Source organism: Elephas maximus, chromosome 7, assembly GCF_024166365.1.
Source record: "Elephas maximus indicus isolate mEleMax1 chromosome 7, mEleMax1 primary haplotype, whole genome shotgun sequence".
Taxonomy (NCBI): Eukaryota; Metazoa; Chordata; class Mammalia; order Proboscidea; family Elephantidae; genus Elephas; species Elephas maximus.
In genome coordinates, this window is record NC_064825.1 from 116,548,498 (window position 1) to 116,678,433 (window position 129,936).

Genomic DNA, 129,936 nt, shown 5'->3' on the forward strand with positions numbered 1-129,936 from the left:
CCTAGCATTTATTTGTGAATTTATTCTCAGCTTATAATTTTATTTTTAAAAAAGCAACAGTTTTTTTGGATTTTAAGTAGGCTTTCATTGATTCTATAGATACATTTGGAGATTTCGTAGCTATGACACCAAAAACGAAATTCATAAAAAGTTTGACAACAGGAAATATTAAACTTCTGCTCTTCAAAAGACACTTTATAAAAATAAGTCATATTCTGGGAGATTATATTTTCAAATAGTGTATCTCATAAATGGTCTGTGTCCATAATATATATGTCCCTCCCCTCACCCAACCACCCCCCCATTGCTATGGAGTAGATTCTGACTCATAACAACCCTATAGGAAAGATTAGAACTGTCTCACATGGTTTTTAAGGATTGGGTGGTAGATTCGAAGTGCCAAACTTTTGGTTAGCCATCCAGCTCTTTAACCACTGTTCCACCAGGGCTCCATAATATATACAGAGAAAGGCCTCAAAACTCAACAATAATAATAATAAAAGAAAAAGAAAAGAAACAGTCCATAAAAACTCATAAAAAAATGAACATTCACTTATTTTTAAGACATATTCAGCTGGCAAATAAACACGTTAAAAATGTTCAGTTCATTATCCACCAGTGAATTTCAGGTTAAAACCTGGTGAGATAACTATACATCTGTTGTTATCTCACCAGGGTTTAAGCTGAAATTCACTGATGACTCGACGGCACTGGGGTGGGTTATTAGAATATCAGGTGTCTGGTAAGTTTGCGGGGGAAACAGAACATTCATAAACTGTTAGTGGAAAATTAAATTGATAAAAATACTTAAAAAAATAATTTGTTTTAAGTACCAGGGTCTTAAAAAGCTGAACATTGTTTTACCCTAAATTTTAACCAATTTACTCATATCTGCCCAAGTGAAATGAGAGCATTTATCCTTATAAATACATGTACAGAAATGTCTATAACAAGTTTGTTTGTAATACTCAAAAACTGGAATCAACCCAAATGTTCATCTAGTTGAGAATGGATGAATAAATTGTGGTATTTCCAAGCAAGTTAACACCATGCAGTAATAAAAACTACTGAATTATTGGTACATGCAAATACATGGATGAAAAATACAAATTGATACATCAGGCTTTGTCAAAATTGAAACAACCCACACGGAGACATTTATCCCACACATGTGAAAACTTATGTTCATACAAAAATCCTTACGTGAATGTTCAAAGAAACACTTTTTATAATAGCTAAAAACTAGTAACAACCCATAATGTCCTTCTATGGGTAATGGGTAATCAAACTGTACTAAATCCATACCTAAAGTCATACTCAGCAGTAAAAAAGAACGAAGTATTGATACACACAACATCGTGGATGGACCTCAATAGAATCATGTGAAGTGAAAACAGTCAATCACAAGAGGTTGTTGTTGTTGTTACCTGTCACTGAGTTACCTTAACTCAGGGCAACGTTATGTAAAACAGCACAGAACATTGCCTGGGCCTGTCCTATCCTCGTAATCATCAGTATGTTAAAGTTCATTGTTGGAGCCACTGTGTCAATTCATCTCATGGAGAGGTTCCTTCATTCTTACTGGCCCTCTACTTCGCCAAACATGATGTCCTCACCCAGAAACTGGTCTTTCCTGATAACATGCCTGAAGCAAGAAAGTCAGACAACGTTCTGTTGGAGGCAAAAAGATAGGTACCATTCAAGACTTTTTTGTTTTGTTAGGTGTCATTCAGTCAATTGAAAATCATAGTGATGCACAGGACAGAGTAGAAACGTCCCATAGGGTTGCTTAGGCTGTAATCTTTATGGGTGCAGATGGCTAGGTCTTTTCTCCCCAGGAAGGTTAGTAGGTTCACACAGCTAACTTTTCACTTAGCAGTGAGTTTTATGTATATGTATACAAATATATAACCAAAATCCAATGATGTCGAGTTGATTTTGACTCATAATGATCCTATAGGACAAAGTAGAACTGCCCACAGGGTTTCCAAGGAACACTTGGTGGGCTTGAATTGCCGATCTTTTGGTTAACAGCTGGACTCTTAACCACTATGCCACATAAAATAAATTTTTTTTTTAAATTTTTACGCCACATACATACCATTATATAGGAGAAATAATAAGAAAAAAAAGGTCACAAAGGGATATATTGGAAATATTTACAACCACAAATGCAGCAAAAATATTTACAGCACTGTAAATATATATTCATAATGAAACATTCCACACAATATCGCACTTTATGAGGGTGTGTTGATATGGTAGAACATTATATCAAGCATAACAGAACATTTATTAAGCTGAGAAATAAGTTCTGGAATGAGGATTGGACAAAATGAAAAAACATAAAATACTGAAATATACTGATGGAAAATAAAACAAACAAGCAAAAAACATAAACACATGATGGCAATTGACTATGAAATGAGAAACAAGGGTAACATTTCTGTTCCTGAGGTCAAAAAGGAAAACAAAAAAAAAGAAACCTTGAAAACAGCAATAACAGCAACAAAAATAACAGTAAACTAGGAAGTGATATCTCACATATGCACAATGCATTACTTTTATTCCATTTAACTCTTTGAAATAATGCAGTAGGAAAGTGTTTAAGCACAGCTTCATTTTGTCATCCATTAGTAGGGGCCACTGTAGAAATGGGAATATCGATAGTTCTGTTTTACAGATACAATATTTTAATCCAGATCCCCGTGCGGTAAAAATGGAATGCTAACAAAGTAAAATGCAAGACTATATGAAATAGATAAACACAGACATGCATACATACTATATCAATAAAATTTTGGTCACTGGTGAATACGAAATGTCCTGGACAATTAAATAACAACCCCCAGGTATTTTGTTAATGCTTTCAAATGCTTCAGGAACAATCAACAAATTGCTTGGCATGTCCTCAGGGAGAATCTCCAAGGGCGAAAAAAAAAATCCATAAATTCTTCTCACTCTGCCATGTTAAGAAACACTTGGGGAAGTCAAGACAGATGATTCATTGCAGGTAAAAAGACTGTTTCCATATTTTACCAATAAGAGAAATGTTTCAGTGACACTTGCAAGGTCCCACCTTTATTCAATGGCAAAGTCATTGCAAAATAGTAAGATTTCTGAGGCAGCTCTGTGTGCATTCCACTTTTCAGTAGTGCCTGAGACTAGGATCTCTGTGCCTTTTTTTTCACATTATTAATTTTTTTTGAATATTCACACTTTGTTTCAGAGGCTAAATTCTCATAAGTATCTTTGAAACATTATGACTAAATAATATTTTTACTTTATATAAGTAATTATGTGAATAAAAAACTAAAAAAAAAAAAAAGTCCAGGAGTCTATTTTGCCTCAATCCTACTCCGTGTGTGTCAGAAAACTGTGGTCCATAGTTTTTCAATGGCTGTGAACTTTCAGTAGATCTTTCTTTCTTCCAAGGTGCCTCTGAGTAGATTCGATCCCCCAAACTTTCAGTTTGTAGCTGAGTGTTTAACTGTTTGTGCCACCCAGTTGGCCTAATTATGTGAATAATAGAGCTCAAATATGAAAGTAAAGGAAGCATATGCAGTATTAAAAATACTGTAGCAGAAAAATGAAGCTACAGTATTCAGTCTCCAATGTTGATGCCCTTTCAAATCCTTAGTTATAAGCTGGTTCTAGGCTCTTTCTATGTCCCTCTTAAGTGTAATTTTAATATATAATGTATATTTAAATAATGTATAAATGTAGATTTTTGCCAATCTCTTGATGAGAAACATCAGCCAAGCTCTTAACCACTGCTCCACCAGGAATCCCATCTGTGTACATGTATGTGTATCTGTATATGACTACGTATTGTGTATATGTTCATGTGTATGTACATATATGTACGTCTACCTATACATGTTCATCTACACTTACAACTAACTATGTCCTGTGTCTATCTCTATCTCTATGCTTATATCAGGGTTTCTCAACTTCTGCCATAGTGACAGTTTGGACTGGAAATTTTCTTATTGTGTGGAGTTACCCGGCATATAGTAGAATGTTTAGTAACATCCCTGGCTTCCATTAGGTACGAGTAGTACCCTTCTCCTAGTTGTGACATCCAAAATGTCCCAGGCATTGACAAATGTTCCTTGGGGAGCAAATTTTACCCAACTGATAACAAGTTAGATTTCTCTTTCTTTCCCTCTTTCCTTCTCTCTCTATATTCATGTGCCTATACTTTATTTGTGGGAGGTGGGATTCATTTCAAATAACTGTATTGGAGGGTTTGGATTTATCTTATTCATTTAGCATATTGCCTTTGTATACTAAAGATCTATCAGATGATGCTACATAAACCCTATTGACTATGCTGATGTCTCTATCCACAATAGGTTTCCTGATAGACCTAGATGGACAAACACAATCTAACAGGGCTGAATGAATTCATTCTGTTGAGAATCACAGACCGCCCAGAGCTGCAGGCGCCATTGTTCGGGCTGTTCCTCATCATCTACATGATCTCAGTGGTGGGCAACTTGGGCATCATCATCCTCACCAAGATGGAATCCAAGCTACAAACTCCCATGTACTTTTTTCTCAGACACCTGGCTATCACTGATCTTGGTTATTCAACAGCTGTGGGACCAAAAATGTTGGCAAATTTTGTTGTGGATGAAAATACTATCTCCTGTTCTTTTTGTGCTACACAGTTAGTTTTTGTTAACATGTTCATAATTAGTGAATTTTTTATTCTGTCAGCCATGTCCTACGACCGCTATGTGGCTATCTGTAACCCTTTGTGCTACACAGTCATCATGTCACAAAGGACGTGTTTGGTGCTGGTTGCAATCCCCTATCTCTACAGCACATTTGTTTCTCTCCTGGTCACCATAAAGATTTTTAATTTATCCTTCTGTGGCCACAGTGTCATCCGGCATTTCTATTGTGATATTCTCCCCTTGGTATCTTTGCTCTGCTCGGACACACAGGAAATCAAATTGGTCATTCTCATCTTATCTGTTTTTGATTTGATTTCATCCCTCCTAATAGTTCTCGTTTCTTACTTAGTCATAATTGCATCCATTCTCAGGCTGAACTCAGCTGAGGGCAGGCACAAGGCCTTCTCCACCTGTGGATGCCACCTGACTGTGGTAGTAGTGTTCTATGGGAGTTTAATCTTCATGTATCTGCAGCCCAAGTCCAGTCAGTCCTTTGACACTGATAAAGTGGCTTCCATATTTTACACCCTGGTGATCCCCATGTTGAATCCCCTGATCTACAGTTTGAGGAATAAAAATGTAAAATATGCCTTACATAGAGCTTTAGAACAATTATGCAATACATTTTCTCGACATTCACTATAACTTATGATTTATATGAATTACATTTTGTGCTTTAAACTTTTTTTCTGTGTGCCTCCAGAGGGGATAGGAAGCACAAAATCACAGATAACATGTATTTCTGTTTCTGCCTTCTACCAGTCACTCTACTAAGGCTGTAAGTAGACTAATAAATGAAACAGTACAAGCGTTGCCTTCCTTGAGCAGGAGCAATGCCTTATAAGCATAATAATTAAGAAAGTTGATAGTATATTAGAATGTCTGGAGGGTGTTACTTTTTTTTTTTTTTAATAAGAACATTGAATATGTTGAGTGAGATAGTGAAACTAATAGATCCCGGAACATTTCCAAATACCTGGTGTTTTCCTGATCTAGTAGAAAAAAATATATATAGAATGTGTGTGTGTGTGTGTGTGTGTGTGTGTGTGTGTGTGTGTGTGTGTGTGTGTGTATGCATGCTCACATACACCTCCTATTTTATTTCTTACACTCTGCCCTGGGTGGTTAATTCTGATTAAAACAAGGCTCACTGGGGTGGGTTGGTTCGAGTACTCAGTTATATGAATTTGCTCAAATGTCCACTTTCTAAACCTTGAAATCACTGTCTTTCATCATCAGTGCCTCTACTTTCGTATTTGAGCCCTTAGAGTCCATATACTTTATTTATTTTTATTATTACTATATTGTAATATTAGTATAAACAAAATAAAATTATATTCCACAGGGTCAGCTGAGTATCTGGTTTTGTCCAAATTAGCCAATTTTGCCTGTATCAGTGGGTATATAAGTTAAGACAGATTTATTGAGGTCGGCCACAGAAGTTTCCAGGTTTTTTCATTTTGTCTCTTCAGGACAGATATTGCTTCCTAAATCTGTGCTTTTGTCTCATAGATTGTTATCCTTATCTCTCTCGAAAACAATAATTACTCTTGTTTAGAAGTGATTTTCTAATTGTTTCTGTACCCTTGCATAAGAAGTCTATCATATGCTGAGTTATGTTTGTTGCCATGGCTTTGTTTGGCTGGATTTTCTTAAATTTGAATAATATGAGTGTGTATTTTGATCAGTATCTATTGTCTGAATTCATGATTTTGATTATCCTGCTTGGAAGAAGCATAAGAAGATAACCCATGCTTAGGACTATGCTGTGTTTCTAGTGAGTGAGGTGTGATATGTAGCATTTTCTATATTTGCCATGATTTCTGGACATAGTTGCTCCATATTCCCTCCTAATTTTCATTTTTTTCCTTATTCTTTTAATATTCAAAAAATTTGTAATGAGAAATAATTAAATTTTAGATACACTAAGGTTGTTTTTATAAAAGACTGCAATCTGGGTTTTAGGATAGGACCCTGCAAGGTGGGTTATGATATTTTTGCAAATATGTAGAGACTAGAAAACATGTGAGAAAAATACCATTTATAAAGAGAATATCAAAATGGAAATTTAAAACACACCCCATTCTCATTATTCCAAGTGGCTTGATTCAGAAATTTTATTAAGTATTTAGGGAAAAAGAATTAGCCAAGTCTACACAAGCTCTTTTACGGAACTGAAGAGAAGGGTATATTTACATTTCCTTTATGAGGATAGGTTAAACCGATATCAAAGGCAGACAAAGACATTAAAAGAAAAGAAAACAACAGAGCACATGTGTGAAAATCTAAAGAAAAATTTAAGAAATTGAGTCTGGCAATATGTAAAGACAATAGTACACTTAATTTGGTGTGCCCCAGGAAAGCATGGATAGTTTCCCATTAAAAAAAAATCAATTAATGACATTTATCATAATAACAAATAAAATGGCAAACAATGCCATATACATAGATGTAGAGAAATGTTTTAAAAGTCTCAATAAATGTGACAAAACTTAGACCAAATTAGTATTAAAATAGAGCTTTCTCAAACTGAAAGAGGACATCCATGAACAGCCCGCAGTTACCATCACACATAGCGTGAAAGATTAAATACATTCAGTAAGAGCAGGAAAAAAAAAAACAAGTAAATCCCCTCTTACCAAATTTATTCCACATTTTCGGGGATGTTTGAGCCACCCCGATCTTTAATAACTTTTCCACCAGATCTCCATAATATATACAGAGATAGGACTCAAAACTCAAAAATAATAATATCAATAATAAAATAAAGTAAAAAGAAAACAGCCCAGAAAAATGAGCATAAAAATGAACATTCATTCATTCATAGGTCATATTCTGGTGGCAAATAAGCACATTAAAAATGTTCAGTTCATCACTCATCAATGAACTTCAAGTTAAAACATTGATGACATAACTCTACATCTGTTAGAATATCAGGTGTTTAGTAATTTTGTTAGAGAAATGGAACATTCATAAACTGCTAGTGGAAAATTAAAATCATGAAAATACTTACAAAAAGAATTTCTTTTAAGCATCAGGGTCTTAAAAAGCTGAACATAGTTTTACCCTAAAATTTAACCAATTTACTCATATCTACCCAAGTGAAATGACAGCATTTAGCCGTATAAATACATGTACACGAATGTCCAGAACAAGTTGATCTGTAATACTCAAAAACTAAAATCAACCCAAATGTTCATCTGCTTGACAACGGATGAATAAATTGTGGTATTTCCAACAAGTTAATACCACTCTGTCATAAAAACTACTAAATTATTGGTACGTGCAAATACATGGATGAAAAATACAAATGAATACATGGGACTTTGTCAGAATGAAAACAACCCACACTTACACATTTATCCTACAGAAATGAAAACTTATGTTCGTACAAAAATCCTTACACAAATGTGAAAAGAAACATTACTTATAATAGATAAAGCCAGTAACAACCCAAAACGTCCTTCTATGGGTGAATGGGTAATTAAACTGTACTAAATCCATTTTTTTTTTAGTCCATATATGAAGTAATGCGCAGCAGTAAAAAAAGAACAAATTATTGATGCACTCAACAGCGTGAATGGACCTCACTAGAATCGTGTGAAGTGAAAAGTCAGTCACCAAAGGTGGTTGTTGTTGTTACCTGCCATTGAGTGACTCCAACTCATGGCCACGTTCTGTAAAACAGAAGAAAACATTGCCTGGCCCTGTCCTAGCCTCACAGTCATCAGTATGTCCGAGTACCTTGGTGCAGCCACTGTGTCAATTCAGCTTATGGAGGGCTTCCCCCATTCTCGCTGGCCCTCTCGTTCCCCAAATGTGATGTCCTCCTCCAGAAACTTGTTTACCTGAAGCAGTAAAGTCAGACAATGTTCTGTGGGAGGCAACAAAATATGTACCATTCAAGAATTTTTGTTTTGTTAGATGTCTTCCAGTCGGTTGAAAATCATAGCAATGTATAGGACAGAGTAGAAACGTCCCATAGGGTTGCTTAGGCTGTAATCTTCATGGGTGCAGATGGCCAGGTCTTTTCTCCCTGGAAAGGCTAGTGGGTTCAAACAGCCAACATTTCAGATAGCAATGATTTTTATAAATAAATATATGTATATATATAAGTGGGTTGTTTTTTGGGTACATAAAACCAAACAAAATCCAAAGCTGTTCAGTCGCATCTGACTCGTAATGACCCTATAGGACAAAGTAGAACTGCCCCACAGGGTTTCCAAGAAGCACCTGGTGGATCTGAACTGCCGATTTCTTTTGGCTAAAAGCCAGACTCTTAACCACTACGCCACATACATATCATAATATAGGAGAAATTAGCAAAAAAAAAAAGTCACAAACGGATACATTATAGATATTTACAATGACAAAATGCAGCAAAAATATTTATTGCACAGCAAGTATATATTCATAATGAAACACTAGGCAGACTATCACACTTTACGACAGTGTATTGATATGGTAGAACGTTATATCAATCACAGCAGAACATGCATTAAGGTGAGAAAAAAGTTTTTGAATGAGGATTGGACAGAATGAAAAAACATAAAATATAGAAATGTAATGATGGAAAATAAAACAAAGAAGCAAAAAACATAAACACGTGATGGCAATTGACTAGGAAATGAGAAGCAAGGGTAACGTTTCTGTTTATGAGATCAAAAAGGAAAAAAAAAACCTTGAAAATAGCAGTAACAGCAACAATAACAAAAATAACAGGAAATGAGGAAGTGATACCTCACGCATGCACAATGCATTGCTTTTATTTCATTTAAATCTTTTAAATAATGCAGTAAGAATAATGCAGTAAGAAAGTGTTTAAGCACAACTTCATTTTGTCATCCATTTGAAGAGACCACGGTAAAAATGGGGAATATTGACAGTTCTGTTTTACAGATAGAGAATATTAATGCAGATCCCCATGTGGTACAAATAAACGTTAACAAAGAGTAAAATGCAAGACCATGTGAAATAGATAAACATAGACATACGTACACACTATATGAATAAAAATTTGGTCACTGGTGAATACACAATATCCTGGACAGTTAACCAACCACCCAGAAGTATTTTGTTAAGCTTTCATATGCTTCAGGAACAGTCCCCAAATTGTCTGTCATCTCCTCAGGGAGAATCTCCAAGGGTAAAAAAAAATCCATAAATTCTTCTTACTCTGCCATGTTAAGAAACACTTGGGGGAGTCAAGACAGAGGCTTCATTACAGGTAAAAAGACAGACTTTTTCCATTTTTTACCAATACCTGAAATGTTTCAGTGACACTTGCAGGGTTCCACCTTTATTCAACAGCAAAATCACTGCAAAATATTAGGATTTCTGAGTCAGTTCTGTGTGCATTCTACTTTTCAAGAGTGCCTGAGACTAGGATCTCTCTCCTTTTTTTTTTTTTTTTTTTGATATCATTATTATTTTTTTCAAACAGTCACTCTCTGTTTCAGTGGCTAAATGCTCATAAACATATTTGAAGCCTCATCATTATGTCTAAATTATATTTTTACTTTATATAAGTAACTATATGAATAAAAAAGTAACAGGAAAAAAAAAAAAGTCCTGGAGCCAATTTGGCCTCAAAGCTACCCCGTGTGCATCAGAGAACTGTGGTCCATAGTTTTTCAATGGCTGTGAACTTTCAGAAGTAGATCTTTCTTTTTTCCAAGGCGCCTCTGACTGGATTCGATCTCCCAACCTTTCAGTTTGTAGCTGAGTGTTTAACTGTTTGCGCCACCCACGTGTCCTAATTACGTGAATAACAGACCTAATATATGAAAGTAAAGGAAGCATATGCAGTATTAAAAATACTGTAGCAGAATTATGAAGCTACACTATTCAGTCTCCAATGTTGATGTCCTTTCAAATCCTTAGTTATAAGCTGGCTCTACTCTCTTCGTATGTCCCTCTTAAGTGTAATTTAATATATAATTCATATTTTAATACCTGTATAAATGTATATTTTTGCTAACCTCTTGATGAGAAAATAAATTTCCATCTCACAACTCATGTTGAGATGTGAAAAGCAATTTTTAAGAGTTTGCAAAACTTTTAAGTACCCAGTTTTATGATGATTCAATTATATATACCACATTCTTCAATTCCCAGTAGAATCTGGCAGAAATAATATATAATTTTCTCAAGGAATATAGCTTTATAAAAGGAGAATGAGATACTCAACAAAGATAGTAAACTGTGGAAAATAACTTGGTGCTCTCCATGGAACTCCAAAGCTATTGAGAGGAAGTCCTCTTCTCTTCCCTTACCGTACACGAAAAGCAGGACTTAGAAATACAAGTACTTTTTTTCTTCAGCCTTGCATCATTGCAACTAAACAAGATTTACTTTGCTTTTATTGCATTCATTGATGATACTTGATCTCCTAATTGTAATATCTACTGATACCCAATTCCGAACTTGTTTAAAAAAAAAAATATTGTGTTCTAGGCGAAAGTTTACATAGCAAATTAATTTTCCAATAAAAACTTCTTACACAAAATGTGTCAACACTCTCCTTGTTTCGTTCCTGGCTTCTCTGTGTCCATTAGTAAGGTTCCCTGTCCCTCCCCGCCTTCTTGCCCTCTTGGTCTCCTATAGTTGGTAGTTGTAAGGGGCACATTCTTCACAGATTTTATTGTTTAATTTAATAGCCCTGTCTGTTATTGTGCTCAGAGGTGGCCACGGGCAGTGTCTATAGTTTCACATTAGAAAATTATCTTAGGACACTTGTCTCAGGGGTTTCTCCAGCCTTTTTTTTTCTTTCAAACCAGTAAATCTGGTCTTTTTTTTTTTTTTGAATTTTGTGGTACATTTTTTTCCCATTCCGCCCCAGACCTTGTATTGTGATCCTTGTCAGAGTGGTCTGTAGTCATAGCCAGACACCATCTAGTTCTTCTGGTCTCAGGTTAGAGGAAGCTGTGGTTCATGTGGGCCATATGTCCTTTGGAATATTTGCTTCCTTAAGTCTTTTTTTTTTTTTTTTTTCTTCATTTTCCTTTGTTCTAAGAGGAAAGAGGCCAATAGTTTCTTTTCTGACATAAGCAGTGTGTGTGTTTAGGATCACAACCATCTAAGTAATGTTTTATATGAGATAGTGTATTTCTCCTGTTACCATTTTATTATTTAATATGATATGATTGTATTTTTCTATTGCTTGATTATTTCTAACTCAGAGGCTGCTGGTCCTGCTATTTACATTGTAATATCATTTCAAACCATTAATTCTTTTACCTTAAACTGCCATCCTCATCGTTCTCGGGCATTTTTTTAAAAATCTCTCATGTATTAGGGACATATATTATTCATTTTAATTTAAATATGTTTGTATGAATTATGTACTATATAATAGTTTAAGCCAGAAGATGTCTTTATCCAAATGGAATTTTTTAAAGAAATTTCATTATATGAAATCAATGACATGGACCTCCCTTTCTCCCAATTTGTTCAAGTTTCCTCTCACTATCTTAGATACTTTGATGACAAACAACTTAGTATATGTTAGTTATAAAGAAGCTGCTCCTAGGGAAGGATGTATTTTAAGTAAATTTATATTCAAAGGCACGGCTGCTAAGGTGATCCTGACTCAACAGTGACCCCAAAGTGTTTCCAAGGCTGTAAATAACTATGGAAGCAGACTGCCACATCTTTCTCCCAGGGAGCCACTGGTGGTTTTGAACTACAGAGCTTTAGGTAAGCAGTCCATCAGCTTATATTAAAATGTATTAAGTAAAGTAGAAGATGTATAATTCAGGAGCTTGGCAACCTGATGGTCCAATTTTAGTCACCGAGTTGAAGATGGGGGAGAGAACAGCTTGGGTCAGTTACATGGATAACACACTACTCAACCTACTCATCATCATAACCCTGACATAGAAGCTAGGTCAACTAGAACGATTCCTGTATACATATGTAAAGAAAAGTCCTTTCACGTAAAATATTGTCATCATTTTAAAAACAACAACACTATATCCTTGATTTTTGAGACTTATATCGCGATACCTTAAATGCATTGAAACATTTAATCCTCATTTACTTTTCCAACAGTCCTCAAGGAAAGTGTTCATTTTGCAGATGTGAATAAAGAAATTAAGGTATCTTATTCTATAACCCACAAATGGAGATATAACAGGGACTATATCTGCATGGGCCTTCCACCTGGAATATTTCCCCGTATAAAGACAGATAACGCCCAGCATGATCGATTAGATTTTCCTTGTTAATCTTGTGTTCAATACCTGCCAAGTGTATTGTTTCAGTCTTTACCACCTGTGGCACAAGGACTTTTAGAGGACTCTGTTTTGAAGTAAGGCATATTAAATGTTTCCATGTATTTTGAGAATTTGCAGTTTAAAATTTTTATAATGAAATTGGCATTTGTAGTACAAGTTCACAAATGTCATCCTGTAAATGAAAAAAAGGGAAAGTTTAGTAATCACCCATATACCTACCACTTAAAATTTTTAACTTTTTTTATTTTTGCTTCATATATTTATAAGCATTCAAAAACAAAACAAAACAAAACAAAACAAACTCTGTTGCCATCAAGTTGATTCTGACACACGGAGACACTAGAGGACAGAAGAGAACTGCCCCATAGGTTTTTCAAGGAGAGGTTGGTAGATTTAAAGAGCTGATTTTTGGCTTATCAGCCAACCTGTTATCCGCTGCTCCACCAGGAATCCCATCTATGTACATGTATATGTATGTATATTTATATATGTATTGTGTATATGTATATGTGCATGTATACGTATGTGTGTATGTATTGTGTATATGTACATGTATATGTGCATGTATATATATACATATGTACATCTACATGTGCATGTACACATACACGTACGTCTTTATCTTTGTCTGTCTCTATCTCTATGTTTACTACAGGGTTTCTCAACTTCTGCCATAGTGACATTTTGGAATGGAAATTTTCTTATTGTGTGGCGTTACCCTGTATATAGTAGAATTTTTTTTTTTTTAGTAATACCCCAGGCTTCCATTAGTTAGGAGTAGTACACTTCTCCTAGATGTGACATCCAAAATGTCCCAGACATTGACAAATGTTCTTTGGGGAGCAAATTCTACCCAACTGATAACAAGTTAGATTTCTGTTTCTTTCCCTCTTTCCTTCTCTCTCTATCTTCATGTATCTATGCTTTACTTGTGGGGCGTAGGTTTAATTTCAAATAACTGTATTGGAAAGTTTGGATTTATCTTATTCACTTAGCATGTTGCCTTTGTATACTAAAAATCTACCAGATGGTGCTACATAAAACCTATTGACTACACTGTTGTCTCTATCCAGAATAGGTTTCCTGACAGACCAAGATGGACAAACACAATCTAACAGTGCTGAATGAGTTCATTCTGACGGGAATCACAGACCGCCCAGAGCTGCAGGCTCCATTGTTCGGGCTGTTCCTCATCATCTACATGACCTCAGTGGTGGGCAACTTGGGCATCATCGTCCTCACCAAGATGGACTCCAAGCTACAAACACCCATGTACTTTTTTCTCAGACACCTGGCTATCACTGATCTTGGTTATTCAACAGCTGTGGGACCCAAAATGCTAGTCAATTTTGTTGTAGATGAAAATAAAATCTCCTATTATTTTTGTGCTACACAGCTAGCTTTCATTATTTTGTTCGTAAATGGTGAACTTTTCATTCTGTCTGCAATGTCCTATGACCGTTATGTAGCCATCTGTAACCCTCTGCTCTACTCTGTCATCATCTCACAAAGGGTGTGCCATGTGCTGGTGGCAATCCTCTATCTTTATTGTGCATTTGTTTCTCTTATTATCACCACAATGGTTTTTAATTTATCCTTCTGTGGCTGCAATGTCATCAGTAATTTCTACTGTGACACTAATCCCTTGTTATCTTTGCTCTGCTCAGACACACATGAAATTCAATTGATCATTCTCATCTTAGCATCTATTGATTTGATTACATCCATTTTAATAGTTCTTGTTTCTTACCTGCTCATTTTTGTGGCCATTCTCAGGATGCACTCAGGTGTGAGCAGGCACAAGTCCTTCTCCACCTGTGGATCCCACATGACAGTAGTGATAGTGTTCTATGGGACTTTAGTCTTTATGTACATGCAGCCCAACTCCAGTCATTCTTTTGATGCTGATAAAGTGGCTTCCATATTTTACAGCCTGGTTATCCCCATGTTGAATCCCTTGATTTATAGCTTGAGGAACAAAGATGTAAAATATGCCCTACATAGAACATGGAAAAAAATATGCAACGTCTTTTCTATAGTTTGATTCATTGTATGGTTCCTATGAAATATATGATGGGTTGAAAACCTTGTCTGTGTGCTTCCGTAGGGTTTAGCAAGCACAAATATATTCCACATATATTTATAAATATCTTATGTGTCAGTCACTCTTCTAAATGCATTGATGAACAAAACAGTGTAAACCTTTGCCTTCCTTGAAGTTAAGAGGTGGGTTACAAATATAATAATTAGGTGAATTTTATCATAGAGAAAAATGTGTTGGGGCCCTGGTGGTGCAGTGATTAAAGTGTTGGCTGCCGAGTGAAAGGTCAGTTCAAACCCAGCAGTCAATCCCTGAGAGAAATAATCAGCTTTTACAAAGATTTACAGCCTTGGAAACCCTATGGGGCAGTACTAGTACTACTCTGTCCTAAATGGTCACTATGATTCAGAATCTCCTGAACAACAGTGCATTTGGGTTTTTTAAGAATGTGCTAAAAAACAAAATCCTTTGCCATTGAGTTGATTCTGACTGATAGCAACCCTACAGGACAGAGTAGAACTGCTTCATAGATTTTCCAAGGAGAGGCTGGTGGAATTGAACTGCTGACCTTTTGGTTAGCAGCCAAGCTCTGGCCTAGTGCACTACCATGGCTTCAGGAGAATGTGTTGGGAACCATGAAATCAGCAAAGAGTGAATAAGCTGAGTGGTAGTGGGAAAAGGTGCTAGGTACAAGAGTGCAGTTAGTGATTCTGGTGTTTATTTCAACTATTAGAATAAACTTTGCAGTGTCAGTACTTGTGTTTGTGTATGTGTGTTTGTGTAAGCCCTTGCCTTCTGTTTTGGCCTTCGTGGTTTCTAAGGGGGAGGGGTATTAGATTTGGCCAGGTTGCAATGAGTCCCAGGGTAGTGTAATGATTTGGATTACTCACTACAGACCAATATCCCTCAAGAACATAGTTGCAAAACTCTTCAACTAAATTCTAGCCAATAGAATTCAACAACATATCAAAAAATTATTCACCATGACAAAGTGGGATTCGTATTAGGTATGCAGGGATGGTTCAACCTTAGAAAAACAATCAATGTAATCCAACACATAAAGAACACAAACAGTAAGAACCAAATGACCTTATCAATTGATGCAGAAAATACATTTGAATAAGTCCTACATCCATTCATGATAAAAGCTCTCAGCAAAATAGGAACAGAAGGGAAATTCTTCAAAATAATAAAGGACATTTATGCAAAAAAAAAAAAAAATTTATATGCAAAGCCAACAACCAACATCATCCTAAATGAAGAGAGTCTGAAACCATTCTCTTTGAAAACAGGAACCAGACAAGGATGCATTTTATCACCATGCTTATTCAACATTGTTCTGGAGGTACTAGCCAGAGCAATTAGGCAAGAAAAAGAAATAGAGGCCATCCAAACTGGTAAGGATGAATTAAAAGTAACTCGATTTGTAGCTGATATGATTTTATACACAGAAAAAAACCCAAGAATCCACAAGAATACTACTGGAACTAATAGAGGATTTCAGCAAGGCATCAAGATATGAGATAAACATACAAAAATCAGTTAGATTCCTGACACCAACAAAGAGGACTTTTTGGAGAGGAAGTCACCAAATCAATACCATTTACAATAGCCTGCAAGAAGATAAAATATTTTAGGAATAAATCTAACCATAGATGTAAAAGACCTATACAAAGAAAACTACAAGACACTATTGTAAGAAACAAGAAGAGATACACATATGTGCAAAAACATACTTTGGTCACAGATAGGAAGACTCGACATTGTGAAATTATCAAGTCTACCCAAAGTGATCTACAGATAAAATGTAATCCCAATTCAAATTCCAAAGCATTTTTTTAAAGAGATGGAGAAACAAATGACCTAATTCATATGGAAAAGGAAGAGGTCCCAAATAAGTAAAGCACTACTGGAGAAGAAGAGTGAAGTGGGAGGACTTATGCTAAGTGGTATTAAAACCTGTTATACCGCCACTATAGTCAAAACAGCTTAGGATTGGTACAACAGATACATAGACCAGTGGAACAGAATTGAGAAACAAGATGTAAGTTTATTTACCTATGAGTAGCCAATATTTCACAAAGGCCCAAAGTCCAATAAATGGGGAAAAGACAGTCTCTTTAAAAAATGGTGCTGGCATAACTGAATATCCATCTGCAAAAAAATAAAACAAGATCAATACCTCACACCATGCACAAAAACTAACTTGAAATGAACCAAAGACCTAAATATAAAATATAAATTGTTAAAGATTATGGAAGAAAAAATAGGGACAATGATAGCGGTCCTAATGCATGATATAAACAGTATAAAAAACATTACTATAAAAGCACAAAACCAGAAGAGAAATTAGAAAGCTGGGAGAACCTAAAAATGAAACACTTATGTTCAACCAAAGGCTTCATTAAAAGAGTAAAAAGATTACCTACAGACTGGGAAAGAAATTTTGGAGTATGACATATATGAACAGGGTCTAAACTGTAAAACCTAGAAGATACTGCAAAACTTCAACTACAAAAAAACAAAAAACCCAATTTAAAAAAAGGGCAAAAGATATGAACAGGCATTTCACCAAAGAAAATATTCAGGTGGCTAACAGATAGAGGAGAAAATGCTCACAAGGATTAGAAATGACATAAATGCAAATCAACACTACAATGAGATACCTTCTCACCTCAACAACGCTAGTATTAAAAAAAAAAAATCAATGTTGGAGAGCTTGTGGAGAAACTGGAACATTACACACAGCTGGTGAGAATGTAAAATGGTAGAACCACTTTGGAAATCGATTTGGCACTTCCTTAAAAATCTAGAAATAGAAGTACCATACAATCCAGGATTTCAACTCTTTAAAATATATCCTGGAAAAATAAGAGCCGACGGAAAAATAGATAGGTTCACTGTAGCACTGTTCACTTTAGAAAAACATGGAAACAATCTATGTGCTCCTCAAAGTATGAATGGATAAACAAATTATTTTATATTCACACAATGAAATGCTACACAACAATAAAGAACAATTATGAATCTTCAAAACATCAAATAACATGGATGAATCTGGAAGGCATTATGCTGAGTGAAACTAGTTAGTAGTAAAAGTACAAATATTGTACGAGACCACTTTTATAAAACTCAAGAAATGGTTTAAATACAGAAGAAAACATTCTTAGGTGCTTACAAGGGTGGGGAAGGAAGGACAGGTAAATTCACTAACTAAATAGTAGACAAGAATTATCTTAGGTGAAGGAAGGGACAACACACAATACAGGAGAAGTCAGCACAAATGGACTAAACCAAAAGCTAAGATGTTTCCTGAACACAACCAAACACATCAAGGGACAGAATAGCAGGAGTGGCAGTCTGAGGACCATGGTTTCAGGGGACATCTAAGTCAACTGGCATAACAAAGATTATTAAGAAAATGTTCTAAATCCCACTTTGGTAAGTGGCATCTGGCATCTTAAAAACTTGCAAGCAGCCATCTAAGATGTATCAATTGGTCCCAATCCACCTGGAACAAAGGAGAATGAAGACACCAATGACACAAGGAAAGTATTAGCACAGGAGATAAAATGGGCCACATAAACCACAGACTCCATGAGCCTGAGACCAGAGGAACTAGATGGAGCCCACCTACCACCAATGACTGCCCAGACATGGAACACAGAAGAGAGTTCCTGATGGAACAGGAGAAAAATGAGGTGTAGAACTCAAATTCATGAAAAAAGACTAGACTTAATGGCCTGACTGAGAATAGAGGAGCCTCAGAAGACATGGCCCCCAGACTCTCTGTTAACCTGGAACTAAAACTATTCCTGAAGCCAACTCTTCAGACAAAGATTAGACTGGGCTATAAACATAAAATAATACTTGTGAAAAATGTGTTTCTCAATTCTTGTAGATACCTGAGACTAAATGGGCAACTCCTGTTGAAGGTAAGATGAGGAGGCAGAAAGGGATAAGAGCTGGTGGAATGGACACAGGAAATCCAGGGTGGAAAAAGGGAGTGTGCATTCACATTATATTTATAGCAACTAGGGTCACATAGCAATAAGTGTAAAAGTTTTGTATGAGGAAATAACTTTACCTTAATCTTTCACCTAAAGCTTAATAAAAAAAAAAAAAGTGAAAATATAGAAAAAACAAAGAAACGGTATATCAGAGTATAAAATTTACAAATTTTATTCTGTATGACAACGTTATGGAAATGGGGGCATATTGAGTGGTCTGTCCTAAAGGTAAAGTATTTTAATCCAGACTCCTGGGTGGGACAGACTGAAAGCTAACTGAGACTAAATGAATGGATGAATCTAAAAGAAACAATCACTGGTGAATACAAATTGGTTAGACAATTGACAGACACACTAGATATGTTCTTAAGTTTTCAAGGGCTTCAGACAGAATTAACACATAGCTTGGTATCTCCTCAGGGAGAGCCGTAAACGGTGAGAGAAAGCTGTAAGTTGCTCCCACTATGCCATGCTAAGAATCACATGGGGTGTAAAACAGATTCAATACAGGTAAAAGGTAAAAATTTATATGCAATACCATGTTTTACCAATTTCAAGAGTGTTTTAATGGTTTTTTCAAGGCCCCATTTTTTTATTCAATTCTGTCTACTTTCCACCATTATTCCTAGTATGTTCTATATGAGACAAATGTGGATTTCATGTATTCACTTTTATCATTAATGCTATGAAATTTAATTTCTGCATTCATTTGCTAATAGTTGACACAGAGACTGCTCCACTCATAGTGTTCAGGAATAGATATATGCCAGATAGATAGATAGATGATAGATAGATGATAGATGGATAGATAGATAGACAGACAGACATACAGATAGACAGATAGATAGATAGACAGGTAGGTAGATAGACAGATGATAGATAGATAGATAGATAGATAGATAGATAGATAGATAGATAGATAGATAGATAGATGATAGATATAGATAGATGATAGATGATAGAGAGAGAGAGAGATGATAGGTAGGTAGGTAGATAGACAGACAGACAGACAGACAGACAGATAGATAGATAGATAGATAGATATACACATATACATACACAGGAAGCAGTGATCACAAAGATTTAAACCAACAATTCTATTATCTTAACCTGTAGACCTATTGTATTTTTAAAATATCTGTGGTATACTCAGACGCCGTTTTTTAAAACTATACTTAAATTGATATGTGTTATCTCCTGGCACATAGGAGTTTCATTGTTTAACGGAAAATGCATCATGCTGAGGCAGATTTTAATAACTTCCATTAATTTATTTATATGTCATCATCACTATGTTTTGCTCTTCTCCTATGCTATGGTGTCATACAGTGATATTTTAAATTTTTGGTATTTCATAAAAAGTAGAGGATTTTTTTTTTTTTTTTTTTTACAGTGGAGTGTTTATGAGATCAAGGTTTCACCATTGTTCAGATTTCCTCATACATCTTGGGTTTCTCTACAAGAAAAAAATATGTATCTGATTGTTACAAAAAACTTAGCTGCGTCAGTTATAATACAAATGTCCAATTAGAGGAGAAAATATTTTAAGTAGACCAACAAAGTAATCTAAAGAATGGCACTTTTGGGCACTTTAGTCACAGAACTGATGTTACAGAATGTGGGGCTGGAGTCAGTTACAAGGATATTGTTATAATGAACCTATTCATCACAAAAATGGTGACAAAGAACTTAAGTCCCATTCTAGAAGAATTTACCTATAAATATCTTGAAGATCAAAACAATTAACAAGAACAAAAAAAAATCATTTTAAGTAACTACTGTCAATACCCAGAAAAAGATGATGATGATAGACAAATACATGATAGATAGATAAATGCACAGATAGAAGATAGATAGATAGATAGTAGACAGATAGATGATAGACAGACAGACAGACAGACAGGTAGGTAAGTAGGTACATAGACAAATAACACCAAGGAAATACTACCATTATTTTCATGCATCATAGACACATTCAAGCATTTAATTCTCATTTATGCTTCCTAACAATGCTGCCATAAAGTGTTGGAAATATGATTTTTCAGGTGGGGATAAACAGATTCATATAACATATGTTATTTCCCCAAAGTACCATTTTGTATACACTACGAATGGAGGTATAGCAGAGGCTATTTTTTTTTATATCTATATAAAAATAGCTCTAGGGGTGTTTTCATATATAAAGACAAATAAACCTCCTTGTGATCAATTATTTGCCTTTCTATCTATACATATGGATATATATATGAAATTATATATCTGTCTTGGTCATCTAGTACTGCTATAACAGAAATACCACAGATGAATGGCTTTAACGAAGTTTATTCTCTCACAGTCCTATAGGCTAGAAATCCTTATTCAGGGTGCCGGCTCCAGGGCAAGTCTTTCTCTCTCTGTCAGATCTGGAGCAAGGTCCTTGTTGTCAGCCTTCCCTTGGTCTGGGAGCATCTCAGCTCAGGAACCTCAGGTCCAAAGATGCACTCTGCTCCTGGGGCTGCTTTCGTGTTGGTATGAGGTACCCATATCTCTCTGCTTGATTCTCTCTTCTATATATTAAAAGAGATTGGCTTAGACACTGTCTAATCTTACAGATCTCATCAATATAACTGTTGCTAATCAATTTTATTATTTTTTTCTTTAATCCAACTTATTACATCATAGTGACAAGGTTTACAACACAGGGAAATCACATCAGATGATAAAACACTAGACAATCATACAATACTGGGAATCATGACCTAGCCAAGTTGACAGATATATTTAGGGGACACCATTCAATTCATGACAATATCTATCCAAAATCTATCTAGTATGTTGACTGTTCCATCAATATGGCTGGGGAAGAGCTGATTCCTCAAAGCAGAGTCAACCTTAAGCACATGGATGGAATCAAGCTATTGAGACCTTTATTTGCTGATGCGGCATGGCTGAAAAAGAGAAGAAACAGCTGCAAACGTCCATTAATAATACCCGGAAAACCCAGTGCCGTCGAGTCGATTCCGACTCAGGAACCTGGAATTTACAAAGTATGAACCTAGGAAAATTGAAAATCATCAAAAATGAAATGGAATGCATAAACATTGATATCCTAGGCATTAGTGAGCTGAACTGTACTGGTACTGGTCATTTTGAACCAGACCAATATGGTCTACTATGCTGGGAATGACAACTTGAAGAGGAATGGCACTGCATTCATCTCCAAACAGAACATTTCCAGATCTCTCCTGCAGTACAAAACTGTCAGTGAGAGGATACTATCCATCCGCCTTCAAGAAAGACCAGTTATATGACTATTATTCAGATTTTCAAAGCAACCACTGAGGTCACAGCTGAAGAAATTGAAGATTTTTACCAACTTCTGCAGTCTGAAACTGAGGGAACACGCAGTTAGGGTGCAATGATAATTCCTGGTGATTGGAATGCAAAAGTTGAAAATAAAGAAGGAACAATATTTGGAAGTATGGCCTTGGTGATAGAAACGATGCCAGAGATTACATGATAGAATTTTGCAAGACCAATGACTTCTTCATTGCAAATAACTTTTTGCACCAACACAAGCAGCAATTATACACATGGACCTCACCAGATGGAATATACAGGAACCAAATCTACTATGTCTGAGGAAAGAGATGATGGAAAAGCTCAATATCATCAGTCAAGACAAGGCCAAAGTATGAGCTTGAGTAGATCCCACCTGAATTTGGAGACCACTGCAAGAATAGATTTGACACCTTGAACACTAATAACCAAAGGCCAGATGAGTTATGGAATGACACCAATGGCATCACACAATAAAAAAAAACAAAAGGTCATGAAAGAAGACAGAAGAGAAAGAAAAGACATAAAGTATGTCAGATGAGACTCTGAAATTTGCTCTTGAATGTTGAGTAGCTGAAGCAAAAAGAAGGAATATGAAGAAAAAGCTGAAAAGAAGACTTCTTAGGGCAGCTCAAGAAGACAAAGTATTTTGATAAGATGTGCAAAAACCGGAGATAGAAATCCAAAAGGAAAGAACACGCTCAGCGTTTCTCAGGCTGAAAGAACTGAAGAAAAAATACAATCCTTGAGTTGCAATTCTGAAGGATTCTAAGGGAAATATATGAAATGACCAAGAAGCATGAAAGGAGCACACACAGTTAGTACACCAAAATAATTGGCTGTTGTTCAACCATTTCAGGAGGTAACGTATGATCAGGAACTGATGGTACTGAAGGAAGGAGTCCAAGCTACACTGAAGGCACTGGCTAAAACAAGGCTCTGGGAATTAACAAAATACGAATTCAGATGTTTCAACAAACAGGTGCAGGACTGGAAGTGCTCACTCATCTATGCCAGGAAATTTGGAAGACAGCTACTTGTCCAAACAACTGGAAGAGATCATTATTTATGACTCTTCCCAAGAAAGGTGATCAAATCAAAAGTGGAAATTATTGAACAATATCATTAATATCACATGCAAGTAAAATTTTACTGACAATCATTCAAAAGCGGTTGCAGCAGTGTATTTACAGGGAACTGCCAGAAATTCAAGCCAGATTTAGAAGAGGACATGGAACCAGGGCTATCATGGCTGATGTCAGGTGGATTCTGGCTGAAAGCAGAGAATACCACAAAGATGTTTACCTGTGTTTTATTGTCTGTGCTAGAGCATTTGACTGTGTGGATCCTACCAAATTATGGATAACATTGTGGAGAACGGGAATTCCAGAATGTTTAGTTGTGCTCATGAGGAATCTGTGCATGGATCAAGAGGCACTAATTTGAACAGAACAATGGAATACTGCATGGTTTAATGTCAGGAAAGGTGTGTCAGAGGTATATCATTTCACCATACCTATTCGATCTGTATGTTGAACAAATAATCTGAGAAGTTGGACTATATGAAAAAGAATAGGGCATCAGGATTGGAGGAAGACTCACTAACATCCTGTGTTATGCACATAACAAAACCTTTCTTCCTGAAAGGAAGAGGACTTGAAGCACTTACTAATGAAGATAAAAGACCACACCCTTCAGTACAGATTACACCTCGACATAAAGAAAACAAAAATCCTCACAACTGAACCAATAAGCAACATTTTGACAAATGGAGAAAAGATTGAGATTATCAAGGATTTCATTTTACTTGGATCCACAATCAACAGCCATGGAAACAACAGACAAGAAATCAAAAGATGCATTGCACTGGGCAAAATGACTGCAAAACGCCTCTTTAAAGTGTTGAAAAGCATGGCTGTCACCTTGAGGACTAATGTCTGTCTGACCCAAGTCATAGTGTTTTCAACTGTCCATGTGAGCACTGGGGAATGAATAAGGAAGATTGAAGAAGAATTGATGCCTTGGTATTATGGTTTTGGAGAAGGATATTGAATATGTCATGGACTGCCAGAAAAATGAGCAAATCTGTCTTGGAAGAAGAAAAACGAGAATGCTCCTTAGAAGCAAGAATAGAGACACTATGCCTCACATACTTTGGACATGTTATCAGGAGGGATCAGTCCCTGAAAGAGGGCATCAAACTTGTTAAAGCACAGGGTCAGTGGAAAAGAAGAAGCGAATCAACGTGACGGATTGGCAAGGTGGCTGCAACAATGGGCTCAAGTATAACAACGATTGTAATGATGCCGCAGGACTGGGCAGTGTTTTGTTCTTTAAAACAAAGGGTCACTGTGAGTAGGAACCAACTCGATGGCTCCTAACAAACACAACAAGAGAGTAGGGGGTCGGCGAATAAAATGAAGATCATCAATGAGATGGACGGACACAGTGGCTCCAAGGATGGGCTCAATGACAACAAGGATTGTGAGAATAGTGCAGGACCGGGCAGTGTTTCATTCTGTTGTACAAAGGCTCACTCTGAATCGGAACTGACACAATGGGCACCTAACCACCACTAAGAACTATATAAACACGGAAATTTCTCAGACTTGTAGAGGGCACTCATGATCAACATACAGCTACCATCACGCATGCTATGAACCATTGAATACATTCTCAGGAAGATCAGGAACACAACATGTAAATCTACCCTTCCCAAATCTATCAGACATTTTAGTGGATGTTCTAGAAAACAGGATAAGGCAATAAAAAATAAATCAATAGAAAGCATTCAGATTGGAAAAGAAGAGGTGAAACTTTTTATTGATAGATGACATGATTTTTTTACTATAAAATCTAATAGAGTCTACAATAGAGTTATAGTATTAAAAAGTTAACTTAGCATTTCTTGGTGAATTTGCTTTCAGATTAGTGGCCGATCTAAAAAAAAAAAAAAAAGGCAGTCTGAATTTAAAGTGGGTTTGCATTTACTATATAGATACATTTGGGGATTTCATAGATATAACACTGGTAATGGATTGAATTGTGTCCCCCCAAAATATGTTTCGACTTGGCTAGGCCAGGATTCCCAGTAGAGTGTCCTTGTCCAACATTTTGTGATCTGATGTGATTTTTCTATGTGTTGTAAATCCTAACCTCTATGATGTTAACGAGACAGGATTAGAGCTAGCTATGCTAATGAGAAAGACTCAATCAACAGGATTAGGATGTATTTTGAGTGAATCTCTTTAGACATACAAAAAAGTGAAAGGAGCAGAAAGGAGCAGGATCTCATGCCACTGAGAAGGAATCTCTGCTAATGAAGCACATCCTTTGGACCCGGGGTCCAGGAGCTGAGAAGTTCTTAGATCAGGGGAAAGTCGATGACAAGGACGTTCCTCCAGAGCCATCAGAGAAAGAAAAACTTCCCCTGGAGCTGGCATCCTGAATTCGAGTTTCTAGCTTCCTAAACTGTGAGATGACTCAGAATCCACTTGAAGCCAAAGGGTAAATGGTGAGAGAATAAACTTCTGTTTGTTAAAGCCATCCACTTGTGGCATTTCTGTTATACCAGCACAGACATCTAAGACAAACACGAAAAGCAAAATCCATAAAAAGCTTGTCCACATCCTATTTTAAAACTTCTGCTTCTAAAAGATACTTGTGTAAAAACAAGTTATATTTTGGGAGAAAATATTTTCTAATTATATATCTAATAAATGAGTTATTTCTATAATATATACCCACACCCAAAACCCAGTGCCATCAAGTCAATTTGCTTCCTTTTCTTTTTTTTTTTTTTTTTCATTTTTGAGAACTCTATATACAGAGTTCTCAAAACTGAAAAAGAAGGAAATGGTCTACAAAAATGGTCATAAAAATAAACAATAACTTATCCAAAGAAAATACGCAGCTTTCAATTTTAAGCATGTAAAAATGCTCAGCGTCATTCTTAATTAATAAATTTCAAGTTAAAACAATAATGATGTACCTCTTTACATCTATTAGACTATCAGGTAGTTGATAAATATGTGGAGGAACTGGAACATTCATGAACTGCTACTGAACAATTAAAATGGCATAAATACTTTAAAAAATAATTTAAACATTAGGGTCCACAAAGCCTAATCATAGTTTTGAAATGAAATTTAGCCATTCTATTCATATCTATCTAACCAAGGGACACGACACCACTTTTCCTTATAAAGACATGGGTACAAAAGTCCCTAGCAACTTTATTTGTAATAGTCAAAAAGTAGAATCAATCCAATTGTTCATCTACTTGAGAATGAATAAACAAATTGTGGTCTATCCAAGAAAATGAATGCCACTCAACCGTAAAATCTACTGAATTATTGTTACATGCAAATATACCCATGAAAAGTACAAACCAATACATTGGACTTTGTCAAAATGAAAACTACTCACCCTTAGACATTTATCCCAGAGAAATTTAGCCTATGGTCGTACAATAACCCTTACACAAATTAGTAGACAAGTGGTAACTTTGGTGAAGTGAAAGACAGTACACAAACAAGCAAAAATCCTAAGCAGACTGATGATGGCACTTGACCATGAAATGAGAAGCAAGGGTAACATTTCTGTTCCTGTGGTCAAAAACAAAACTAGCAAACAAACAAACAAAAAACCCTGAACAATAACAAAAACAGCAACAATAGCAACAGCAAATTGGAAATGATACCTCACATATGCGCAATGCATTGCTTTCATTCTATTTAAGACTGTTAAATAATACAATAAGAAAGTGCATAAGCACTTCTGCATTTTGTCATCCATTTGAAAAGGCCACTGTAGAAACGGGGAATACTGACAGTTTGTTTTATAGATACAATATTTTAACCCAGATCCCTGTGTGGTAAAAATGGAAAGTTAGCAAAGAGTAAAGTGTAAGAGCGTATGAAATAGATAAATACAGACATGTATACACACTATATAATTGAAAACTTGCTCACTGGTAAATACAAATTGTCCTGGACAATTAAAGACAACACCTAGATATTTTGTTAAGCTTTTAAGTGGTTCAGGAACAATCAACAAATTGCTTGGCATCTCCTCAGGGAGAATCTCCATGGGTGAAAAAAAATTCCATAAATTCGTCTCACTCTCCATGTTAAGAAACAATCAGGGAGTCAAGGGAAAGACTTCATTACAGGTAAAAAGAAAGACTATTTCTATATTTTAGTAATATCCAGAATGCTTCAGTGATACCTACAGGGTTCCACCTTTATGCAATGGCAAAGTCATTGTGAAATTTTAGGATTTCGGAGTCAGTTCTGTGTGCATTCTACATTTTAATTGTGCCTGAGACTAGGATCTCTCTCCCTTTTTCTGTCTTTTTTTTTTCAAATATTCACACTTTGTTTCAGAAATTAAATGCTCAAAAGCATCTATGAAACATTCTCATTATATGGCTAAATAACATTACTTTATATAAATAATTATATGAATAAAAAAGAAACAAAGAGAGGAAAAAAAAAAAAAGTCCTGTATTCAATTTTGCCTCCTAGCTACCCCATGTGTGTCAGAGAGCTGTGGTCCATTGGTTTTTCAGTGGCTGTGACTTTTTAGAAGTAGATCTTTCTTTCTTCCAAGGTGCATCTGAGTGGACTCGATTCCCCAAACTTTCAGTTTGTAGCTGAGTGCTTAACTGTTTGCGCCACCCAGGTAGGCTAACTATGTGAATAAAAGAGCTCAAATATGAAAGCGTAGGAAGCATACATAGTATTAAAAAAGTACTGCAGCAGAATCATGAAGCTGTTCAGGTGTTCAGCCTCCAATGTCGATGTCTTTCAAAATCCTTAGTCATTTTTTTTTATAGTGGCTCTAGGCTGTTCTTATGTCCCTCTCAAGTGCAATTTAAATATTTAATGCATATTTAAATAACTGTATAAATGTGCATTTTTGCTAAACTCTCGATGAGGAAACAAATAAATCCCCATCCCCCACCCCTTGTTGAGATAGGAAAAGCAACTTCTGGAGTTTAGGAAACTTTTAAGTAGCCGGATTGATGATGATAGTATAATTTATACCAAAAATACATAGCTTTATGAAATGAGGATGAGATATCCAACAAAGACAGTATACTATGGAAAATAGCTTGGCGCCCTCCATGGAACTCCAGAGCTGTGAGAGGAAGTCCGCTTTCTTTTCCTAGCCTTCTATGAAAAACAGTACTTACTAGTATAAGTCCTTTTTTTCTTCAGCCTTTCATCATTGCAACCAAACAAGATTTACATTGCTTTTATTGTATTAATTGAAGATAGTTGATTTCCCTACTGATACCCAACTCAGTACTTCTTAAAAAAAAAAAAAAAATTGTTTTAAGTGAAAGTTTGCATCCAAATTAATTTTTCAATCAAAGATTCTTAAAAAAATGTGTCAGCACTCTTCTCATTTCCTTCCTGGCTTCCCTTTTTCCATTAGTCAGGTTTTCCTGTCCTCCTTGTCTTCTTGTTCTTGCTCTTTTGGCGACAGTATTTGATTGTTTTAAGAGGCACATTCTTCACAGATTTTATTGTTTAATTTAACAGTCCCGACTGTTATTGGGCTGAAAGGTGGCCACTCAAACCAAAACCAAACCCACTGCCGTCGAATCGATTCCGACTCATAGCTAGCCTATAGGTCAGAGTAGAACTGCCCCACAGAGTTTCCAAGGAGTGCCTGGAGGATTTGAACTGTCGACCTCTTGGTTGGCAGCTGTAGCACTTAACCACTACGCCACTAGGGTATCCTGGTGGCCACTGGGAGCGTGTATAGTTTCACATAGAATATTGTCTTAAGACAATTGTCTCAGGGGTTTCTCCAGCCTCTTTCAAACCAGTAAATTTGTTTTTTTTTTTGAATTTGGATTTTTTTTGGTATATATATTTTTTTCTCATTCTGCCCCAGACTTTCTATTGTGATCCTGGTCAGGTTTGTCTGTAGTCGTAGGCAGGCACCATCTAGTTCTTCTGGTCTCAGGTTAGAAAAGGCTGTGGTTTGTGTGGACCATACCTCCTTTGGATTAGTTGATTCCTTATGTCTTTGATTGTCTTCATTCTCCTTTGTTCTAGGTGGGAAGAGGCTAATAGTTTCTTTTCTGATATAAGCAATGTGTGTTTATAGGGTCACAACCTTTTAAGCAATGTTTTATATGAGATAGTGTATTTCCCCAGTACCCATTTTATTATTTAATATGATGCTATTGTTTTTTTCTGCTGCTTGATTATTCCTGACTCAGAAGCTGCTGGAACTGTTATTTTCATGTAAGTAGTATGTGCAAACCATTCATTATTTTACCTTAAAGTGCCATCTTCATTCTTCTCTGGCTTTTTTTTTTTTTGATCTGTGGTTTATTATGGATACATATATACATTTTAATATAAATATAGTTATATGCATTTTGTACTATATAATAGTTTAAACTGCAGAATTTCTTTATCCAAATGGAAATTTTTAACGAAATTTTTTAAAAATAATATCAATGACATGGACCTCACTTTCTCCCAATTTGTTCAAATTTCCTCGCACTATCTTAGATTCTTCCATGAGCAAATATATCTGATTTATTACAAACAACTTTGTATATTAGTTATAATGAAAATACTCCTAGGTTAGGGCATATTTTAAGTAAACTTATATTAAAACACACTGCTGTTAAAGTGATCCTGACTGAACAGTGACCCCCTAGGTTTTCCAAGGCTGTAAATAACATGGAAGCAGACTGCCACATCTTTCTCCCATGGAGCCACTGATGGTTAACTGCTGACCTTTAGGTTGGCAGTTCATCAACTTATATTAAAGTGTATTAAATAACCCTAGAGGATGTATAATCCAGAATATTGGCACACTGATGATCCCATTTTAGTCATGAAGTTGTGGATGGGAGAGGGAAGGCCAAGACTCAGTTACATGGATAAATAGCTACTCATCATCATAACCCTGACGTAGAAGCTAGGTCACACTAGAAGAATTTAGTATACATAAGTCCTTTCATGTAACTTACTGTCATCATTTTAAAAATAAGAACAACACTATATACTTGCTTTTGAGACTTATGTCCCGATACCTTAAATGCATTGAAATATTTAATCCTTGTTTATTTTTCCAACAACCCTGAAGGGAAGTGGTCATTTTGCATTTGTGAATAAAGAAATTCAGGTATCTTATTCTATAATCCACAAAACCAGAACCAAACCCATTGCCATCAAGTCGATTCCAACTCCTAGCGACCATATAAAATAAATAAATAAATAAACCCATAGCTGTCGAGTTGATTCTGATTCATAGCAACCATATAGGACAGAGTAAAACTGCTCCACAGAGTTTCCAAGAAGTACCTGGTAGATTTGAGCTGCCGAGCTTTTGGTTAGCAGTCCTAGCACTTAACCACTGAGCGCCAGGGCTTCTATAACCCAGAAGTGGAGGTATAACAGAGACTATTTTTTTTATATCTACATGGGTTTTGCACCTGGAATATATATCCCCATATAAAGACAGGTAATCCCCACCATGATCGATTAGATTTTCCTTGTTAATCATGTGTTCAATACCTGTCAAGTGTGTTGTTTCAGTCTGTACCACCCGTGGCACAAGGGCTTTTATAGGACTCTGTTTTAAAGTAAGGCATATTAAATGTTTCCCACATTTCGTGCATTTGAACTTTCAAGTTTTTAAATGAAATTAACATATTTATTAAAATTTTGTAAATGTCATGATGTAATTGTCATTACATAAATGAAAAAAGAAAGTTTAGTAATCATTCATATACCTATCACTTAAATTTTCTAACTTATTTTTATTTTTCTTCATATATCCATATGCATAAAAATCAATAAATGAATAAAACAACACCCATTGCCATCAAGTGGATTCCAACTCATAGAGACACTATAGGACAGGATAGAAGTGCCCCACATGTTTTGTAAGGAGAGGCTGGTAGATTCAAAAAGCCAATTTTTTGGCTATCAGCCAAGCTCTTAACCACTGCTCCACCAGGAACCCCATCTATGTACATGTATATGTGTGTGTGTAAGTATTGTGTATATGTGCATGTATGTGTATCTGTACATTTGCATCTACATGTGCATGTACATCTAGACCTACATCTTTATCTGTGTCTGTTTCTACCTCTGTATCAGGGTTTCTCATCTTCCGCCTTAGTGATATTTTAGACTGGAAATTTTTTCATTGTGGGGAGTTACTCTGTATTTTTTTTTTTAGTAACATCCCAGGCTTCCATTAGATACCAGTAGTGCCCTTCTCCTAGTTGTGACATCCAAAATGTCTCAGGCATTCACGAGTGTTCTTTGGGAAGCAAATTTTCCCTAACTGATAACAAAATAGATTTTTCTCTCTTTCTCTCTTTCCCTCTGTGCTTTTCTCAGTCTTCATGTACCTATGTTTTATTTGTGGGAGGTGGGTTTAATTTCAAATAACTATATTGGGTAATTTGGATTTATCTTAGTCATTTAGCATATTACCTTAGTATGCTGAAAACCTACCAGATGATGCTACATAAAACTTGTTCACTATGCTGATGTCTCTATCCACAACAGGTTTCCTGACAGACCTAGATGGGCAAACACAATCTAACAGCGCTTAATGAATTTGTTCTGTTGGGAATCACAGACCACCCAGAGCTGCAGGCTCCGTTGTTCGGGCTATTCCTCATCATCTACATGATCTCAGTGGTGGGCAACTTGGGCATCATCATCCTCACCATGATGGACTCCAGGCTACAAACTCCCATGTACTTTTTTCTCAGACACCTGGCTATCACTGATCTTGGTTACTCAACAACTGTGGGACCAAAAATGCTGGCAAATTTTGTTGTGGATGAAAATACAATCTCCTATTACTTTTGTGCTACACAACTAGCATTCTTTATTTTGTTCATAAATGTTGAACTTTTCATTTTGTCAGCAATGTCCTACGACCGCTATGTGGCCATCTGTAACCCTCTGCTCTACATAGTCACCGTGTCACGAAGGGTGTGTTCAGTGCTGGTGGCAATCCTCTATCTTTATTGTGCATTTGTTTCTCTTCTTATCACCATAAAGATTTTTAGTTTATCCTTCTGTGGCTACAATGTCATCAGGCATTTCTACTGTGACCCGAACCCTTTGTTATCTTTGCTCTGCTCAAACACACATGAAATTCAATTGATCATTCCCATCTTAGCATCTATTGATGTGATTACATCCCTTTTCATAGTGCTTATTTCCTACCTGCTTGTTTTTGTAGCCATTTTCAGGATGAACTCAGCTGTGGGCAGGCACAAGGCCTTCTCCACCTGTGGATCCCACCTGACAGCAGTGATAGTGTTCTATGGGACTTTAATCTTTATGTACATGCAGCCCAAGTCCAGTCATTCCTTTGATGGTGATAAAGTAGCTTCCATATTTTATACCCTGGTTATCCCCATGTTGAATCCCTTGATTTGTAGCTTGAGGAACAAAGACGTAAAATATGCCCTACATAAGACACGGAAAAAAATATGGAGCATCTTTTCTACAGTTTGATGTGTCATACGGTTCCTATAAATTACATGATGGGCTTCAGACCTTGTCTGTTTGCCTCCATAGGGTATAGCATGCACAAATATATTCCACATATATTTATAAATATCTTATGTGCCAGTCACTCTTCTAAATGCATTGATCAACAAAAGAGTAAAAACCTTTGCCTTCCTTGAACTGAAGGGATGGACCACAAATATAACAATTAAGTAAATTTTATAGTAAAGAAGAATGTGCTGGGGCCCTGGTGGCACAGTGATTAATGTGCTTGGCTGCTAACTGAAAGGTCAGTGGTTCAAACCCACCAGCCAATACCTGGGAGAAATATGTGGCAGTTGGTATCCATAGATTTACAGCCTTGGAAACCCTATGGGGCAATTCTAATCTGTCCTATAGAGTCACTATGAGTCAGGATCTCCTGAACAACAGTGCATCTGGGTTTTTTGAGAATGTGATAAAAAATAAAATCCTTTGCCATTGAGTTGATTCTGACTGATAGCGACCCTATAAGACAGAGTAGAACTGGTCCATAGATTTTCCAAGGAGTGGCTGGTGGACTTGGACTGCTGACCTTTTGGTTAGCAGCTAAGCTCTAACCCAATGAACCACAATGGCTCCAGGAGAGTATGTTGGGAACCATGAAATCAGGCAAGGAGTATGGATATGCTGAGTGGGAGTGGGAAAAAGTACCAGGTACAAAACTGGAGTTAGAGTGTCTCTGCTTTTCCCAACTATTAAAATAAAGTTTACAGTGTCAGTATTTGTGTTTGTGTATGTGTGTATCATAGTTTCTGTGGGGATATTAGATTCTGCCAGGTTTTAATGATTCTCAGTGTATTGTGATGATTTGAGTTACTCAGTGATGTCAATTTGCTCAAATGTCTCTATTCCAGACTTTAGGGTTACGTTCTTTTCTTATTAAGGCCTTTACTTTCCCATGTTAATCTGTTAACTTAGCTTACTCTTCAGCACTTCAAAGATTCGGCTCCACATCTGACTTTATTTTAATCAGTGCATTTTTGCTGAGATAAGTACACACACCAATTAAGAAACGTTTCTTGAGGTCACCTATATTTGTTCCCAGGTTTGGAATCCTTTCCCCACTTGTCGTTCTTATTTAATAATTTCCTTTTATTGTTTCAAAAATTGTTATCTTTTATTATGTGTATGAAAAGCTCTTAAAAAACATTTGTTCGATTATTTCTTTGTGTATTTCCTTGAGTAACAGGATATGCTATGATGAGTTAAATTTGTTGCCTGTCTTTCATTGTTTTGGCTTTCCTAACATTTGCTCAGTATTTATCATGCACTATATTTCCATTAACTTTTTTTCCCTACTTGTGAGAGGCAAAATGTGATAATCCTATTATTTGCACCAAGATGTATTTCTAGTTGGTGTGAGGTATGTTATGTGGCAAGGATGCAGTTTTCTTGCCTTATGGACATAGTTGCTCCATGTTATTCCTCAAGTTTTACCAGGTATTTTTCTTTATTATTATTTTTTCTTTGTAAAATTTCTAGGAGTTTACTGAAGCTACGAGAGTCTAAATTGTTGTCATGGCTCACTATCATGAAATAAAATCCCTCATGTAGCCAATGAAATTCAAATAAAAATAGTCCATTGGGATATAAGAGAAGGTGCATGTTATATTGTCATATGAGCATCAATATTTTTGAAAGGTTGAAGCAGCTAGAAGGAGAAGATGACAATGATAAGACAGAGTTCCCCAGGCTGGGGAAAATTCTACTGCCTGGAGCAGCTTGCTTGGCACCCCTCCCCCCCCACCCCCTTAGCTTTACATTAGAATTCTGGTTTCTTTTCTTGATATTTCCCATAGCTTTACATTAAAATCTTGGTTTCCCTCTTTTCAATTGCTGCCCAAACTAGAGACAATTGGCAGATCTGGTTTAGATGCCATATTAACATGCAGAGTAACTTTTTAAGCATCATACATAGTAAATTCCCCATCTCTGGGTGGAGTTTAACCACCATATTCTAAAGACACTTTACACGAAGTTTATTTAAACCACATTGCACCGAAGTAGTTTGATTAATAATGTTGCTTTTGTAACTTGTAAGAGCTTCCTACTTACAAAACCCTTAAAAGTAACCTTTTGCCTCACTCTCACTGAGCAGTCTTGGCAACATCAGCCCCAACAGTTTCTTCCCTTGAACAATGAAATAAAGTTGTCTTTCTATTCTCCCACTTGAGTCTCTGGTTTATTGGATGAGACAAGTCAGTCCAAGTGGAACCAGGGATTTCCACAGCAACAATGAGCACAACCAGGCAATAATACCTTATACTTGTTGACTGGTTGTGTCATTGCCATTCTTCAATGTTTAGTTAATTTAGTTTTCACAACAGCTCTGTGAGGCAGATTCTATTAATATTTATGTAATTCAGATGAAAAAATGAAGGTACAAAGGGGGTAAATAAATTACCCAAGTTCAACTCACAAAGATTAAATAAATAAATAGTCCAAGTTCCCAGTAGTCTTAAGCATTAGAATCAAGTTCCAGGCATGGTCTAGCTCCAGGTTCCAGGTTCCAGGTTCATAGCAGCTAGCCTAAAATATTTCTTTATGCAAAGTTTCTGCTTTAATGATGTCATCCCTGAGATGACAGAGAATATCCGATTAAAAGAAGAGAAATAGCAGTGGGGTTCATAAAATAGTGAATACCTAGGACAATGTCTGGAAGATAAAATAAGTTCAACACAGACAATGAATTAATATATTGACACAGCAATCTAATTGATTCATTTGAATGCATTATTTGTTCAAACTAATGGAAAACCATCACAATGTGGATGCAGGACATAGTCTGGGCAGGCTTATAATAAATGTTCAGAGGGGGATATAAGGAATTATCGTAATGTATTAAGATACAGGAGCCTTGGTGACACAGTGGTTAGAGCTCAGGTGCTAAATAAAGGTCAGCAGTTCAAACTCACCAGCACCCCTTTTGAAACCCTAGGGGACAGTTCTAGTCTGTCCTGTGCAGGTAGGAGTTGGAATTGACTGCGTGGCATACGTTTAGTTTTTTGGTTTAGAAAGGAAGATGTTAAAAATCAATAAACAAGGAAGTTCCCATTTTAAGAAATGATTTTTGGACTTTTGCCTTGAGAAGTTCAGCCACTTTTTAAAAACAAAGATACTATTGATGTTACTTCTTTAAAAAAGGAGGTCCGTGAGAAGATTTATTCCCCATCATCTTCTTCTTCCTGGACTTTGTTGCTGTGTGAACTTCAACTTTGGGGGAAATTAATTTAAGAACAATGGATTACCAAATATATTAACTTTGATTTTGCTGAGCTACCGAACCAATGAGAGACTTCAGGCCCCATTACTGGACACTTTTTTTTCTTTTTCTTTTCCGGTTCCTTTTTTAAACTAAATTAAAACCTACTATTTGAGTGATTCATTTATTTATTGAGTGTTTCATTACATGTTGGGAAAAAGAATTTCTAGATGATACAATGAAGAGAGATAGAAGCACTACATGCAATTGTGAAGGTTGGGCACCGTGGAGTTCCATGTATAATTTGTCATTTATATACTCTAAGACTTGAAAGAACCATCCTTAAATGTGCAACATATTGGGTATTGCCATGATTAATGTAAACTTCCAAGAGCTTCCCACCACAGTAATCATACCTACCAAAAGGAAAACACACAACTCATTGATACCCATCAACTCAAAGAAAATATATTTGTTTAATCCACTCAAACAATTTTTCATTGAAGGAGCTCCTGAAAATAAGAGAAACAGAGAAAGAGGGAGAGACAGTGAATGATAAGAAAATACTAAGGAGCTTGATATACACATAAATATTATTACAGTTATAATAAGAAATAATCTATGATTCATTAAAATATTTAATAATTCCCAATAATCTTAATGCTTGTTGTTTTACAGTGCCAGGAGTTGATACTGATCACAGAAACCCCATGAAAAACAGAACAAATGTGGGCCTGGTTCTGCTCTACCTCACAATCATTGCTATGTTTGAGCCCATTGTTGCAGACACTGTGTCAATCCATCTCACTGAGCTTCTTTCTATTTTTAACTGACCCTCTACTATACCAACCATGATGTCCTTCTCCCAGGACTGAACCCACACACCAAGTGTTAAATAGTACCTGCATATGATTTCTCTTTTAGAAAAAGTTACCCCCAAGCAGATGGGGCTGAGGGAATTGACAAATTGGAACTACATATATTGCTGGATTCCCTAGAGAAAGATAAACTGGTGGAGAGGTGAACACAAATGTTGAGGTAGGGAAGCCTCAGAAGTCAAGTTACAGGAAGAGTGATATTTTAATTTCCAGTATATGTGAATGGCATATTCTAGAACTGTGAAGGGCATGCCCTTTACTACAACATGAAATGTTTCTTCCAGTTTCCATTGTGTCATATTCTAGCAGAAGTTTTTCTTAAAATTATAGCCAGTCTTACCTATATACAATGGCAACTAACAACGATAACAAACCTGTATAGTCTCCTTGATGAGAAGAATAAAAATATTTAGTATGCAATTACATTAGTTAAATACCACCAAACATGCACAATACATGAAATAACAGTGAAGTACAAGATCAGATGTACCTGTCTATTTACATAATTATTAGCTCAAAATATTAGTTTACTACTTGGACCAACAGAAATTAGTCATCCCTAGAGTAGGCAAAATAAATATTCAACATTTATTCTGTCACAGAAAATGTTTTCATTTTTAAAACTCACTTTTTCATGGAACTTACCTATGGACATCACAACCCATTGATTCTATGGAATTTGTGAACTTATATACAATAATTGATACAGAAATAAAATATAAGAACTTTTTACAAGGCTTTATTTTCTAAAAAAAAATCATTAAATTTTCATGATCTTTCTAACCATAGAGACATTTAATACTTACCTGCTCAGGTAAGCATGGGTTCTACATCTTTTAAAGTGCTTCATACATGGATATAGCTTTTATTTCACATCTAGAAAGTCAGACAAATTGACTTTATTTCTTGTTACTTTTATTTTTTAAATCCTTTTTTTGAGATATAAATAACACAGCATAAAATTTTCTCATGTGTCTTGAATTTTTTTCTTCCATTCTTTCAGCTTGAGAAATGTCGAACATGTCATTCCTTTTTAGTTTGTAACTCTAGGTCTTAGCACATTTCATTATAATACTTTAAATTATCTTCTTGAGCCTCCCTTTGAAATCTTCTGTTCACCTCTTTGACTGTATTATTTCTTTTGTTTGCTTTAGCTACTGTACCTTCAAGAACAAATGTCAGAGTATCTTCTGACATGCATTTGGTTTTGTCTTTCTTGTCTTTCAACGATCTTTTGATTTCTTCAGGTGTGATGTATTTGATGACATCTAAACTTGACTAATCTGCAGCCATTAGTGTTCAATGTGTCAAATCAATTCTTGGGTTGATCTCTAAATTTTTGGTAGGATATATTTAAGGTCATATTTTGTTTTTCGTGGACTTGCTCTAGATCTCTTCAGCTTCAACTTGTACTTGCATATGAGCAATTGACTGTCAGTTCTGTGGTTGGCCCCTGATTTGTTCTAACTGATGATATTGAGCCTCTCCTCCATTGCGAAAATAGATTTGATGCCTTGAACACTAATTACCAAAGTCCAAACGAGTTGTGGAATGACACCAAGGACATCATAAATAAAGCAAGGGGTCACTAAAAAGACAGGAGAGAAAGAAAAGATGAAAATGCATGTCAGTTGAGACTCTGAGACTTCCTCTTGAAAGTCAAACAGCTAAAGTGAAAGGAATAAATGATGAAGCAAAAGAGCTGACCAGAAGACTTCCAAGGGCAACTAAGAAGACAAAATAAATTATTATTATGACAAGTGCAAAAACCTGAGCTAGAAGTACAAAAGGGAAGGACACGCTCAGCATTTCTCAAGCTGAAAGAAGTGAAGAAGAAATACAAGCCTTGAGTTGCAATACTGAAGGATTCTACAGGGAAAATATTAAATGACTAGAAAGCATCAAAAGAAGATGAAAGGAACACACAGAGTCAGCATACCAAAAGATCTGGCCGATGTTCAACTATTTTGGGAGGTAACACATAATCAGGAGCCAAAGGCACTGAAGGAATAAGTCCAAGCTGCACTGCAGGCACAGGCAAAAAACAAGGCTCTGGGAATTGAAAAAATACCAATGGAGATATTTCAACAAATGGATGCAGCACTGGAGGTGCTCACTCTTCTAGTCCAAGAAGTTTGAAAAACAGTTACCTGGCAAGCCAATTGGAAAAAAAAAAAAGAGAGAGAGATCCTTATTTATGCCTATTCCTAAGAAACGTGATCCAACCAAAAGCAGATATTATCGCACGATATCATTAATATCACATGCAAGTAAAAGTTTGCTAAAGATAATTCAAAAACAGCCACAGCAGGGTATCAACAGGGAACTGCCAGAAATTCTAGTCAGGTTTAGAAGAGGATGCGGAACCAGGGATATTGCTGATGTCAGATGGATCCTGGCTGAAAACAGAGAATACCAGAAAAATGTTTACCTGGGTTTTATTGACTACGCTAGAGCATTTGACTGTGTGGAGTATACCAAAATATGGATAACACTGTGGAGAACAGGAATTCTAGAGCACCTAATTGTGCTCATGAGGAATCTATGCATGGACCAAGAGGCAGTAGTTCGAACAGAACAATGGAATACTGCATGGTTTAAAATCAGGAAAGGTGTGTCAGGGTTATATCCCTTCACCATATCTATTCAATCTGTATGCTGAACAAATAATTCAAGAAGCTGAACTGTATGAAAAAGAACAGGGCAACAGGATTAGAGAAAGAGTCATTAACAACCTGCAATATGTAGATGACAAAACCTTGCTTGCTGAAAGTGAGGAGGCCTTGAAGCACTTACTGATGAAGGTCAAAGACCACAGCCTTCAGTATAGATTACATCTCAACATAAAGAAAACAAAAATCCTCACAACTGGGCCAATAAACAAAATCATGATAAATGGAGAAAAGACTAAAATTATTAAGGATTTAACTTTACTTGGATCCACAATTAACAGCCATGGAAAGAGCAGTCAAGAAATCAAAAGATGCATTGTGCTGGGCAAATTGGCTGCAAAGACCTTGTAAAAGTGTTGAAAAGCAAGGATGTCACCTTGAGGATTAAGGTCTATTTGATGCAAGTCATCTTGTTTTCAATTGCCTCATAAGCATGGGAAAGCTGGACAATGAATAAGGGAGATCAAAGAATTGATGCCTTTGCATTGTAGTTTTGAAAAAAAATATTGACTATATCATGGACTGCCAAAAGAACGAACAAATCTGTCTTGGAAGAAGTATAACCAGAATGCTCTTCCAAAGCAAGGATGGAGACACTATGTCTCACATACTTTGGACTTGTTATCAGAAGCATTCAGTCCCTGGAGAAGATATCATGCTTGGTAAAGTACGGGGTCAATGGAAAAGAGCAAGACCCTCATGAGATGTATTGACACAGTGGCTGCACCAATGGGCTCAGTATAATAACAATTGTAAGGATGGCTCAGGACAGGGCAGTTTTTTGCTCTGTGGTACACAGGGTTGCTATGAGTCAAACCAAGTCGAAGGCACAAAACAACAACAAGAAGAAAGTAGGGGGTCAGCAAATAAAATGAAGACCATCAACAAGATGGACTGACACAGTGGCTCCAAGGATGGGCTCAAGCATAACAACGATTGTGAGAATAGTACAGGCCCAGGCAGTGTTTCATTTTGTTGTACATAGGGCCACTGTAAATTGGAACCGACTCCGTGGGCACCTCACCACAGCTAACAGCAATATTAACATGGAAATTCCTCAGACTAATAGAGGGCCCTCATGGTCAACCTACAGCTACCATCACACATGGTATGAAACATTGAATAAATTCTCAGGAAGATCAGGAACACAATATGTAAATCTACCCTTCCCAAATCTCTATCAGATGTTTTAGTGGATGTTCTAGAAAACAGGATAAGGCAATAAAAAATGAATAAATAGGAAACATTCAGATTGGAAAGGGGGACGTAAAATTCTTTTTATTGATTAAAAAAATAATAAATAAATAGAAGCATTCAGATTGGAAAGGAAGAGGTAAAATTCTTTTTATTGATAGATGGCATGGTTTTTTATGTATAAAATTTAATAGAGCCTACAATAGAGTTATAGTATTAAAAAGTTAACTTAGCATTTCTTTTTGAATTTGGTTTCAGGTTAGTGGTGAATTAAAAAAAAAAAAAAAAGCCTGTCTGAATTTAAAGTGAGTTTACCTTTGCTATATCGATACATTTGGGGATTTCATAGATATAACACTGGTAATAGATTGAATTGTGTTCCCCCAAAATATGTTTCAACTTGGCTAGGCCAGGATTCCCAGTATAGGTTTCTTGTCCAACATTTTTTAATCTGATGTGATTATTCCATGTGTTTTAAATCTTAGCCTCTCTGATGTTAATGAGGCAGGATTAGAAGCAGTTATGTTAATGAGAAAGGACTCATTCTACAGGATTAGAATGTATTTGGAGTGAATCTCTTTGAGATAGAAGAGTGAAAGGAGAAGAAATGAGTAGGATCTCATGCCACCAAGAAAGAATCACCAGTAATGGAGCACTTCCTTTGGGCCTGGGGTCCAGGAGCTGAGAAGTTCCTAGATCAGGAGAAAGTTGATGACAAGGACCTTCCCCCAGAGCCAACAGAGAAAGAAAACCTTCCCCTGGATCTGGCACCCTGAATTTGAATTTCTAGCTTTCTAAAGTGTGAGATGACTCAGAATCTACTCTACGCCAAAGTGTAAATAATGAGAGAATAAACTTCTGTTTCTTAAAGGAATCTACTTGTGATATTTCTGCTACACCAGCACAGACATCTAAGACACATGTGCAAAGCAAATTGCAGAAAAAGTTTGACCACAGCAAATGTTAAAACTTCTGCTTCTCAAAAGACACTTGTATAAAAACAAGTCATATTTTGGGAGAAAACATTTTCCAATAATATATCTAATAAATGAGTAGTTTCCGTAACATGCACAAAGTTCACCAAACTGAAAAAAAGAAAAAAAAGGAAAGAAACAGTCTACAAAAAAAGGTCAAAAAAATAAACAATAATTTATCCAAAGAAAATATGCAGCTGGCAAATAAGCATATAAAAAAGCTCAACATCATTCTTAATTAAGGAACTTAAGTGAAAAAATTAATGAGTGACCTCTTTACAGCTATTAAAATATCAGGTAGTTGGAGAAACCAGAACATTCATAAACTGCTAGTGGAAAATGAAAAGGGTATAAATACTTGAAAAAAATAATTTGTTTTAAAGATTAGGTCTCAGAAGGCTAACCACAGGTTTGCCATGAAATTTAGCAATTCTATTCATGTATATCTAACCAGAGACATGATAGTATTGTTTCCTTATAAAGACATGTGTACAAATTTTGATAGCAAATTATCTGTAATAACCAAAAACTAGAATCAAACCAACAGTTCATCTACTTGATAATGAATAGATAAATTGTGGTCTATCCAAGAAAATGAATACCACTCAACAATAAAATCTACTGAATTACCATTACATGCAAATACATTGATGAAAAGTACAAATCAATAAATTGGACTTCGTCAAAATTAAAACTACTCACACTTAGACGTTTATCCCCGAGAAATGAAAGCTAGGGCCATACAAGAACACTTACACAAATTAGTAGACATGTGGTAACTTTGGTGAAGTGTAAGACAGTATACAATACTGGGGATGTTCTCGCCATTTGACCTGGGCAAAGTCATAGAAGCTCCACAGACATCCATATGCCCTGAGAGACTGAACTACTATGCTGAGGGCAGGAAACCATGATCTCAGGGGACATCCAGCTCAATTGGTGTAACAGTCTATAAAAAGAATGTTCTACATTCAACTGTGGTGAGTAGAGACTAGGGTCTTAAAAGCATTTGTGGTCGTCTAAGATACTTTTACTGAATCCATCCTGACTGGAGCAAAAGGAGAATGAAGAAGACCAAAGACACAAAGAAAAGATTAGTCCAAGGGACTAATGGACCACAGTTAATACAAACTCCACCAGACTGAGCTGAGAAATACTAGAAAGTGCCCGGTTCATACCACCAACTACTCTGACAGGCATCACAGTAGAGGGTCTCAGAGAGAGTGGGAGAAAAATGTAGAACGAAATTCAAATTCACACACACAAAAATACCAGGCTTGCTGGTCTGACAGAGACTGGGGAAACCCCCTGAGTATGGCCCCTGGACACCCTTTTAACTTAGCACTGAAGTCAATACAGAGGTTTGTTGTTTAGCCAAAGATTCAACAGGTCTCCAAGGCCAGAATTGCCCACTTGAGGGAATTAATTCATAGCTCAATCATGTATTTGAGACTAATAGGCACACTGGCCCAAAAGCAAGGACAAGAAGGCAGGAAGGGATGGGAAAACTGGACGAATGGAAACAGAGAACCTAGGGTAAAGAAAGGAAAAGTGTTGACACTTCACAGTATTATCTGTCATCCAAAGTCACAAAACAATTTGAGTATTCACCATTTAATAAGAAACTAATTTGTTCTGTAAACTTTCACCTGAATCACAATTAAACAAAGAAAGAAAAAAAAAATGTTCACAGAAACATTATTTCTAAAAGGTAAAAACTGGTAAAAACCCAAAATGTCCTTCTACGGGTAAATTGTTTAGCAAATTGTAATAAATCCACACATGAGATAATACTAAGCAGTAAAAGAAACAAATTATCTATGCATACAACAGCAAGGAGAAACCTCAACAGAGTCATGTAAAGTGAAAGAAGTCCATCTCAAAAGGTTGTTATCTGCCATTGAGTTGACCACAACTTATGGTGACCTTATGGGAAACGGACCAAAACATTGCCCGGCCCTTTGCTATCTTCACAATCCTTGGTGTGTTTGAGTCCATTGTTGTAGCCACTATGTTAATCCATCTCATGGAGGGCTTCCCTCATTCCAATTGGTTCTCTGTTTCACCAATTTTGATGTCTGATTTCAGAAACTGGTCTTTCCTGATGACATGCACAAAGCAAGAATGTCAGACAATGCTCTGCTGGAGACAACAAAATACCTATCAGTAAAGAATTTTTATTTTATTTGGTGCCTTCAAGCCAATTGAGACTTATAGTGACTTATAAGACAGAGTTGCAATGCCCCAAAAGTTGCCTAGGCTGTATTCTTTACGGGTGTAGATGGTCAGGTCTTTTCTTCCCATAATGGCTTATGGGATTAAACTGCCAACTTTCATTTAGTAAAAAAAAAAATATATATATATATAAAACAAGGAAAAAAAAAGCATAAATGAATACATTATGAATATTTAAAATGGCAAAATGCCCCAATAAGATATACCATGATAGATGTATATTCATAATAAAACATTACACATAAAATATCACACTTTACAAGGTGTGAAAGTTAAGGTTGTGTGTCAACTTGGCTGGACCATGATTCTTAGTAATACAACAGTCCTATGATGTTATCATCATCTCCATGATGGGAACTACTGTGAATAGCCAGTCTGTTGATGTGTGTGGCCTGCATGGAATATAAGTAGACATTCTAGCAAGGTTTGTTGGGTTTTTGTCACTTTGTGTCGTGCAGCAGACTCTTGTTCCTCTGACCTCTGGTTCTTGGGAATTGACTGAGCAGCTTGCCTGTAGTCTTGCCTGTCGATCTTGGGATTCTTCAATCTTCAGCTGCTGAGCAAGACCCCTGCTGTCTGACCTGCAGATGTTGGGTCAGCCAGCCCCTGCAGCTGCATAAATCAGGAGAAGCCTCTAACCTGATTCATGGACTTGTGACTCCCAGCCTATACAGCCATTCCCTTGGTATTAAAAAAAAAAAAAAAAAATTTTTTTTTTTTTTTTTTATATATGCCTTTTTAAGCTTACTGGTTTTGCTTCTCTAGAGAACTCAGCCCGAGACACAAGGGTATATTGACATGGTAGAGTATATGTGAAGCACAGCCAGATATGTATGAAGGTGAAAAAGATGTTTTGGGATAAAAATTTTACAGAATGGAAAAACATAAAATGTTGAAATGTAATAAAGGAAAATAAAACAAACAAATAAAATCCTAAGCAGGCTGATGATCGTGATTGACCATGAAATGAGAAGCAAGGGTAACATTTCTGTTTCTGAGGTCAAAAACAAAACCAACCAACAAACAAAAAAAAACACAATAGTGGTAACAGCAACAATTACAAGAGCAAACTATGAAGTGATACCTCACACACGCACAATGCATTACTTTTGTTCCATTTAAGTCTTTTAAATAATGCAATAAGAAAGCGTTTAAGCTCACCTTCATTCTGTCGTCCATTTAAAGGGGGTATTGATAGTTCTGTTTTATAGATCCCAGAAAAACCAGTGCCTTGGAGATACAGTATTTTAATCCAGATCCCTGTGTGGTAAAAATGGAAAGTTACTAAAGAGTAAAAGGTAAGTCTGTATGAAAAAGATAAATTCAGACATGTATACATACAATATGATTGAAAATTTGCTTACTGATGAATAAAACTTGTCCTGGATGATTAACAAACAACTCATAGATATTTTAAGCTTTCAAATGGTTCAGGAATAATCAACTAATTGCTTGTCATCTCCACAGGGAGCATTTCCATGGGTGAAAAAAAAATCCATAAAGTCACCTCACTCTGCCATGTTAATCACATGGGGGAGTGAAGACGGAGACTTCGTTACAAGTAAAAAGATAGACTGTTTCTATGTTTTAGCAATGTCTAGAATGTTTCAGTGACACTTGCGAGGTCCCACTGCTATTCAATGACAAATTCATTGCAAAATATTAGTATTTCTGAGTCAGTTCTGTATGTATTCTACATTTCAATAGTGCCTGAGACTAGAATCTCTCTACATTTTTCCGTCATTTTATTTTAAATACTCACACTTTGTTTCAGAGGCTAAATGCTCATAAGCATCTATGAAATATTATCATTAAATGGCTAAATAATACTTTACATTATATAAATAATTATATGAATAAAAAAGAAACAAAGAGGAAAAAAAAAAGTCCTGGAGTCAATTTTGCCTCACAATTACCCCCAGTGTATCAGAGAATAGTGCTCCATAGGTTTTGCAACAGTTGTGACATTTCAGAAGTAGATCTTCCTTTCTCCCAAGGCATCTCCGAGTGGACTTGATCCGCAAACTTTCAGTTTATGGCTGAGTGCTTAAGTGTTTGCTCAACTCAGGTGGTCCACATATGGGAATAATAGAGCTCAAATATGAAAGTAAAGGAAGCATATGCAGTGTTAAAAATTACCATAGCAGAATTATGAAGCTGCAGGTATTCAGTCTCCGATGTTGATGTCCTTCAAAATCCTTAGTTATATAGTGGCTCTAGGCTCTTCTATGTCCCTCTCAAATGTAATTTAATATTTAATGTATATTTAAATATTTAAATAACTGTGCAAATGTGCATTTTTGCTAATCTCTTGATGAGGAAACGAATACATTTCCATCTCACATCTTTTGTTGAGATATGAAAAGCAATTTTTAGAGTTTAGGAAACCTCTAAGTAGCCAGTTTGATGATGGTAGTATATACCATATTCTTCAATTTCCAGTGGAATCTACCAGAAGATACAATTTTCTCAAAGAATATAGTTTTATATAATGAGAATTAGATACTCAACAAAGATAGTAAGCTATGGAAAATAACTTCGTGCTCTCCATGGAACTCCAGAGCTATTGAGAGGAAGTCCTCTTACCTTCCCTTACCTTATAGGAAAAGCAATACTTACCAATATAAGGACTTTTTTCACTTCAGCCTTTCGTCATTGTAACTAAACAAGATTTATATTGGTTTTATTGCATTAACTGAAGAGAGCTGATTTCCTAATTGTATTATCTACTGATACTCAATTCAGTTATTCTTAAAAAAAAAAAAAAAGAAAGAAAACATTTTATTGTGTTTTAGGTGAAAGTTTACATAGCAAATGAATTTTCCAATCAAAGATTCTTACACAACGTGTGCCAGCACTCTCCTAATTTCCTCCCCGGCTTCCCTGTTTGCATTTGTCGGGCTTCCCTGTACCTCCCCACCTTCTTGCCCTTTTGGTCTCCTATACTTGATTGTCCTAAGTGGCACCTCCTTCACAGATGTTGTCTTTTAATTTAACAGCCCTGTCTGTTATTGAGCTGAAAGCGGGCCTCCAGGAGCGTCTATAGCTTCATGTTAGAATCTATCTTAAGGCAATAGTCTCAGGGGTTTCTCCAGCCTCTTTCAAACCCCTATATCTGGTCTTTTGTTGTTGTTGTTGTTCAAACTGAATTTTTTTCTATATTTTTGCCCATCCTGCCCCAAGCCTTCTATTGTAATTCTGGTCAGAGGGGTAAGTAGTGGCAGCCAGGTACCATTTAGTTGTCTGTTGTCAGGTTAGAGAAGGTTGCGATTCAAGTGGCCCATTAGTTCTTTGGACTAATTGCTTCCTTAAGTCTTCAGTTTTCTTCATTCTCCTTTGTCTAGTCCGGAAAAGACCAATAGTTGCTTTCTGACATAGGCATGCTGTTGGTGTAGATCAAAACTTTTTCGGTAATGTTTTATATGAGATAGTATATTTCCCATTTTATTACTTAATATGATACTGTTGTATTTTTCTATTTGCTTGATTATTCTGGAATTAGAGGCTGCTGGTACTGCTATTTTCATGTAAGTTGTACCATTTCAAACCATTCATTCTTCTACCTTAAACTGCCATCCTCATCTTTCTCTGGCATTTTTTTTTTTTTAATCTGTGGTTTATTAGGAACATGTATATGCATTTTAATTTAAATATACTTATGTTTATGTGCATTATGTACTGTATAATAGTTTAGAGTAGAGGATTTCATTAACCGGATGGAATTTTTTAATGGAAGTTCATTTTAAAATCAGTGACAGTGACTTCACTTTCTCTCAATTTCCTGCCAGTATTGTAAATTTTTTCGTGAGAAAATATATTTAATTTGCTAGAAATGACTTTTTATATGTTAGTTTTAATGAAAGGACTCCTAGATTAAGACATATTTTAAGTAAATTTATATTAAAACACACTTACTACCTTTAAGGTGATCCTGACCCATCAGTGACCCCAAAGGCTTTCCAAGGCTGTAAGTCTCTATGGAAGCAGACTGCCACATCTTTCTACTGCAGAGCAGCTCGTGGTTTCCAACTGCCAACTTTTAGGATAGCAGTCAATTAACATATATTAAAATGTTTTAAGTGAGGTAGAAGATATATGATCCAGAAGACTGGCACACTGATGGCCCAATTTTAGTCAGAGAGTTCAGGGTGGGGGAAGGAAGGGCTGGGTCAGTTACATGGATAACACACTACTCAACCTACTCATCTTCATAGCCTGGCATAGAAGCTAGGTCACACTACAAGGATTTACATATGCATATGTAAAGAAAACTCCTTTCAGACAACTTACTGTCATCATTTTAAAAACAGCAAGGACACTATATATTTCATATTGAGAGTTATGTCCTGATACCTTAAACACATTGAAACATGTAATCCTCATTTAGTTTTCAACAATCCTGAAAGGAAGTGGTCATTTTACAGGTGTGGATAAAGAGATTAAGATATCTTACTCTATAAGCCACAGGAGGAGGGTATAACAGAGGCTGTATCTGCATGTGTCTACCACCTTGGAGATTCCCCTGTATAAAGATGAAAAATCCCCACCAGGATCTATTAGATTTTCCCTGGCAAGACATGTGTTTGATTCTTGTCAAGTATGTTGTTTCAGTCTGCACCATCTGTGGCACAAGGGCTTTTATTGGACTATGTTTTGAAATGAGGCATATTAAATGGTTCCACACATTCTGGGAATTTGCAGTTTAAAATTTTTACAATCAACATATGTATTATAATTTTGTAAATGCCATTATGTGATTGTCATTAAAGACATAACAAAGAGAAAGTTTAGTAACCATTCATATACCTAACACCTAACATTTTTAATATTTTTTAAATTTTTGCTTCATATATTTATCTGTATATTAAAAAAAAAAAAAACCAGCCCATTGCCATCAATTCGATTCTGACTCATAGAGACCCTTTAAAACAGAGGAGAACTTCCCCTTCGGGTCTCTAAGGAGCGGCTGGTAGATCCAAACAGCTGACTTTTTGGTTAGCAGCCAAGCCCTTAACCACTGCTCTGCCAGGGATCCCATCTATGTGTGTGTATGTGTGTACGTGTATGTGTATGAATGTGAGCGTGTGCATGAGCGGGTGTGCATATACGTGTACATATACACCTACATGTACACACATGCCTATGAGAACATGTACACATACATGTACACCTGTACCTACACCTGTACCTTTATCTGGGCCTACATGCACATCTGCATTTACATCTGCATCTATATCTATATCAGGGTTTCTGATCCCCTCCCAGGGACAGTTTGGACTGGAAATTTCCTTATTGTTGGGAGTTACCCTGTATATAATAAAATATTTAACAACATCCCAGGCTTCCATTAGGTACAAGTAGTGCCCTTCTCCTAGTTGTGACATCCAAAATGTCTCAGACATTGACAACTGTTCTTTGGGGAGCAAATTCTCCCCGACTGATAACAAGGTAGATTTCCCTTTCTCTCCCCATGGTTCTCTCTCTCTCTCTCTTCATGGACTTATGCTTTATTGGTGGGAGGTGGGTTTACTTTCAAATATCTCTACTGGAAAGTTTGGATTTATCTTATTCATTTAGCGTATTGCCTTTGTATACTAAAAAGCCACCAGAGGATACTACATAAACCCTATTGACGATGCTGATGTCTCTATCCACAATAGGTTTCCTGATAGACCTAGATGGACAAACACAATCTAACAGTGCTGAATGAGTTCATTCTGACGGGAATCACAGACCGCCCTGAGCTGCAGGCTCCATTGTTCGGGCTGTTCCTCATCATCTACATGGTCTCAGTGGTGGGCAACTTGGGCATCATCATCCTCACCAACACAGACTCCAAGCTACAAACTCCCATGTACTTTTTTCTCAGACACCTGGCTATCACTGATCTTGGTTATTCAACAACTGTGGGACCCAAAATCTCGGTAAATTTTGTTGTGGATGAAAATACAATCTCCTATTCTTTTTGTGCTATACAGTTAGCTCTCTTTCTCTTGTTCATCATTAGTGAATTATTCATTCTGTCAGCAATGTCTTATGATCGCTATGTGGCCATCTGTCACCCTCTGCTCTACACAGTCATCATGTCACAAAAGGTTTGTCGGGTGTTGGTGGCAATCGTCTATCTTTATAGTGCATTTATTTCTCTTCTTATCACCATAAAGATTTTTAATTTATTCTTCTGTGGCTTCAATGTCATCAGTCTTTTCTACCGTGACTGTCTCCCCTTAGTATCTTTGCTCCGCTCAAACACACATGAAATTGAATTGATCATTCTCATCGCAGCATCTATTGATTCAATTCCATCCCTTCTAATAGTTCTTGTTTCTTATCTGCTTGTTTTTGTAGCCATTCTCAGGATAAACTCAGCTGAGGACAGGCACAAGGCCTTCTCCACCTGTGGATCCCACCTGACCGTGGTGGTCTTGTTCTATGGGACTTTAATCTTTACATACGTGCATCCTGAGTCCAGTCATTCCTATGAAAATGATAAAGTGGTTTCCATATTTTACACCCTGGTTATTCCAATGTTGAATCCCTTGATATATAGCTTGAGGAGCAAAGATATAAAACATGCCATTCATAGAACATGGAATAAAATAAGGAATATCTTTTCTACCACTTAACACATCATATGGTTCTTATAAATTATATCGTGGCCTTCAAACCTTGTCCGTGTGTCTCTATAGGGTATAGTGAGCAAAAATACATTCCACTCATATTAATAAATTTACTTCTATGTGCCAGTCACTCTTCTAAATGCACTGATGAACAAAAGAGGAAACTAAAGAGTAAAAACGTTTGTCTTCCTTGTAGGAAAGAGATGGTTCACAAGCTTAATAACTACGTAAATGTTATAATGCAGAATAACATGTTGGCACCCTGGTGGTGCAGTGGCTAAACTACTCTGCTGCTAACTGAAAGATCGCCGGTTCAAACCCACTAGCCACCCCATGGGAGAAAGGTGCAGCAGTCATCTTCCTCAAAGATTTACAGCTTTGGAATCACTATGCATAGTTCTACTTTGTCTTATAGGGTTGCTGGGAGTTGGAATCTACTCAACAGCAGTGCATTTGGTTTTTTTTTTTTTTTTTTTGAGAATGTGCTAGAAAACAAAACCTTTTGTCATTGAGTCAATTAGAGTCATAGAAAATTTAATGGACAGGGTAGAACTGTTCCATAGGTTTTCCAAGAAGTAGCTGATGGATTTGAAATGCTGACCTTTTGGTTAGCAGCCAAGTTCGTAACCAGTGCACCATCAGACCTCCAGGAGAATGTGCTGGGAACCATGAAGTCAGGGAAGGAGAGTGGATATGCTGAGTGGAAGTGGGAAAAGGCACTAGTTACAAAAGTGGAGCTACAATGACTCTCGTGTTTTTTCTTCTATTAAAATAAGCTTTGCAGGGTCAGTTCTTTCATTTGTGTATGTGTGTTTGTGTAAGCACTTGCCTTCTGTTTCAGTTCATAGTTTCTGAAGGGAGTATTAGATTTGGGCCAGGTTGCAAGGAGTTGCAGGGTAGTGTGATGATTTGAAGTACTCATTTATCTAAATTTGCTCAAATGTCCCCATTCTGAACTTTGGAGTTCCATTCTTTTCTTATTAATGCATTTAATTTCACGTATCAGTCTGTTAACTCAACATGCCTTGCAATTTAGCAATCTACGAGTTCAGCTGTCTATCTGACTTTGTTATAATCAACCCATTTTGCCTAGATCTGAGGGTGGGGAAGGAATTCCAAACCTGGGAGCAACTCTGGATAACCTCAAGAAGTTTATCTTAATGATTGTATATTCTGATCTATGCACCAATTAAGATAAATTTCTTGATGTCATCCAGAATTGCTCCCAGGTTTGGAATTCCTTCCTCACTAGTTGTTCTTATTTAATAATTATCTTTTGTTTGTTTTTGTTTCATGGGTTGTTATCTTTTCTTATCTATATGAAAAACTTTTTAAAATATTCATTCAATTATTTTTTGTGTAGTTCCTTGGGTAAAAGGATATTCTGTTTCATAGGTTTGACTTCCCTAAACTTTGGTCAATATTTATTATGCTGTATATTTTCATTGACTTTTGTTCACCCTACTTATGAGAAGCAAAATGAGGTAATCCCATATTTTATACTGTGCTATATTTTTTTTTATATATCTAATTAAAGTAAGGTCTGTTATGTGGCAAGGATGCAGCTGTCTTGCCTTATGCACATAGCTGTTCCAGGCTGCTTCTTAAAATTTTTCATGTATTTTTTTTCCAACATTTCTAGAGTTTTATTGAAGCACCTAGAATCTAAATTATTTTCGTCATTCAAGATCGTGAAAGAAGATCCCCTGAATACCAATGAAATTTCAATAAAATAGTTCATTGGAATACAAGAAAAAGACGCATGTTAGATTGTTATGTGAGCATAAATATTTTTGAAAGTTTGAAGCATTTAGAAGGTGAAGATGGTCATGATAAGACAGAGCTCCCCAGGCTGGGGAAGATTCCACTTCCTTGAGCAGCTTGCTTGACACACCCCTAGCTTTACATTAGTATCCAGGTTCCTTTGCTTGGCTGCTGCAAAGCTTCACATTAAAATCATGGTTCCCCTCTCCTTAACTGTTTCTCAAAACTAGAGGAAATTGGCAAAAACAAGTTTAGACAACATGTTGACATTCAGGACAACCTTTCTGTCCTCATATATCGTAATACTGTGGCTCTGGCTGTAGTTTAACCACCATATTCTGAAGATGTGATGCAGGAAGTTACATGTAAACCTTATAGCAGCTGTGCAATGTGGATAATAATGTTGCTGAAGTAACTTGCATGAGAGTCCAATTGTAAACCCCTTATAAGTAATGTTTCCCCTCGGCCTGTCTGAGTAGTCTTGGCAGAAGCAGCCCCAACTGTTTCCCATCCTTGCACAGAGAAATAAAGACACCTTTCTATTCTCCCACTCTTCCACTTTGGTCTATGGTTTATTTGCTGAGATGAGCTGCGCCGAGCAGAGCCTGAAGTTTCCAGCCGGCAACATTTCTGGTGAGCCAGCCAGTAGTCATCTTCCCGGTTCCAGAGGCGGATAGGACAAAAGACCACCCCAACATCTGGTGGCACCAGGAGATTTCTCCTAGAGACCTTCCAGTAGCCCTGGTAAATGATTCGTCTGGGACCCAACAATGACTTCTTGGGATATGCGAAATGCACCGGGATTATATGGTAAGTGTCTACATAAAACCTTAGAAGAGGCCCGAGAAGGAGGAGGAATTAACCATTAAGGGCAATAAAGGCTCTAGATATTTGAAGTTATTTGGTAAATAAGAGGATAATTCCTAGGTAAGGCCTTTAGATTCCCAAGAAGGGGCAGGAATTGACCCTTGAAAGTGTAAAAGGCTCTAGGTATCAGTTATTAGGTTGGTAAAACTTACTAGGTTGTGTGAATGTGTAATGTGCGTGTAGGAAGCATTTAGATGGTTCTCAGACACAGACTCTGAGAGTCTTGAAAATGCTCACATCCTGAATATGATTTTTATTAGACAAAGCACCCAGGATATACAGAGAAAACTCCAAAAAGTTGAGGAAGATGTTGAGATGGGAATCTTATGTTTTTGATCTTGCGTACCAAGTATATTCCTTATCAGGATCAGGAAGAGGCAAACAGAAAAATCACCGATCAGAAGCGACAGGTTGCATTCCGGGACACCACCTTGTTGGGAAATGACTGGTTTCCTGGCAGCTCAAGAAGAGGAGGGACCCTGAAGAGTTAGGGAGTTGGGAGGCCCTGAACCCCATTAAGCCGAGACCAGACCGCCTAGTACAAAGAGAGTGGGCATTGGAAGAGAGAAGCCGTAAGTTCTTACCCAGAGGAAAGAAAGAACATGGGGTGCCCAGTGGCCCATGATGCCAATGTGTAAAGCCTCTAATTGAGGAGGACTGTGAGAAAGTCTCCCACCTGAGCCACTGGTTCTAATGAAGGTGTGTGTGTTGGGGGGGGGAAGAACTGTACAGTTTCCAGTGGATATCAGAGCAGCCCACTCTGTCCTGAGCCTGAAAAAGACAGCCTGACAAAACAAACTGTGTCAGTCTGGGAGTTTCAGGTAAGGGGAGAACCATCCCTTCCTCCAGCCTATAACCTGCTCTATACAAGGAAAGTCATTAACACATTCTTTTCTCTGTATGCCTGACTGTCCCATCCTCTTGCTGAGAAGAAACTTGTGCAAACCGCAAACACAAATTTCTTTTGATAAAGAGATCATGCAGATGCAGGTACCATCAAAGAATGGACAGTGAGTGCAGATGGCCCCTACCACACAGTCACCCATCAATTACAGCATGGAAGGACACTGCCAGGGATCAGCAGGGCCAGACATCAAGCATGAAGTGGTCCTGTGGTTATGGGTATGGGCCACAATGTGCCAGCACATGCCAAAAATGTGAAAGAACCAAAAATTTCCAGTTTATTGGATATTGCCATGATTACCATAAACATCCAAGAGCTTCCCGCCAAAGTAATCATGCAGATCAAAAGGATCAATACACAATTCAGGAATATCCATCAACCCAAAGGGGGAAAAAAAATTGCCTAATCTACCTATATCGGTTTTCATTGAAGGGGCTCCTGAAAATAAGACAGACAGAGAAAAAGAGAGAGAGTGTTAAGAAATAGTGAGGAGCTTGAGTATACAAGTTAAATATTATTGAAATTAGAATAAGACCTAACCTGTGATTCATTAAAATATTTAATAATTCCCAATAATCTTAACACTTGTTTTTGTGAGGTGTCATCGGGTGGGTTCTAATCACAGAAATCCCATGAACAATAGAAGACAAGAGTGCCTGGTCTTGCACCACCTCATAATCTTTGCTATGTTTGAGCCCATTGTGGCAGACACTGTGTCAATCCATCTCATTGAGGGACTTCCTATTTTTCCCGACTCTTGATGTCCTCCTCCAGGGATTGGTCCCTCCAACCATGTGTCAAATAGTACCTGCATATAATTTCTCTATTAGAGAAAGTTACCACCAAGCAGAGGGAGCTGAGGGAATTGACAAATTTCTAATACCTACATTGCTGGATTCCCTAGAGAAAGAGTAAACCAGTGGAGAGCTGAATGGAACTGTTTTGAGGTAAGGAAGACTCAGAAGTCAAGGGACAGGAGAAGTGATACTCGAGTTCCCAGCATATGTGACTGACACTTTCCTAGAACTGGGAGGGGCATGCCCTTCACTACAACATGTGGTGTTTCTCCCAATTTCCACAGTGTCATATTCTAGCAGAAGTTCACCTTGTATTCATACCCAGTCTTACCTATATACAACAGCACCTAACAACACTAACAAACCTGTATAGTCTCCTTGATGAGAAGAATAAAAGTATTTAGTATGATAAATTACTTAAAACTCAGCAAACGTGCAATATATGAAATAAAAGCAAAGTATAAGATCAGCTATTTCTCTATTTACATACTTCTTAGCCTAAAATGCTAGTTTATTACTTGAAGCAATAGAAATTAGGCCATCCTAGATTATGTAGGGAAAATAAAAATTGGACACACTCTCTCATAGAAAATGCTGGTATTTTTAAAATCATTCTTTCATTGAACTTTCCTTCGTCTGTCTTAACCAATTCATTGTATGGAAATTTTGAACTTATTTCAAAATGACTGACACAGAAACCTAAGGTTTTTTTCAAGGTTTTATTTTTTACAAAGTCAGTAAATTTTCATGATTTTGTTAGTGATAAAAACATTTAATATCTGCTAGAGTAAATATGGATTTTGTGTCTTTTAAAGTGCTTTATACGTAGATATATCTCTTATTTCATATCTAGAAAGTCAGGTAAATTGGCTTTTTTTCTTGTTACTTTTATTTATTAAAACCTTTATTAAGATGTGAATAAAATACCATATTATTCACTCACATGTCTTGAATTTTTTCTTCAGTTCTTTCAGCTCAAAAAATGTCGAGCGAATTCTTCCCTTTTGTTTTTTTAACTCCAGATCTTTGCCCATTTCATTATAACACTTTACTTTGTCTTCTCGAGCTGCCCTTTGGAAATCTTCAGTTCAGTTTTTAACTTCATTATTTTTTCCCTTCTCGTTAGCTACTCTATGTTCAAGAACAAGTTTCAGAGTCTCTTCTGATACCCATTTTGGTTTTCTCTTTCTTTCCTTTTTAATGACCTTTTGCATTCCTCATCTATGATGCTTGACGTCATTCCAAACTTATCTAATCTTTGGTCATTAGTCTTCAGTGTGTGAAATTTATCCTTGAGATGATCTCTAAACTCAGGTGGAATATACTCAAGGTTGTATTGTGGCTCTCTTGGACTTGCTCTAAGTTTTTTCAGCTTCAATTCGTACTTGCGTATGAGTGATCAATGGTCTGTTCTGCTGTTGGTCCCTGGCTTGGTTCTGACTGATGATATTGTTTCAACACGTGTAGTCAGTTTGATTCCTGTCTATTCCATTTGGCAAGGCTCACTTGTGTGCTCTCTGTGTCTGTTCTTGAAAAAAGTTATTTGTGATGAAGAATTTGTTGGTCTTGCAATATTCCAACATGTAATCTCTGGCATCGTTTCTATCACCAAGGCCACATTTTCCAACTACAAATACTTCTTTTTTTCTGACTTTCACATTATAATCTACTCTTAATGATTAATGCATCTTGATTGCAATTTTGATGTATTTCAGACTTCAGAAGTTAGTAAAGTCTTCAATTTCCTCATTTTTGGCATTAGCGCTCGGTGGGGAAATTTGAATACTAGTTGTACTAACTTATGTTCTTTGGAGGCTTTTGGAGATCATCCTATAACTGACAGCATTGTACTTCATGACAGGTTTCTTGAAATGTTCTTTCTGAGGATGAGTATGATGTCATTCCTCTTCTATTCTTCGTTCCGGTGTGGTATGTCATGTGACTGTCCAATTTGAAATGCACAAGACCAGTCCATTTCAGCTCACTAAGGCCTAGGTTATTGATCTTTATGTATTTCGGTTTTACAACTTCCACTTTCCTGAGATTCATACTGCATACATTCCATGTTCCAATTATTAATGGATATATGCAGCTGTTTCTTCTCATGTTGAGTCATGCCAATAAAATAGAACATGTTCATCTAATAAAATAAAATGAGAGAAGAATTAAAAAGGAAACTTGCAATAATAGGAGGTGTCGAAGTGACTAATATCTGTTCCCAAGGTAAAAAAAATAGTGAAAATATAGGAAATAAAACACAAAGAAAGGGTGCATAATATTTATGAAATGTACTAATTTAATTCCGTTTTAGAACACTAAGCAAATGGGGGCATATTGAGTATGGTCTGACCTAAAGGTAAAATATTTTACTCTAGATCCTTGGATGGACAAATTGAAACTTAACTGAGAATAATTGAATTAGTATATCTAAAAGAGACTTACTTCCTGGTGAATACAATTTGTTTAGAAAATTAACAAATATCCTACACATTTCGTTAAGCTTTCAGGTGCTTCAGATGTAATTAACACATTGCTTGGTATCTCCCCAGAGAGAAGCTTAAAGACTGAGAGAAAAGTATATATTGTTTCCTCTATGCCATGTTGTATTCTTCATCTACGATGCTTGATGTCATTCCAAACTTGTATAATCTTCAGTCATTAATGTTCAATGTGTCAAATGTATTCTTGAGATGACCTCTAAACTCAGGTGGAATATGCTCAAAGTTCCAAAACAGATTCATTACAGGTAAAAGGTAGAATTTTTTATTCATCAGCATGGTTTACTAACATCTAGAATATTTTAGTCACCATTTAACAATCTCATTTTTCTTTGATAGCAAAGCCACAGAAAAATATTAATAATTTTAATTCAATTCAGTCTGCTTTCCACCATTATTCTTGATATGTTTTATATGAGATAAAAATGCACTTCATTTATTCACTTTTGTAATTTAATGGTATGAAATTCAATGTCTGAATTTGTTGACTAATAATTTACTCAGAGACTGCACGACTCATAGTATTCAGGAATAGATACATGCCAGATAGATAAACAGATATGTAGACAGATACATAGATGGATAGATTGATAGGTAAATAGGTAGGTAGATAGATAGAGAGAGAGAGACAGATAGATGGGTAGGTAGGTGAACACATATTCTTATGAGGCAGTGATGATCACCGAGTTTTAAACCTATAATTTTGGTATATTAACCTGCAGGGCTATTCTTTTGTTTTTAAAACCTCTGTAGTATATTCAGTTGCATTTTTTAAAGATTATACTTAAATTTATCCATGATATATCATGCCACATAGGAGTTCCAATGTTTAACAAAGCATGTTTCATGTTCAAAAAGTTTTTGAATAACTTCCGGTAATTCCCACAGATGTCATCATCAGTACATTTTCTTCTTCTCCTATGCTACTGTATCATACTGTGATTTTTTAAACTTGCTTTTTCATGAAAGTAGAGGATACTTTTTTTTACAAGCGGGAGTTTATGGCATTAAGTTTTCGCTATTTGTTCAGATTTCCTCATATATCTTAGGTTTCTCCATGAGAAAAAATATATATACCTGATTTCTTACAAAAAATGTAGAATGTGTCAGTTACAATACGAATGCCCAACTAGAAGTGAAAGTATATTAATTAGACTAGAAATGAAAGTAATCTAAAGAATGACTCTTTTAGACACTTTAGTCATAAAATAGGTGTTATGGAATATAAGGTTGGGTTGAGTTACAAGGTAACATTTTAATGAACCTATTCATCATGAAAATGGTGACAAAGATCTTAAGTCACAGTCCAGAACAATGTACCTATAAATATCTTAAAGATCAAAACAATTAACAACAAAAAGTAATAATTCCAAGTAACTACTGTCAACATCAAAAAATTGCAGATGATGTTGATGATGAGAGATATACAGACAGACAGAAAGACAAATAGGTAGACAAATAGTCTAGACACACTATTTTTGTTTTCAAGTATCATAGACACATTGAAGGCTTTAACTCTCATTTATCCTTCCTAACAACCCTGCAAAAAAGAGATAGAATATGATTTTTCAGGTGGGGATAAAAACATCCACATAACTTATGTTATTTGCCCAAAGCACTACATTGTATGCATTACAAATGGAGGTACAGCAGAGGTTCCATCTATGTACATATATCTCTAGGCATGTTTTCTCGTATAAAGACAAATAATTTCCACTGTGATCAATTACGTGGCTATTGAAAACATGTCTAGTAAGTTGATTGTTCCATCCTGGACCATCTATATATATATGAGTTTTCGTAAGATAGCATTTTGAAGGACAGGGTTCAAAATATATCCATGTATTTTTTAGGTATGTGAAAAAGACAAAAGTTTTAAGAAGAGTGTAATAAATATCCATGTACCTAACATCTAAAGATTTAACATATTATTCATTTTTGTTTCATCTATCTACCAATGTATCCATCAATGTATCTAATATGTATAAAAAACCCAAAACCCAGTGCCATCGAGTTGCACAGGGTTGCTAGGAGTCGGAATCTAATATGCGTATGCTCGTGTAAAATTTCTGTAAGTTGGATATGTATTCAAATATCCTAAAACAGAATGTTTGGATGTATACTATTCATGCTGATTTTGTATACTAAAAACCTACCAGATGATATTGCATAAAACCTGTTGATGATGCTGATGTCTCCATTCAGAACAGGTTTCCTGATAGACCAAGGTGGACAAACACAATGTAACAGTGCTGAATGAATTCATTCTGATGGGAATCACAGACCGCCCAGAGCTGCAGGCGCCCTTGTTCGGGCTGTTCCTCAACATCTACATGATCTCAGTGGTGGGCAACTTGGGCATCATCATCCTCACCAAAATGGACTCCAGGCTACAAACACCCATGTACTTTTTTCTCAGACACCTGGCTATCACTGATCTTGGTTATTCAACAGCCATAGGGCCCAAAATGCTGGCAAATTTTGTTGTGGATGAAAATACAATCTCCTATTATTTTTGTGCTATACAGCAAATTTTCTTTTTTATATTCATAACTACTGAATTGTTTGTTCTGTCAGCAATGTCCTATGACCACTATGTGGCCATCTGTAACCCTTTGTGCTACACCATCATCATGTCACGAGGAGTGTGTTCTGTGCTGGTGGCAATCCCTTAACTCTACAGCACATTTTTTTCTCTTCTGGTCACCATAAAGATTTTTAATTTATCCTTCTGTGGCCACAATGTCATCAGGCATTTCTACTGTGACAGTCTCCCCTTGTTATCTTTGCTCTGCTCAGACACACATGAGATCAAATTGGTCATTCTCATCTTATCTGTTTTTGGTTTGATTTCATCCCTTCTAATAGTTCTTGTTTCTTACATAGTCATAATTGTATCCATTCTCAGACTGAACTCAGCTGAGGGCAGGCACAAGGCCTTCTCCACTTGTGGATCCCACCTGACTGTGGTGGTAGTGTTCTATGGGACTTTAATCTTTATGTATCTGCAGCCCAAGTCCAGTCATTCCTTTGACACTGATAAAGTGGCTTCCATATTTTACACCCTGGTGATCCCCATGTTGAATCCTATGATCTACAGTTTGAGGAATAAAATGATCTACAGTTTGAGGAATAGAGATGTAAAATATGCCTTACATAGGGCTTTAGGACGATTATGCAATACATTTTCTCAAAGTTCACTCTAACATATGATTCATATAATTTACATTTGGGCTTTAAACTTTTTTCTGAGTGCCTCCAGAGGGAATAGCAAGCACAAAACGCAGAGATAAGTTCAACATGTATTTCTATATCGCCTTCTACCTGTCACTCTGCTAAGACCTGTAAGTAGATTAATAAATGAAACAGTACAAAGTGTTGTCTTCCTGGAGCAGGAGCGATAATTAAGAAAGTTGATAGTATATTAGAATGTGATGGGGTTGTTAGATTTTAAAAAAAGAAAATTGAATATCTTCAGTGGGATAGTGAAACTTTAATACACACAGGAAGATTTCCAAGTACCTGGTGTTTTGCTCATCTAGTGGAAAAAAAAAGGATAAAGAGTGTGTGCGTGTGTGCACTTCCAAAAACTTTCTGTTTTATTGCTGACACTCAGCCCTGGGTAGCTAATTCTGATTAAAAGAAGGCTCAGTGTGGTGGGTTGATTAAAGTACTCAGTCATTTGAATTTGCTCAAATGTCCACTTTCTAAACCCTGCCTTTACTTTCATATTTGAGACCTTAGAGTCTGTTTACTTTTATTATTTTATTATTACTATATTGTAATATTAGTATAAACAGTAAAAAAATAAACATATTCAACGAGATCAGCTCGGTATCTGCTTTTGTCTAAGTTAGCCCATTTTATCTCTGTCAGTGGGTATACCCGTTAAGGTACATTTTTGAGGTCAGCCACAGAAGTTCCCAGTTTTTTTCATTTTTTCTGTCCCAGGTGAATATTGCTTCCTATTTCCATGCTTTTGTCTCAAAGATTGTTAGCCTTATCTCTCTAGAAAAGAACAATTACTCTTGTTCAGAAGTCTTTTTTCTAATTGTTTATATGCCCTTGCATAAGAGGTCTATTGTAGGATGAGTTACGTTTGTTGCCTTGTTTTTGTTTGGCTGGATTTTCTTACACTTGATGAATGTGAGTGTGAACTTTAGTTCGATCAGTATCTGTTGTTTGAATTCAGCCTTTCGATTATTCTGCTTGGAAGAAGCATAAGGAGGTAACCCATGGCTTGGGCTATGCTGTGCTTCTAGTGAGAGAGGTGTAATATGTAGCATTTTATGTATTTGCCATGATTTCTGGACATAGTTGCTCCATATTCCCTCCTAATTTTCCAGCATTTTTTTCATTCTTACTCTTTCAATACTCAAAAAATTTGTAATGAGAAAAACATAAATTTAAGATATGCTAAGGTTGTCTTTAAAAAAGAATCCAATCTGGGTTTGAGGTTAGGACCCTATGAGGTAGGTTATGATATATTTCCATGTATATATAAAAAAAAAAAATATATAGAGACTAGAAAACGCATGAGAAAAATTTCACTTATAAAGTCAGGATATCAAAATAGAAATTTAAAACACACCCCATTCCCAATCATTCCAAGGGGCTGGATTGGGAAATTCTGACAAGTGTTTAGGGAAAAAGAATTAACAATCGTACACAAACTCTTCTCCATAACTGAAGAGGGGTGTTTTGCATTTCCTAAATGAGGATAGCTTTACTCTGATATCAAAGGCGGACAAAGGCATTAAAAGAAAACAACAGAGCACATTTGTGAAAAATTTAAAGTAAAAATTAAGAAATTGAGTCTGGCAATATGTAAAGACAATAGTACACCAAATAGGCATGCTTCAGAAATGCGTGGATAGTTTTGCATTAAAAAATCATTTATTGACATTTACCATAATTACAAATAAAAATGTCAACAAAGCCATATAATAGATGTAGAGAAGCATTTTAAAAGTACCAATAATTGTGATAAAGCCTTAACCAACCTAGTATTAAAATGGAGCTTCCTCAAACTGATAGAGGGCACCCGTGAACAACCTACAGCTACCATCACACGTGGTACGAAAGACTGAATACATTCCCAGTAAGACCAGGATCAAAATAAGTAAATCTACTCTCACCTAATCTATTCCACATTTAGAGGCTCTTCTAGGCCACACAATAAGGCAATAAATAAATAAATAAATAGAAAGCATCAAGATTGGAAGAGAAGGAGGAAAACTTTAATTATTGATAGATGACATGATTTTTTATGTAAAAAATCTAATAGAGCCTACAATACAGTCATAGAACTAAAAAATTAACCTAACATTTACTTGTGAATTTATTCTCAGCTTATAATTTTATTTTAAAAAAAGAAAAAGTTTTCTTTGGATTTTAAGTAGGCTTTCATTGATTTTATAGATACATTTGGAGATTTTGTAGCTATAACGCCAAAAACGAAATTCGTAAAAAGTTTGACAACAGGAAATATTAAACTTCTGCTCTTCAAAAGACACTTGTATAAAAACAAGTCATATTCTGGGAGATAATATTTTCCAGTAGTATATCTCATTAATGGTCTGTGTCCATAATATATATGTCCCTTCCCTCACCCAATCCCCCCTCCCCCATTGCTCGGGAGTAGATTCTGACTCATAACAACCTTATAGGAAAGATTAGAACTGTCTCACAAGGTTTTTAAGGATTGGCTGGTGGCTTCGAACTGCCAAACTTTTGGTTAGCCACCCAGCTCTTTAACCACTGTTCCACCAGGGCTCCATAATATATACAGAGAAAGGCCTCAAAACTCAATAATAATAGTAATGATAATAATAATAAAAGAAAAAGAAAACAAACAGTACACAAAAAATGATCATAAAAATGAACATTCACTTATTCATAGGACATATTCAGCAGGCAAATAAACATGTTAAAAATGTCTAGTTGATTATCCATCTGTGAATTTCAGGTTAAACCCTGGAGACATAACTATACATCTATTAGAATATCAGGTGTTTGGTAAGTTTGCAGGGAAAACCGAACATTCATAAACTGTTAGTGGAAAATTAAAATGATAAAAATACTTTAAAAAATAATTTAAGTACCAGGGTCTTAAAAAGCTGAACATAGTTTTACCCTAAAATTTAACCAATTTTCTCATATCTACCCAAGTGAAATGAGAGCATTTATCCTTATAAATACATGTATACAAATGTCTATAACAAATTTGTTTGTAATACTCAAAACTAGAATCAACCCAAATGTTCATCTACTTGAGAATGGATGAATAAACTGTGGTATTTCCAAGCAAGTTAACACCACTCAGTAATAAAAACTACTGAATTACTGGGACATGCAAATACATGGATGAAAAGCACAAATTGATACATCAGGCTTTGTCACAATTAAAACAACTGACACGGAGACATTTATCCCACACATGTGAAAACTTATGTTCATACAAATATCCTTACGCAAATGTTCAAAAAACAATTTTTATAATAGCTAAAAACTAGTAACAACCCATGATGTCCTTCTATGGGTAATGGATAATCAAACTGTCCTAAATCCATACCTAGAGTCATACTCAGCAGTAAAAAAGAACAAAGTATTGATGCACACAACATCGTGGATGGGCCTCAATAGAATCATGTGAAGTGAAAACAGTCAATCACAAGAGGTTGTTGTTGTTGTTACCTGTCACTGAGTTACCTTAACTCAGGGCGACGTTATGTAAAACAGCACAGAACATTGCCTGGCCCTGTCCTATCCTCTCAATCATCAGTATGTTTAAGTTCATTGTTGCAGCCATTGTGTCAATTCATCTCATGGAGAGGTTCCTTCATTCTTATTGGCCCTCTACTTCACCAAACATGAGGTCCTCACCCAGAAACTGGTCTTTCCTTATAACACGCCTGAAGCAAGAAAGTCAGGCAGTTTTCTGTTGGAGGCAACAAAATAGATACCATTCAAGACTTTTTTGTTTTGTTAGGTGTCATTCAGTCGATTGAAAATTATAGCAATGCACAGGACAGAGTAGAAATGTCCCATAGGGTTGCTTAGGCTGTAATCTTTATGGGTGCAGATGACCAGATCTTTTCTCCCCAGGAAGGCTAGTAGGTTCAAACAGCTAACTTTCCACTTAGCAGTGAGTTTTATAAATAAATATATATATATACATACATATATGTAACCAAAATCCAATGATGTTGAGTTGATTTTGACTCATAATGATCCTATAGGACAAAGTAGAACTGCCCACAGGGTTTCCAAGGAACACCTGGTGGACTTGAACTGCCGATTTTTTGGTTAACAGCTGGACTCTTAACCACTACGCCACATACATACCATTACACAGGAGAAATTAGAAAAAAAAAAAAAAAGGTTCCAAAGGGATACATTAGAAATATTTACAATGACAAAATGCAGCAAAAATATTTATAATACAGTAAATATATATTCATAATGAAACATTCCACACAAATATCACACTTTATGAGGATGTGTTGTTATGGTAGAACATTATATCAAACATAACAGAACATTTACTAAGATGAGAAAAAAGTTTTGGGATGAGGATTGGACAAAATGAAAAATATAAAACACTGAAATATAGTGATGGAAAATGAAACAAACAAGCAAAAAACATAAACACATGATGGCAAATGACTATGAACTGAGAAACAAGGGTAACATTTCTGTTCCTGAGGTCAAAAAGGAAATAAAAAAAAAAAAGAAACCTTGAAAATAACAATAACAGCAACAAAAACAAAAATAACAGTAAACTAGGAAGTGGTATCTCACATATGCACAATGCATTACTTTTATTCCGTTTAGGTCTTTGAAATAATGCAGTAGGAAAGTGTTTAAGCATAGCTTCATTTTGTCACCCATTAGTAGAGGCACCTGTAGAAATGGGAATATCGATAGTTCTGTTTTACAGATACAATATTTAAATCCAAATCCCCATGTGGTAAAAATGGAATGCTAACAAAGTAAAATGCAAGACTATATGAAATAGATAAACACAGACATGCATACATACTGTATCAATAAAATTTTGGTCACTGGTGAATACAAAATGTCCTGGACAATTAAGAAACAACCCCCAGGTACTTTGTTAAGCTTTGAAATGCTTCAGGAACAGTCAACAAATTGCTTGGCATGTCCTCAGGGAGAATCTCCAAGGGTGAAAAAAAAAATCCATAAATTCTTCTCACTCTGCCATGCTAAGAAACACTTGGGGGAGTCAAGCCAGATGATTCATTACAGGTAAAAAGACTGTTTCCATATTTTACCAATAAGTGAAATGTTTCAGTGACACTTGCAAGGTCCCATCTTTATTCAATGGCAAAGTCATTGCAAAATATTAAGATTTCTGAGGCAGCTCTGTGTGCATTCCACTTTTCAGTAGTGCCTGAGACTAGGATCTCTGTGCATTTTTTTTGCATTATTAATTTTTTTTGAATATTCACACTTTGTTTCAGAGGCTAAATATTCATAAGTGTCTTTGAAACCTTATGACTAAATAATATTTTTACTTTATAAAAGTAATTATATGAATAAAAAACTAACAGAAAAAAAAAAGTCCTGGAGTCTGTTTTGCCTCAGTCTTACCCAGTGTGTGTCAGAAAACTGTGATCTGTGGTTTTTAAACGGCTGTGAACTTTCAGAAGTAGATCTTTCTTTCTTCCAAGGTGCCTCTGAGTAGATTCGATCCCCCAACCTTTCAATTTGTAGCTGAGTGTTTAACTGTTTGCACCGCCCAGGTGGCCTAATTACGTGAATAATAGAGCTCAAATATGAAAGTAAAGGAAGCATATGCAGTATTAAAAATACTGTAGCAGAATTATAAAGCTACAGTATTCAGTCTCCAAAGTTGATGTCCTTTCAAATCCTTAGTTATAAGCAGGTTCTAGGCTCTTTCTATGTCCCTCTTAAGTGTAATTTTAATATTTAATGTATATTTAAATAATGTATAAATGTAGATTTTTGCCATTCTCTTGACGAGGAAATAACAGCCAAGCTCTTAACCACTGCTCCACCAGGAATCCCATCTATGTACAGGTATATGTATCTGCATATGATTATGTATTGTGTATATGTTCATGTATATGTACGTCTACATATACATGTTCACCTACACTTAACAGCTGTGTCCTTATCTGTGTCTATCTTTATCTCTATGTTTATATCAGGGTTTCTCAACTTCTGCCATAGTGACAGGTTGGACTGGAAATTTTCTCACTGTGTGGAGTTACCCTGCATATAGTAGAATGTTTAGTACCATCCCAGGCTTCCATTAGGTACGAGTAGTACCCTTCTCCTAGTTGTGACATCCAAAATGTCTCAGGCATTGACAAATGTTCTTTGGGGAGCAAATTTTACCCACTTGATAACAAGTTAAACTTCTCTTTCTTTCCCTCTTTCCTTCTCTCCCTCTCTATCTTCAGGTGCCTATACTTTATTTGTGGCAGGTGGGATTAATTTCAAATAACTGTATTGGAGGGTTTAGGATTTATCTTATTCATTTTGCACATTGCCTTTGTATACTAAAGATCTATCAGATGATGCTACATAAACCCTATTGACTATGCTGATGTCTCTATCCACAGTAGGTTTCCTGATAGACCTAGATGGACAAACACAATCTAACAGTGCCAAATGAATTCATTCTGACGGGAATCACAGACCGCCCAGAGCTGCAGGCGCCATTGTTTGGGCTGTTCCTCATCATCTACATGATCTCAGTGGTGGGCAATTTGGGCATCATCATCCTCACCAAGATGGACTCCAGGCTACAAACACCCATGTACTTTTTTCTCAGACACCTGGCTATCACTGATCTTGGTTATTCAACTGCCGTGGGACCAAAAATGTTGGCAAATTTTGTTGTGGATGAAAATACAATCTCCTATTATTTTTGTGCTACACAGCTAGTTTTCGTTATCATGTTCATAACTAGTGAATTTTTTATTCTGTCAGCAATGTCCTATGACCGCTATGTGGCCATCTGTAACCCTTTGTGCTACACAGTCATCATGTCACAAAGGACGTGTTTGGTGCTGGTTGCAATCCCCTATCTCTACAGCACATTTGATTCTCTCCTGGTCACCATAAAGATTTTTAATTTATCCTTCTGTGGTCACAATGTCATCAGGCATTTCTACTGTGACAGTCTCCCCTTGGTGTCTTTGCTCTGCTCAGATACACATGAAATCAAATTGGTCATTCTTATCTTATCTGTTTTTGATTTGATTTCATCGCTCCTAATAGTTGTTCTTTCATACATACTCATAACTGCATCCATTCTCAGACTGAGCTCAGCTGAGGGTAGGCACAAAGCCTTCTCCACCTGTGGATCCCACCTGACTGTGGTGGTAGTGTTCTATGGGACTTTAATCTTTATGTATCTGCAGCCCAAGTCCAGTCATTCCTTTGACACTGATAAAGTGGCTTCCATATTTTACACCCTGGTGATCCCCATGTTGAATCCCTTGATCTACAGTTTGAGTAATAAAAATGTAAAATATGCCTTACATAGGACTTTAGAACAATTACGCAATACATTTTCTCAACATTCACTATAACTTATGATTTATATAAATTACATTTTACACTTTAAACTTTTTTCTGTGTGCCTCCAGAGGGGATATCTAGCACAAAACCACAGATAACATGTATTTCTATATTGCCTTCTACCAGTCAATCTACTAAGGCCGTAAGAAGATTAATAAATGAAACAGTAAAAACTGTTGCCTTCCTTGAGCAGGAGTGATGCATTATAAGTATAGCAATTAAGAAATTTTATAGTATACCAGAATGTCTGGAGGGTGTTACTTTTTTTTTTTTTTAAAAAAAGAACATTGACTATGTTGAGTGGGATAGTGAAACTAATAGATACAGGAAGATTTCCAAATACCTGGTGTTTTCCTTATCTAGTAGAAAAAAATATATATAGAAAGTGTGTGTGTGTGTGTATGCATGCTCACACACCTACCTCCTATTTTATTTCTTACACTCTGCCCTGGGTGGCTAATTCTGCTTAAAACAAGGCTCACTGGGGTGGATTGGTTCGAGTACTCAGTTATATGAATTTGCTCAAATGACTGCTTTCTAAACCTTGAATTCCCTCTCTTTCATCATCAGTGCCTTTACTTTCATATTTGAGCCCTTAGAGTCTGTATACTTTATTATTAGTATAAACAAAATAAAACTATATTCAACATGATCAGCTGAGTATCTGGTTTTGTCTAAATTAACCAATTTTGCCTGTATCAGTGGGTATGTAAATTAAGACAGATTTATTAAGGTCAGCCACAGAAGTTTCCAGGTTTTTTCATTTTGTCTGTCCCGGACAGATATTGCTCCTAAGTCCCTGCTTTTGTCTCATAGATTGTTATCCTTATCTCTCTAGAAAACAATACTCTTGTTTAGAAGTCATTTTCTAATTGTTTCTGTAGCCTTGCATAAGAAGTCTATTGTACAACGAGTTATGTTTGTTGCCTTGGTTTTGTTTGGCTGGATTTTCTTCAATTTGAATAATATGAGCGTGTGTTTTGATCAGGGTCTATTGTTTGAACTGATCATTTTGATTATCCTGCTTGAAGGAGCATAAGGAGATAACCCATGGTTCGGACTATGCTGTGTTTCTAGTGGGTGAGGTGTGATATGTAGCATTTTCTATATGTGCCACGATTTCTAGACATAGTTGCTCCGTATTCCCTCCTAATTTTCCATTTCTATTTTCTTATTCTTTTAATATTCAAAAAATTTTAATGAGAAAAAAATTAAATTTCAGGTACGCTAAGCTTGTCTTTAAAAAAGATTCCAGTCTGTGTTTTAGGATAGGACCCTGCAAGGTGGGTTATGATATTTTTTCCATATATGTAGAGACTAGAAAACATGTGAGAAAAATATCATTTATAAAGAGAATATCAAAATGAAAATTTAAAACACACCCCATTCTCATCATTCCAAGTGGCTTGATTTGGAAATTTTTTTTTTTTTAAGTATTTATGGAAAAAGAATTAGCCAATTCTACACAAACTCATTTACAGAACTGAAGAGAAGTGTATATTTACATTTCCTTTATGAGGATAGGTTAAACTGATATCAAAGGCAGACAAAGACATTAAAAGAAAAGAAAACAACAGAGCACATACGTGAAAAATATAAAGAAATTGAGCCTGGCAATATGTAAAGACAATAGTACACTTAATTTGGTGTGCCCCAGGAATGCATGGATAGTTTCCCATTAAAAAAAATCAATTAGCCACATCCATCATAATAAATAAAATGGCAAACAATGCCATATAAATAGATGTAGAGAAACATTTTAAAGTCTTAATAAAAGTGATAAAACTTTGATCAAATTAGTATTAAGATAGGGCTTTCTCAAACTGAAGAGGACATCCATGAACAGCCCGCAGTTACCATCACACATGGTGTGAAAGATTGAATACATTCAGTAAGACCAGGAAAAAAAAAAAAAAGAGATAAATCCCCTCTTACCAAATCTATTCCACATTTCAGAGGATGTTCGAGCCACCCTGATCTTTAATAACTTTTCCACCAGATCCCCATAATATATACAGAGATAGGGCTCAAAACTCAAAAATAATAATATCAATAATAAAGTAAAAAAGAAGAACAGCTCAGAAAAATGATCATAAAAACGAACATTCATTTATTCATAGGACATATTCTGGTGGCAAATAAGCACATTAAAAATGTTCAGTTCATCACTCATCCATGAACTTCAAGTTAAAACATTGATGACATAACTCTACATCTGTTACAATATCAGGTGTTTAGTAATTATGTGAGGGAAATGGAACATTCATAAACTGCTAGTGGAAAATTAAAATCATGAAAATGCTTACAAAAAGAATTTCTTTTAAGCATCAGGGTCTTAAAAAGCTGAACATAGTTTTACCCTAAAATGTAACCAATTTACTTCTAAGTGAAAGGACAGCATTTAGCCCTATAAATACATGTGTACAAATGTCCATAACAAGGTTATCTGTAATACTGAAAAACTAGAATCAACATAAATGTTCATCTGCTTGAGAATGACCGAATAAATTGTGGTATTTCCAACAAGTTAATACCATTCTGTCATAAAAACTACTGAATTATTGGTACATGCAAATACATGGATGAAAAATACAAATGGATACATCTGACTTTGTCAGAATGAAAACAATCCACACTTACACATTTATCCCACAGAAATGAAAACTTATGTTCATACAAAAATCCTTACACAAATGTTAAAAGAAACATTACTTATAATAGATAAAGCCAGTGACAACCCAAAACGTCCTTCTATGGGTGAATGTGTAATTAAACTGTACTAAATCCACATAAGAAGTAATGCTCAGGAGTAAAAAAAAAGAACAAATTATTGATGCACACAACAGCATGAATGGACCTCATTAGAATCGTGTGAAGTGAAAAGTCAATCACCAAGGGTGGTTGTTGTTGTTACCTGCCACTGAGTGACTCCAACTCATGGTCACGTTCTGTAAAACAGAAGAAAACATTGCCTGGCCCTGTCCTAGCCTCACAGTCATCAGTACGTCCGAGTACCTTGGTGCAGCCACTGTGTCAATCCAGCTTATGGAGGGCTTCCCCCATTCTCGTTGGCCCACTCGTTCCCCAAATATGATGTCCTCCTCCAAAAACTTGTTTACCTGAAGCAGTAAAGTCAGACAATGTTCTGTTGGAGGCAACAAAAGATGTACCATTCAAGAATTTTTGTTTTGTTAGATGTCATCCAGTCGGATGAAAATCATAGCAATGTATAGGACAGAGTAGAAACGTCCCATAGATTTGCTTAGGCTGTAATCTTCACGGGTGCAGATGGCCAGGTCTTTTTTCCCTGGAAAGGCTAGTGGGTTTGAACAGCCAACATTTCAGTTAGCAATGAGTTTTATAAATAAATATATGTATATATGTATGTATATAAAACCAAACAAAATTCAAAGCTGTCCAGTCGAATCTGACTTATAATGACCCTATAGGACGAAGTAGAACTGCCCCACAGGGTTTCCAAGAGGCACATGGTGGATTTGAACTGCCAATCTTTTGGTTAACAGCCACACTCTTAACCACTACGCCACATACATATCATCATACAGGAGAAATAAGCAAAAAAAAAAAAAAGGTCACAAATGGATACATTATAAATATTTACGATGAAAAAATGAAGCAAAAATATTTATTGCACAGTAAGTATATATTCATAATGAAACATTACGTAAACTATCACACTTTACGATGGTGTGTTGATATGCTAGAGGATTATATCAAGCACAGCAGAAAAGGCATTAAGGTGAGAAAAAAGTTTTGAAATGAGGATTGGACAGAATGAAAAAACATAAAATACAGAAATGTAATGATGGAAAATAAAACAAACAAGCAAAAAACATAAACACGTGATGGCAATTGACCAGGAAATGTGAACAAGGGTAACGTTTCTGTTTATGAGGTCAAAAAGGAAAAAAAAAAAAAACCTTGAAAATAGGAGTAATAGCAACAATAACAAAAATAACAGGAATCAAGGAAGTGATACCTCCCACATACACAATGCATAACTTTTATTCCATTAAAATCTTTTAAATAATGCAGTAAGAAAGTTTTTAAGCACAACTTCATTTTGTCATCCATTTGAAGAGACCACTGTAGAAATGCGGAATGTTGACAGTTCTGTTTTACAGGTAGAGAATATTAATGCAGATCCCCGTGTGGTAAAAACGAACATTAACAAAGAGTAAAATGCAAGACCATATGAAATAGATAAACATAGACATGCGTACACACTATATGAATAAAAATTTGGTCACCGGTGAATACAAAATGTCCTGGACAGTTAACCAACCACCCCCAGGAATTTTGTTATGCTTTCATATGCTTGAGAAACAGTCACTAAATTGCCTGTCATCTCCTCAGGGAGAATCTCCAAGGGTAAGAAAAAATCCATAAATCCTTCTTACTCTGCCATGTTAAGAAACACTTGGGGGAGTCAAGACAGAGGCTTCATTGCAGGTAAAAGGACAGACTTTTTTCATTTTTTACCAATACCTGAAACATTTCAGTGACACTTGCAAGGTCCCACCTTTATTCAACGGCAAAATCATTGCAAAATATTAGGATTTCTGAGTCAGTTCTGTGTACATTCTACTTTTCAATAGTGCCTGAGACTAGGATCTCTCTCCCTTTTTTTTAACATCATTTTTTGTTCAAATATTCATATTTTGTTTCAGAGGCTAAAGGCTCATAAGCATATTTGAAGCCTCATCATTATGTCTACATGATATTTTTACTTTGTATAAGTAACTATATGAATAAAAAAGTAACAGAAAAAAAAAAAAAAAACAGTCCTGGAGTCAATTTGGCCTCATAGCTATCCCGTGTGCATCAGAGAACTGTGGTCCACAGTTTTTCAATGGCTGTGAACTTGCAGGAGTAGATCTTCCTTTTTTCCAAGGCACCTCTGACTGGATTCGATCCCCCAACCTTTGTTTGCAGCTGAGTGTTTAACTGTTTGTGCCACTCAGGTGGCCTAATTATGTGAATAATAGAGCTCAAATACGAAAGTAAAGGAAGCATATGCAGTATTAAAAATACTGTGGCAGAATTATGAAGCTACAATTTTCAGTCTCCAATGTTGACATGCTTTCAAATCCTTAGTTATAAGCTGGCTCTACTCTCTTCGTATGTCCCTCTTAAGTGTAATTTAGTATATAATTCGTATTTAAATAACTGTATAAATGTATATTTTTGCTAACCTCTTCATGAGGAAATAAATTTCCATCTCACAACTCATGTTGAGATGTGAAAAGCAATTTTTAAGAGTTTGCAAAACTTTTAAGTACCCAGTTTTATGATGATTGCGTAATATATACCGTATTCTTCAATTCCCAGTAGAATCTGGCAGAAATAATATATAATTTTCTCAAGGAATATAGCTTTATAAAAGGAGAATGAGATACTCAACAAAGATGGTAAACTATGGAAAATAACTTGGTGCTCTCCACGGAACTCCAAAGCTATTGAGAGGAAGTCCCCTTCTCTTCCTTTACCTTATAGGAAAAGCAATACTTAGAAGTACAAGTACTTTTTTTCTTCAGCCTTTCATCATTGCAACTAAACAAGATTTACTTTGCTTTTATTGCATTCATTGATGATACTTGATCTCCTAATTGTAATATCTACTGATACCCAATTCCAAACTTCTTTAAAAAAAAAAAAATTGTGTTTTACGTGAAAGTTTACATAGCAAATTAATTTTCCAATAAAAACTTCATACACAAAATGTGTCAGCACTCTCCTCGTTTCCTTCCTGGCTTCTCTGTGTCCATTAGTCAGGTTTCCCTGTCCCTTCCCGCCTTCTTGCCCTTTTGGTCTCCTATAGTTGGTAGTTGTAAGGGCCACATTCTTCACAGATTTTATTGTTTAATTTAATAGCCCCGTCTGTTATTTGTGCTCAAAGGTGGCCACGGGCAGTGTCTATAGTTTCACATTAGAAGATGGTCTTAGGACAATTGTCTCAGGGGTTTCTCCAGCCTCTTTCAAATCAGTAAATCTGGTCTCTTTTTTTTTTTTAATTTGAATTTTGTACATTTTTTTTCCCATTCTGCCACAGACTTTCTATTGTGATCCTCGTCAGAGTGGTCTGTAGTCATAGCCAGGCACCATCTAGGTCTTCTGGTCTCAGGTTAGAGGAAGCTGTGGTTCATGTGGGCCATATGTCCTTTGGTCTAATTGCTTCCTTAAGTCGTTTTTTTTTTTTTTTTCCTTCATTCTCCTTTGTTCTAGGAGGAAAGAGGCCAATAGTTTCTTTTCTGACATAAGCAATGTGTGTACTTAGGGTCACGATATTCTAAGTAATATTTTATGTGAGATAGTGTATTTCTCCTGTTACCATTGTATTATTTAATACAATATGATTGTATTTTTCTATTGCTTGATTATTTCTAACTCAGAGGCTGCTGGTCCTGCTATTTTCATTGTAAGTAATATCATTTCAAACCATTAATTCTTTTACCTTAAACTGCCGTCCTCATCCTTCTCTGGCATTTTTTTAAATCTGTCGTATATTAAGGATATGTATTATTCATTTTAATTTAAATATGTTTGTATGAATTATGTACTATGTAATAACTTAAGCCAGATGATGTCTTTATCCAAATGGAATTTTTTAATGAAATTTCATTATATAAAATCAATGACATGGATGTCCCTTTCTCCCAATTTGTTCAAATTTCCTCTCACTATCTTAGATACTTCGATGACAAAATATATCTGATTTGTTACAAACAACTTATTGTATGTTAGTTATGAAGAAGCTGCTCCTAGGGCAGGAGGTATTTTAAGTAAATTTATATTCAAAGGTGTGGCTGTTAGGGTGATCCTGACTCAACAGTGACCCCAAAGGTTTCCCAAGGCTGTAAATAACCATGGAAGCAGACTGCCACATCTTTCTCCCATGCAACCACTGGTGGTTTGGAACCACAGAGCTTTAGGTAAGCAGTCCGTCAACTTATACTAAAATGTATTAAGTAAAGTAGAAGATGTATAATCCAAAAGCTTGGCACACTGATGGTGCAGTCACGGAGTTGAAGATGGGGGAGAGAACAGCTGGGGTCAGTTACATGGATAACACACTACTCAACCTACTCATCATCATAACCCTGACATAGAAGCTAGGTCAACTAGAACGATTCGTGTATACATATTTAAAGAAAAGTCCTTTCATATAAATTATTGTCATTATTTTAAAAACAACAACACTCCTTGATTTTTGAGACTTTTGTTGCGATACCTTAAATGCATTGAAACATTTAATCCTCATTTACTTTTCCAACGATCTTCAAGGGAAGTGTTCATTTTGCAGGTGTGAATAAAGAAATAACCCACGAATGGAGATATAACAGGGACTGTATCTGCATGGGCCTTCCACCTGGAATATTTCCCCGTATAAAGACAGATAATGCCCACCATGATCGATTAGATTTTCCTTGTTAATCTTGTGTTCAATACCTGCCAAGTGTATTGTTTCAGTCTTTACCATTTGTGGCACAAGGACTTTTATAGGACCTGTTTTGAAGTTAGACATATTAAATGTTTCCATGTATTTTGAGAATTTGCACTTTAAAATTTTTATAATGAAATTGGTATTTGTAGTACAAGTTCATAAATGTCATTCTATAAATGAAAAAAAGAGAAAGTTTAGTAATCATCCATCTACCTACCACTTAAAACTTTTAACTTTTTTTATTTTTGTTTCATATATTTCAAGCATTCAAAAAAACCAAACCTGTTGCCATCAAGTTGATTCTGTCACATAGAGACACTAGAGGACAGAAGAGAACTGCCCCATAGGTTTTGCAAGGAGAGGCTGGTAGATTCAAAGAGCCAGTTTTTGGGTTATCAGCCAAGCTCTTATCCGCTGCTCCACAAGGAATCCCAGCTCTGTACATGCATATGTGTGTATAAATATATATGTACTGTGTATATGTATATGTGCATGTATATGTATGTGTGAATGTATTGTGTATATATATATATACGTGTATTGTGTGTATATATATATATATACATATATGCACATCTACACGTACATGTACACATACACCTATGTCTTTATCTGTGTCTATCTCTATTACTGTGTTTACTACAGGGTTTCTCAACTTCTGCCATAGTGACAGTTTGGACTGGAAATTTTCTCTTTGTGTGGAGTTACTCTATATACAGTAGAACGTTTAGTAACACCCCAGGCTTCCATTAGATACGAATAGTACTCTTCTCCTAGTTGTGACATCCAAAATGTCTCAGGCATTGACAAATGTTCTTTGGGAACAAATTTTATCCAATTGATAACAAGTTAGATTTCTCCTTCTTTCCCTCTTTCCTTCTCTCTCTCTCTCTATCTTCATGTGTCTATGCTTTAGTTGTGGGAGGCGGGTTTAATTTCAAACAACTGTACTGGACAGTTTGCATTTATCTTATTCATTTAGCATATTGCCTTTGTATACTAAAAATCTACCAATGGTGCTACATAAAACCTATTGACTACGCTGTTGTCTCTATCCAGTATAGGTTTGCTGACAGACCAAGATGGACAAGCACAATCTAACAGTGCTGAATGAGTTCATTCTGTTGGGAATCACAGACCGCCCTGAGCTGCAGGCTCCATTGTTCGGGCTGCTCCTCATCATCTACATGATCTCAGTAGTGGGCAACTTGGGCATCATCATCCTCACCAAAATGGACTCCAAGCTACAAACTCCCATGTATTTTTTTCTCAGACACATGGCTATCACTGATCTTCGTTATTCAACAGCTGTGGGACCGAAAATGATAGTCAATTTTGTTGTAGATGAAAATACAATCTCCTATTATTTTTGTGCTCTACAGCTCACTTTCATTGTTTTGTTCATAAGTGGTGAACTTTTCATTCTGTCGGCAATGTCCTACGACCGTTATGTAGCCATCTGTAACCCTCTGCTCTACTCAGTCATCATGTCACAAAGGGTATGTGGGATGTTGGTGGCAATCCTCTATTTTTATTGCACATTTGTTTCTCTTCTTATCACCATAAAGATTTTTAATTTATCCTTCTGTGGCTGCAATGTCATCAGTGATTTCTACTGTAACAGTAACCCCTTGTTATCTTTGCTCTGCTCAAACACACATGAAATTCAATTGATCATTCTCATCTTAGCATCTCTTGATTTGATTGCATCCCTTTTAATAGTTCTTGTTTCTTACCTGCTCATTTTTGTAGCCATTCTCAGGATGCACTCAGCTGTGAGCAGGCACAAGGCCTTCTCTACCTGTGGATCCCACCTGACAGTAGTGGTAGTGTTCTATGGGACTTTAGTCTTTATGTACATGCAGCCCAACTCCAGTCATTCTTTTGATGCTGATAAAGTGGCTTCCATATTTTGCAGCCTGGTTATCCCCATGTTGAATCCCTTGATATATAGCTTGAGGAACAAAGATGTAAAATATGCCCTACACAGAACATGGAAAAAAATATGCGACTTCTTTTCTATACTTTGATTCATTATATGGTTCCTGTGAAATACATGCTGGGTTTTAAACCTTGTCTGTGTGCCTCTGTAGGGTTTAGCAAGCACACATATATTCCATATATATTTAGAAATATCTTATGTGTCAGTCACTCTTCTACATGCATTGATGAACAAAACAGTATAAACCTTTGCCTTCCTTGAAGTTAAGAGATGGATTACAAATATAATAACTAACTAAATTTTATCATAGAGAAACATGTGTTGGGGCCCTGGTAGTGCAGTGATTAAAGTGCTTGGCTGCTAAATGAAAGGTCAGTGATTCAAACCCTTCAGTCAATCCCTGAGAGAAATAATCAGCTTTCATAAAGATTTACATCCTTGGAAACCCTATGGGGCAGTTCTAATCTGTCCTATGGGGTCATTATGAGTGAGAATCTCCTGAACAACACTGCATTTGGGCTTTTTGAGAATGTGATAAAAAATAAAATCTTTTGCCATTGGGTTGATTGTGACTCATAGCAATCCTATAGGACAGAGTAGAACTGCTTCTTAGATTTTCTAAGGAGAGGCTGGTGGATTTGAACTGCTGACCTTTTGGTTAGCAGCCAAGCTCTGGCCCAGTGCACTACCATAGCTTCAGGAGAATGTGTTGGGAACCATGAAATCAGCAAAGAGAGTGGACAGCTGAGCGGTAGTGGGAAAAGGTACTAGGTACAAGAGTACAGTTAATGATTCTGGTGTTTATTTCAACTATTAGAATAAACTTTGCAGTGTCAGTACTTGTATGTGTGTATGTGTGTGTTCGTGTAAGCCCTTGCCTTCTGTTTTGGCCCTCATAGTTTCTGAGGGGGAGGGGTATTAGATTTGGCCAGGTTACAATCAGTCTCAGGGTAGTGTAATGATGTGAATTACTCAGTCATCTAAATTGGCTCATATGTCCCCATTCCAGACCTTGGAGCTCCATTTTCTTATGGATGCCTTTACTTTCCCATGTGAATTTGTTAACTCAACATAGCTTGCTGTTTAGCAATTCAAAAGTTCAGCTCTGCATCTGACTTTCTTTTTAATCAATGTGTTTTGCCTAGATCAGAATAAAAAGACACCAGTAAAGATAAATTTCTTGAGGTCATCCACAGTAGTTCCCAGGTGTGGAATCCCTTCCCCACTAGTCATTCTTATTCAATAATTACCTTTTCTCTTTCATGAGTTGTTCTTTCTTCTCTATATGAAAAACTTTTAAAAATATTTGCTCCATTATTTCTTTGTTTATTTCCTTGGGTAATAGGATATGCTATGATGAATTAAGTTTGTTGCCTGTATTTCATTCTTTTGGCTTTCCTAGTATTTGGTCATTATTATCATGCACTATATTTTCATTTTCTTTTGTTTACCCTGCTTGTGAGAGGCAAAATGAGATAATAGTATGGTTTGTACAATGAAGTATTTCTAATTCAAGTGAGGTCTGTTATGTGGCAAGGATACAGTTATCTGGCCTTATGGACATTTTTGGTTGATGTTGCTACTCAGATTTTTCCATGTATTTATGTTTATTATCATTTTTTTCTTTATAAAATTTCTAGGATTGTATTGAAGTTACTAGAGTCTAAATGTTTTCATAGCTCAGGATCATGAAATAAAATCCCTCATGTAGCCAATGAAATTTGAATAAAAATTTGCTCATTGGAATATAAGAGAAGGTGCATGTTATATTGTCATATGAGCATCAATATTTTTAAAAAGTTTGAAGCAGTTAGAAGTTGAAGATGGTCATGATAAGACAGAGCTCCCCAGGCTGCAGAAAATTCCACTGCCTTGTGCAGCTTGCTTGGTAGGCCCCTTAGCTTTACATTAGAATCCTGTTCACTTTGCTTGATATACCCAGCAGCTGTACATTAAAATTCTGGATCCCTTCTCTTTAAGTTCTGCCCAAACTAGAGAAAACTGGCAGAAACTGGTTTAGGCACCATGTTGACATTCAGGATAACCTTTTAAAACTCATGCATAGTACATTCTCCATCTCTGGGTGGAGTTTAATTGCCATATTCTGAACACATGATGCATGAAGTTATATTTAAACCACATTGCACCTAGGTAGTTTAATAATATTGCTGTTGTAACTTGTATGAATTTCCTACTTGTCGACCCCTTAAAAGTAACCTTTTGCCTCACTCTCACTGAGCAGGCTTAGCAATATCAGCCCCGACTGTTTCTTCCCTTACACAATGAAATAAAGGTGCCTTTCTACACTCCCACTTGAGGCTCTGGTTTACTGGATGAGACAAGCCACGGCGAGTTGTCCAGGGATTTCCACAACAACAATGAGCACCTCCAGATAATAATACTTCATAATTATTGACTGGTGTAACAGAGTTATTCTTCAAGATTTAATTAATTTAATTTTCACAACAGCTCTGGGAGGCAGGTTTTATTAATATTTACATATTTTAGATGATACTAGGAGGTTCAGAGAGGGTAAATAAATTACCCAAATTCAAATCACAAATAAAAAATAAATAGTCCAAATTCACAGTGGCCTTAAGCATCAGAATCAAGTTTTAAACATGACCTTGCTCCAGGTTCCAGGTTCTAGGTTCATAACAGCTAGTGTAAATATCTTCTTAATGTTAATTTTCTGCTTTATTGATGTCACGCCTGAGATGACGGAGAGTATCAGATTAAAAGAAGAGAAATGGCAGAGGGTTTCATAAAATAGTTAATGCCTAGGACAATGTCTGGGGGAGAAAATAAATTCAATAGAGATAATGAATTAATAAGCTGACACAGTAAGCTAATTGATTTATTTCAATGCATGATTTGTTCAAACTAAATAATGGAAAACTGTCACAAGGTGGACACAGGACATATTCAGCGAAGGTTTATACTAAACTTCCAGTGGGCGATATCAGGAATTATCATAAAGTAGTAAAGAATAGGAGCCACGGTGACACAGTGGTTACAGCTCAGCTGCTAACCCAAAGGTCAGCAGTTTGCACCCACCAGTATCTCTTTGGAAACCCTAGGGGGCAGTTCTAGTATGTCCTGTAGGGTCACTAAGAGTCGGAATCAACTGGGTGACAGGGGTTTGGTTTTTTGGTTGAGTAAAACAGAGGTTAAAAAGAAATGAACAAGGAAGTTCCCTTTTTAAGAAATGATTTGTGGAGTATTGCTGTGAGAAGTTCAGCCACCTTTTAAAAATAAAAATAGAATTGATGTTACTTCCTTAAAAAGGGAGGTCTTTGAGAAAAACATTTATTCCCCACCATCTTCTGCTTCTTGGACTTTGTTACCCTGTGTACTTCAATTTTGGGGGAATTTAATTTAAGGACAAGGGATTGCCAAATATATTAACTGATTTTCTGAGCTACTGAACCAATGAGAGCCATCAGGCCCCTCTAGTAGGCATTTTCTCCTTTTTCTGTTTCTTTTTTTAAAATAAATTAAAACCCTTTTCTTGAGCTAATGTTTGAGAGATGCATTTAATTATTGAGTGTTTCATTACATGCCTGGGAAAAGAATTTCTAGATGATACAATGAGGAGAGACGGAAGACCTACATGCAGTTGTGATGGTTGGGCACAATGGAATTGCATGCTGTGCCATTTATTTAGCCTAAGATGTGAAAAAAAAAACTAGCAGTAAATGTGCAATCTATTGAGTATTGCCATGATTAATGTAAACATCCAAGAGATTCCTTCCCACCACAGTAATCATATGGATCCAGTGGTATCCATCAACTCAAAGAAAATAAATATGTCTAATTCACTTATATAGTTTTTCATTGAAGGAGCCCTTGAAAATAAGAGAGACAAAGAGAGAGAATGATAAGAAAATACTGAGGAGCTTGCTATACCAGTTAAATATTATTACAGTTATAAAAAAAATCTGTGATTCATTAAAATATTTAATGATCCCTAATAGTCTTAACACTTTTTGTTGTGCAGTGCCTAGAGTTGATATTGATCACAGATACCCCCATGAACAACAGAACAAAACAGAATCTGGTCCTGCACCATCCTCACAATGATAGGTATGTTAGCGACACTAGTGTCAATCCATCTTGTTGAGGGTCTTCCTATTTTTAACTGACCCTCAACTATACCAGCCAAGATGTCCTCCTTCAAGGACTGAACATTCCCATGAAGTGTCAAATACTACCTGTGTATAATTTCTGTATGAGAAAAAGTGACCACCAAGCAGAGGGGACTGAGGGAATTGACAAATTTGTACTACATATATTGCTGATTCCCTGGAGAAAGAATAAACTGGTGGAGAGGTGAAGACAAATGTCTAGGTAAGGAAGTCTCAGAAGTCAAGTTACAGGAAGAGTGATATTACACTTTCTACCATATGTGAATGGTACATGCTAGAACTGTGAAGGACATGCCCTTCACTACAACATGTGATGTTTCTCCCAGTTTCCACTGTGTCATATACTAGCAGAAGTTCATCTTATAATTACAGACAGTCTTATCTACATACAATGGCAACTAACAATAGTGAAATGGTATAGGTTTCTTGGTGAAAAGGATAAAACTATTTAGTATGACAGTATATTACTTAAATACCACCAAATATGCTCAATATATGAAATAACAGCAAAGTACAAAACCAGATGTGCCTGTCTATTTACATAAATATTAGCTCAAATTATTATTTTATTATTTGGAGCAATAGAAATTATTCGATCCTAGAGTAGGAGAACAAAAATTCAATATTATTCTCTCATAGAAAATGTCTTTACTTTTAAAACTCACTTTTTCATGGAACTTAGCTATGGTCATCACAACAAATAGATTCTATGGAAATTGTGAACTTACAATAAATAATTAGTACAGAAATAAAATATAAGAATTTTTTTCAAGGCTTTACTTTCTCAGTCATTAAATTTTCATGATTTTTCTAACCATAAGGACATTTTATACCTACTTGAGTAAGTATGGGTTCTGCTTCTATTAAAGGGCTTTATATATGGATATATCTCTTATTTCACATCTAGAAAGTCAGACAAATTGGATTTTTTTCTTGTTACTTTTATTGTTTAAATCCTTTTATTGAGATATAAACAACATACCATAAAATTTACTCACATATCTTGAATTCTTTCTTCCATTCTTTCAGCTTGAAAAATGTCAAGCATGTCTTTCCCTTCTGGTTTTTTAACTTCAGGCCTTTGCACGTTTATTTAGAATGCTTTAATTTGTCTTCTTAGCCTCCCTTTGAAATCTCCTGTTCAGCTCTTCAACTTTATTATCTCTTCTGTTTGCTTTTGCTATTCTACATTCAAGACCAAGTGTCAGAGAATCTTTGACATCCATTTGGTTTTCTCTTTCTTTCTTGTCTTTTAATGACCTTTTGATTTCTTCAGGTATGATGTCCTTGATGGCATTCCAAACTTGTCTAATCTATAGTCATTAGTGTTCAATGTGTCAAATCAATTCTTGGGAAGATCTCTAAATTCAGGCAGGATATATTCAAGGTCATATTTTGGCTGTCCTGGACTTCCTCTAGTTTTCTTCAGCTTTAACTTGTATATGAGTAATCGATGGTCAGTTCTGCAGTTGTCCCCTGGCTTTGTTTTGACTGATGACACTGAGCCTCTCCATCATCTCTTTCCACAGATGTAGTGGATTTGCTTCTTGTGTGTTCTGTTTAGCAAGGTCCACAAACAGAGTCTCCATTTCTTTTGTTTAAAAAGTTATTTGTAATGAAGAATTCATTGGTCTTGCAATATTCGAATATGGATGTGCAGCATCGTTTCTATCACCAAGGCCATATTTTCCATCTGTTGACCCTTCTTTTTTTTTCCAACTTTCACATTCTAATAACTAATAATTAGCAATGGACATTGATTGCAATTTTGATGAATTCAGACTTCAAAAGTTGATAAAATCTTCAACATCCTCATCTTTTGCATTTTTTGAGTAAATTTGAGTAATAATTCAAACAATAATTGTTGTTTGTTGGCATATGAATATTATCGTATCTTTGACAGCATTGTACCTCATTATAGGTCTTGGAATTATTTTTTTTAAGATAAGTGTGATGGCATTCCTATTCAATTGTCATTCTGCCATAACATACCATATGATTGCCTGATTCAGGATGGTCAATATCATTCCATTTAATGCCTAGGGTATCCACTTTTATATGTTCCTTTTCATTTTTTACAACTTTCAATTTTCTAGGATTCTTTCTTTGTGCATTCTATGTTCCAACTATTATTTGATACTTTCAGTTGTTTCTTCTCATTTTAACTCATGCAAATAAAATAGATTATCTTAATATAATAAAATAAGAGAGAAGTATTAAACAGACAATTTAGGAGCCCTGAATATCGAAGACAAGGTTGAGGAGTACTGCTGAGGGACAGAGAGAGGGAGAGACATTTTAGAAGTAGCAAGGATTTGCCAGACCTGACCTGGCTGGTACCTTGCAGGCTGGATCAGCTGGCTCACGTGGGTTGAGGCAAACAATGGTGTTTGTGATATATTTTTCACATTGGCAAAAATCATGGGGCTCAGAGTCTGTTCAAACCTCTGGAACCAGGGAGAAGCAACAGTGAATCAGTAAAGGATAAATACAAGCATATAATCTACACTAAAGATCAAAAATCCTTTCCCATCCTTGGGAAGTACCTCTTTCCCATTTACCTACCCCCTCCCTACTCTGTTCCAGTTCATAGTCTAGTGTCAATGATTGCTGAGCCCCCTGGGCTGGAAATATGACCTATAGTGTGCTCTGAACCATTGTCCCAGCTATGGAGTGGGAACAAGTGAACAAACAGGGAAAAAATAATCTGCCAGCTCCCCTAAGCTAGGAGGTCAGGGCAGGCAGAGTCCCTTTGTGTAGGTACAGACAAAAGAGGTCCATGGATGTCGAATACCTTGAAACACTGCCTAGACTTCCGTGGGCCCATTTCAACAGCATAGACACTTGTTAGCACAAAACGACAGGGTATATACCTGAAGCCTATTTTCAACTGCAACAGCTAAGGAAGAGTGGCAGAATTATGACATTAGACACCACACTATCCATTAAACATGGACCTCATCTATCCACATCAGTGGCCTAAGGACTGTTGGCTCCAACTACATCACCTAACCATCTGCAACAGGGGTCCAAGAATAATTGTTCCCAGCCAGTCCTTAAACCCAACAGTACTGGGTACCAAAGTCCAACTGCAAAGCCCACCTAACTATGCACTCTAGGGAACAGGGACATGTCTTATACCAGGGTACTCAAGAACAGTCATCAGACCACTGATTTGCCCAGCATATGACCCCCTACTGCAGCCAGATACTCATGCTGTTCCAATCACCCCTGCACATCTAGAACTGTAGGTGAAAGCCCACACCGCACACTTGGTGATCAACCACCCTGGATGCCTGAGCTGAGTCAACACAAGAAAAGTAAAAGGATTCCTGGCTCACATACCTCGTAAGAGCTCTAACCAACTGGTGACAGAATGTTAGAGCATCAAGGCAACCAATATTCAAACTATCTCACCTGAGCAGCCTATATGGGCATATCAAAACAAAACAGAACAAGAAGCTAGGATACAGTAAGCAAACAAAATAAATAAATACAATAATTTACTGATTAGAAAAACAATTGAAAGAATTAACAAGACTTTTAATCTGGTTCTTTGAAAAGATCAACAAAATCAATAAACCACTGGCCACACTGACAAAAGAACAACAGAATAGGAAGCATATAACTGAGAAAAGAAATGATGTGGATGATATCACAACAGACCCAACTGAAATTAAAAGAATCATAAGAGAATACTGCAAAAAATTTTACTCCAAAAAAGTGGCAAATCTAGAGGAAATGGACAAAATTATAAAAACACACTACCTACATAAACTAACACAAACAGAGGAAGAAAACTAAATAAACCTATAATGAAAGAAGAAATGGAGAAGTAACTAAAAAACTCCTTACAAAAAAAAAAAAGCGCTGCTCCTGATGGCTTTACTGGAGAATTCTACCAAACTGTCAGTAAACAGTTAACACCACTACTACTAAAGGCATTGCAGAGCATACAGAAGGATGAAATACTCCCAAACTGACTCTGAAAAAAATATAAATCTGGTACAAAAACCAGGTAAAGATACCACAAAATAAAAAAATTACAGACCAATATCCTTCAAGAACTGAGTTGCAAAACTCCTCAACTAAATTCTAGCCAATAAAATTCAACAACATATCAAAAAATTATTTATCATGACAAAGTGGGATTCATATTAGATATGCAGGGATGTTTCAACCTTAGAAAAACAATCGGTGTAATCTAACACATAAAGAACACAAATGATAAGAACCAAATGACCATATCAATTGATGCAGAAAATACCTTTGACAAAGTCCTACACCCATTCATGATAAAAGCTCTCAGCAAAATAGGAACAGAAGGGAAATTCCTCAAAATAGTAAAGGGCATTTATTCAAAGCCAACAGCCAACATCATCCTAAATGGAGAGAGTCTGAAAGCATTCCCCTTGAGAACAGGAACCAGACAAGGATGCACTTTATCACCGTGTTTATTCAACATAGTGCTGGAGGTCCTAGCCAGAGGAATTAGGCAAGAAAAAGAAATACAGGTCACCCAAACTGGTAAGGATGAATTAAAAGTAACTCTATTTGTAGATGATATGATTTTATACACAACCCCCCCCCCCAAGAATCCACAAGAATACTACTGGAACTAATAGAAGATTTCAGCAAAATATCAAGATATGTGATAAACATACAGAAATCAGTTGGATTCCTGACAACAACAAAGAAAAATTTGAAGAAGTCACCATATCAATACCATTTACAATAGCCTGCAGGAAGATAAAATAGCCTGCAAGAAAATAAACCTAATCCATAGATATAAAAGACCTACACAAAGAAAACTACAAGACACTATGGCAAGAAACAAAAAGAGATATACATACATGGAAAAACAGATAGAAAGACTCAACATTGTGAAAATATCAATTCTACCCAAAGTGATCTACAGATAAAATGTAATCCTGATCCAAATTCCAAGGCGTTTTTTTTAAAGGGATGGAGAAACAAACCACCGACTTCATACAGAAAAGGAAGAGGTCCCAGGTAAGTAAAGCACTACTGGAGAAGGAGAACAAAGTAGGAGGACTTATGCAGAGTGGTTTTAAAACCTCTTATACTGCCGCTGTAGTCAGAACAGCCTAGGATTGGTACATCAACAGATAGATAGACCAAAGGAACAGAATTGAGAATCCAGATGTAAGTTTATCAACCTATGAGCAGCCAATATTTCACAAGGGCCCAAAGTCAATAAATGGGGAAAAGACAGTGTCTTTAAAAAATGGTGCTGGCTTCCAAAAAGAAGAAAAGGCCCAAATCAAAGAATTATCCCTACAACTTGAAAAAATAGAAAGAGAGTAGCAAAAAAACTGACAGGCACCAGAAGAAAACAAATAATAAAAATTAGAGCTGAACTAAATGAAATAAAAAGCAGAAAAACAATTGAAAAAAATTAACAAGACCAAAAGCTGGTTTTTTGAAAAAATCAACAAAATTGATAAACCACTGGCCAAACTGACAAAAGAAAAACAGGAGAGGAAGCAAATAACCCAAATAAGACATGAGATGGGAGATATTACAACAGACCCAACTGAAATTAAAAGAATGATATCAGATTACTATGGAAAATTGTACTCAAATTTGAAAAAATAGAAGAAATGTATGAATTCCTAAAAACACACTACCTACCTAAACTAACAAAAACAGAGGTAGAACAACTAAATAGACCCATAACAAAAGAAGGGATTGAAAAGGTAATCAAAAAACTCCCAACAAAAAAAAGCCATGGTCTGGAGGGCTTCACTGCGGAGTTCCACCAAACTTTCAGAGAAGACTTAACACCACTACTACTAAAGGTATTTCAAAGCATAGAAATGGATGGGATACTACCAAACTCATTCTATGAAGCCACCATATCCCTGATACCAAAACCATGTAAAGACACCACAAGAAAAGATAATTATAGACCTATATCCCTGATGAACACAGATGCAAAAATCCTCAACAAAATTCTAGCCAATAGTATTCAAAAACATATAAAAAAAAAAACAATTAACCATGACCAAGTGGGATTCATACCAGGTATCCAGGGATGGTTCAACATTAGAAGAACAATTAATGTAATCCAGCACACAAATAAAACAAAAGACAAGAATCACATGATTTTACCAATTGATGCAGAAAAGGCATTTGACAAAGTTCAACACTCATTCATGATAAAAACTCTCAGCAAAATAGGAATAGAAGGAAAATTCCTCAACATAATAAAGGGCATCTAATCAAAGCCAACAGGCAACATCACCCTGAATGGAGAGAGCCTGAAAGCATTCCCATTGAGATCGGGAACCAGACAAGGATCACCCCTTAACATCGCTCTTATTTGACATTGTGTTGGAGGTTCCAGCCAGAGCAATTGGGCTTGATAAAGAAATAAAGGGCATCCAGATTAGCAAGGAAGAAGTCAAAGTATCTCTGTTTGCAGATGACATGATCTTATACACAGAAAACCCTAAGGAATCCTCCAGAAAACGACTGACACTAACAGAAGAGTTCAGCAGAGTACCGGGATACAAGATAAACATACAAAAATCAGTTGGATTCCTCTAAACCAACAAAAAGAATATCGAAGAGGAAATCACCACATCAATGCCATTTACAGTAGTCCCCAAGAAGATAAAACACTTAGGAATAAATCTTAGCAGAGATGTAAAAGACTTATAATTTTCTGCAAGAAACCAAAAGAGACTTACAAAAGTGGAAGAACATACCTTGCTCATGGATAGGAAGACTTAACATTATAAAAATATCTATTCTACCACAAGCGATCTACACATTTAATGCAATTCCCATCCAAATCGCAAAGACATTCTTTAAGGAGATGGAGAAACAGATCACCAACTTCATATGGAAGAGAAAGAGGCCCCGGATAAATAAGGAATTACTGAAAAAGAAGAACAAAGTGCGAGGCCTTACTTTGCCTGATTTTAGAACCTCTTATTACAGCCACAGTACTCACAATAGCCTGGTACTGCTATAACAAGAGATACATGGACCAATGGAACAGAATTGAGAACCTAGACATAATTCCATCCACATAGGAGCAGTTAATATTTGACAAAGGCTCCAAAACAGTTAACTGGGGAAAAGACAGTCTTTTTAACAAATGGTGCTAGCATAACTGTATATCCAGCCCCCCAAAAATGAAACAAGACCCGTACCTAACTCCATGCACAAAAACTACCTCAAAATGGATCAAAGACCTAAATATAAAATCTGAAAAGATAAAGATCGTGGAAATAAAAATAGGGACAACATTAAGAGCCCTAATACATGGCATAAACAGTATACAAAACATTATTAAGAATGCAGACGAAAAACTACATACCTGGGAGCTCCTAAAAATCAAACACCTATGCTCATCCAAAGACTTCACCAAAAGAGTAAAAAGACTACCTACAGACTGGGAAAAAATTTTTAGCTATGACATTTCTGATCAGCCCCTGATCTCTAAAATCTACATGATACTGCAAAATCTCAACTACAAAAAGAAAAATAACCCAATTAAAAAGTGGGGAAAAGATATGCATAGAGACTTCACTAAAGAAGACATTCAGGAAGCTAACACATATATGAGGAAATGTTCACGATCATTAGCCATTAGAGAAATGCAGATCAAAAGTACAATGAGATTTCCTCTCACTCCAACAAGTCTGGCATTAATCCAGAAAACACAAAATAATAAATGTTGGAGAGGCTGTGGAGAGATTGGTACACTTCTACACTGCTGGTGGGAATGTAAAATGGTACAACCATTTTGAAAATGTACTTGGTGCTTCCTTAAAAAGCTAGAAATAGAACTACCATACGATCCAGCAATCCCACTCCTTGGAATATATCCTAGAGAAATAAGAGCCTTTACACAAACAGATATATGCACACCCATGTTTATTGCAGCACTGTTTACAATAGCAAAAAGACGGAAGCAACCAAGGAGCCCATCAATGGATGAATAGATTAATAAATTATGGTATATTCTCAAAATGGTATACTACGCATTGATAAGGAACGTGAGGAATCTGTGAAACATTTCATAACATGGAGGAACCTGGAAGGCATTATGCTGAGTGAAATTACTTAGTTGCAAAAGGACAAATATTATATAAGACCACTATTATAAGAACTTGAGAAATAGCTTAAACTGAGAAGAAAACATTCTTTTGTGGTTAAGAGAAGGGGGAGGGAGGGAGGGTGGGAGAAAGGTATTTACCAATTAGATAGTAGATAGGAACTACTTCAGGTGAAGGGAAAGACAGCACACAATAGAGAAGAGGTCAGCACAACTGGACTAAATCAAAAGCCAAGAAGTTTCCTGAATAAACTGAATGCTCTGAAGGCCCTCGTAGCAGGGGCAGGGGTCTGGGGACCATGGTTTCAGGAGATATCTAAGTCAATTGGCATAATAAAATCTATTAAGAAAACATTCTGCATCCCACTTTTAAGAGTGGTGTCTGGGGTCTTAAAAGCTATCAAGCAGCCTTCTAAGGTGCATCGGTTGGTCTCAACCCACTTGGATCAAAGGAGAATGAAGAACACCAAGAACACAAGGCAATTACAAGCCCAAGAGACAGAAAGGGCCAACTGAACCAGAAACTACATCATCCTGAGACCAGAAGAACTAGATGATGCCCGGCTATGACCGATGACTGCCCTGACAGAGAACACAACAGAGAACCCCTGAGGGAGCAGGAGAGCAGTGGGATGCAGACCCCAAATTCTCATAAAAAGACCAGACTTAATGGTCTGACTGAGACTGGAAGGACCCCGGTGGTCATGGCCCCCAGACCTTCTGTTGGCCCAGGAGAGGAACCATTCCCAAAGCCAACTCTTCAGACATGGATTGGACTGGACAATGGGTTCCTGGTGAGGGATGCTGGTGAGGAGTGAGCTTCTTGGATCAGGTGGACACTTAATACTATGTTGGCATGTCCTGCCTGGAGAGGAGCTGAGAGGGTGGAGGGAGTTAGAAGCTGATGAAACGGACATGAAAAGAGAGAGTGGAGGGAGGAAGCGGGCTGTCTCATTAGGGAGAGAGTTATTGGGAGTGTGTAGCAAGGTGTATATGGGTTTTTGTGTGAAAGACTGACTTGATTTGTAAACTTTCACTTAAAGCACAATAAAAATTATTAAAAAAAATGACGGCATAACCAGCTATCCATCTGCAAAAAAATGAAACAAGATCAATACCTCACACCATGCACAAAAGCTAACTCAAGATGAATCAAAGATCTAAATATAAAATCTAAACTGTTAAAAATTATGGTGGAAAAAATAGGGACAATGATAGTGGTCCTAATGCATGGCACAAACAGTATAAAAAACATTATTAAAAAAGCACAAAACCAGAAGAGAAATTAGATAGCTGGCAGGTCCTAAAAACTAAACACTTATTTTCAAACAAAGTCCTCATTAAAAGAGTAAAAAGATTCCCTACAGACTGGGAAAAAAAGTTTGGAGTACGACATATAGGAATAGGGTCTAATCTCTAAAACATAGAATATACTGCAAAACTTCAACAACAGAAAAACCAATTTAAAAAAAGGGCAAAAGATATGAACAGGCCTTCACCAAAGAAAATACTCAGGTGGCTAACAGATAGAGGAGAAAATGCTCACAATGATTAGACTTTACATAAATGCAAATCAACACTACAATGAGATACCATCTCACCCCAACAAGGCTAGTATTAAAAAATAATAATAATAATAAATGTTAGAGAGGTTGTGGAGAAACTGGAACATTATACACAGCTGGTGGGGATGTAAAATTGTAGTACCACTTTGGAAATCAATTTGGGACTTCCTTAGAAATCTAGAAATAGAAGTACCATACAATCCAGCAATTCTACTCTTTAGAATATATGCTAGAAAAATAAGAGCGGACAGAAAAATGGATATGTGCACACCCATGTTCACTGCAACACTGTTCACCATAGAAAAAGATGGAAACAATCTATGTGCTCATCAAAGTATGAACGGATAAACAAATTATTTTATATTCACACAATGAAATACTATACAACAATAAAGAACAATGATGAATCTTCAAAACATCAAACAACATGGATGAATCTGGAAGGCATTATGCTGAGTGAAATAGTCAGTAGTAGAAGGACAAATATTATATGAGACCACTTTTATAAAACTCAAGAAATGGTTTAAATACAGAAGAAAACATTCTTTGATGGTTACAAGGGTGGGAAAGGAGGGACAGGGAAATTCACTAACTAGATAAAACTAGATAGTAGACAACAATTATCTTAGGTGAAGGGAAGAACAACACACAATACAGGGGAAGTCAGCACAAATGGACTAAACCAAAAGCTAAGATGTTTCCTGGACACAACCAAACAAATCAAGGGACAGAATAGTAGGAGTGGTGGTCTGAGGACCATGGTTTCAGGGGACATCTAAGTCAATTGGCATAACAAAGATTATTAACAAAATGTTCTAAACTCCACTTTGGTAAGTGGCATCTGGCATCTTAAAAACTGGCAAACGGCCATCTAAGATGCGTTAATTGGTCCCAAACCACCTGGAGCAAAGGAGAATGAAGAAAAGCAATGACACAAGGAAAGTATTAGCACAGGAGATAAAATGGGCCACATAAACCACAGATCCATGAGCCTGAGACCAGAGGAATCCATGAGCCTGAGACCAGAGGAACTAGATGGTGCCCACCTACCATCAATGACTGCCCAGACATGGAACACAGCAGAGAGTTCCTGATGGAGCAGAAGAAAAATGAGGTGTAGAAGTCAAATTCATGAAAAAAGACTAGACTTAACAGTCTGACTGAGAGTAGAGGAGCCCCAGAAGACATGGCCCCAGACTCTCTGTTAACACAGAACTAAAACTATTCTGGAAGCCAGCTCTTCAGACAAAGATTAGACTGGGCTATAAACATAAAATAATACTTGTGAAAAATGTGTTTCTTAGTTCATGTAGATACATGACACTAAGTGGGCAACTCCAGTTCGAAGGCAAGATTAGGAGTCAGAAAGGGATAAGAGCTGGTGGAATGGACACAGGAAATCAGGGTGGACAAAGGGAGTGTACATTCACATTATATTTATAGCAACTAGGGTCACATAGCAATAAGTGTAAAAATTTTGTACGAGAAAATGATTTTAGCATAATCTTTCACCTAAAGCATAATAATAAAAAAGTGAAAATATAGAAAAAAACAAAAAGAAACAGTATATCAGAGTATGAAATTTACTGATTTTATTCCATATGACAACATTATTAAATGAGGGAATATTGAGTGTTCTGACCTAAAGGTAAAATATTTTAATCCAGATTCCTGGGTGGGACAGACTGAAAGCTGAGACTAAATGAATGAATGAATCTAAAAGAAACAATCACTGGTGAATACAAATTGTTTAGAAAATTGACAGACACACCAGATATGTTCTTCAGTTTTCGAGTGCTTCAGACATAATTAACACATAGCTTGGTATCTCCTCAGGGAGAGCCGTAAACACTGAGAGAAAGCTGTAAGTTGCTCCCACTATGCCATGCTAAGAATCGCATGGATTCAATACAGGTAAAAGGTAAAAATTTATAGGCAATACCATGTTTTACCAATTTTGAGAGTGTTTTAATGGTTTTTTCAAGGCCCCATTTTTTTATTCAATTTTGTCTGCTTTCCACCATTTTTCCTAATATATTCTATATGAGATAAATGTGGATTTCATGTATTCACTTTTATCATTAATGCTATGAAATTTAATTTCTGCATTCATTTGCTCATAGTTGACTCAGAGACTGCTCTGCTCATAGTGTTCAGGAATAGATATATACCAGACAGATAGTAGATAGATAGGTGATAGATAGATGATAGATAGATAGATAGATAGATAGATAGATAGATAGATAGATAGATAGATAGATAGACAGATGATAGATAGATATAGATAGATGATGGATAGATGATAGATAGATAGATAGATGATAGATAGATAGATAGATGATAGATAGATAGTAGATAGATAGATAGATGATAGATAGATAGATAGATAGATAGATAGATGATAGATAGATAGATAGATAGATAGATAGATAGATAGATAGATAGATAGATAGATAGATAGATAGATAGATAGATAGATAGATAGATAGATAGATAGATGATGGATAGATAGACAGACAGATGATAGATAGATATACACATATACATACATAGGAAGCAGTGATCACAAAGATTTAAACCAATGATTCTATTATCTTAACCTTTAAGCCTATAGTATTTTTAAAATATCTGTGGCATATTCAGATTCAGTTTCTAAAAACTATACTTAAATTGATCTGTGTTATCTCCTGGTGCATAGGAGTTCCAGTGTTTAATAGAAGATGCTTCATATTGAGGCAGATTTTAATAACTTCCATTAATTACTTATATGTTATCATCATATGTTTTGCTTTTCTCTTATGCTATGGTGTCATATAGTGATATTTTAAACTTTGGATATTTCATAAAAGTAGAGGATTTTTTTTTTTTACAAGGGAGTGTTTAGGAGGTCAAGGTTTCACTATTGTACAGATTTCTTCATACATCCTAGGTTTCTCTAAAGAAAAAAATATGTACCTGATTGTTACAAAAAACTTAGATGTCTCAGTTATAACACGAATGTCCAATTAGAGGAGAAAATATTTTAAGTAGACCAACAAAGTAATCTAAAGAATGCCACTTTTGAACACTTTAGTCACAGAACAGGTGTTATAGAGCATGGGGCTGGAGTCAGTTACAAGTATATTGTCATAATGAACCTATTCATCATAAAAATGGTGACAAAGATCTTAAGTAACAGTCCAGAACAATATACCTATAAATATCTTAAAGATCAAAACAATTAACAACAAAAAATAATAATTCCAAGTAATTCATGTCAACATCGAAAAATGACAGATGATGATGATGATAGATGATAGATATACAGACAGAAAGACAAATAGGTAGAATTATTTTCAAGTATCATAGACACATTGAAGCCTTTAACTCTCATTTATCCTTCCTAACAACCCTGCAAAAAAGAGATAGAATATGATTTTTCAGATGGGGATAAAAAGATACACATAACTTATGTTATTTGCCCAAAGCACCACACTGTATGCATTACAAATGGAGGTATAGCAGAGGTTACATCAATGTACATATATTTCTAGGCATGTTTTCTCGTATAAAGACAAATAATTTCCACTGTGATCAATTTTGTATCTATTGAAAACCTGTCTAGTATGTTGATTGTTCCATTCTGGACCATCTATATATTTATGAGTTTTCATAAGATAGTATTTTGAAGGACAGGGTTCAAAATGTATCTGCGTATTTTTTAGGTATGTGAAAAAGCTAAAAGTTTTAAGAAGAATATAATAAATATCTATGTACCTAACACCTAAAAATTTAACATATTATTCATTTTTGTTTCATCTATCTACCAATGTGTCCATCAATCTAATATGTATATGGGTGTGTAAAATTTGTGTCAGTTGGATGTGTATTCAAATACCCTAAAATAGAATGTTTATATTTATACTATTCATGCTGGTTTTGCATACAAAAACCTACCAGACGATATTGCATAAAATCTATTGATGATGCTGATGGCTCCATTCAGAACAAGTTACCCGATAAACCAAGACGGACAAACATAATCTAACAGCCCTGAATGAATTCATTCGGACGGGAATCACAGACTGTCCAGAGCTGCAGGCTCCATTGTTCTGGCTGCTCCTCATCATCTACATGATCTCAGTGGTGGGCAACTTGGGCATCATCATCCTTACCAAGATGGACTCCAGGCTACAAACTCCCATGTACTTTTTTCTCAGACACCTGACTATCACTGATCTTGGTTATTCAACAGCCGTGGGACCCAAAATGCTGGCAAATTTTGTTGTGGATGAAAATACAATCTCATATTATGTTTGTGCTATACAGCAAGTTTTCTTTATGATATTCATAACTACTGAATTGTTTATTCTGTCAGCAATGTCCTACGACCGCTATGTGGCTATCTGTAACTCTTTGTGCTACACCATCATCATGTCACGAGGGGTGTGCTCTGTGCTGGTGGCAATCCCTTATCTCTACAGCACATTTGTTTCTCTTCTGGTCACCATAAAGATTTTTAATTTATCCTTCTGTGGCCACAATGTCATCAGGCATTTCTACTGTGACAGTCTCCCCCTGTTATCTTTGCTCTGCTCAGACACGCATGAGATCAAATTGGTCATTTTCATCTTATCTGTTTTTGGTTTGATTTCATCCCTTCTAATAGTTCTTGATTCTTACATACTCATAATTGTATCCATTCTCAGACTGAACTCAGCTGAGGGCAGGCACAAGGCCTTCTCCACCTGTGGATCCCACCTGACTGTGGTGGTAGTGTTCTATGGGACTTTAATCTTTATGTATCTGCAGCCCAAGTCCGGTCATTCCTTTGACATTGATAAAATGGCTTCCATATTTTACACCCTGGTGATCCCCATGTTGAATCCCTTGATCTACAGTTTGAGGAATAGAGATGTAAAATCTGCCTTACATAGGGCTTTAGGACGATTATGCAATACATTTTCTCAAAGTTCACTCTAACATATGATTTATATAATTTACATATGGGCTTTAAACTTCTTTCTGTGTGCCTCCAGAGGGAATAGCAAGCACAAATTGCATAGAAAAGTTCAACATGTATTTCTATATCGCCTTCTACCAGTCACTCTACTAAGAGCTGTAAGTAGATTAATAAATGAAACAGTACAAAGTGTTGCCTTCTTTGAGCAGGAGTGATGCAATATGAGTATAATAATTAAGAAAGTTGATAGTTTTTTTAAAAAAAAGAAAATTGAATGTCTTCAGTGGGATAGTGAAACTGTAATAGATACAGGAAGATTTCCAAGTGTCTGGTGTTTTCCTCACGTAGTAGAAAAAAAAAAAGGAGAAAGGGTGTATGTGCTCGTGCCCGTGTGTGCACTTCCACAAACTTCCTGTTTTATTGCTGACACTCAGCTCTGGGTAGCTAATTCTGATTAAAAGAAGGCTCAGTGTGGTGGGTTGATTTAAAGTACTCAGTCATTTGAATTTGCTCAAATGTCCATTTTCTAAACCCTGCCTTTACTTTCATATTTGAGCCCTCAGAGTTTGTTTACTTTGTTATTATTTTTATTATTACTATATTGTAATATTAGTATAAACAGTAAAAAAATAAACTTATATTCAACGAGATCAGCTCGGTATCAGGTTTTGTCTAAGTTAGCCCATTTTATCTGCATCAGTGGGTATACCTGTTAAGGTACATTTTTGAGGTCAGCCACAGAAGTTCCCAGGTTTTTTCATTTTTTCTGTCCCAGATTAATATTGCTTCCTATTTCCATGCTTTTGTCTCAAAGACTGTTATCCTTATGTCTCCAGAAAAGAACTCTAGTTTAGAAGTCATTTTCTAACTGTTTATGTGCCCTTGCATAAGAGGTCTATTGTAGGATGAGTTAGGTTTTTGCCTTGTTTTTGTTCGGCTGGATTTTCTTCCACTTGATGAACATGAGTGTGAACTTTAGTTTGATCAGTATCTGCTGTTTGAGTTCATCATTTCGATTATTCTGCTTGGAAGAAGCATAAGGAGGTAACACATGGTTTGGGCCATGCTGTGTTTCTAGTGAGAGAGTGTGATATGTAGCATTTTGTATATTTACCATGAATTCTGGACATAGTTGCTCCATATTCCCTCCTAATTTTCCTGCATATTTTCTTATTCTTATTCTTTTAATATTCAAAAAATTTGTAATGAGAAAAAAATAAATTTTAGATATGCTAAGGTTGTCTTTAAAAAAGAATCCAATCAGGATTTGAGGTTAGGATACTATGAGGTAGGTTATGATGTATTTCCATGTATGTACAGACTAGAAAACACATGAGGAAAATATCATTTATAAAGACAGAATATCAAAATGGAAATTCAAAACACACCCCATTCACAATCATTCCAAGTGGCTGGACTGGGAAATTCTGATAAGCTTTTAGGGAAAAAGAATTAACCAATTGTACACAAACTCTTCTCCAAAACTGAAGAGGGGTATTTTGCATTTCCTATACGAGGATAGCTTTACTCTGATTATCAAAGGTGGACAAAGGCATGAAAAGAAAACAACAGAGCACATATGTGAAAAATCTAAAGTAAAAAGGGATTAAGAAACTGAGTCTGGCAATATGTAAAGACAATAGTACACCAAATAGGCATGCTTCAGAAATGCGTGGATAGTTTTGCATTAAAAAATCAGTTATTGACATTCTCCATAATTACAAATAAAAATGCCAAGGTAGCCATATAGTAGATGTAGAGAAGCATTTTAAAAGTACCAATAATTGTGATAAAACCTTAACCAATCTAGTATTAAAATGGAGCTTCCTCAAGCTGATACAGGGCACCCATGAACAACCTACAGCTACCATCACACATGGTATGAAAGACTGAATACATTCCCAGTAAGACCAGGATCAAAATAAGTAAATCTTCTCTCACCTAATCTATTCCACATTTAGTGGCTGTTCTAGGCCACACAATAAGGCAATAAAGAATTAAATAAATAAATAGAAAGCATCCAGATTGGAAAAGAAGGCGGAAAACTTTAATTATTGATAGATGACATGATTTTTTATGTAAAAAATCTAATAGAGCTTACAATACAGTCGAAGAACTAAAAAATTTTTAAAAACCTAGCATTTATTTGCGAATTTATTCTCAGCTTATAATTTTATTTTAAAAAAAGAAACAGTTTTTTTGGATTTTAAGTAGGCTTTCATTGATTCTATGAATACATTTGGAGATTTCATAGCTATAACATCAAAAATGAAATTCATAAAAAGTTTGACAACAGGAAATATTAAACTTCTGTTCTTCAACAGACACTTGTATAAAAACAAGTCATATTCTGGGAGATAATATTTTCAAATAGTATATCTCATAAATGGTCTGTGTCCATAATATATATGTCCCTCTCCTCACCCCCCAACCCCCCCATTGCTATGGAGTAGATTCTGACTCATAACAACCCTATAGGAAAGATTAGAACTCTCTCACAAGGTTTTTAAGGGTTGGCTGGTGGGTGCGAACTGCCAAACTTTTGGTTAGCCATCCAGCTCTTTAACCACTGTTCCACCAGGGCTACATAATATATACAGAGAAAGGACTCAAAACTCAGTAATAATAATAATAATGGTAATAATAATAAAAGAAAAAGAAAAGAAACAGTCCATAAAAAATGATCATAAAAAATGAGCATTCACTTATTTTTAAGACATATTCAGCTGGCAAATAAACACGTTAAAAATGTTCAGTTGATTATCCATCAGTGAATTTCAGGTTAAACCCTGGTGACATAACTATACATCTATTGTTATGTCACCAGGGTTTAACCTGAAATTCACTGATGACTCGATGGCACTGGGGTGAGTTATTAGAATATCAAGTGTTTGGTAAGTTTGCGGGGAAAACAGAACATTCATAAACAATGGAAAATTAAAATGATAAAAATACTTAAAAAAATAATTTGTTTTAAGTACCAGGGTCTTAAAAGGCTGAACATTGTTTTACCCTAAAATTTAACCAATTTTCTCATATCTGCCCAAGTGAAATGACAGCATTTATCCTTATAAACACATGTATACAAATGTCTATAACAAGTTTGTTTGTAATACTCAAAAACTAGAATCAACCCAAATGTTCATCTACTTGAGAATGGATGAATAAATTGTGGTATTTCCAAGCAAGTTAACACCACGCAGTAATAAAAACTACTGAATTATTGGGACATGCAAATACATGGATGAAAAGTACAAATCGATACATCAGGCTTTGTCAAAATTAAAACAACCCACACGGAGACATTTATCCCACACATGTGAAAACTTATGTTCATACAAAAATCCTTACGCAAATGTTCAAAGAAACACTTTTTATAATAGCTAAAAACTAGTAACAACCCATAATGTCCTTCTGTGGGTAATGGGTAATCAAACTGTCCTAAATCCATACCTAAAGTCATACTCAGCAGTAAAAAAGAACAAAGTATTGATACACACAACAGTGTGGATGGACCTCAATAGAATCATGTGAAGTGAAAACAGTCAATCACAAGAGGTTGTTGTTGTTGTTACCTGTCACTGAGTTACCTCAACTCAGGGCGACGTTGTGTAAAACAGCACAGAACATTGTCTGGCCCTGTCCTATCCTCGCCAACATCAGTATGTTAAAGTTCGTTGTTGCAGCCACTGTGGCAATTCATCACATGGAGAGGTTCCTTCATTCTTACTGGTCCTCTACTTCACCAAACACGATGTCCTCACCCAGAAACTGGTCTTTCCTGATAACATACCTGAAGCAAGAAAGTCAGACAGTGTTCTGTTGGAGGCAACAAAATATGTACCATTCAAGATATTTTGTTTTGTTAGGTGTCACTCAGTCGACTGATAATCATAGCAATGCACAGGACAGAGTAGAAATGTCCCTTAGGGTGGCTTAGGCTGTAATCTTTATGGGTGCAGATGACCAGGTCTTTTCTCCCCAGGAAGGCTAGTACGTTCAAACAGATAACTTTTCACTTAGCAGCGAGTTTTATGTATATATATATATATATATATATATATATATATATATACATATATACATATATATAACCAAAATCCAATGATGTCGAGTTGATTTTGACTCATAATGATCCTATAGGACAAAGTAGAACTGCCCACAGGGTTTTCAAGGAACACCTGGTGGGCTTGAGCAGCCGATCTTTTGGTTAACAGCTGGACTCTTAACCACGACGCCTCATAAAATAATATATATATATATATATAGGAGAAATAAGAAGAAAAAAAAAGTCACAAAGGGATACATTGGAAATATTTACAACCACAAATGCAGCAAAAATATTTATAGCACAGTAAATATATATTCATAATGAAACATTCCATACAATATTACTCTTCCTGAGGGTGCATTGATACGGTAGAACATTATATCAAGCGTAACAGAACATTTATTAAGGTGAGAAATAAGTTCTGGAATGAGGATTGAACAAAATGAAAAAACATAAAATACTGAAATATAGTGAAGGAAAATAAAACAAGCAAAAAACATAAACACATGATGGCAAGTGACTATGAAATGAGAAACAAGGGTAATATTTCTGTTCCTGAGGTCAAAAAGGAAAACAAAAAAAAAGAAACCTTGAAAATAGCAATAACAGCAACAAAAACAAAAATAACAGTAAACTAGGAAGTGCTATCTCACATATGCACAATGTATTACTTTTATTCCATTTAAGTCTTTGAAATAATGCAATAGGAAAGTGTTTAAGCACAGCTTCATTTTGTCATCCATTAGTAGGGGCCACTGTAGAAATGGGAATATCGATAGTTCTGTTTTACAGATACAATATTTTAATCCAGATCCCCATGTGGTAAAAATGGAATGCTAACAAAGCAAAACACAAGACTGTATGAAATAGATAAACACAGACATGCATGCATACTATATCAATAAAATTTTGGTCACTGGTGAATACAAAATGTCCTGGACAATTAAGAAACAACCCCCAGGTATTTTGTTAATGCTTCAGGAACAATCAACAAATTGCTTGGCATGTCCTCAGGGAGAATCTCCAAGGGTGAAAAAAAAAAAATCCATAAATTCTTCTCACTCTGCCATGTTAAGAAACACTTGGGGGAGTCAAGACAGATGATTCATTACAGGTAAAAAGACTGTTTCCATATTTTACCAATAAGAGAAATGTTTCAGTGACACTTGCAAGGTCTCACCTTTATTCAAAGGCAAGGTCATTGCAAAATATTAAGATTTCTGAGGCAGCTCTGTGTTCATTCCACTTTTCAGTAGTGCCTGAGACTAGGATTTCTGTGCCTTTTTTTTCGCATTATTAATTTTTTTCCGAATATTCACACTTTGTTTCAGAGGCTAAATGCTCATAAGTATCTTTGAAACATTATGACTAAATAATATTTTTACTTTATATAAGTAATTATGTGAATAAAAAACTAAAAAAAAAAAAAAAAAGTCCTGGAGTCTATTTTGCCTCAGTCCTACCCCGTGTGTGTCAGAAAACTGTGGTCTGTAGTTTTTCAATGGCTGTGAACTTTCAGAAGTAGATATTTCTTTCTTTCAAGGTGCCTCTGAGTAGATTCGATCTCCCACCCTTTCAGTTTGTAGCTGAGTGTTTAACTGTTTGTGCCACCCAGGTGGCCTAAATATGTGAATAATAGAGCTCATATATGAAAGTAAAGGAAGCATATGCAGTATTAAATATACTGTAGCAGAATAATGAAGCTACAGTATTCAGTCTCCAATGTTGATGTCCTTTCAAATCCTTAGTTATAAGCTGGTTCTAGGCTCTTTCTATGTCCCCCTTAACTGTAAGTTTAATATTTAATGTATATTTAAATATTGTATAAATGTAGATTTTTGCCAATCTCTTTATGAGAAACATCAGCCAAGCTCTTAACCACTGCTCCACCAGGAATCCCATCTATGTACATGTATGTGTATCTGTATATGATTATGTATTGTGTATGTGTTCATGTATATGTAGGTATATGTACGTCTACCTATACATGTTCACCTACACTTATAACTATGTCCTTATCTGTGTCTATCTCTATCTCTATGTTTATATCAGGGTTTCTCAACTTCTGCCATAGTGACAGTTTGGACTGGAAATTTTCTTATTGTGTGGAGTTACCCTGCATATAGTAGAACGTTTAGTAACATCCAAGGTTTCCATTAGGTACAAGTAGTACCCTTCTCCTAGTTGTGACATCCAAAATGTCCCAGGCATTGACAAATGTTCTTTGGGGAGCAAATTTTACCCACTTGATAACAAGTTAGATTTCTCTTTCTTTCCCTCTTTCCTTCTCTCTCTATATTCATGTACTATACTTTATTTGTGGGAGGAGGGATTAATTTCAAATAACTGCATTGGAGGGTTTGGATTTATCTTATTCATTTAGCATATTGCCTTTGTATACTAAAGATCTATCAGATGATGCAACATAAACCCTATTGACTATGCTGATGTCTCTATCCACAATAGGTTTCCTGATAGACCTAGATGGACAAACACAATCTAACAGCGCTGAATGAATTCATTCTGACGGGAATCACAGACCGCCCAGAGCTGCAGGCGCCATTGTTTGGGCTGTTCCTCATCATCTACACAATCTCAGTGGTGGGCAAAGTAGGCATCATCATCCTCACCAAGATGGACTCCAAGCTACAAACTCCCACATACTTTTTTCTCAGACAGCTGGCTATCACTGATCTTGGTTATTCAACTGCCCTGGGACCAAAAATGTTGGCAAATTTTGTTGTGGATGAAAATACTATCTCCTGTTATTTTTGTGCTACACAGCTAGTTCTCATTATCATGTTCATAATTAGTGAATTTTTTATTCTGTCAGCAATGTCCTACGACCGCTATGTGGCCATCTGTAACCCTTTGTGCTACACAGTCATCATGTCACAAAGGACGTGTTTGGTGCTGGTTGCAATCCCCTATCTCTACAGCACATTTGTTTCTCTCCTGGTCACCATAAAGATTTTTAATTTATCCTTCTGTGGCCACAGTGTCATCAGGCATTTCTACTGTGACAGTCTCCCCTTGGTATCTTTGCTCTGCTCAGACACACAGGAAATCAAATTGGTCATTCTCATCTTATCTGTTTTTGATTTGATTTCATCCCTCCTAATAGTTCTTGTTTCTTATATAGTTATAATTGCATCCATTCTCAGGCTGAGCTCAGCTGAGGGCAGGCACAAGGCCTTCTCCACCTGTGGATCCCGCCTGACTGTGGTGGTCGTGTTCTATGGGACTTTAATCTTTATGTATCTGCAGCCCAAGTCCAGTCAGTCCTTTGACACTGATAAAGTGGCTTCCATATTTTACAGCCTGGTGATCCCCATGTTGAATCCCTTGATCTGTAGTTTGAGGAATAAAAATGTAAAATATGCCTTACATAGGGCTTTAGAACAATTATGCAATATATTTTCTCGACATTCACTATAACTTTTGATTTATATAAATTACATTTTGTGCTTTAAACTTTTTTTCTGTGTGCCTCCAGAGGGCAAAGGAAGCACAAAATCTCAGATAACATGCATTTCTGTATTGCCTTCTGCCAGTCACTCTACTAAGGCTGTCAGTGGACTAATAAATGAAACAGTACAAAGCGTTGCCTTCCTTGAGCAGGAGCGATGCATTATAAGCATGATAATTAAGAAAGTTGATGGTATATTAGAATGTCTGGAGGGTGTTACTTTTTTTTTTTAATAAGAACATTGAATATGTTGAGTGAGATAGTGAAACTAATGGATACAGGAAGATTTCCAAATACCTGGTGTTTTCCTTATCTAGTAGAAAAAAAATATATATATATATATATTTTATATATATAGAAAGTGTGTGTGTGTATGCATGCTCACACACACCTCCTATTTTATTTCTTACACTCTGCCCTGGGTGGTTAATTCTGATTAAAACAAGGCTCACTGGGGTGGGTTAGTTCGAGTACTCAGTTATATGAATTTGCTCAAATGTCCACTTTCTAAACCTTGAAATCCCTCTCTTTCATCATCAGTGCCTCTACTTTCATATTTGAGCCCTTAGAGTCTGTACACTTTATTTATTTTTTATTATTACTATATTGTAATATTAGTATAAACAAAATAAAATTATATTCAACAGGATCAGCTGAGTATCTGGTTTTGTCTAAATTAGCCAATTTTGCCTGTGTCAGTGGGTATATAAGTTAAGACAGATTTATTGAGGTCAGCCACAGAAGTTTCCAGGTTTTTTCATTTTGTCTCTTCAGGGCAGATATTGCTTCCTAAACCCGTGCTTTTGTCTCATAGATTGTTATCCTTATCTCTCTAGAAAACAATAATTACTCGTGTTTAGAAGAGATTTTCTTATTGTTTCTGTACCCTTGCATGAGAAGTTTATTGTATGCCGAGTTATGTTTGTTGCCTTGGGTTTGTTTGGCTGGATTTTCTTAAATTTGAATAATATGAGCGTGTATTTTGATCAGGATCTATTGTCTGAATTCATCATTTTGATTATCCTGCTTGGAGGAAGCATAAGGAGATAACCCATGGTTAGGACTATGCTGTGTTTCTAGTGGGTGAGGTGTGCTATGCAGCATTTTCTATATTTGCCATGATTTCTGGACATAGTTGCTCCATATTCCCTCCTAATTTTCCGTTTCTATTTTCTTATTCTTTTAATATTCAAAAAATTTGTAATGAGAAAAAATTAAATTTTAGATACACTAAGGTTGTTTTTATAAAAGACTGCAATCTCAGTTTTAGGTTAGGACCCTGCAAGGTGGGTTATGATATTTTTCCATATATGTAGAGACTAGAAAACTTGTGAGAAAAATACCATTTATAAAGAGAATATCAAAATGGAAATTTAAAACACACCCCATTCTCATCATTCCAAGTGGCTTGATTCAGAAATTTCATTAAGTATTTAGGGAAAAAGAATTAGCCAAATCTACACAAACTGTTACAGAACTGAAGAGAAGGGTATATTTACATTTCCTTTATGAGGATACGTTAAACCGATATCTGAGGCAGACAAAGACTTTAAAAGAAAAGAAAACAGCAGAGCACATATGTGAAAATCTAAAGAAAAATTTAAGAAATTGAGTCTGGCAATATGTAAAGACAATAGTACACTTAATTTGGTGTGCCCCAGGAATGCATGGATAATTTCCCATTAAAAAAATTCAATTAACGACATTCATCATAATAACAAATAAAATGGCAAACAATGACATATGAATAGATGTAGAGAAACGTGTTAAAAGTCTCAATAAATGTGATAAAACTTTGACCAAATTAGTGTTAAAATACGGCTTTCTCAAACTGAAAGAGGACATCCATGAACAGCCCGCAGTTACCATCACACATGGTGTGAAAGAACAAATATATTCAGTAAGACCAGAAAAAAAAAAAAAAAAAAAAAAACAGGTAAATCCCCTCTTACCAAATCTATTCCACATTTCAGGGAATGTTTGAGCCACCCCTATCTTTAATAACTTTTCCCCCAGATCTCCATAATATATACAGAGTTAGGGCTCAAAATTCAAAAATAATAATATCAATAATAAAATAAAGTAAAAAAGAAAAAGAAAACAGCCCAGAAAAATGAGCATAAAAACGAACATTCATTTATTCATAGGACATATTCTGGTGGCAAATAAGCACATTGAAAATGTTCAGCTCATCACTCATCAATGAACTTCAAGTTAAAACATCGATGACATAACTATACACCTATTAGAATATCAGGTGTTTAGTAATTATGTGAAGGAAATGGAACTTTCATAAACTGCTAGTGGAAAATTAAAATCATGAAAATACTTACAAAAAGAATTTCTTTTAAGCATCAGGGTCTTATAAAGCTGAACATAGTTTTACCCTAAAATTTAACCAATTTACTCATAAGTGAAATGACAACATTTAGCCCTATAAATACATGTGTACAAATGTCCATAACAAGGTTATCTGTAATACTCAAAAACTAGAATCAACCCAAATGTTCATCTGCTTGACAATGGACGAATAAATTGTGGTATTTCCAGCAAGTTAATACCACTCTGTCATAAAAACTACTGAATTATTGGTATGTGCAAATACATGGATGAAAAATACAAATGGATACATGGGACTTTGTCAGAATGAAAACAACCCACACTTACACATTTATCCCACAGAAACGAAAACTTATGTTCATACAAAAATCCTTATACAAATGTGAAAAGAAACATTACTTATAATAGATAAAGCCAGTAACAACCCAAAACGTCCTTCTACGGGTGAATGGGTAATTAAACTGTACTAAATCCATATATGAAGTAATGCTCAGCACTAAAAACAGAACAAATTATTGATGCACTCAAGAGCGTGAATGGACCTCATTAGAATTGTGTGAAGTGAAAAGTCAATCACCAAAGGTGGTTGTTGTTGTTACCTGCCATTGAGTGACTCCAACTCATGGCCACGTTCTGTAAAACAGAAGAAAACATTGCCTGGCCCTGTCCTAGCCTCACAGTCATCAGTATGTCCGAGTACATTGGTGCAGCCACTGTGTCAATCCAGCTTATGGAGGGCTTCCCCATTCTCGTTGGCCCTGTTGTTGTCCAAATATGATGTCCTCCTCCAGACACTTGTTTACCAGAAGCAGTAAAGTCAGACAATGTTCTGTTGGAGGCAACAAAATATGTACCATTCAAGAATTTTTGTTTTGTTAGATGTCATCCAGTCGGTTGAAAATCACAGCAATGTATAGGACAGAGTAGAAGTATCCCATAGAGTTGCTTAGGCTGGAATCTTCATGGGTGCAAATGGCCAGGTCTTTTCTCCCTGGAAAGGCTAGTGGGTTCAAACAGCCAACATTTCAGATAGCAATGAGTTTTATAAATAAATATATGTGTGTGTATATATATATATATATATATATATATAAAACCAAACAAAATCCAAAGCTGTCCAATTGAATCTGACTCATAATGACCCTATAGGACAAAGTAGAACTGCCTCACAGAGTTTCCAAGACAGGCACCTGGTGGATTTCAACTGCCGATCTTTTGGTTAACAGCCACACTCTTAACCACTACGCCACATACATATCATTATATAGGAGAAACAAGCAAAAAAAAAGGTCACAAATGGATACATTATAAATATTTACAAGGACAAAATGCAGCAAAAATATTTATTGCACAGTAAGTGTATTTTCTTAATGAAACATTATGCAAACTATCACACTTTACGACAGTGTGTTGATATGGTAGAACATTATATCAAGCACAGCAGAACATGCATTAAGGTGAGAAAAAAGTTTTGGAATGAGGATTGGACAGAATGAAAAAACATATAGAAATGTAATGATGGAAAATAAAACAAACAAGCAAAAAACACAAACACATGATGGCAATTGACTAGGAAATGAGAAGCAAGGGTAACATTTCTGTTTATGAGGTCAAAAAGGAAAAAAAACCTTGAAAAATAGGAGTAATAGCAACAATAACAAAAATAACAGGAAACAAGGAAGTGACACCTCCCACATGCACAATGCATGACTTTTATTCCATTTAAATCTTTTAAATAATGCAGTAAGAAAGTGCTTAAGCACAACTTCATTTTGTCATCCATTTGAAGAGACCACTGTAGAAATGGGGGATATTGACAGTTCTGTTTTACAGATAGAGACTATTAATGCAGATCCCTGTGTGGTGAAAATGAACGTTAACAAAGTAAAATGCAAGACCATATGAAACAGATAAACATAGACCTGCGTACACACTGTATAAATAATAATTTGTCACCGGTGAATACAAAATGTCCTGGTCAGTTCACCAACCATCCCCAGGAATTTTGTTAGGCTTTCATGTGCTTCAGGAACAGTCCCTAAATTGCCTGTCATCTCCTCAGGGAGAATCTCCAAGGGTAAAAAAAAAAATCCATAAATTCTTCTCACTCTGACATGTTAAGAAACACTTGGGGGAGTCAAGACAGAGGCTTCATTGCAGGTAAAAAGACAGACTTTTTTCATTTTTTACCAATACTTGAAACGTTTCAGTGACACTTGCAAGGTCCCGCCTTTATTCAACAGCAAAATCATTGCAAAATATTAGGATTTCTGAGTCAGTTCTGTGTGCATTCTACTTTTCAAGAGTGCCTGAGAGTAGGATCTCTCTCCCTTTCTTTAACATCATTATTTTTTTTCAAATATTCATACTTAGTTTCAGAGGATAAAGGATCATAAGCATATTTGAAGCTTCGTCATTATGTCTACATGATATTTTTTACTTTGTGTAAGTAACTATATGAATAAAAAAGTAACAGAAAAAAAAAAAAAGTCCTGGAGTCAATTTTGCCTCATAGCTATCCTGTGTACTTCAGAGAACTGTGGTCCGTAGTTTTTCAATGGCCGTGAACTTGCAGAAGTAGATTTTTCTTTTTTCCAAGGTGCCTCTAACTGGATTAGATCCCCCAACCTTTCGGTTTGCAGCTGAGTGTTTAACTGTTTGTGCCACCCAGGTGGCCTAATTATGTGAATAATAGAGCTCAAATATGAAAGAAAAGGAACCATATGCAGTATTAAAAATACTGTGGCAGAAATATGAAGCTACAATATTCAATCTTCAATGTTGATGTCCTTTCAAATCCTTAGTTATAAGCTGGCTCTACTCTTGTGTAATTTAATATATAATGCATATTTAAATAACTGAATAAGTGTATATTTTTGCTAATCTCTTGTTGAGGAAATAAATTTCCATCTCACAACTCATGTTGAGATGTGAAAAGCAATTTTTAAGAGTTTGGGAAACTTGTAAGTACCCAGTTTTATGATGATTGCATGATATATACCATATTCTTCAATTCCCAGTAGAATCTGGCAGAAATAATACATAATTTTCTCAAGAAACATAGCTTTATAAAAGGAGAATCAGATACTCAAAAAAGATGGCAAACTATGGAAAATAACTTGGCGCTGTCCACGGAACTCCAAAGCTATTGAGAAGAAGTCCTCTTCTCTTCCTTTACCTTATAGGAAAAGCAGTACTTAGAAATCCAAGTCCTTTTTTCTCCAGCAGTTTTTACTGCGTTTTCATCATTGCAACTAAACAAGATTTACTTTGCTTTTATGGCATTCATTGATGATACTTGTTCTCCTAATTGTAATATCTACTGATTCCCAATTCATAACTTCTTTTAAAAAAAAAAGTTCTTGTGTTTTAGGTGAAAGTTTACATAGCAAATTAATTTTCCAATAGAAACTTCTTACACAAAATGTGTCAACACTCTCCTTGTTTCCTTCCTGGCTTATCTGTGTCCCTTAGTCAGGTTTCCCTGTCCCTTCCCACCTTCTTGCCCTCTCGATCCTACAGTTGGTAGTTCTAAGGGGCACATTCTTCACAGATTTTATTGTTTAATTTAATAGCCCCGTCTGTTATTGTGCTCACAGGTGGCCACGGGCAGTGTCTATAGTTTCACATCAGAAGATTGTCTTAGGACAATTGTCTCAGGGGTTTCTCCTACCTCTTTCAAACCAGTAAATCTGGTCTTTTTTTTTTTTTTTTTGAATTTTGTTGTATATTTTTTTCCCATTTTCCCCCAGACCTTCTATTGTGATCTTCGTAAGAGTGGTCTGTAGTCATAGCCAGGCACCATCTAGGTCTTCTGGTCTCAGGTTAGAGGCAGCTGTGGTTCATGTGGGCCATATGTCCTTTGGAATAATTGCTTCCTTAAGTCTTTTTTTTTTCTTCAATCTCCTTTGTTCTAAGTGGAAAGAGGCCAACAGTTTCTTTTCTAACATAAGCAATGTGTGTGTTTAGGGTCACAGCCTTCTAAGTAATGTTTTATATGAGATAGTGTATTTCTCCTGTTTCCATTTTGTTATTTAATACGATATGATTGTATTTTTCTATTTGCTTGATTATTTCTAACTCAGAGGCTGGTGGTCCTGCTATTTTCATTCTAAGTAATATCATTTCAAACCATTAATTCTTTTACCTTAAACTGCCATCCTCATCCTTCTCTGGCATTTTTTTTTAAATCTGTCATGTATTAGGGATATGTATTATTCATTTTAATTTAAATATATTTGTTTGTATGAATTATGTACTATATAATATTTTAAGCTAGAGGATTTCTTTATCCAAATGGAATTTTTTAACGAAATTTCATTATATAAAATCAATGACATGGACCTCACTTTCTTCCAATTTGTTCAAGTTTCCTCTCATTATGTTAGATACTTTGATGACAAACAATTTAGTATATGTTAGTTATAAAGAAGCTGCTCCTAGCGCAGAATGTATTTTAAGTAAATTTATATTCAAAGGTACTGCTGTTAAGGTGATCCTGACTCAACAGTGACCCCAAAGGTTTTCCAAGGCTGTAAATAACCATGGACGCAGACTGCCACATCTTTCTCCCACGGAGCCACTGGTGGTTTTGAACTGCAGAGCTTTAGGTAAGCAGTCCATCAACTTATATTAAAATGTATTAAGTAAAGTAGAAGATGTATAATCCAGAAGCTTGGCACACTGATGGTCCAATTTTAGTCACCAAGTTGAAGATGGGGGAGAGAAGAGCTGGGGTCAGTTACATGGATTACACACTACTCAACCTGAGCATCATCATAACCCTGACATAGAAGCTAGGTGAACTAGAATGATTTGTGTATACATATGCAAAGAAAAGTCCTTTCATGTCAATTATTGTTATCATTTTAAAAACAACAACACTATATCCTTGATTTTTGAGACTTATATCCCGATACCTTAAATGCACTGAAACATTTAATCATCATTTATTTTTCCAACAACCCTGAAGGGAAGTGTTCATTTTGCAGATGTGAATCAAGAAATTAAGGTATCTTATTTTATAACTCACAAATGGAGGTATAACAGGGACTATATCTGCATGGGTCTAGCACCTAGAATGTTTCCCTGTATAAAGACAGATAATCCCCACTATGATTGATCAGATTGTCCTTGTTAATCATGTGTTCAGTATCTGTCGAGTGTGTTGTTTCAGTCTGTGCCACCCATGGCACAAGGGTTTTTATAGGACTCTGTTTTGAAGTAAAGCATATTAAATATTTCCACACATTTTGTGAATTTGCACTTTAAAAATTTTTATAATGAAATTGACATTTGTAGTATAATTTTGTAAATGTCATTCTATAAATGAAAAGAGTTTAATAATCACCCATATGCCTACCACTTAAAAATTTTAACTTTTTAAAAATTTGCTTCGTATATTTATATGCATTAAAAAAAAAAAACCGTTGCCATCAAGTTGATTCTGACACATAGAGACCCTAGAGGACAGAAGAGAACTGCCCCATAGGTTTTGCAAGGAGAGGCTGGTAGATTCAAAGAGCCAATTTTTGGGTTATCTGCAAGCTCTTATCCCCTGCTCCACAAGGAATCCCAGCTATGTGCGTGTATATGTACATATAAATACATATTTATTGTGTATATGTATATGTGCATGTATATGTATGTGTGCATGTATTGTGTATATGTACAAGTAGATGTGCATGTATATATATATATACATATATGCACATCTACATGTTCACGTACACATACACCTATGTCTTTATCTGTGTCTATCTCTATTATTGTGTTTACTACAGGATTTCCCAAGTTCTGCCACAGTGACAGTCTGGACTGGAAATTTTCTTATTGTGTGGAGTTACCCTGCATATAGTAGAATGTTTAGTAACATCCCAGGCTTCCATTAGATACAAATAGTACCCTTCTCCTAGTTGTGACATCCAAAATGTCTCAGGCATTGACAAATGTTCTTTGGAAATTAAATTTTACCCAACTGTTAACAAGTTAGATTTCTCTTTCTTTCCCTCTTTCCTTCTCTCTCTCTGTATCTTCATGTGTCTATGCTTTATTTCTGAGAGGCAGGTTTAATTTCCAATAACCGTATTGGAAGGTTTGGATTTATCTTATTCATTTAGTATATTGCCTTTGTATACTAAAGGTCTACCAGACAATGCTACATAAAGCCTATGGACGGTGCTGATGTCGCTATCCAGAATAGGTTTCCTAATAGACCAAGATGTTCAAACACAATCTAACATTGCTGAATGAATTTATTCTGACGGGAATCACAGACCGCCCAGAACTGTAGGCTCCGTTGTTCGGGCTGTTCCTCATCATCTACATGATCTCAGTGGTGGGTAACTTGGGCATCATCATCCTCACCAAGATGGACTACAAGCTACAAACTCTCATGTACTTTTTTCTCAGACACCTGGCTATCACTGATCTTAGTTATTCAACTGCCATGGGACCTAAAATGCTAGTCAATTCTGTTGTGGATGAAAATAAAATCTCCTATTATTTTTGTGCTACACAGCTAGCTTTCATTATTTTGTTCATAAATGGTGAACTTTTCATTCTGTCAGAAATGTCCTATGACCGCTACGTGGCCATCTGTAACCCTCTGCTCTACTCAGTAGCCATGTCACAAAGGGTGTGTTGGGTGCTGGTGGCAATCCTCTATCTTTATTGTGCATTTGTTTCTCTTCTTATCACCATAAAGATTTTTAATTTCTCCTTCTGTGGCTGCAATGTCATCAGGCATTTCTACTGTGACCCGAACCCTTTGTTATCTTTACTCTGCTCAAACACACATGAAATTCAATTGATCCTTCTCATCGCAGCATCTATCGATGTGATTATCCCTTTAATAGTGCTTGTTTCCTACCTGCTTGTTCTTGTAGCCATTCTCAGGATGAACTCAGCTGTGGGTAGGCTCAAGGCCTTCTCCACCTGTGGATCCCACCTGACAGCAGTGATAGTGTTCTATGGGACCTTAATCTTTATGTACATGCAGCCCAAGTCCAGTCATTCATTTGATGGTGATAAAGTAGCTTCTATATTTTATACCCTAGTTATCCCCATGTGGAAACCCTTGATTTATAGTTTGGGGAACAAAGACGTAAAATATGCCCTGCATATAGGACATGTGAAAAAATATGCAACATCTTTTCTAAAGTTTCATCGGTCATATGGTTCCTATAAATTACATGATGGGCTTCAAACCTTGTCTGTTTGCCTCCTTAGGGCATGAACTACAGCGTATAGCAAGCACAAATATATTCTACATATATTTATAAATATCTTATGTGCCCGTCACTCTTCTAAATGCATTGATCAACAAAAGAGTAAAAACCTTTGCCTTCCTTGAACTGAAGAGATGGAGCACAAATATAACAATTAAGTAAATTTTATAGTAGAGAAGAATTAATGTGCTTGGCTGCTAACTGAAAGTCAGTGGTGCAGTAATTAATGTGCTTGGCTGCTGACTGAAAGTCAGTGGTTCAAACCCACCAGCCAATACCTGGGAGAAATATGTGGCAGTTGGCATCCATAGATTTATAGCCTTGGAAACCCTATGGGGCAGTTCTAATCTGTCCTATAGAGTCACTATGAATCAGAATCTCCTGAACAACAGTGCATTTGGGTTTTTTGAGACTGGATAGAAAATGAAATGCTTTGCCATTGAGTTGATTGTGACTGATAGCAACCCTATAGGACAGGATAGAGCTGGTCCATAGATTTTCCAAGGAGTGGCTGGTGGATTTGAACTGCTGACCTTTTGGTTAACAGCCAAGCTCCTGCCCAGTGGACCACCATGGCTCCAGGAGAATGTGTTGGGAACCTTGAAATCAGGCAAGGAGCGTGAATATGCTGAGTGGGAGTGGGAAAAAAGTAGTAGGTACAAAACTGGAGTTATAGTGATTCTGTTTTTTTCAACAATTAAAATAAACTTTACAGTGTCAGTATTTGTGTTTGTGTATGTGTGTATTTGTGTAAGCCCTTGCCTTCTGTTTTAGCCTTCATAATTTCTGAGGAACGGTATTAGATTCTGCCAGGTTTTAATGATTCTCAGTGTATCGTGATGATTTGAGTTACTCAGTGATGTCAGTTTGCTCAAATGTCCCCCATTCCAGACTTTAGGGTTCCAGTCTTTTCTTATTAATGCCTTTACTTTCCCATGTTAATCTGTTAACCTAGCTCGCTGTTCAGCAATTCAGAGGTTTGGCTCTGCATCTGACTTTATTTTAATCAGTGCATTTTTGCTGAGATCAATACACACACCAATTAAGATACATTTCTTGAGGTCATCTATAGTTGTTCCCAGGTTTGGAATCCCTTTCCCACTTGTCGTTCTTATTTAATAACTGTCCTTTTTTGTCTCAAGAGTTGTTATCTTTTTATTATGTATGTGAAAAACTTTTAAAAAAACATTTGTTCAATTATTTCTTTGTTTATTTCCTTGAGTAACAGGATATGCTATGATGAGTTAAATTTGTGGCCTCTCTTTCATTGTTTTTCTAACATTTGTTCAATGTTTATCGTGCACTATATTTCCATTGACTTTTCTTTACCCAACTTGTGAGATGCAAAATGAGATAATCCTATTGTTTGCACCAAGATGTATTTCTAATTAAAGTTTTATGTTATGTGGCAAGGACACAGTTTTCTTGCCTTATGGACATATTTGCTCCATGTTATTCCTCAAATTTTACCATGCATTTTTGTTTATTATTATTTTTTCTTTGTAAAATTTCTTGGATTTTACTGAACCTACCAGAGTCTAAATAGTTTTAAAGGCTCACTATCATGAAATAAAATCCCTCATGTAGACGATGAAATTTAAATAAAAATAGTCCATTGGGATATAAGAGAAGGTGCATGTTATATTGTCATATGAGCATTAGTATTTTTGAAAGGTTGAAGCAGCTGGAAGGAGAAGATGACCATGATAAGACAGAGTTCCCCATGCTGGGGAAAATTCTACTGCCTGGAGCAACTAGCTTGGCACCCCTCCCCGACCCCTTTAGCTTTCCATTAGAATTCTGGTTTCTTTTCTTGATATTTCCCATAGCTTTACATTAAAATCTTGGTTTCCCTCTTTTTAATTGCTGCCCAAACTAGAGGAAATTGGCAGATCTGGTTTAGATGCCAGGTTGACATTCTGGGTAACCTTTTAAGCATCATAGATAGTAAATTCTCCATTTCTGGGTGGAGTGTAAGAACTATATTCTGAACACAGGATGCATGAAGTAAAATTGAAGCCACATTGCACTGAAGTAGTTTGATTAATAATGTTGCTGTTGTAACTTGTATGAACTTCCTACTTGTCAATCCCTTAGAAGTAACCTTTTGCCTCACTCTTACTGAGCAGTCTTGGTAACATCAGCCCCAACTGTTTCTTCCCTTGAGCAATGAAATAAAGTTGCCTTTCAGTACTTCCAGTTGAGTCTCTGGTTTATTGTATGAGACAAGTCAGTCCGAGTGGAACCAGGGATTTCCACAGCAACAATGAGCACAACCAGGCAATAATACCTTATACTTATTGACTGGTGTATCATTGTCATTCTTCAATGTTTAGTTAATTTAGTTTTCACAACGGCTCTGTGAGGCAGACTCTATTAATATTTACATAATTCAGAAGATAAAATGGGGGATAAGAAAGGGTAAATAAATTACCCAAGTTCAACTCAAAAAGGATAAATACATAGTGTAAGTTCGCAGTGGCCTTAAGCATAAAAACAAGTTTTGAACATGTTCTACATGTAGGTTCCACTTTCCAGGTTCGTAATAGTTAGTCTAAAAAAACTTCTTAATGCCAATTTTCTGAGTTAATGATGTCATCCCTGAGATGACAGAGAATATCCAATTAAAAGAAGAGAAATAGCAGTGGGGTTCATAAAATAGTGAATATCTAGGACAATGCCTGGAAGAGAAAATAAATTCAATAGAGACAATGAATTAATAAATTGACACAGGAAGCTAATCGATTCATTTCGATGCATGATTTGTTCAAACTAAACAATGGAAAACCATCACAATGTGGATGCAGGGCATAGTCTGGGCAGGTTTATAATAATAACTGGTGGGGGATACAAGGAATTATTATGAAGTATTAAGGAACAGGAGCCATGGTAACACAGGGGTTAGAACTCAGCTGCTAACCTAAAGGTCAGCAGTTCAAACCCACCAGCATCTCTTTGGAAACCTAAGGGGCAGTTCTAGTCTGTCCTGTATAGGTAGGAGTCAGAATTGACTGGACGAGGTTGGATTAAGTTTTTTGGTGTAGTAAGGAAGACATTAAAAATCAATAAACGAGGAAGTTCCCATTTCAAGAAATGGTTTTTGAACTTTTGGCTTGAGAAATTCAACCAGTTTTTAAAAATAAAGATACTACTGATGTTACCTCTTTAAAAAAGGAGGTCTGTGGGAAGAAGGTTTATTCCCCGTCATCTTCTTCTTCCTGAACTTTGTTACTGCGTGAACTTCAACTTTGGGGGAGTTTAAGGTCAATGGATTGCCAAGTACATTAACTTTGATTTTGCTCAGCTACTGAACCAACAAGAGCCATCAGGGCCCACTACTGGACAATTTTTTTTTTTCTTTTTCTTTTCTGGTTCATTTTTTAAAATAAGTTAAAACCTCCTCTTGAGCTACTGTTTGAGTGATTCATTTATTTATTGAGTGTTTCATTACACGTCTGGGAAAAGAATTCTAGATGGTACAATGAGGAGAGACACAAGCACTACCTGAAGTTTTGAAAGGCACCGTGTGGTTCTATGTTTTGCCATTTATAGAGTCTAACATGTGAAAGAACCATCTGTAAATGTGCAATATATTGGTTATTGCCATGATTAATGTAAACATTGAAGAGCTTCCCACCACAGTAATCACACATACCAAAAGGAAAACACAGAACTCATTGATACTCATCAACTCAAAGAAAATAAATTTGTCTAATCCACTCACACAGTTTTTCACTGAAGGAGCTCCTGAAAATAAGAGAAACAGAGAAAGAGGGAGAGACAGTGAACGATAAGAAAATACAGTTCTAATAAGAAATAATCTGTGATTCATTAAAATATTTAATAATCCCCAATAATCTTAATACTTGTTGTTTTACGGTGCCAGGAGTTGATACTGATCACAGAAACCCCATGAACAACAGAACAAACAAGGGCCTGGTTCTGCACCACCTCATAATCATTGCTATGTTTGAGCCCATTGCTGCAGACACTGTGTCAATCCATCTCACTGAGCTTCTTTCTATGTTTAACTGACCCTCTACTATACCAACCATGATGTCCTTCTCCCAGTAATGAACCCACCCAACAAGTGTTAAATAGTACCAGCATTTGATTTCTCTACTAGAAAAAGTTACCACCAAGCAAATGGGGCTGAGGGAATTGACAAATTGGTACAACATATATTGCTGGATTCCCTAGAGAAAGAGTAAACTGGTGGAGAGGTGAACACAAACGTTAAGGTAGGGAAGTCTCAGAAATCAAGTTAGAAGAGTGATATTTTAATTTCCAGCATATGTGAATGGCGCACCCTAGAACTGTGAAGGGCATGCCCTTCACTACAACGTGTGATGTTTCTTCCGGTTTCCACTGTGTCATATTCTAGCAGAAGTTCATCTTATTATAGCCAGTCTTACCAGTATACAACAGCAACTAACAAAAACAAACCTGTATAGCCTCCTTGATGAGAAGAATAAACATATTTTGTATGATATTATATTAAATACCACCAAACATGCACAATATATGAAAGAATAGCAAAGTTCAAGATCAGATGTACCTGTCTATTTACATAATTATTAGCTCAAAAACTAAAAAAAAAAAAAAAAGAAATACAAATTAAAAATAGAAATGTTTTCATTTTTAAAACTCACTTTTTCATGGAACTTATCTATGAACAGCACAACCCATTGAGTCTATGGAATTTGGGAGCTTATATAAAATAATTGATACAGAAATAAAATACAAGAGCTTTTTACAAGGCTTTATTTTCTAAAAATCATTAAATTTTCATGGTTTTTCTAACCATAAAGACATTTAATACCTGCTCAGGTAAGCATGGGTTCTACATCTTTTAAAGTGCTTCATACATGGATATAGCTTTTACTTCTTTATTTCTTGTTACTTTTATTTTCTAAATCCTTTTATTGAGATATAAATAACATGCCATAAAATTTTCTCATGTGTCTTGAATTTTTTCTTCCATTCTTTCAGCTTGAGAAATGTCAAACATGTCCTTCCTTTTTAGTTTTTTAACTCTAGGCCTTAGCACATTTCATTACAATACTTTAAATTGTCTTCTAGAAACTCCCTTTGAAATCTTCTGTTCACCTCTTAAACTGTATTATTTCTCTTGTTTGCTTTAGCTACTCCACATTCAAGAGCAAATGTTGGAGTATCTTTGGACATCCATTAGGTTTTGTCTTTCTTGTCTTTTAATGATTTTTTGATTTCTTCAGGTATGATGTACTTGATGACATCTAAAGTTGGCTAATCTGCGGCCATTAGTGTTCAGTGTGTCAAATCAATTCTTGGGATGATCTCTATATTTCTGGTAGGATATATTTAAGGTCATATTTTGGTTTTCATGGACTTGCTCTAGATCTCTTCAGCTTCAACTTGTACTTGCATATGAGCAATTGACTGTCAGTTCTATGGTTAGCCCCTGGCTTTGTTCTGTCTGATGGTATTGAGCCTCTCCAACATCACAAGAATAGATCTGATGCCTTGAACTCTAATTATCAAAGACCTAAGGAGTTGTGCAATGACACCAAGGACATCATAAATAAAGAAAGCAATGGGTCGCTAAAAAGACAGGAGAGAAAGAAAAGACAAAAAATGCATGTTGGTTGAGACTCTGAGACTTGCTCTTGAAAGTCAAATAGCTAAAGTGAAAGGAATAAATGATGAAGCAAAAGAGCTGACCAGAAGACTTCCAAGGGCAACTAAGAAGACAAAATAAAGTGTTATGATTCCATGTGCAAAAACCTGAGATAGAAGTACAAAAGGGAAGGACACTCTCAGTATTTCTCAAGCTGAAAGAACTGAAGAAGAAATACAAGCCTTGAGTTGCAATACTGAAGGATTCTACAGGGAAAATATTAAATGACCAGAAAGCATCAAAAGAAGATGAAGGGAACACACGGAGTCAGTACACCAAAAGGTATGGCCAATGTTCAACCATTTCAGGAGGTGGCACATGATCAGGAACCAATGACACTGAAGGAATAAGTCCAAGCTGCACTGCAGGCACAGGCAAAACACAAGGCCGGGGAATTGACAAAATACCAATGGAGATATTTCAACAAATGGATGCAGCACTGGAAGTGCTCACTCTTCTAGTCCAAGAAGTTTGAAAAACAGTTACCTGGCCAACCAATTGGAAGAGATCTTTATTTATGCCTATTCCTAAGAAAGGTGATCCAACCAAAAGCAGAAATTATCAAATAATATCATTAATATCACATGCTAGTAAAAGTTTGCTGAAGATAATTCAAAAACAGCTACAGCAGGATAGCAACAGGGAAATGCCAGAAATTCTAGCCAGATTTAGAAGAGGATGCGGAACCAGGGATATTTCTGATGTCAGATGGATCCTGGCTGGAAACAGAGAATACCAGAAAGATGTTTACCTGGGTCTTATTGATTACGCTAGGGCATTTGACTGTGTGGAGTATACCAAAGTATGGATAGCACTGTGGAGAACGGGAATTCTACAGCACTGAATTGTGTTCATGAGGAATCTATGCATGGATCAAGAGGCAGTAGTTCAAACAGAACAATGGAATACTGCATGGTTTAAAGTCAGGAAAGGTGTGCGTCAGGGTTATAACCCTTCACCGTATCTATTCAATCTGTATGCTGAACAAATAATTTGAGAGGCTGAACTATATGAAAAAGAACGCAGCAACAGTATTAGAGGAAGAGTCATTAACAACCTGCAATATGCAGATGAGACAACCTTGCTTGTTGAAAGTGAAGAGGCCTTGAAGCAGTTACTGATGAAGGTCAAAGACCACAGCCTTCAGTATAGATTACATCTCAACATAAAGAAAACAAAAGTCCTCACAACTGGACCAATAAACAACATCATGATATATGGAGAAAAGATTGAGATTACCAAGGATTTAATTTTACTTGGATCCACAATTACCAGCCATGGAAAGAGCAGTCAAGAAATAAAAAGATGCATTGTGCTGGGTAAATTGGCTGCAAAGACCTTGTTAAAGTGTTGAAATGCAAGGATGTCACCTTGAGGACTAAGGTCTATTTGACCCAAGTCATGGTGTTTTCAATTGGGGAAGGTGGACAATGAATAAGGGAGATCAAAGAAGAATTGATGCCTTTGGATTGTGGTTTTGGAAAAAAAAAAAATTGAATATATCATGGACTGCCAAAAGAATGAACAAATCTGTCTTGGAAGAAGTATAACCAGAATGCTCCTCAGAAGCAAGGATGGAGACACTACGTCTCACATACTTTGGACTTGTTATAAGGAGCATTCAGTCCCTGGAGAAGGACATCATGCTTGGTAAAGTACAGGGTCAGTGGAAAAGAGGAGGACCCTCAACAAGATGGATTGACACAGTGGCTGCACCAATGGGCTCAGTATAATAATGATTGTAAATATGGCTCAGGACGGGGCAGTTTTTTTTTTCTTCTGTAGCACATAGGGTTGCTATGAGTCAGAACCAACTCAAAGGCACATAACAACAACAAGAAGAAAGTAGAGGGTCAGCAAATAAAATGAAGACCATCAACGAGATGGACTGACACAGTGGCTCCAAGGATGGGCTCAAGCATAACAACGATTGTGAGAATAGTGCAGGCCCAGGCAGTGTTTCATTTTGTTGTACATAGGGTTGCTGTGAATTGGAACCGACTCCGTGGGCACCTCACCAAAACCAATGACAATATTAGCCTGGAAATTCCTCAGACTGATAGAGGGCCCCCATGATCAACCTACAGCTACCATCAAACATGGTATGAAACATTGAATAAATTCTCAGGAAGATCAGGAACACAATATGTAAATCTACCCTTCCCAAATCTATCAGACATTTTAGTGGATGTTCTAGAAAACAGGATAAGGCAATAAAAAACAAATAAATAGGAAGCATTCAGATTGGAGAGGAAGAGGGAAAGCTCCTTTTATTGATAGATGGCATGATTTTTTATGTATAAAATCTAATAGAGCCTACAATAGAGTTAAAGTATTAAAAAGTTAACTTATGTGAATTTGGTTTCGGGTTAGTGGTGAATTAAAAAAATAAATAAATAAAAAAAAAGCCCGTCTGAATTTAAAGTGAGTTTACATTTGCTATATAGATACATTGGGGGATTTTTTAGATATAACACTGGTAATGGATTGAACTGTGTTCCCCCAAAATGTGTTTCAACTTGGCTAGGTTAGGATTCCTAGTAGAGGTTTCTTCTCCAACATTTTTTAATGTGATGTGATTATTCAATGTGTTTTAAATCTTAGCCTCTCTGATGTGAATGAGGCAGGATTTGTAGCAGCCATGTTAATGAGAAAGGACTCAATCTACAGAATTAGGGTGTATTGAGTGAATCTCTTCGAGATAGAAGAGTGAAAGGAGCAGAAAGGAGTAGGATCTCATGCCACCAAGAAAGAATCACCAGTAATGGAGCACTTCCTTTGGACCTGGGGTCCAGGACCTGAGAAGTTCCTAGATCAGGAGAAAGTTGATGACAAGGACCTTCCCCCAGAGCCAACAGAGAAAGAAAACCTTCCCCTGGATCTGGCATCCTAAATTTGAATTTCTAGCTTTCTAAACTGTGAGATGACTCAGAATCTACTCTACACCAAGGTGTAAATAATGTGAGAATAAACTTCTGTTTCTAAAGGAATCTACTTGTGATATTTGTGTTACACCAGCACAGACATCTAAGACACATGTGGAAAGCAAAATGCATAAAAAGTTTGACCACAGCAAATGTTAAAACTTCTGCTTCTCAAAAGACACTTGTATGAAAACAAGTTATATTTTGGGAGAAAACATTTTCCAATAACATATCTAAAAATGAGTAGTTTCCATAATATGCACAAAGTTCTCCAAACGGAAAAAAAGGAAAAAAAGGAAAGAAACAGTCTACAAAAATGGTCATAAAAATAAACAATAATTTACCGAAAGAAAATATGCAGCTGGCAAATAAGCATATAAAAAGCTCAACATTACTCTTAATTAATGAATTTAAGTGAAAAAATTAATGACAGACCTCTTTACAGCTATTAGAATATCAGGCAGTTGGAGGAACCAGAACATTCATAAACCGCTAGTGGAAATTGAAAAGGGAATAAATACTTTAAAAAAGTAATTTGTTTTAAAGATTAGATCTTTGAAGTCTAACCACAGATTTGCCATGAAATTTAGCTATTCTATTCATGTATATCTAACCAGAGACATGACAGTATTTTTTCCTTATAAAGACATGTGTACAAATTTTCATAGCAAATTATTTGTAATAACCAAATAGTAGAATCAACCCAACAGTTCACCTACTTGAGAATGAATAAATAAATTGCGGTATATCAAAGAAAATGAATACCACTCAACAATAAAAACTACTGAATTACCATTATATGCAAATACATTGTTGAAAAGTACAAATCAAAAAATCAGACTTTGTCAAAATTAAAACTACTCACACTTAGACGTTTATCCCAGAGAAATGAAAGCTGTGCTCATTTAAGAACACTTACACAAATTAGTAGACAAGTGGTAACTTTGGTGAAGTGTAAGACAGTATACAATACTGGAGAAGTTCTCACCACTTGACCTGGGCAAAGTCATAGAAGCTTCACAGACATCCATATGCCCTGAGAGAATGAACTACCATGCTCAGGGCAGGAAACCATGATCTCAGGGGACATCTAGCTCAATTGGTGTAACAGTCTATAAAAAGAATGTTCTACATTCAATTGTGGTGAGTAGAGACTAGGGTCTTAAAAGCATGCGTGGTCATCTAAGATACATTTACTGAACCCATCCTGACTGGAGCAAAGGAGAATGAAGAAGACCAAAGACACAAGGAAAAGATTAGTCCAAAGGACTAATGGACCACAATTACTACAAACTGAGCTGAGAAATACTAGAAAGTGCCTGGCTCATACCACCAACTGCTCTGATAGGCATCACAGTAGAGGGTCTCAGAGAGAGTGGGAGAAAAATGTAGAACAAAATTTAAATTCACACACACAAAAATACCAGGCTTGCTGGTCTGACAGACTGGAGAAACCCCCTGAGTATGACCCCTAGACACATTTTTAACTTAGCACTGAAGTCAATACGGAGGCTTGTCCTTTAGGCAAAGATTTAACAGGTCTCCAAGGCCAGAATTGCCCACTTGAGGGATGTAATTCATAGCTTAATCATGTATTTGAGACTAATAGGCACACTAGCCCAAAAGCAAAGACAAGAAGGCAGGAAGAGATGGGAAAACTAGACGAACAGAAACAGAGAACCTAGGGTGAAGAAAGGAAAAGTGCTGACACTTCACACTATTGTCTGTCACCCAAAGTCTCAAAACAATCTGAGTACTAACCATCTAATGGGAAAAAAATTTGCTCCGTAAACTTTCACCTGAATCACAATTAAAAAAAGAAAGAAAAAAGTGTTCATGGAAACATTATTTATAATAGGTAAAAAATGGTAAAAACCCAAAATGTCTTTCTATGGGTAAATTGTTTAGCAAATTATAATAAATCCACACATGAGATAATACTCAGCAGTAAAAGAAACAAATTATTGATGCACACAACAGTAAGGAGAAACCTCCACAGAGTCATGTGAAGTAAAAGAAGTCCATCTCAAAAGGTTGTTGTTATCTGCCATTGTGTTGACAACTTATGGTGACCTTATGGAAAACAGAACAAACATTGCCTGGCCCTTTGCTATCTTCACAATCCTTGGTATGCTTGAGTCCATTGTTGTAGCCACTATGTCAATCCATCTCATGGAGAGCTTCCCTTATCCAGTTGGTCCTCTGTTTCACCAAATATGATGCCTGATTCCAGAAACTGGTCTTTCCTGATGACATGCACAAAGCAAGAATGTCAGACAATGTTCTGCTGGAGACAACAAAATATCTATCAGTAAAGAATTTTTATTTTATTAGGTGCCTTCTAGCCAATTGAGACTTATAGTGACTTATAAGACAGAGTTGCAATGCCCCAAAAGTTGCCTAGCGTAATCTTTATGGGTGTAAATGGTCAGGTCTTTTCTTCCCATAATGGCTTATGGGATTAAACTGTCAAACTTTCATTTAGTAGTGAGTACTTAAACATTGAAAAAAAAATATATATATAAAACAAGAAAAAAAAGCATAAATAGATACATTACGAATATTTTAAACAGCAAAATGTCCCAATAAGATATACCATGATAGATGTATATTCATAACAAAAGATTACACATAAAATATCACACTTTACAAGGTGTGAAAGTTAAGGTTGTGTGTCAACTTCGCTGGGCCATGATTCTTAGTAGTATAACAGTCCTATGATGTTATCATCATCTCCATGATGGGATCTACTGGGAATAGCAAATTTGTTGGTGTATGTGGCCTGCATGGAATATAAGTACACATTCTAGCAAGGTTTGTTGGCTTTTTGTCACTTTGAATCCTGCACCAGGCTCCTGTTACTCTGATCTCTGGTTCTTGGGAATTGAATGAGCAGCTTGCCTGCAGTCTTGCCTGGCAATCTTGGGATTCTTCAGTCTTCAGCTGCTAAGCAAGAGCCCTGCTGTCTGACCTGCAGATGTTGGGTTAGCCAGCCCCTGCAGCTGCGTAAATCAGGAGAAGCCTCTAACGTGACCCATAGACTTGTGACTTTCCAGCCTCTACAGCCATTCCATTGATATAATTCTCTCTATCTATGCCTTTTTAAACTTACTGGTTTTGCTACTCTAGAGAACTCAGCCCAAGACACAAGGGTATATTGACATGGTACAGTACATGTGAAGCACAGCCAGATATGTATGAAGGTGAGAAAGATGTTTTGGGGTAAAAATTGGACAGAATGGAAAAAAACATATTGAAATGTAATAAAGGAAAATAAACAAGTAAAATCCCAAGCAGTCTGATGATCGCAATTAACCATGAAACTAGAAGGAAGGGTAACATTTCTGTTTCTGAGGTCAAAAACAAAACCAACCAACAAACAAAAAAAAACCTGATCAATAACAGTAACAGCAACAATTACAACAGCAAGCTGGGACGCGATACCTCACACATGCCCGATGCATTACTTTTGTTCCATTTAAGTCTTTTAAACAATGCAATAAGAAAGCGTTTAAGCAGATCTTCATTCTGTCATCCATTTGAAGAGGCCCCTGTAGAAACAGGGAGTACTGATAGTTCCATTTTATAGATACAGTATTTTAATCCACATCGCTGTGCGGTAAAAATGGAAAGGAGTAAAGAGTAAAAGGCAAGTCTGTATGAAATAAATAAATATAGACATGTATACATACTATATGATTGAAAACTTGCTTACTGATGAATAAAAATTGTCCTGGGCAATTAACAAACAACCCCCAGATATTTTAAGCTTTTAAATGGTTCAGGAATAATCAACTAATTGCTTGTCATCTCCTCAGGGAGCATCTCCAAAGGGTTGAAAAAAAGTCCATAAATTCGTCTCACTCCGTCGTGTTAATCACATGGGGGAGTGAAGACGGAGACTTCGTTACAGGTAAAAAGATAGACTATTTCTATATTTTAGCAATATCCAGGATATTTCAGCGACACTTGCAAGGTCCCACTGCTATTCAATGGCATATTCATTGCAAAATATTAGGATTTCTGAGTCAGTGCTGTGTGTATTCTACATTTCAATAGTGCCTGAGACTAGAATCTCTCTATGTTTTTCTGTCATGCTTTTTTTTTTTTCAAATATTCACACTTTGTTTCAGAGGCTAAATGCTCATAAGCATCTATGAATCATTATCATTAAATGCCTAAATAATATTTTATATTATATAAATAATTATATGAAGAAACAAGAAACAAAGAGGGAGAAAAAAAAAAGAGTCCTGGAGTCAATTTTGCCTCATAATTACCCCCAGCGTATCAGAGAATAGTGCTCCATAGGTTTTTCAACAGTTGCGACCTTTCAGAAGTAGATCTTCCTTTATTCCCAGGCACCTCTCAGTGACTTGATCCCCCAACCTTTCAGTTTATAGCTGAGTGCTTAAGTGTTTGCTCAACTCAGATGGCCTAACTATGTGAATAAAAAAAGAATAGCAGGGCTCAAATATGAAAGTAAAGGAAGCATGTGCAGTATTAAAAATTACCGTAGCAGAATGATGAAGCTGCAGGTATTCAGTCTCCGATGTTGATGTCCTTCAAAATAGTTATATAGTGGCTCTAGGCTCTTCTATGTCCAGCTCAAATGTAATTCAATATTTAATATATGTTTAAATAACTGTGCAAATGTGCATTTTTGCTAATCTCTTGATAAATTTTTTTTTTTTCTTGATAAGGAAACAAATACATTTCCATCTATCTCACACCTTTTGTTGAGATGTGAAAGCAAGTTTTGGAGTTTAGGAAACTTTAAGTAGCCAGTTTGATGATAGTGTACTATATACCATATTCTTCAATTTCCAATGGAATCTACCATAAGAAGTTATAATTTTCTCAAAGAATATAGCTTTATATAATGAGAATCAGATGTTCAACAAAGATAGTAAACTATGGAAAATAACTTCGTGCTCTCCATGGAACTCCAGAGCTGTTGAGAGGAAGTCCTCTTACCTTTCCTTACTTTATAGGAAAAGCAATATTTAACAATATAAGAACTTTTTTACTTCAGCCTTTCATCATTGTAACTAAAGATTTATGTTGGTTTTATTGGATTCGTTGAAGATAGTTGATTTCCTAATTGTAATATCTACTGATGCTCAATTCAGTTCTTCTTTAAAAAAAAAAAAAGAAAGAAAGAAAAGATTTTATTGTGTTTTAGGTGAAAGTTTACATAACGAATGAATTTTCCAATCAAAGATTCTTACACAACGTGTGCCAGCAGTCTCCTAATCTCCTCTCTGGCTTCCCTGTTTGCATTTGTCAGGCTTCCCTGTACCTCCCCGACTTCTTGCCCTTTTGGTAGTTGATTGTCCTAAGTGGCACCTCCTTCACAGATGTTGTCTTTTAATTTAACAGCCCTGTGTGTTATTGAGCTGAAAGCAGGCCTCCAGGGGTGTCTATAGTTTCATGTTAGAATCTATCTTAAGGGATCAGTCTCAGGGGTTTCTCCAGCCTCTTTCAAACCAGTATATCTGGTCTTTTGTTGTTGTTGTTGTTCAAATTGAATTTTGTTCTACATTTTTTACCCATCCTGCCCCAAACCTTCTATTGTAATCTTGGTCAGAGTGGTCAGTAATGGCAGCCAGGTACCATCTAGTTTTCTGTTGTCAGGTCACGGGAGGTTGGGATTCAAGTGGCCCACTAGTTCTTTGGACTAATTGCTTCCTTATGTCCTCAGTTTTCTTCATTCTCCTTTGGCTAGCTGGGAAAAGACCAATAGTTGCTTTCTGACATAGGCATTTTGTCAGTGTAGGTCACAACTTTTTCAGCAATATTTTATATGAGACAGTATATTTCCCATTTTATTATTTAATATGATACTGTTTTTTTTTTTTTTTTTTCCTATTTCCTTGATTATTCCTGGCTCAGAGGCTGCTGGTACTGCTGTTTTCATGTAAGTAGTATCATTTCAAGCCATTTATTCTTTTACCTTAAACTGCCATCCTCATCCTTTTCTGGAAATTTTTTTTTTTTATCTGTGGTTTATTAGGGATATGTATATACATTTTAGTTTAAATATACTTATATTTATATGCATTATGTGTTATATAATAGTTTAGACTAGAGGATTTCATTAACCAGATGGAATTTTTTAATGAAAGTTCATTTTAAAATCAACGGTAGTGACCTCACTTTCTCTCAATTTCCTCCCACTATTGTAAATATTTTTGTGAGAAAATACATGTGATTTGTTAGAAATGACTTTATATGTGTTACTTATAATGAAAGGACAACCAGATTAAGACATAATTTAAGTAAATTTATATTAAAACACACTCACTACCTTTAAGGTGATCCTGACCCATCAGTGACCACAAAGGGTTTCCAAGGCTGTAAATCTCTATGGAAGCAGACTGCCACATCTTTCTACTGCAGAGCAGCTGGTGGTTTCCAAATGCCAACCTTTAGGTTAGCAGTCGATTAAGATATATTAAAATGTAAGTAAGGTAGAAGATATATGACCCAGACGACTGGTACACTGATGGGCCAATTTCAGTCAGAGAGTTCAGGGTGGGGGAAGGAAGGGCTGGGTCAGTTACATGGATAACACACTACTCAAGCTACTCATCTTCATAGCCTGGCATAGAAGCTAGGTCACACTAGAAGGATTTACATATACATATGTAAAGAAAACTCCTTTCAGATAAGTTACTGTCATCACTTTAAAAACAGCAAGGACACTATATATTTCATATTTGAGGGTTATGTCCTGATACTTTAAACACATTGAAACATGTAATCCTCATTGAGTTTTCAACCACTCTGAAAGGAAGTGGTCATTTTACAAGTGTGGATAAAGAGATTAAGGTATCTTACTCTATAAGCCACAGGAGGAGGTATAAAAGAGGCTGTATCTACATGTGTCTACCACCTTGGATATTCCCCTGTGTAAAGATGAAAAATCCCCACAAAGATCTATTAGATTTTCCCTGGCAAGACATGTGGTTGATTCTTGTCACGTATGTTGTTTCAGTCTGCACCATCTGTGGCACAAAGGCTTTTACTGGACTACGTTTTGAAATGAGGCATATTAGATATTTGCACACATTCTGGGAATTTGCAGTTTAAAATTTTCATAATCAACAAATGTATTATAATTTTGTAAATGCCATTATGTCATTGTCATTAAAGACATAACAAAGAGAAAGTTTAGTAACCATTCATATACATAACACCTAACATTTTTAATATTTTTACAATTTTTGCTTCATATATTTATCTGTATATTAAAAAAAAACCCAAGCCCATTGTCATCAGTTCGATCCTGACTCATAGACACCCTTTAAAACAGAGGAGAACTTCCCCTTCGGGTCTCTAAGGAGTGGCTGGTAGATCCAGACAGCTGACTTTTTGGTTAGCAGCCAAGCCCTTAACCACTGCTCTGCCAGGGATCCCATCTCTGTGTGTGTATGTGTGTACGTGTATGTGCGTGAACGTGTGTGCATATATATGTACATATACAAGTACACACATGCCTACGAGCACATGTACACATACATGTACACCTATACCTACGCCTGTACCTTTATCTCTGCCTACATGCACATCTGCATTTACACTTGTATCTATATCAGGATTTCTCATCTTCCCCTCCAGTGACATTTGGACTGGAAATTTCCTTATTGTGAGGAGTTACCTGTACATAGTAAAATATTTCGCAACATCCCAGGCTTCCATTAGATACCTGTAGTTCCCTTCTCCTAGTTGTGACATCCAAAATGTCTCAGACATTGACAAATGTTCTTTGGGGAGCAAATTTTCCCCGACTGATAACAAGGTAGGTTTCTCTTTCTCTCCCCATGGTTCTCTCTCTGTCTATCTTCATGGACTTATGCTTTATTGGTGGGAGGTGGGTTTACTTGCAAATATCTCTACTGGAAACTTTGGATTTATCTTATTCATTTAGCATATTGCCCTTGTATACTAAAAATCCACCAGAGGATACTACATAAACCCTGTTGACGATGCTGATGTCTCTATCCACAATAGGTTTCCTGATAGACCAAGATGGACAAACACAATCTAACAGCGCTGAATGAATTCATTCTGA

At 36.1% G+C, this 129,936-nt stretch overlaps 4 protein-coding genes and 1 pseudogene across 4 annotated transcripts; all 5 read left to right on the forward strand.

The window, feature by feature from the left end:
* Positions 1–4,376: 4,376 nt before the first annotated feature.
* Positions 4,377–5,330, forward strand: LOC126080519 (olfactory receptor 8K3-like). The gene has a single exon (XM_049891721.1). It carries the CDS (start codon positions 4,377–4,379, stop codon positions 5,328–5,330), a length of 954 nt encoding a protein of 317 aa, XP_049747678.1.
* A 26,536-nt stretch (positions 5,331–31,866) lies between these two features.
* On the forward strand, positions 31,867–32,814 carry LOC126080520 (olfactory receptor 8K3-like). Its single transcript, XM_049891722.1, has one exon. The coding sequence runs from the start codon at positions 31,867–31,869 to the stop codon at positions 32,812–32,814; it is 948 nt and encodes a 315-aa protein (XP_049747679.1).
* Positions 32,815–60,034: 27,220 nt separating this feature from the next.
* LOC126080521 (olfactory receptor 8K3-like) lies at positions 60,035–60,661 on the forward strand (annotated as a pseudogene).
* A 6,429-nt stretch (positions 60,662–67,090) lies between these two features.
* Positions 67,091–68,044, forward strand: LOC126080522 (olfactory receptor 8K3-like). The gene has a single exon (XM_049891723.1). It carries the CDS (start codon positions 67,091–67,093, stop codon positions 68,042–68,044), a length of 954 nt encoding a protein of 317 aa, XP_049747680.1.
* An 8,536-nt stretch (positions 68,045–76,580) lies between these two features.
* Positions 76,581–96,207, forward strand: LOC126080523 (olfactory receptor 8K3-like). The gene is made up of 3 exons (XM_049891724.1): positions 76,581–76,694; positions 76,881–76,997; positions 95,428–96,207. The coding sequence occupies exons 1-3, from the start codon at positions 76,581–76,583 to the stop codon at positions 96,205–96,207; spliced, it is 1,011 nt and encodes a 336-aa protein (XP_049747681.1).
* The last annotated feature ends 33,729 nt before the right edge of the window (positions 96,208–129,936 follow it).

Coding starts and splice junctions, on each gene's coding strand:
- LOC126080519 (XM_049891721.1), top strand. CDS start 4,377: ATGGACAAACACAATCTAACAGGGCTGAATGAATTCATTCTGTTGAGA.
- LOC126080520 (XM_049891722.1), top strand. CDS start 31,867: ATGGGCAAACACAATCTAACAGCGCTTAATGAATTTGTTCTGTTGGGA.
- LOC126080522 (XM_049891723.1), top strand. CDS start 67,091: ATGGACAAACACAATCTAACAGTGCCAAATGAATTCATTCTGACGGGA.
- LOC126080523 (XM_049891724.1), top strand. CDS start 76,581: ATGGACAAGCACAATCTAACAGTGCTGAATGAGTTCATTCTGTTGGGA. Junction 76,695..76,880: donor TCATCATCTACATGATCTCA/GTAGTGGGCAAC, acceptor TGTGCTCTACAG/CTCACTTTCATTGTTTTGTT. Junction 76,998..95,427: donor CAGTCATCATGTCACAAAGG/GTATGTGGGATG, acceptor CTACAAACTCCC/ATGTACTTTTTTCTCAGACA.